The following is a 134,136-nucleotide window of genomic DNA, read 5'->3' on the forward strand; positions in this document are numbered from 1 at the left end:
TGCATTTAGTATAAATTATTGAAAACTTTTACGATGAGCATGAGTGTAGATTTAAGTTTTATAGAGGTGTATCTTTTAAAAAAAAATATTCTCAGAGCTGGGTTTGCTTCTCTGGTACTGCCACTGTACCAACTTCCAAAATTCTTTCTTTCCACCTGTGCTGTAGTGCTTCAGGCCCTTGTTTTCCCCTTGTTGCCATCACAACCGTTGTCTTGTAACACTGTAATAGTATGTTAGCATCGTTCCCTCATGGGCTGGAGTGGTGATGACACAGATAGAGGTATTTTGGAATTATTTCTTGGGGAAAGTATATAATGGGGAATTTAATATGAAAGGCTCTGACTCATACTTTCCTCTGCATGCTGTCCTATGAAGCTAGGAACATAAACCAGTTAGCAGCCTCGAGTCAGTTCCTGAGTCTTAGTTGTTCCTTCTTCCTTTCAGTCTTTTATAAATGTATGCTACTTATCTGCAAGCAGAACGGAAAGGGGAGAATCTATTTATCCTCTTGATTCAGAACACGGAGATTCACAATGCATAGACAGAAAAAAGAACTTATATAAGGGCTGCCCTACTTCACCTCTTCCTCCTTGCTTTCCTTTCTTAAGCCTTTCCTCTGAAAGGAGCCTCTAATGCCTAAGGAAGTATCTAGTACCCAGTATACATTAAAAGTTTGTTTCTGTGGAAGGAGGGGCACACAGGATGATCTGAAAACAGGTTGTGTTGGGACACATTCCTCAGTTAGGTTCTCTGTTTTGGTTTTATTTGGAGATTCATTTCCTTTTCATAACTGCTTGTAGCCCAGTTCTAATGTGTTACCTTCAATCTCACGACTGAAGCTTTTTTTGAAGTGTACTCTTTAGAAAAGGGTACTGAGCTGTTCTGCTCAGTTTGTGGCTTTCTGCAGGGGAATCTGGGTGGGTCCTTAGGATTTGCTGTCTGTTGTTGGGAGAATACAGGCTTTTTGGGGGGGTTACTACAAAACCTTGTTTAAACTGACTGGTAACTGAGGAAGTGAGTATTTACTGATTTTATAAAAACAAATCCAGCCTAATGATACTTATACTAGTTTGTTGGGAATACTGAAATGTGGATGGTTGTCTCTGTAGTACTGTCATTAAGAATGTTCAGATTTCCAACAAGTGGGTTCACTTCAAGTGGTATGTTTGATCTGGAATGCAGTCTGCCTGTAGTTTGGCCTATACCAGAGAATTAAGTATTGTATTGGTAATTGATTATAAATTAATGGTGTAGACTGTGGCCTGCAGTCATGTGGTTTAAATATGCTTATATTTAGATAGTTTAGATTAGCATCAGAGCTTGAAGAAGGTCCACTTCTAGCACTATTGTAACAGCAATACTGGAAATAAATGGAACTTGCAGATAAGAGTATTACAGTGCTTTTCCCTTCTGGAATTGAATGGTACATACTGTAAGTAATTTTTTTTCCAGTAAAGACTTGATTTAACCTATTCTGTATAAAGTTCTGCAGCATACACACATGGAAAATGCATATATTTAGATCACTAAAGGAGAGTACTGTGCTATATAAAGACCAAAACAGTTAAACCTGTGTATTGATCTTAAAACTAGGAGTTAAAAGCAGAACATGTTGACACGCCAAATGCAGTAAGACATTTGAGCACAGAAGTATCTGCCTGCAGGGAAAGATATATTTAACTGGAACTGGGGAATAAGAGGCATGGATTTAAGGGCATGTGTCACATGCTGGCCATCAGACAGTAATAAACTGCTGAGGCATTTGCAAAAACCAAAGTTGTTAAAGATATAAATCAAAAATATTATCATAGTAGATAGCAGAGTCCAAAAGCTAAGGAGCAAAGCTCATGTTAATGACTTGTGGTTAGGTGGCATTTGGGGCAAGACTGCCTCATAAGATTATCTTTTGTAGGACTTGGACCTGTGGATTACATTTAGTGCCAAAATGACAAGATCCTGGGTCTACCATCATAAACTCTATTGTTTTTTTGAAACACTTGACTTGTTTAAGTCAAGTTTATAGGGAATTGCAGGAAATTCTAAAACTTAATTGTTTAAGTTTTAGAATTTCCTGCAATTCCCTATGCTTTGAGCAGAGGAGCTTTATTAAAGCCCTCTTCTTATTTAACATAGCTCTCTTTTTACTTAACTATTCTCAACTTTGAACTGAAGGAAAAAAGGATTTTTGAAAGACAGAAGGTGTCTGTCGTTTGAAAAAGTAAAATTGAAAGTGGGAACAAAGTAGCAATGGATTCCTTTGTTTTTCTTAAAAATTGAGGTGTTGGTAAAGTAGTCAGAGACATTTTCTGGGTTTTTTAATGCATATGTAAAGATCGTTGAATTTTGCATGTGAATAGAGGGAGTAATTGCACTTTGCTGGTCGGGTTTGTATCAGTGCCTTATTTTAGCTGAGTGCTTTAACAGGCACATTTTACACCTCGGTGACTAACAGCATTCTGCAGTGTCTTGATTGGAACTCAGCATCTGTACACTGGATGAGCTTCCGCTGTGGTATTCAGGCAAAACTGTTAGGGCAGTCGTTTAGGGGTTGTAAAAAGGTTTTAAATTTTGCAGATTTGAAGTGAACATCGTGCTGTAGCAGTGTTCTCCACTTTTAGTGGCTAGTGACAAAAGGTAAAGCATAGCATCAAATATTTTGTTCCTACAGTGTTCCCCTCAGTGGTTCTCCCATGTAAGAAAAAAATGTTTAGTTGTGATTGATGTATTTTACTGTAATGCAGCATGAAACAACTGTTGCCTTTTCCAATTTAGTGCAAAAACAAACTCTGGACTTCCAAGTATTGTCACAGAACAAGTATCATAGCTCTAATAGTACTCCTCAAAGTTTTGGTCACGTGTCACAAAGTATACAAATGTACAATTACAGTTTTTCCATATTCTAGAAAATTAAAAAATGTAACTTAATTTTTATATCTTGCTTTTCAAGTCGTTAAGTAAACATCTGTCCCTTGGGTCTGGCAAACTGGCACATTTCCAAATCAGAACAGAACGCAGCACTGCAAAGCACCAGTGTAATTAAAGAGGGAAGTAATTTGCATTACTCTTCTATAAAACTACTCTTGAGTAACAGATGGCGATCACAAACATACTGCTTCAGAGACATATGGAAGCCTATTTGTTCCATAAAACTCAAGAGTGAATATTAACCCCAAAATTACTCTCTTCAATGCTGAAATACAATTGTGCAGTAATCTTCAGTATGGCCGTAATTACAGTACCTAGTGGCTCACAGCTCTGAAAGTGCAGATACAGGGAAGTGTTTTGGAGATTTTTTTTTTTTTTCATTTGCAGTTTCCAGGAATCTGATTGTTCATGCTAGTCTGAAATAATTAACCAATATGGTTTGACTGCTTCAGTGCCAGTTTGCCATTATAATTCATAAACCTAAATCTTGTAATAAGTATTGTAACAACCCATATTAACATCTAAACAGACCAACTGCTAATTACAGGGTACAAGAATGAACCAAGACACCATATTTCCACATTCCACCCTGAACTGGGCAGAGGAAAAAACTGGGTGTGGAAAAAAAATAAACTGGCAATTCCCCCCATTTTTCTTTTGCTGCCTTGATTCTGCTCTATCACATAATATCCTGATCTCCCAGAGGTCTCGGTTAAACAAACAATGAAATTTTTAATCACAACATCTTTGATATGAGATTTTTGTACACCTAACTGAAAGTTAGATTAGCATTCATGACAAGCTCATACTGAATTGACCTTGTACAGAGATTTACATCAGATCTGTCACTGGATTTTTGATGGTTTGTTGCCACATATTGGCCAGGGATGCCAGCAAACTGAGACCCTAACAAGGAAGATTTGGCATGATTAATAACTAGGAGCAGAATAGCTTTTGCTTTTTCAAACTTTAGCATGGCTGAAGATATTTGTATGGAGTGGTTGCTCAGAATTCTGGTTACAGCAGTAACCAGGCCTGAGACTAGTTTAGCTCCAATTTACCCCATCAGATGGTCAGTTAATGTCATGAAGGGATTTTTTGTGTGTTTGGTATTTGGAGGCTCACCATGTGTGACAGAATTTAATATTCAAACTGTGTTTGTTTGATTCTGTGTTTGATTTTGTTTGAAGCCTGGCTGTTATTCCCACTTTCTCCATCTCTGCAGGTGATGGGCAGGGGGTGCCCCAGTCACTGGTGCGCAGGGGATGCTCCTGCAGGGAGGTGAGAGGACACCGGGAGGAAGCCGAGAGGGAAGCTGGTGGAGCAAAGTCCCTTAATTCATGATCTGGGGGAAGCAGCTCTTTCTCCTTTGTTTTCCTAAGAGGGAAATGAGAACTGTTGTAGTGATTTAAAGTATTAGAAATTTCTTTTATAGCTTGTCTGAAGGCTACAATTTAAAAATTAAATTAAAGCAATAGCTCTTTGCTTTTTTAAGCGTTTCAGTAATGCTGTTTGTTTTTATAGTGCCTTGTGACATCCTGCGAGGAACACAGGGCGATGAATACGTAATGAGGCTGCTGAGGGATGGGAAAAATCTGTGTAAAGAGATCAGGGAAATGTTTATCCAGAGTAGCCCCGTTGTTGTAGGACACCCGCGGGCTCAGTGTTCCTTCAGCCTGCGAGAAAATTTTTATCTCTGTTGTGTGAACAAATTTTTTTCCTTACTTGACACTCCCACGCCCACACGTACACCCTTGAGGCCCCGTTCGCGCTCGGCGGTCACCGGTGCGCAGGGTGACGCCGGGTCCATTGTGTGCCCAGGCCAGAAGAACGCGCGGCTGTTTACAAACCCCGCTGCTTTCTAACCCGAATTCAGCCCCGTCCCGTACGGAACGAGGCCTCCGGGCTGCTCCCGCCTGCTTTTGTGCCCTCAGGGCCTCCCGGCACCGAGCCCGGGCCCAGCCCTGTGCTCCTGACTACTCCTCCCGGCGGGCCCGTGGCGCTTCCGGCGCGTGTGACGCCTCAGCGCCTCCTCCCCTGAGTGGCGGCCGAGCCCGGGGCGGGGCTCAGCTCCCCGGATCCCCCCGCCCCGCCTCGCCCCGCCCGCCTCCCGCCGTCGCCCCCTCCTGCTGCGGCGGCGAGCCCGGGGGAAGATGGCGAAGACGTACGACTATCTGTTCAAGCTGCTGCTGATCGGGGACTCTGGCGTGGGCAAGACCTGCCTGCTCTTCCGCTTTAGCGAGGACGCGTTCAACACCACCTTCATTTCCACTATCGGTGAGTGAGGAGCCGCCGCCATCCCGGGGCCCAGAAGGGTCCCGGCCGGGGCCCTTCTGCGGGGAGAGGAGCCGCCGGGAAGGAAAGAGAGAGAGGGAGGGACGGGGGGCGCCGCCTGTCTGTCCGCCCGGGGCTGGGGCCTGGCCGGGCGGCCTCTGCGCGGGAGCGGGCGGGCGCTCCGCCGCCGTTACGGGCCCGGTGCGGGGGGAGCGGCAGCTCAGCCCCCGCGCTCGGCAGCGCCGCTGTCGCCGGCTCCGCGGAGGCTGTGGGGGCCCGGCGGGGGTCGCGGCGTGGGCAGGCCGCGGGGGGAAGGGTTCACCCGGGTGCGGAGGGCCGGGGTTCGGCTCGGGAGGGAGAGACTGAGGGAGGCTCCGTCCCCCGGCGGCCGCGGCGCCTCCCTGTGCCCCGGCGGCAGCAACAGTTGTGCGGGACCGTGCGGGATGGGATCAGCAGCAGCGCGTCCTGCGCAACACCCTCCCCGCTGCACGGGCTGAGCTATAGGAGGATCTTCTGCCGATTTTTCTTGCGCTTTCATTATTGGTTGCTTCGAGTTTTGGTGTAAATGCTCGGAAAGTGGCAGCGGGCACGGGCTGCTCGGAGTAACTGGCGCAGTGACAGTGACTGAACCCTCCCGGCAGATCGTTCACCTCTCGTTTCGCAAGTCGTCTCTATGCGTGTCTGTGTGTTCATGTACGTGGAGCTCAGGGGTTTTTTTTGAAGTTTGGAGTAGTTATGCTCAAGCTCGTGAGTCGGCTGGGATTAGTAGCTCCTTAGTGACCGACTGGACAGAGGGACCTCCTCGACAAAAGTTGTGTTTGATTATCAGCTGGGTGGTGACAAGGGGTTTCTGAAGCTGGGCTGACATCATATAATGGCAGTGAGAGGTGATCTCTCAAAACAGACTGCTGTAGCATGTGTTTCTGTAAGATTTGGCAGCCTTAAAATACGTTCTGCTGAACTTCAGCATAAGCAAAATTTTCACATTCTTTACAGAGTGAAACCCTGATCTGATGAGACTTGAGATTTCTGGTTGGCTACTCGTAGTGTGAGTCACCTTTAAAATAAAATTAAGGATGAAAGGGTAAACTGCAGTCAGTGGAGGTTGCTGGAATTTTGGAGGGCAAAACTAATTCTGGCTTTGAAGAATAACAGTAACACAATGAGTAGACTCTTTGCTGAAGGATATTGATTTTAAGATGCAGTGGAACAATGTGTGACTTGCTTTATGTTACCTAAATGCTCTATTCTCCTCAGACATTTTATTGTGATCAACAGTGCACAGGGAAGAGACAGGCTTTTATCAGGCAGATGTGATTGACTAAATAAGGTATGGCTGGTATTTCTAATGTTTCAAGAACAGATTTTCTGCATTTTAAAAAAATATTACTAAAGAATTAAAATAGCACATTGCTTCTCTCTCTGCAATCATTTTCAAATTGCTGTATCAGTAACATCAGATAATCAGGGCCTGAGTAGAACTTAACCTGAAAAGGTATTTTGCTGTAACTGTGGCAGAATAAAAAGCTTAATAAACATTAATACATGCTGTATAAAAAGGAAGCCTGTGCTGGTTTTTACAACAGCCTGTGCTGTTCTAAATGTAAAACACCTCTTTATACTTATAAAGAGATAGCTAATATAAATGGGTGTGTCTGTCTTTTAGCCATTTTCTTCATCTATCTTGAATTGTTTGGCTCTTCGATACTTCTTTTTCTCACTGATTCACTTGGAAGTTTTGAGGATTGGGAATATGATGTTGTGTTTTCTTACCTTATTTAGTAAATAAAGGATTTGCTCTTGTTTCCTTTATGTTTGCTTTCAAAATGGACTTATTATCACCTCTATCCAACTTGAAGAAAGTTACTAATAACTGAGGTATATCTGTGACTCCATAGGTAGTATTTGTGATTTCACAGTTATGTTTTCCTTCTTGTAATTTGTTTTTTCCAGTCCCTTTTCTTTTTTGATAAAGGACCAACAAAGAGGAAAGTTGACAGTGCAGGAAATAGTGAAACTGTTCATGAAGTGCTGATGTCAGCTTCAATAAAAGTGCTTGTGTTTTTTCAGTTTTCCTCATGTGCTGCTTGTATTACTTTTAGGTTAATCATGTAGCTCTGATCTGTTTGTTCCTGAAGGCAGGTTTGCACACTCACTCTCTGTGCTGCTCAGCACTGGTCAGTGTTGTAACTAATACATGGGGTGGGGCATTCCACTTTTTAACAATTATGTTTATTTTTCTTGACAAATAAAGCATAAGCAACAAGGGTGTGGAAGGAGAGGCAGGGGGGATATACAATGCTTTTTCCAAACTGCCCTCCTGGCCAGTTGGAGTTTTAATGTCCCCAGATTCTTCCTGAAGTACAAGCTGCCAGGTTGCTCTGTTTATATGATCTCCAAAAGTGGATTTTGCAGTATGACGGGGCTCACAGTGTGTGTTCGATTCACAGTGACTTTTAATTAGCACGCACGATCTCCTGTGCCCTTTGTGGTGCCCTAATTCTGCTCTGCTCTGTCTCTCCTGACAAGATCAGAGTTGGTTTAACTGTAGGAGTCTGAGAAGGCCTGTACTTGAGATGTGTTGATGCTAAATTTTATTGTTTAATCTTATGTGTGTAAATGCTATTTGTGAGTGAGGCAAGTCATTTAGAGTTTTTCTTTACCTACATGGGGTTAAACTTTTTAACTGTTGTTTGGGTTTTTTTGTGTTTTTGTTTGTTTGTTTGTTTGTTTTTGCTTAGATTCTACATTCAGAAATTAAAGCCAAGTTTGTTTCCATAATGAAAGCACCCTGTATAATGTCTAAACACCAAAAATCATTCTTGTAATTTGCCACTCCTGTTGTCCAGCAGTTTTACTGGGGTTAAACCATAACACTTCAGTTTCCAGAGCAATGAAAAATAAGGGAGGAGGATATGGAAATACCGCTTTATTACAGAATTATTAGCCTCAATACATATATTGTAGAAGTGAGTCAGTAATGAATTGTAGTTACTTTGCCAAGTGCCTTATATACCTGCATCATACTTTTCAGATTCCTTTCTTTTCTGCTGTGATGCAAAATGTGCCTCTAAGGCTACATCATGGTAGATTTCTTGGAGGCTTGCAAATGGTCCCTTGACTTTTCTCCTCAAGACTCTGGTCATGCTATCATGATGGCTTTACTGACTTGGACAGTAAGGTCTTCCTGCCTGCTGTCCTGTGGCCAACAGTTGCATAAGAAGTGGAGTAAAAGGGCAGTGCATGTAGATTCATAATTCATCAGACTTTTTCAATTCTTTTTTTGGCAACTCTTGGCTCAAGAGTCTTCCTGTCTTTGTCTTGGCTACCTGGCATAAATCATGTCTTCAGCTAACTTTGCTACCCATTATGAGGAGTGAACCACCAATCATTTTGGTTATTTTGAGAGATGTATTTTCAGTCTGAAAACCCAGATTAGCGTTCAGCAACTTGAGGCAAAGCAGGTCCTTGGCCTTCAGCAACTTTAAAATTTTTATATTGGGCTCTGTAACTCCATTTGGAAAATTGCTAGAAGAGCTGACAAGTCATAATACTGCTGAGGTCCTTAGTGAGGATCAACATTTCACTGTTAACATGGGATAAAACTTATTTTTACAGTGGGAATGTGTTTTGTAAGGTTGTGTTGTTTGGTTTGCTTCCTGAATGGAAACTTCTGCTTTTGCACAGTTCTACATGAAAAGTAAAATGCAGCAGTCAGCTCCTTTTCACACTTCAACAGCTCCTAAAGCAAAACTTACCTTGGAATATCTCGTGTGCATTTTGCTAGTAGTTTCAGTGCAGTGTGTGAGGATAGGAAGCATTTATTTAGCAGTCTCTAAGTATCTTAACCAGACTTGCTGTCTGGTAAAACTGGATTTGGTTTATCATTCCATGTTCTTTGCATTCTTTTAAACGTAGTCTTTAAACTGGTTTCTGTGCAAGTAAAGTCATCTTCTAGCAGACAGCATTTCTGACTCACTACAAGAACATACTGACTCTGAAACAAAACTTGTCATATTTATTTTTTTAATCCAAGATGATACCAGCATTTGGCAGGAAGTTGCCCACAAGAAACAGTACTGTGTCCGAGAGTTGAAACAATTTGTTGATTTTACAGAAGTAACTTTTCCTTAGCCTACATCTTGCAAAATAGGACACAACTCTGGCAACTGAGCACGTGTGTGCTGACCTTTGAACACTTTGATGAAAATCCTTTGACAAGCAGAATTACCAATTTCCCTTTTACAGTGAAATTTCCATGCCTGCAATGTGTAGTGGAAGTTGTTTTAGTGTGCTGAAGTCAAAGTATGCCTATTTCTGCTCTTCTTCCTCGTGAGTTACTTGCATGATAGACAAAAGATGGGTTGTTGGTTTGTAGGATTTTCTCCCACCCTCCCATTGAGCTTCAGTGTTCCCTCTCCTCTGTTAATCAGTTCCTTGTGGGCTTCTCCAGGTGGTAGGAGCTGTAGAAGAAAATAAACTTCAGTGGCAGATGAGCAAAGGCAGGGAAGAACCAGTATGGAGTTGTCAGTAGTACTTTATTAATTGTCATAATAACAAACTAATTGTAATTAAGACCTTGATGTGTCTGCGTGTAATTTAAGTGTCTCGGGTGGCACCGTTGTTCATATCTACAGAATGGAGTTACAAATGCAGAGTTTGTAGGATCAGGGTCTATCTCCTAAGTACAGTGTGAGGAGGCAGTGAAGGGTTTACATGGGAATAGGGAGGTAATTATGAAGCTGGAAGAATGATTTGGTTTTCAAAGTATGTGATGGGTGGTCAGTAAGATGTTACTCTGATACTGATCAGGAGACATTGTAGTTGGGAGTCTTTGTAGATGTAAAGCACTACACTAATGCTTCTGTCTCTTGTGACCTTAAATTTGATACTAACACCTGGCTGGTAACAAAAGACAGCCTAGACTTTGATTTTCCTGTGCCAGTGAGATTGCATTACCCTACTGTGTTCTGCAACAGGCCAACAGTGGAAGTGTTTGGGCTTTTATTAAAAGTGCTGTTGCAGCTTTCTTGCTGCATATTGCTCTGAAACAGTGTGACAGATGTCGAACTGTTTTATGCCTACTCCTAATTGGCAGATGGAGGTCTGTGGTGGTGATGTTAGCTGGTTATTTGAGTGACAGGAGGGCAGCTTAGAGCTGTTTTTGTGACTTGGTTTGAATGCAAAGTTAAGAACACTGGCTAACAGTGAATTAACATAGGAGCAAATATATTTAATGATTGATACAGGCTTTGGGAGAGGTTTTGAAGACATAGCTTCTGTTTGGGAATGTTTTGTTTACTCTTTTGGAAGCTATTCCTAGCCCTTACAGGACATCCTTTTAGTAGAAATTTTGAGCTGACTTATTTCAGAATTTAACTGGAATTCTTAATAGGTGATGAAGAATATGAATAGTATCTATAATTATGTTTATTTTGTGTTTTGGTATAGAACTAGGTGTTTGTAATTCAAAGGATGTTCATATTGCTTTCTGTGTTTAATTGGATGTTATGGTAGCTCAAGTGTCCAGTTGATCAGTCCGAGTAAATTTAAAATAGATCTGATCCTTTTCTAACATGAAGGAGCTATGAACAGTAGTAACTTCCATGGAGCTGTTGTTGTACAAGTGGAATTGATCCCCAGAGACTTTTAGTTGCTGGGCTTGCACTTCAAAACTCAAGTCAGCAAGTTACTGTCCTAACAGGGGTTTGGTGGGTGGTAACTTGGTGATTCTGAAAGGGTATTTTACTAATAATTCCATGTAGCTGTGAGACTTCTGATTAGATTGTACATAGTTTTAAAGGCAACTAAAATACTGAATGTTTCAGAAGAGTTCTGCTATGGAGAGCAAACAGTTGACCAGATTTAAGATGGTCTGCAGTTGTCTGCTGCTGTAAAGACTCTACTGCTATGGACACCAGAGAAAAAGGGACTGATCCTGAATGTCAGTGGCATTCCCTCGTATGTATGGCGACCTGTAGGAATGCATAAAGCAGAGTGGTCACTTATGGGAGTCTGGCACTGAATCTGGAAGCAGATTGAGTTTAAAAAATTGGGCAAAGCTAAATGGGCAGCTGGCAAGGGAACACACAGACTGCTCCTCCCCCTGCAAAATCCTCATTTCTTTCATCTGCCAGAGAGAAATAGCTTTCCTTTATTGAAACAAAATGTCTGTATGATGTGACTTCTGATGGTGTGAAAGATGAAGTCAGGCATCTGTGTCAATCCAAGTGTGAAAGGATGGAGGAAGATGCAGTAAGAGTAACTTCTGGCTGGGAGTGCTCCTCTGGCTTAGCAGGAGTGACCAGAGAGGGGTACTCAGAGTGTGCCATGCAGGAGAAGGAGGTGAAATGGCCATTAAAAGAACCTTGCATAATGTAGGAAGAGAAAACTGCTATGTGACAGAAGGACAAGTATGGCCTTTGGTAATGTTATATGGTTTTATATGAACTGTTAATTTTAAGTATTGAAAGACTTTCAAAAAAGTCTTATTTTGTCATTCATGTAAGCAGCTTAACTAGAACAGCCCTTTTTCCCCCTTGTCCTTTGTGTCTCAAAACAAACAAAAAACCAACCCACATAGTTACTCCCATGTGAAAGCAAGAGTTTAAAAAAGTCTATAAAATTATGTTCCTAAAGTCTGTTGAGAGTGCCATCTTTAAAAATAACTTAAGGAACTTTAAACTTTCTGCTTTGACTTTTTTGACTTTTGGCATGACTTTGCTGCCTTACTAGGTACTTTACACACTCGCTTCTCAAACATGACCATATTTCAGACTCTGACTGCAATTCCTAGATTAGTTTATTTATCTTAACAAAGATAATTCTTACTGGATGAAATGTTTTGATCTTCACAGATAATTAATATCCTTTTGGACAGAGTGTCAGTTACAAAGCTTAGAACTGTCTTACTACCATTGTTGTCTTGTTTCTTTTTTTGGCAGGCTGTTTTTCTCTCTCTTTATGTTTCTGGTAATACCCATATTCTCTGTACTTTTTCTTCTAATTTTAGCAGGTCTGTGCCCTCTGAAGTCTCATCTGTTTAATGTCTAGGGTGTTCCTACACTGCTAAAACTTTGAAAAATTTCAGCACTGTTCCTCTGTTTTAATCACTTTGGACTTTAGAGTGGTCATGGTAATTTATACCTGCTCTGTCTAACATTATACAATTCAACTTTTTTTTTTGCCTGCCTCACACCTTGTCTAGATATCCCAGAATCTCTCATGAAGGTGCTGGGCAGTGCAAGTTGTTGAGCTATAGCTGTGTTTAACTGTATATATGCATATATTAGCTGTTCCCATCAGCTTTTCCATACCTGTCTGCAATCAGCAGCTGATGGGATACGTGTTCAAGTTCCTGTCACAGAGGATACAAAGTGCATTGTTTGTACTGGGCAAGGGTTTAAAATTTCAAAGTGATCATTGACTTACCATTTTTTCCTTTGTTTTGTGAATTCTGGGATGCAGAGTGTGTAGCAGCTCTTCTGTTTTAAACACAGTGTTGTGGCCCACAGAAATCTTTATTTTTTCACTGAATAAGCAGTTCTGTATAGATCAAATGCGAGTCTGAAAGCTTTGAGATGTTTATATAAAGAAGTGGCATCTCCATTTCTCACTGTGAAGTCTAATATGTTGTTCTGGACCAAAAATTACTGAGCAAGACTGAACCTAACTTTTTTGACCTGTTGTCTTCATCACAGATAAAGCACATTATATGAATGGTGAACAGTGAACTTGAAATCTTGGTTGAAAGGATAGTATTGGTTGCACAGGAATTTTTTTTTAATAATGAATTTTTTGGATGAATTTGGTTGCTTCAGGTGCCAACTGTTGGATGAAGTGAACTTTTTAGTTTGTTTTTTTTTTTCCCCTAATATATTCAGTTAGAGTTACCATGGTTAGAGGTAGCATTTCCTATTTTTTCTACATTTAAAAACATGTCTGATTTATAGGCAAGACACTCATGATCATATTTTCCTTTTCTGGGGGGTTCCACTTTCAGTTTTTGTTGGTCTTACTTTTAAACAATGCTTTTAATAAGGACTAATGCCATGTAATCTCATGCTAAGCTCGGGGCTTCTGAAAGAATAATAAAATATTTGTATTCCTGAACCAGTATCTAAATGGGAAAACCTGGTGTTCTTACCTGTTAAAACACAGGGCAGAGTGGGTTTTTATTTTTCTTCTGCAGTAGAAAGCCAGATGTTGCACATCCCAGAGATGCCTCTGTGTATGTGGCACCAGCACAGAGCTCCCCTTGCTGCATTACAGGTTCAGTGAGTATGTGGCCAGGTCCTTGGAAGATTGCTGCAGCCATTTCTGTTCATGTCTGGCAGTAACTGGAGAGTGAAATACAAAGCAATTCCTGTACCTGCATGGAACTGCAGCTGGTCAGGTGAGATCCTGGTGTAGGAGCCCCACTGGAGCTCCTTGCAAACCACTTGCTGATCAGTAGTAACTAAAGCTTTAATGATGGGTTCACCCAAGTCTGTCATCTGCTACTCCAAGGAGGAGAGCTGTGACTGTGCCTGTTCTCAAAGTGACACCATCAGGTGTCTTTACAGATGATGAGAAGCTAAAACACAGAACTTGCCTATATGAAAACTAACCAGATCAAAAGAGAAAAGGATTTGTTTGTGACTCTTTGGTGGCAGCACCTACCCTGGATTTAGCAGTGAAACTGTAGCCCCAACTCAAGTCTGTTAGCTGATTCTGACATTTCCTGCTCTACAGTTGCACATTGGCTTGGAAGGAATTTGTTCTCAAAGCAGTTAAGTTGGTGCATTCCTCTTAGAGACAGTGGATCTATAAATAATCCTTAAAATAAACAAACTTTGCTGTTTGTATCAGTAGTGCAGTTTTAATATATTTCAAAATTATTTTAGGTAAAACTGAGTTACCATCAGGAGTAGCTTATTTTACATTCCAAATAGAGCAAGAGGTAGACAGAGATAAATTTCTGTGCACTTTCATAGAGCTGCAATAATCAGGCTGTAAAGTCAAAAAGACATTCTGCAGGGACCCAGCCTATTTTAAGTTGGGCTGTTTTGCTAGTTCATGATTTTACTCATGTCAAGCAATAATAAGTCCTACTGTTGTGGTGTTGTATAGTCTTTAAATTTGGATTGAATATTTTTAGTGTTTAAAAAATGTGATTCAGAGGCTGCTCAGAGCAACCTGTAAATCCTAAATTCAAAAATGCTGAAAACATAAATTTCACTTCACAGGATCTCCCCATGTTAACAGTGAAGCACTGCAGTGCATGGCTGTGGCACAGCAGCACTATTGGGAGCAAGTGGTCAACAAGAGTAGACTTAAATCTGAGCTGTCAAAAACCTGAATGTTTCAAAGTGTAGGTTGGTCCAGTTCTGATGATTGTAAGTTGTAATCTGAATTTCTTGTTCTCCTTTAAATAGAGGCTGCTTTATCTTAAGAAAGGAAGCTCAGTGTGATAGCTGTACCATAGCTGTGGAGACACATTGCTGAAGGAAGTGGCCATTTGCTCAGTGTTATGAGCTTTGGTCTGGTCCTGGTACTAAGTTTCAAGGTTTTACAAGCAGGCAACTGCCTCATGTTACATACACACAACACCTGCATTCTTTATTACCTCACCTGCTTTAGCCATTTGTACATATTTATTTTGTTAGTGTAATGTGTTTAATTTTTAAGAACCTTACTGGATGAATATCTTCCAAGGTGTAAGACACTGCTTTGTGTATCACTGTGTAGGACACCAGTATTAGATTTCTTTGTGTGGGTGAAGTGTAAGATGATGAGAGGCCAGGTAACCTGAAGAAGCGTATTCAGCCTGCTCTGAATTTAGTAGTGTTTTGTTGATTCTTATGGGCTGTCCAGAAGGAATAGAATACAGTTTTGTCTCTGAAGTTGTGAAAGGATGAGTAGAACTGGTTGTACTTGTAAGATAAATTTATCTTACAATTATACACAACTTTCAAGAAATGTTGACCTTCATCCTGGTGTGCTGCTTCATGTTAATCTTCTGTATTTTTGAATGGTGGCAATAAAAGGTTACTGCATCTTTAATTTACATAGTGATACAAAACATTGCTGAGATCATCTGAAAACGCCTTGCAGATGTTCCTAGGGACTATAGCCAGACGTTCAAGTTCAAAATTATTAGACTTTGTTCTTCTGTGTGTGGCTGTATGACACATTGGTATGTTGCAAGTGTTCCCCACCCTGCCTTTTACACTTATCTGGTTTCCTACTTGGTCATTCCTTACATTTACTGAAACCCTTCAAGAAAGATCTAATAAAAAAAACAAATTTCTGAGGCTTAATTTATCTGCCTTAATAGATTGAGACAGTATACTGATGTAACACAGGAAAATATTCCCTTAAAGTAAAAAAACGAAAGGGTATTAAATCCAAACTCTGCAATACCTTTTGCTGAGGGGGAAAGAAGAAAAAGAAAAAAGAGAAAAAAAATATAAAAAGAATCCCCGGGGTATGCTTGTGGGGAAACCTACAGGACCAAATTTATGTCCCTCAGCTGTTGGATGCATATGGAAAAGAACAAGCTTCTGCAGGTGTTGTCCATGACTGGAACCTGCATGGAGGATGTTGAGATTCTTCAGCTCTGTTCACATGGATCTGCACGAAGGTCATGTGTGTGCTCAGTGGTGGTGTCTGCGTGTCTGCCAGCCAGGGGAGAGCAGGGTGGGTAAATCAGCAATTCATTGTCAGTTGGTACCCATTGCCTACAGCTTTTCAAAGTATAATGAAGAGCAAGAGTGCTGGCAGCATCTGGTTCTGAAAGACACTGCTCCATAATCTTTGAGGTTACAGGCTTGTGGCAGCTCTCTCAAGTTCAAACCCACCCTTTGAAGAAGCAGGAGAATAATACCAGCTGTTACAGCTGTGCTATAGAAGTGCTTCTGCTTACTGGGTCTGACATTCGTATGGGCAACTTAGTTGCTTGCAGCTAACAAGAAGCCTGTAGGGAGAAGTATTTTCCAGGTAATTCTCTCCCAGAATTCAAGGAACTGAAGGTAAGCCATATTGATTTTCAGTCATGTGCTTCTTCTCACTTCCTTTTTTGAAGGTAAGCTACATGTTTTCAGATTCCTTTCTTTTCTGCTGTGATGCAAAACGTTCCTCTAGGGCTACATCATGTGTTGCATTTTGCAGTAAAGAGGTTGCAAAATTTTCTTCCTCTCCAGCTCTGCCCTTGGAGAAAAATCAAAACCCCCATAACCCCAGCAGAGCAGGATAGGAAGGAGCAATGCTGGGAAGCTAGTGCAAGCCCAGCTTGAAAGTTTATTAATAAATTCCAGTTGTTATGGTGCTGTATTGCTCAAAGGATAGGGAGACTCTGTACCCTGACTCCTTTCCTCATCTTGTAATGAGTTCCTTTTTATTGCAATCTCTGTCCCGTGGTGATAAATACCACAAAGTTTCTGTTTGTCAAGGAATCTCATTGGAAAGATCTTTTCTTTCCATTTAATTTTATTTATTCTATTCTTTTAAATAGTAATGTGACATTTAGATAAGTAGGAAGATAGTCTCGTTAACAGGGTGGGGGTTTTATTATGAGCAGGTCATGCAAAACAGATCTTTTAATGTTCAGTTTGATTAACAAAATCTAATACTCTGGTGCTTTTCTTGTGTTCTTTGTTGGTTGTGCCTGAAATGAGACTCCTTCTAGAAGCAAATAAGGTAGTAGGTTGTTTGGGGTTTTTTTACAGCTTCTTTACCAATTTTTGGTGTTTAGTCACTTAAAAAAATTCCCTTGGCTTCTATATTTAATAAAATTTAAAAACCCAAACAAACCAAAATCTGAGATACAAGCTCTGGTGGCTGCAGGGTTAAAATTGTGGCTGAGGAGTGAACAAAAGAGTAATAGTGATGCCTTGAGAGTGAGCTTCTGTTCTAAAAACTGAAGTAGCAAAATGAACTGTTGCGGCATTTCTGCTCAGCTTGTCCTTACATTCCTGTAAGAATTGTGTCAGTAGTTGTGTTGAGGTTCAGTGTAGAAAACAGTTGGTACTAAAGCTGGAAAAGGAACCTCTCACCATGCACCGTGCAGTGTTGTAGAATGCAGTGTGTATGTGCAGCTCTTTGGAACACTTCCCACTGTCTTTCTGAAATGATTGCATTACAGCTTAATTATGGGTAAAATCTGCCCATGTTGGCTGGAATAAGAAGGAACTTCTTACTAGGGAATGGGAGGAGAAGCAGTAGCAGTGGCAGCAGAGCTTTCAGTGTAGGAGATGGTTTAAACCAAAAGCAGCCTGGCTGAGGCTGCTCTGCTGGCCTCCGGGGTTTGGCTGGTGGGGCTGGACAATGGTGTGACTGAGCTGGGGAATTCTGTTAGCTTTGCCTGGTGACACAAGGTAAATACCGCAGCAGACAGCTCTCAGCGTCTCTTGGTAAGCCTTTGTGTGGCACTAACGACACAGACGTTTACTTATGCTCAGATTCCTTTGCTTAGTGTGTTCTTTGACAGAGCATTGTTCGAAGCTGTGGGAGAAAATCCCCTCAGTAAAGTGAGGAGGGAAGATGTGGGCCAGGCCTTACAGCTAGCAAGGATCTGAAAAGGGATTTGAAGAGCAGTAAGCCCTCAGGTACTTTACCCTGTGCTGCAAGGGAAAAGCAAGCAATGCAGTGTGGGTCTCAGCTGGGGCTTCATCCATGCAGACTGCAAGTTTGTGATTTCTGCAACAGATGCTCTTTTATCCCTGTCTAATCTGTAGTGACTTGCTAGGTGGACTGGAGTTTATCAGACTTTCCTGTGGCAACACTGCTTTAGCAGTTAAAAATAACTATCCTGTTTCTAAGATCTAATCTGGTTCCATGATTTCGAAAAGCTTCTTTAATATATTTTCAGAGGTACACGCAATTTTTTCTGGGGTTTTTCTCTCTACAGGAGAGAACAGCATTGCATCTTGCATTCTAGAACAGTGGACGCTGTGTGACCCTTCACAATCAACTTTCTGATTTGTGCATGACTCTTATTAGACCCAAGTATGGTTTCCTACTTCTGAATCCTGTTGAGTAACTGTGCAAAAAATGAGAGTTCATTAATAGTGGAAACTTGCTGTCAGGAATCACCTTTGACATGCTCTAAGTATTGGAGTGTTTTACCTGGTGTAATTTAACCAAAATGTTGCTGGTAGGTAGCCTTGCAAGTGTTCTTGGCAGGAAGTGGTAGCACATGCCACCAGGCTTGCTCCACAAATGTTTGCTACTCACCACTTCCTCTTACCAAAGTGAAAGAACAAAAGAAGCACCAGTTTCTGGTTCATTTTAGCCTCAAAAAAGTTGCAGTTGCATTTATTAAACTTAGTATTGCAATGATAGAGGTACTTATGGCCTTCGACTTCGTATTCTTCTTTTAAATTCATCTTTATTTGAGAAGTGTGGTGTGGTTCGTATGAGAAATCTTCCAAGGAGATATTTTTTTAGTAGATCCTGAGTTTTAGAAGCAATCAAAGGACTGATTATGTAAATCATTTTGGTGCTGTGAAGGGAATGAGTAACCACAAGAAGCCTCTCTGTGCAAGGCATGAGTTGGTGCACATAGATACCTTGCTGCTGTGCAAGCATCCCCACAGGACCCTTTCACTGTTGATGCTGATCTGTCTCAACTTCAGGAGTTGACAACACGTATGGAATTATCTCTGAGCGTAGTTTTCCTGATAATTCTAATAATTTCCTTAGTTCTAAGGCTTCAGGCCTATACACAAAAGGCCTTTTAAAAGGGATTTCATTTGTTGTTGTCAGTGGTGTGATATCCTTTCCTCAACAATCTGTGTTTGTGCTTTTATAAACTTTGAGGCCAAAAGAAAATCTATCCAAACAAAGGTTATTTGTTTTCAGAACTGAGTACCACTGCCTGTCATTTCAGCAGGTGTTGCACCTAGTAAGGAGAAAAATATTTCCTAGGGAGACACAAAATCCTATCAAATGTAGAATGTAAACACTTGCTAAACTTTTGTTACATATAGTAAGGACTTTTTAATTCTAGAATACACATTATTATGTCATTTTGGGGAGAATGCAAATTAATGAAAATATCTTTTTGCCTTCTATATGTACTAATGAATCTTGGGAAATGGCAACTGCAGGAGTAGTTGTAACATTTTAAATTAATGCAGTTAATTTCATATGCTGTTGAAAGTGCTGATGTGATATTTCTGCTTGTAATTTGTATTCTAACTGATGGTCTAAACTATATATCCATAGTGCATCAAGATTAAGTGGCTGAAACTTGGTATTTTCAGTATATTAAAATATTTATATCACATGTGAGAAGAATGAAAGAAAAAAAAGTTAATGAATGTCTATATTTCATATTCAAATGCTACTGCAGTATATTAAAAAGTCCCATAGCTTCCTGTTTAAGTGATGGATGAATTCTTACAGCTAGAAATAGCATTTTCCCAATTGGGATAGTCTTGGTAATTGTCACTTAAATTACATCTGAGGAAAGAAGAAATTAAATAAAATAACGTACATCCCCCACACTTTTGCAAACTATGACTAAATATCAAGTAAGTAAGATTCTGTGAATAAAAAATGGGCCACTGATTTCAGAACAGTGTAATAGGGGGTCACATGGGGGTGGCTGTTGTGGGATTCAGGAATCTGGAAGTCATGTAGTGGGACTTTAGCAGTCTCAACTTGAGCTGTGTTGTATGGTTTAGGATGCAAAAGTTACAACAGCCCAGGGTAAAGACTTCTCTGTTTGGAAATCTTGGCTTTGATTCATGGATCCATTTGATCCTTCTAGACCTTACAATATAATATTGAACCCTTTTTTTTCTCCCTCATGCATTGAAATCTTCAAAATCAATCTCAAAACTGGTCCAACTTCCACATGTGGAAGTGTAAGAGGGGGAAAGAAGTCTTTTCTTGAGAGTTTTGGGAGCTTCCTAGAAAATCTGCGTTACTCATAAATTGGTTTTCTTTAAAAAGTCCCATGCGTGATGTTCAAACACCTTCAGTAGTGATCTGTGCAGCTCTTGTCCCCTGTGGTGCTTTACCTTTTACAGTGATGTTTGATTAGATTGCATTACACATCACTTTTCAAAAGCAGGTGCCAGGTAATTATTAATATTAACTGAAGAGCCATAGTAGGTATTTTTTCCTCAGAGCTAGCAGAGATTCTAGGGAATTGATTTCAACTGCACAGGCTACTCAGAAGTTGAGAAAAATACACACTCAAACTAGTGACCTTATTGGTGTAAAATGAAAGAAATTTGAAGTTAAATCTTACTTTCATAATTTGCTCTAATTCTAGTAATTAGTCTGAGTTTGGTGTGTTTCCATGTGCAGAGTAATGTATCCTTGGCATGTTGGATGCAGCTGCAAATGTTTGTGAATCCTCAGCACTTTGTTATGTTTAGAAAAAAATGACAACTTCAGAATAATTCTTTTGCTTAAGTTTGCTCTTAACAAGTTGTCAAAAGGAAACTGAACACTTCCTTTTGATTATTGCAAAACTTAGAATATCTCTTTCTCTGGCAGGAATTGACTTTAAGATCAGAACAATAGAATTAGATGGAAAGAAAATCAAGCTACAAATATGGTAAGTATTCCAAAGTAATTTTAGTTTTCAGTGAGCATTGAATTACTCTTTGAGCAGCAATAATTTTTGAATCTGGGTGTACCAGAAGCTTCATACCTTTTATTCATTGACTGTCCATAGGGTTTATGCTTTTTTCTAGCTTGCTCTTGGAATGGTTCTGCTTCAGTAGCACAGGAAATAGCCTCTTCACAGGCAGACATTACAGCAACTTCCTCTTTTATCAAAAGCTGCTCTTTTCATTGTGCTTTTAGCTATTCCACATGGAGAAGAACTATTAACTCCATAGCTGTAGTCTAAAATATATGACATAATAAAAGTAATCTCCTCTGATACTTTAATGCCTTGCTTGGACTCACAGAGGCACTGATGAGTGGTGACACTCCCATTCCTTGAATGGTGAGTCCATAGAGATGTATGCTCCTCAGAGCAGCAGATGGGTCTTTTTTTGGGTAACACTATTACCCATGTTGAACTCCTAAAATTCAACTAGTGAATGTAGGGCTCTTGCTGATTTCTTAATTTCTAGTAAAGATAGCATGATGCTTGCATGCAAGCCACAATTCTTGTGACTAAGGAAGCAAAGTGACAGAAGTGGTTGGTGCGAATTTTCTGTCTGTAATTTAAGTTCAAAAGCTGGATTTTGTCAGGCCTTTGGGGTTCAGGTCCCCCTAGGGGTAACAAGTAGCTAAACACTTCAATCCTTTTGATTCACAGGCAGATGTTGCTTTGAAGTACTCTAGGATAAAATATCAGCACATAAAGGTGTAGTGGCTGGTTTCTTAGAGCTAACTGTATGTGAAAATGCAGTATTCTAACATAGTTCACTGCTGCATGTTTTAGTTTTTGTGTAATGCAGGACTCAGATGTATCAGAACTGCCTTTTAAATTATTCCAAGGAAAGCTGTGTACTGCTGAGTTTTACTGCTTGCATGAAAGCTTAAATGCCTTTGTAGTGGTGCTGTTGTAACCACTGATGTAAGAGGGATAACCTGGGAGCGAGGAACATGTTGAGGGCTGAAGAAACATGCACAAACAGCTTCTAAGTGGTATTTTTTTCTTGATGAGCAAGTATTAATATGTTATTACTGTGTTTAAAAAGGGATCTCTAAATACAGAAAAGCATCAAGTTTGCCTCCAACAAAGAACTTGTTTTTACTGATTTTTAGGGATACAGCTGGCCAGGAGAGGTTCCGCACGATCACAACAGCTTACTACAGAGGAGCCATGGTGAGTGCTCTTCAAAAAAACTTAGGCACAACTAGTGTAACTGGTTTGCTCTTCTTAAGCTTCTATCACGTAAGTCAAGTATAGGATTGGATAATTGTGGCTTGAGATGAGGAAAATAAAGTTTGTGGTTTCTTTTTTTTTTTTTTTCCTTAAACCTGCTTGTACTTTGTCTAGTCCTGCTTTTGTGATGAAACCTTGAGCCTGGTTGTCTTTTAGTGTAATTAAAATTTCTGCAGATTGCACTAAGAAGCAAAGTTCCCAAGCTTTCATTGAACAACTTTTTCAGTGCAATCAATCCCTTTAAACAATTGAAGTGTTTGAAGAAGAGGTAATGAGTTAATTTAATATTAAATGTATTTTGTGGAATTGCTAATTCTTCAGCAAGTAGAGAATGCAAAATCTGGGCCAGAAATACAATCACCTACAAAAGCCACTGTTACATTATCCTTCATTAAGAATGACTTGAAATCAACTGATTTCAGCCCTGCACCTTATGTGGTACAACTGCTTGTAAAGTTTCTCAATGCCATGGTTTGAAATACTTTATGTTGGGACACTGTTAGTTTCAACTTGCTAATGATTGGCTGTGCTGCTACTACGTGTTCTTGTTGATTGGTATGAACAGATCTGTTCCATTCATAGGCTTGTTGTGGGCTCAAATAACCCCACTGTTAAAGAACCAAATGGAGAGAAATAGTGACAGCTGTGAGTCTGTGTTAGACCTTTCTATCTCTTAAAAAGGTTTTGGCAGTGACACAGCCACCTTCCTCTCTCCCAGTCCACTAACAAGGACTTTTCTTCCTCTTAGAAAGAATGTTTGGAAAGGCAATAAGAAGTAGAGGTGAACCTGGCAGCCTATCCTTCATGCAGCTGTTGTATGGTTTCCCATTACTTTCTAGTTGTTAAGAGCTATTATATGTAGTACATAACTGTCTGAAAGAGCTAAAGCTTCTGGAAGAGCACCTTGAGTCAGCTTTGCTGAAAGTGTGTACTTGCCCCAGCAGATTTGGTCTCACAAATTTGTCATATTTGGCTGCTTAATGCTGCTGCTTCTAAACTTGTCTTTAGCAACTGAGTCCTGGTTGCTGTTGTGTAGAATGTCTAAACTTTCCCTGACTACAGACTGATAATATAAAACTTCATATAGGTGGTGTGGTTGACCTCTAGCAGTGGCAAAATATGTGAAATAGTAATATTTTTGGTAGATCTTCAGCAATGGCCTAGTGCTCTGAGAAAGGATTATAGTTGCATAAGTTATGTGTTGAATTTTTTGCAAGTATAATCAAACCAACAGCACACGTGAAAAGTCATCCAGTAGTGCTGGCTCATCTAACTAGACTGTCTTAATTTTATTTAGGGAATTATGCTGGTGTATGACATCACAAATGAAAAGTCTTTTGACAACATAAAAAACTGGATAAGAAACATTGAGGAGGTAAGTGCTTTGAAAAATACCTTCTACCTGTTAGATCTTGTGATTTCCTTAGGACAAATAATGATGAAGTAATTTTTCACTTTTATTATAGTAGCCAACGTATATGGCCAAGTTAGACTGTGCAGTGAATGCAACAGTAGTTATTAATGGGGAGAATACTATCTCATTCATCTAGGGATAGAAGTTAGAACAGCTTAAAAAGTAAGTGTAATGTGTTTTAAAACTGCTCTTACTATATGACTTTAATTGTTTGCTTTTGGGTGTGTCTAAGAAATGAGAAGGAGCAAGGTTTTTAGGGATGCTGAGATGATGACACATCTGTCTCATTTCAGTTGCTACTGTGTTGTGTCCTTGTCCAGTCAGAGATGTTTTTACCTTTTAATTCGGTCTTGGGGAAGCTTCCTTCCTGCTAACTTACTGTAAAATATTTAATGGGACATGCTGTCAGTTAGGGCTAGGTCATTATGAAGTTAAAGAAACTTTAATTTTAGTGAAGCTGTAGCTAAGTAGGTAACAGACTCTCAGTGATTTTTTTTTTCTTCATTAAACATAAAATCCATATAATCCATCCATAATAAAAGCATAAAATCCAATTTGATCCAACAGTGGCAGGACTATAAAAATTCTCTTGTTGAAGTTATCTTCCTTAGGTGATTATTACTGTAGAAGTCTTGTATTAATAATTTTAAAATTCAAATGTATTGCATAATGATATTTCAGCTGAGTACCTCAGAGGTCCACACACCACTTGGAAGTAAAGTGTGCACTGTTACATTTCCAGAAGAGCCAAATGCCTCTGCAGGTGTGCAGCCTGGTACAGAGCTCATGTACAATTACACTGAAGAAAAATTTAATTTAGAAGTATTTATTCCGACCCATTTAATAGGTTAAGTATTAACCTATTAAATATTCATTAAGTTTTAAAGTAATATTTAACTATTAAATTGCCTGTTTCAACAGTCAGTCTCTTTTTTAGTAATACCTTCTCATTAGATAACTTCTTAAAAATGCAATACTCATTTATGGATGAGTTTGACACACAAGTTTCTCAAAATAATGATGCATTTTGTTTCTGAGAGATTACTTTTCTGTCTTCCAGCATGCTTCTTCAGATGTAGAAAGGATGATCCTAGGTAACAAATGTGATATGAATGAAAAAAGACAGGTCTCAAAAGAAAAAGGGGAGAAGGTAAGCTTTGGTAATTTACCTTGTTTGCAAGCCTACTTTTCTTAGAATTTTGGCTGCTGGACATTTGGTATGTTTTTAGGGAAGACATAGGGGAGATATAACGGGAATAAAACCTCTTTTTTCAGAAACTTATATACTGTAGGATGCCAGGTTTGTTTTTTCTGTTTTTAAGTGGCACTTGTCTGTCTTGAAGTTGAATAAACTAAATGGTACTGTTGGCTTGAGGGGAACATCCTGTAAAAAAATTTGACCTTTGCTATAGGATGAAGAATTCTAAATCTCGGTATGAAGGTTTAATACATAGTTTGATTGTGTTTTACTCAGTTCACTGTAGTGGTTACTTACTTGTACCATAAGTACTGTTATAAAAGCTTAAGTGATTAGTTGGTCTGCTGAACAAACAAGCAGGTAAGAATACTGTATAATCTATCATGTACATGGCTAAAGTAATGTAGGTGCTAGGTACACAGCTTGTATATGTAGCTATCAGGCCCATAAATCCATATTAATGAAGATTCTGTCTTAATGTTCTTTTATGTCCTAAATATATCTTTGTGAGCAGTTGATCTCTTTGTTGGATTTGAGTTTACACTAGAGTACAGGCTGTTCTAATATTTTGTTTAATTGTCCAGTGACTTTTAATGTTTTTACAAGAGAAAACCATTAATGAAGCTTGTTAGCTTTGTTTTTAAAGCTTGTTGCAGCATACAGCATGTATTGTATTATAAACCTATCTGAAACATGAGTTTTACAAAGGAAATTCAAAACCACTGAAAAACTTTAACCTGTCTTCCAGTTAGCAATTGATTATGGAATCAAATTTTTGGAGACAAGTGCAAAATCCAGCATAAATGTGGAAGAGGTAAGAGATGGGTGTTACTCTTTGTTGTGTTTCTTGGAAACACTACTAGGGAAGCATGTTTCAGGATTTCCTGACCTAGCTGGGACCTGAACTGTGTTCCTTCACCAGTCTTGTTACACTTAAAGCGTTAGGGGAAAATACAGCATTTCTTTTATTTCTGGTTATATCTGGAATTGTTTTCTAAATGGGTGTTACCGGAGTGTTTTGCTGTTATTGTAGCAAATGCTTTAGTCTTCTGTGCCTACCTACTTAAATACAAATGCTTTTGGACAGGGAATAGGTCTAAGTTTTGAACAACGCTTTGTGCAGAAGATGAGGTTCAGGATATTTTACATTCAGAATAACATGCTACTGTGTCAAGGAGCCTTCAGGATCCTACTAAGTACAATGCAGATGAGACTGAAGGTTTATATGTTCATATGGAAAATCAGCACAGACACCATAAGCTGATGTTAGAGGAGCTGCTTGCCCTGCTTCCAGTCAGTTGCAGAATTTGCTCCTTCATACGCTGAAGTCAGGGATGGGGAGATTTGACAGAATGGGGGTTATTTTGGGGGGGTTTATTTATTTACATATTTGAATATGGATGTTGGAAGCATGAATACCATTATAGATTGACCAGGAGCAAAAAATTTGGAGGACAAGGAAGCAAGCTAACCTTAATATGAATGCCCAGTCATTTTATCCTCAAACCTCTATGCAGGTTTATAGTTGTGATGCAAACAGTACAGTTTGGTTTTTAAAAACCAAACCAAGCCAAAAGTATTAGTGTATGCAGCCTTCTTTTTTCAGCAGATTTTTTATCTTGAGAGGTGTGCCATGGAAAGTCTGTACATGTGCTTCAAAGATTGGAGTATAGAGGCTAAAACTAGGGTTTTTTTCCTAAAGAATGCTTATTGCAATTTTAAGTGAACAGCAATTGTACATGAGCTGCCTTGCAACCCAAAGTGCTCGCAGTGGCCTGCAGAATATTTTATTGTTGGTATGTCTGGCTACTCCAAATGTCTTGTGTTTAATGTGTCTTGTGACTAACTTTTTTTTTTTTATTATTATTCCCACTCCTCACCAGGCTTTTTTCACACTTGCACGGGACATTATGACAAAGCTCAACAGAAAAATGGTTTGTATTTCCAATTGGCATACAAGCTTGATGCATTTAAATGACTGCTATAGTAATTGGCTGAGTAGTAGTCCTAGCACAAAACCTGGGAATTACAGTGGATGCTAGATCAGATTTGAGCAAACAGTGCCTTGTCACACTTTATTGCACATCAGAGTGTAATTGTTCCTTATTTTGCATAAACATTAATGCCAGGCAGCCTGAAACTGATGTGTTCTGTCAAAGTGTAACAGTGTGATCCTTGCTTTATTAGAGATCAGATTACATAGTCACCCCTTCACCTAATACTTGAGACCTGATTTGTTGGATAAATGTTTCTTTTTTTAAAAATAGGCAGTTTTATTGAATGATTAACAGAGTGCATAATTGGGAAGCTCAAGTTACAATAACCTTCTGCTCTGGTTATTGCTTTGGGAGGGGGGAGAAAGTGTGGTGGTAAACTAGGAAAGTGAGACCTTTTTTTTTTTTCTTCATTTTATGATGGTGATACTCTTTTCTCTTTCAGAATGACAACAGTGCATCAGGGGCAGGTGGGCCAGTAAAAATAACAGAAAATCGGTCTAAGAAGAGCAGCTTCTTTCGATGCACGTTACTTTGATGAACTTCTAATGATAGACTGCAGCACACTTAGAACCTTTTCTGCTTCTTTGAAAGCACAGGGTCACAAAGCCTCAGAAATAATACCACCAAGCTGCTGCTGAGAGCTTCATTGAACGTAGACTGCGATACACAAATACCAAGTGGATTTTGCTCACTAAGCCTATTGACCTGTCAGGCTCTTCTTTCTCAGATATGGAAGCTATGAAGTGGAGACACAAATGCAAAAGCTAACTCGTTTTCCTTTTTTACTTTCTGTTTTATTGCCTGTTGCAAGAGCTGCTATGTTTCTTTTACCTTTGCACATCCATACTGGCCTCTTACTGCCTGTTACAGCACAATCTTAGATCTGTGTTTGCACAGTTTGACTTGTAAGTAAGATTCTAAACAGATTTCTGCAGGTTTTTCTTTCTCTCTTTAAACAAACTTCTTTTCAAGCAGAAGAGCCAGGGGAAAAATTGAGTCTCACTTCTGTTATTTTCTATGCTGTATACTTGTGGCCATGACTGCAGTATGGATGTTGACATTCTCTCTAGTGATGAGAATTACTGTAACAATTGGCATCTAACGATTTGTATGGTTTTGTCTCTTGGATGCACAAATCTGTTCATGCAGAAGCTATGGCTTCTATCCTGAATGTAGTATGTTGCTTTTCTTTCTTTACAGACTTAGCAAAGCTGTGTTCTGAATTGCCAGTCACTGATTCACAAATGCACCTTTCAGTTATTTGAATAAACACAGTGTCTTTCCTCACTTAACTGACCCTTGTTAGCCCAAACTATCTGCACCTTTTTTTGTTTCTGATGAGGAAGTACACTGGATCGAAATTTTTGTCACAAATTGGCCTCATCACTATCACTTATGTGGCTTGTGGAACTGAATGCATGAGTTTTGAGTAACCTCTCTGCAGATTCATTTGTTGAGAAATGACTGCTTCTGAAGGTGACTTCCATTTCCACTGTAGTTCTACAGACAGCTCATTTATGTCTGTAAGCATCAACCCCTTGACAAGCAAGGTGTCCAAAAACTGGCTTCCTGTGCAGTTGCTGAAGCTTGTCAAGTTCTGGCACCAAGGAAATGGTCACATTAGGGCTATAATGTACTCTTAGTTATGCAGTTAGTGCTGAATGTGTGAAGCCCTCTTTGGTCTGCTCATGCAGTGATTTTTCCATTAAAACCTGGTACAGTGACCTAGACTGTTAGAAGCAGAGTCGAAACATAGTTGCCTTTTTTACTCAACTAAGCATTGTATAACTTAGTCTTTGTTCTACTACTTTTTTATTGTCTCCTGAAAAATTTCCTCAATGAGCAATTAAAACAGGTGCTCTAGTTCTGTTGATGTGCCAAACTTGGACCATTGTAAGCTTTAACTACAAGTTTGTGTCCAGTATGTTTGTTTTCCTAGGGGATTGGTGCGTTCTGTCAGTGTCAAAGTTCATGTCTGATGTGCTTGCTTTTGCTTCATAGTCTGGAGTTGGTAAGCAGTGAGTTGGTTGTTACCATAGATAATCACTTCATTTTGTGGTGTCAGGTACTGAATTTGTCATCTCTGGGTCTGTTGTAAATATTTTGAAAGTGAATGGGCCAGTAGAGTTAAAAACTTGATTTTAAAAGGCTTAACATTACTAGCTGGTTCCATAAAGTTTAAACTGGTTATTAACTTGTCCCCACAGGTAGAAATAGTTATTGTAACTAGCTGGTGAATCTCATAAACTGCTATTGCTGCACTAAAACAGAAAATTCATGGCAGCAACGTTTAGTGAAAAAACAAAGCAACCCTAACTGCCCTGTTGTCTACCCTTGATGTTTTCTCGGACAGGCTAAAGCAGTTGTGTTTTCTGTATGGTTAAAAAAAGTGCTTCTATACAGAAAGTGTTGTGACACCAATTATGAATGTTGTTTATTTTCAGTAATTTACCTCTGACTTACTTGGTGTCGTAATACTTTGATTTTTATCTCAGGGGTTGTCTGCAAACCAAAACTGACATGTTCTGTGTTTGGCACCGTTTACAGAATGCTTTGTTTTGTTTTTCCTGTCTTGGCAGTGTGGTTAAATGTTCTTTAAATATTAGTCTCCATGATCTTCCCTTTAAAAGAGCCTGTAAGTAGTAGAGTCTATGAAGTGCTTCTTGAAGCAGCAGCAAATAGGGGTATCTGCTCTGTAAAGGGGGGGAGGGGTGAGAAGAAAAACTTGCTATTTTCTTACATTTAGCTGTGCTAAACTGTACATAAATGTGAGGTAAGACCATAGGAAATTCACTTTATGCATGATAAAATAATGCAGTAAATATTTCACTTAATGTTCATGTAAAGTTCATCTTTTTCTATTTGTAGAAGAATTTAATGCAATTTTGTTGTCCCCTGCTGAAACTGAAGAATTCTAATTTCATGTGGTCTTGTGGATAAGGTAAAATGCAGATTTCTCTCTCTTTCTTGGTTGGTTTTCCCCCACCCCACTTCTCCAGCAGTATTAAATGGCTAAGTGGCTGCACTTTATCAGTGTGCTAACTTTTGGTCACTGTAGACCTCTTTTTGTGTACAGTTTGCCCTGTCAGACACTGAAAAATGTGCTGTATGTTAGAGTGCAAATCAGCTCTATGTTTTACTGGGATTTTATTTAGCTATATTTTCCTGTAGACAAGTGGGGGATGATAAACGGCATGTTCTGCATTTGCATCAGATGCTGGGTACTACAGGCTTTTCTAATATCACTTGATTGTTTTGTGCAGTCTCTGTTGCTACTTTGTTCAAGACTATATTATCTAAATTTTGAAGGACTCTTTAGCTATACCTCAGTCAACTAGTTAGTTATTCTAATGTCTGTTAGAATGAAAGTCATAATAATTATTATTCATTAAGCAGCAAATGTATTTCTGTTTTGTTCCAGAAACTGCCATTAACGTTTCAGGAAAGGCAGACATTTTTGGTGGATTTCAGTAAAACAATAAATGCCATTTGTGCTATAGAGTTTCATGAAATCTTTCCCTCAGCCCCATATCTGTGCACTATATCTTGAACAATATTTTTCTGAATGTTTAAAAAAAAATAGCCAAGCAGCAACAACAACAAAAAAATGGTCTTAGTACTTTGCAATTTTATCTTCAGTCTTTGCTGAGCAAAACATGCACAAGAAGCTTATATTGACTGTGTATAGAATATTTGATTGACTTACTGTCTGGAAGTTCTGTTATTTCTAAGGCTTAAACCACTCATGAAATATAATGCCAGCTCACTTTTCTCTTTGGGGGACAGACCCAAAAATGCTAATGGACTTTTCAGACCTGTAATTCTTTCACAGAAAGTATTTCCCACTGTAAGTACCTTTCCAGTACTAGTCTGATGAAGTCAAGTGTATTAATTGGATCATTTTCACAAGTGAATAAAAGTGGTTTGAATATACATATCACATGGTAATATTGTGAATGGATCATGATTTGAAAGTACATGAATAATATGTAAAATGCATAAATGTGTTATTAGTGAAAATGCATCTGTTATCTCTTAATGTAACTGAAATTTTGCAATGTTTAACTTCTAAAGGATTGGTCTGTAGGTGATAATAGGTCTTCTCCTCCATTCACTGAACTGCTTATGCCATTCTCATTCTCATAAATAAAACTTGTGTTTCTTTTTTCCACAAAAGCAGGATTTCCATTGATTTTTCTTGTTTCTGGTGAACTTAAGTATTTTAGTGCATTCCTATGGCCTTACAAACATTTTTGAAAATAAAACTTCAATTACAGTTATTTTAATGCTATATAGCTACTAAATTCAGAATAAAAAGTATAGTCCTTGAGAAAATGTTTAATTTTGAAATAGAAGTGTTCTACTGTGTTTAAGCACATTTTATCTCTGGTATAAAAGTGTAATGTGAAAAGTTCCTGCAGATAAAAGTGAATTTGTCATGTGGTTAACTTGTAAACCTAATCATTAATTGTGTATTGATGTGTATAGACAAAAAAAGCCCCAACCCCTAAAAAAACCCCTTCACGCTCCAGTGGTTTTATTATTCCATGTGAACTTTTTTACAATAATGTGTGTCTCAAATAAAAGTTACATAATGAAAAGTATTTGGAGTATTTTGTATGAAATATTCCACATAGTTTTTATGCAGTTGGCTTTTCCATTCTTTTTCATACATCTGTTGTGAAAAGGTGTCCAGCTGAGTTGGATCGGTAAAGCTTTGCTTAACTGTAGTGGCAAGCCACAAGGGATTTTGTATGGCTTTGCTTGTTCCTAAACTTGGCAGTTCTTAGATTTCTCCTGAAATACCCTCAATCCCTCTGGTAATAGCTTAAATCTAGGTATATTTCAAAAACCTCCATCTTCATAAGGAACCGTTTCTCAAGGCATTTAGTGTCATGAAATAACCCTTCCAAAGTAACTTCTGAGCAATCACATTAAAGCTGACAGGAGACACAATCTCCAAGCTAACAATTATCTATTCACTTAAGCTGTTAACGTTTTCTTTTTTGTTGCTGTTTTAAACCAGTGTTATGTGAAAGGTAGGACTCTTTAGTAACCCAAGATACAATTATTATTATAGCAAATACTTATTTCTTGAGCTTCCTTCTGAATATAGAGGGACTTGACAGAAATATTTGTAGGCTATTTTATTAGCAGTAGCTCTTGACTTTCAAGTTATTGTGGTTTGGCAGTAACTCACAACTGGTATGAAAATAAGCAAACCTAAGGAAAAAAGGGTTGTTTCTACTGAAGAAAAAAGCAGATTAATGGCTGAGACACCCTCAGCAATAAGTGGGAATGCATGGATGAGAAGTATCTTCTCAAGCTAAGGATTTTTATATGTTCAACTGTATTTAGCAGAAAGGATGTATTGTCTCTTTACCTTAGGCAACAAAAAGCTTGAGTTACATTCTTGTTACAGCTTATTATTTGTTGGCTTTGTTTTGTTTTGTTGTGTTCTCTTTTGGACTGCTTCTTGGCAGGCACATTTGCTGCTTTAGGGCCAGCTGTTTAAACATTGTCTTGCAGAACCCATTGATCTGAACTGGTTCTAGATGTTCTGCAGTCCTAAAATCACTCCTGCAAGTCCTTTAGTTCCCACAGAAGTTAGTGGCATGCATCCACATCCTAATAACATTTTAAATACATTGGCATTCTCCATTTGTTAAAAGGAAATAGCGTGCATACTTACACTACTTTAAAATGGTGATTTATTACAGTTCCTGCATTTATTTTTGGCTGTTGCTAGCAATTTGTTGGTACACATGTAAAATGTATCCAGCTTTCATAATCTAGTAAATTGCCATTTTCTTAAATGATTGTTTTCCCAACTTGGTTGAAGCAGCTCTTAATTCTTGAACTATACTGAAGCTATCAGTATAGTGTAAGATTTCAAAATGTTTTTTCCTTAGAAAGATTGTAGTCTTCAGGGGTTACATAAATGAAGCTTTTCTGTTTCGTAGTGTTATTCTTGCCATCTAGAGGTTTAAAGAAAGGGCACAGAATGAAATGCAAAACATACTGAAGAGAATTTTTAGTCCTCTAGGATGTTTTGTAGTTGCTTCAGATTGTTTTATTGTCTTCATCAGAGGATGTTAGCACTAAGCTGGTGTGAAAAAACATACACTATAGAGTCCTTACATAAATTCTTCTGAGCATGTTTCAGTACATACTGTGTTCCGTCAACTTATGAAACGAAGTTGTAGGTTTTGAGCAGGATAAGGAGCATTTTTCTCATCTGAGTGATGAACATATTTAATACATTGTGGAAAGCATGTGTAACTTGAACTCTACTACTGAATATTGTACTGATTTCTAAGTGAACAAATTTCTGTAAACATTCACTGTGTTGGAAAATTCAGCCTATTTAGGCTTCAGTACCTTCCTTTAGTAGGTGGTTGAGATGACTTCTGCAGCTGTGACTTTCTCTGCTTATGGCAGCACGGCAAAGGAGTGTCCATGGTACACAGCTACAGCTGGTTTCTCAAGGCTTTGGGTTAGCCAGGGGTCTCTCAGATTGTTGGGATTTCTTAACTAATCACTACCCTTTCTGACTTGGTTTAGCTCCTTTCAGCATAAAGAGGTGATGGTGCTGTGAACACACTGAGCTTGGGACAGAGAAGGACACGCTCCAGAACTGCCAAGCTGGCATCTTTCTTAGCTGCTTGCGTTCCCAACTTAGTGACACTTTCAGCACTGTCTCATCCACATACGGACTTTTGTTGGACCATTGGCAATGTGCTAATCTCTAAAGTGCAGTCTTTACTTAATTAACTAAAACTGCTGCATCAGCTACTGTATCAGGAATGCTTTCTTTTTAAAATTTGGATATTTTAACTTATCTTTAAGGCTGTTTTAAATCCTTAGTGTTGCTTTACCTTTTCTTTCTATTTTTTTTTTCCAGGCAACATAGCAACTAACTAGTTCTGGTGTGTTTTGTAGAGGAAGGGCAGAGTTTTTCCAAGGAGCCTGAGCAAGTTCTGTCCATGAGATTACTACCTGGTGATGCTGAATACTGCTTATGAGCATCCTCGCCTGGAATGCAGTGACTTTGTATAACTCAACATTTATGTTCTGAACCAATAAAATGGTTGCGTCTTAAATACAGTTTGTAAGTAATTTTCCAGACTGACGCTGGTAAGTGTACGTGAAATTAAGAAATGGCCAAACAACTCCTTCTGCGGCAATGGGCACTCATTTAAATACAGTACTCAATTTTGTTTGCCATGCCCTTTTTAGCTGACACTGCTACGTTTCCCTGCGGATGTCTTTTGTCTGGGGGGAGGGAAGGAGCCCGGGCAGAGCTGAGGCCGTGTTCCCGCCCAGGGCCGCCTCAGGGCAGCGGCGCCGCCCGCCCGCTGTCTCCTCGCAGCCCCGGGGCCGTGGCGGCAGGTCGGTACCGTCCGGATACTGCATTCCCGGGGTAGGGAAACCTCCTGGGCGGCGGGGAGAGCGGCGGAGGCGGTGGGAAGCGGCAGCCCCGCCTTCAGGGGCAGAGGAGGGACCGGCATAGGCCGCGAGGACCGCGTGTGCTGTACCGGCCGCCTCAGGGCGCCGCCGGGGGAGGGCCCGGCGCTGGGCCGTCCCCCAGGGGTCAGGCAGGGCCGGGCTGCCCTTCACCTCGGCGGATGCCGTGGTTGGGGCCGAGCGCGGTCTTAAGGCCCCAGGGCTGGCGTTCTGCAGCCCAGTGCTGCCGAAGGTTGAGGGGCGAGAAGGCCGCACGATCGAGACCCGATCGGCCTGAGCTCCGCTCCCCTCACTCCAGGCCGTGCCACCCCACCGGGACCTCTTCTGAGGTGGTGACAGCAGCTGCTCCCGCCCTGGTCTCTCCCCAGGCGTTTCTGTGGGGCAGTCCCCTCAGGGTACCCCACGCCTAGGGGTCAGGTGGCTGCGACGGCTGCCGGCGCGTCCCGGGTGGGTTTATACATTTTTGCCCCAGCAACCTGGTCCTCGCGTGGGCTTGGAGCTCGGCCGTGCGGCCGCCGGGAACCTTCTCCCAGACTCCCCACAGGGATCCTCGGCAGCTGCGTCCCATAGCCGGGAATGTCCCCAGCCCCGTGTCCCGCGGCCTCTGTCGCCCTTGCGGGGCAGAGCCCTGAGGAGGCTGCGCCGGGCCTTGGTGTAGCGCTGGGTTAAGCCAGGGAGGTGGCGGTGTCTGAGGTTCGAGTACTCCTGGGGCACTGCTGGGGAAGCTCCCGGTGCCGCCTTACAGTCGGGGGGCGCCCTGGGTGCGGGGTCACGGCCGCACTGGGGCTGCCCGAGGGCTGCAGGGAGCCCCAGAGGTCCCCCGGGACCCCGCTGTGCGCAGCCCCATTGCTCGCCAGCTTGGGCCCCTTCCAGCTCCGCTGTCGAGGCAGACCCTCCGTTTCCACCTGTGCTTTCTAATTAATTACAAGTAGCTGCCGTTTCACCGCTGGTGCCAAGCAGGTGTTCCCAAGCAGCGATGGTGGGGAGCGGGCTTCACCAGCCCCGTTCTCAGCAGCTGGTCCTGCTCTGCTGTATTTCCTCACGCAGTGCAGTTCTCCCACTCCTTCCTCTTTCGGCAGTACTGTAGTTTGCATGAGCGGGTAGAGGTGTTTAACAATGTTTTTACCACCCTGTCCACATCAGAGATGAAGCTGCCAGGTTTTTTTTTTTGTTTGTTTGTTTGTTTTTTAATTAAGAAAAAGATTCTTGTCCTGGGAAACTCTTTAGAACAGATTTCTTTTGTGGTATTTGCTCTGCAACTCTAACCAGCATACTTGTTTTGTGGAAACTCATATTAGAAATTCCAGATTCTAGTGGAAAATGCAATATGAATTACAGTTCTTCGGGGTTTCTTACCCCATCTTTGATTCAAGTGCTTTTTTGTGGCTGGTCTCCCTGGTGCTTTCTTTCCTTGTGGGGTTTGTTGCGATCCAAATGGGTGGTAGCCAACTTCAGTATGGAAAAAGTGTGCTCATCTTTGCAGTGGTGTTTTCTATTCTGCTCCAGGAACTATTCTGATTTACCTGCAACAGACTTTTGAAGTAAGTTATATGGTATTTCCTATTCACTGGATGTGGAATCATATTGGACTAACAGTGTTTAATATCAGCAGTTCTCTTGTGGCAACATACTGTCTAAAGAGTTATGTTCAATAATAGAAAATGAAAAGTTTCTGTCTAAAGCAACCAATAAAACAGAGGAACTTCAGTTTTTAAACTTGAGTCTATGATGCAAATTGGAGATCAAACACAGCTGATAGGGTTAACCTTATTAATTAACCCTTGAATTCACTTCTTGGAGAGTTTAATACAAAGTAAGTAGTATTTATCATAGTTCTTTGTGAAAAGTTAGTACAGGTTAGAGCAAACCCTCTTTTCAAGCACGTATTTGGAAGGTTGCCTGAGTTATTTTTATTACTTCCTGCCTGTTTTCTTCAACTTCTGACACTGTAGCTCTTTCTGTAAAGATCAAAGTCATCAAACAGTAATAACCTTTCTAAACTGCATTTTGCTTAAGAATATAGACTGAAATCTTTAAATTTTCCCCCCTTTATTTAAATATTGTCTGAATGAGCACACAAAATTTGGTCAGCTCAGGTAAGTTTTCTGAGAAGTGGGTTGCAGTGTCATGTGGTAGCCTTTGGTATCATGATACATTATCTTGTGACTGCTATATAAAATGTCAGATTTGTGACCATGGTTGAATGCAGGAGGAACAGCTTGCTTCACTGACCTGGAACTGCAGACACAGTATTCTGTGATACTTACCTTACCCTGTAATTACCATTTTATGACAGGAACATAATATTTAGTAACTCAAACTAAATATCTTTTATGGGTTGCATCTTCTAATTCAGGTAATATGTACAAAATTATAGTGAGGTTTTGCCAGTTATGTTTCAAAAGATTGATTTCTGATATTAAACCAAGGCAAAAAGGTTTTATTTTCAGATTAAAAAAAAAACAAGTGTGTTTTTGATGTCCATTCCAAAATAGTTCTCAGAAACTTCTTGGTTTGAGGAAAAGGTGATCAACACTGGTTTTGATTAGTGCATGTTTCTCCACACCAATGACTTAGATCCCTGATTCCACAGGACTTTTGGCAGTTTTTTGACAAGAAACGTGCTTGTCTTTTGTGGAGACATGGTTGAGTCTATAGCATGCCAGGAAGTATGAAGTGAGTCAGCGTGCCCTAAGCATTTCCTGTGTGACTAAGATGAAAACTATGTTATAACTATTATGTCCATTATGAGATTACAGCACTAACCAAAAATTTCACTGTAGAGGTTGCTGAGAAGCTGAGCTTTTCTGTATGGTGACCATCTTGGCTCGTTTACCATAGTTAGAATATTGTGTTACCATCTAGTAATAAAATTGCTCTTTGCTGTTGATTATGTTTTTCTGTTTTAATCACCAGAGACCTCCCATACCCTTATAACATACTACACCTCTGACTGGTTTCACTAATTGAAGATTTAAAGGTTCATTCTCATACTGTTTTTAAAGGAGATATCAGATGCTGAAGTGCCTCCTGAACGCCTCCACGACAGGTCTGCCATTCTTGATCTAGAGCAGTGGTTTCCTACAAGTGAGCTCAGCCTCCCCTGCAGAGCATCACCTACATCAAAAGTCAGATTTATAATGCAAACAGGTTTTCCTATGAAAGTATTTTTTTTTCCTTTAAATTTTAAGAACCAGTTTAATATATCTTTATCAAGTTCGGTGCAACCAAATTAAAGACAGAAAACAGTAACAGCAGTAACAGCTAGGCCCAAAAAGGCATTTCTGTTCATGTATTTCATTGAATTATTTGCATACCTTTTCTTTCAGGGTATTCACACAAAATTTTAGAATCAGAAGATATTTTTAATGTGTCTTTTCCTTATTTTACTGCTTTTTATGACCTGAAGCCTTTGGTTTTTTTTTTAGTCCTATGACTCTGTAGCTGAGATTGGAAAAGTTACCATTTCAAATGAGAGGCTGTGGGTTTCCACTATGTTTTTGTTCATGACAAGTGACAGTTCTTACAAACATACCCCAACTTATTTGCAAATAAAAATTTTAAAACACACATTTTGAAAATCACACAGGTTTTTGTTAAAGTGAGCTCTGCAGGTGTTCTCAAAAGACTGATTGCTAGCATCCCATTTTTACTCTGTGTCAGCTGAAAAACAGTTTTGCAAGCTGAAATCTCAGCTTGAACTGAAACCAGTTTTGAAAGAGGAAGGGCAGTCTGTTCAAATACATGTTTCTGTGCTCTGCTGAAATTTTAGTAGGGATCCATGTGGTGAAGTCATCCATAGAAATAGAGAAATAATTTGATCTGGGACAGCTGCCTATGTTGAAGTTAGTGGAATAACTGAAGGTGTTTGACCCAGTGCTTGTTCTAACCATAAAGGATTTTATCCATGTGTTCTTGGAAAATGGGCCATACCTGTAGCAGTGTCTGGTAGTTTCCTTTCCTGGGATTTCCCTGGTGCCTTTTTTTTCACTTGTTCTTGCTCAGGGTTGCAGCCCTCTTGTCCTGCCATAGAGGTGTGGGTAAGTGAGAAGACAGCAGAGCTACAGGTCACTGTAACGTTCTTCACAAAGTATTTTAAGTCTCTCAGCATAAAAAAAGCCCAAAAGGATAAACCTGATGCTACAATTTCAACCTGTCCCATTTTTTGGGAGGGCACACTAAAAATTTAGAGTAGTGAGTTTTGCTAGGGTTTTTTTCAGTTTTTAGAGGCTTAACTTTTCTAGCAGAGCAAGGAACCATTCTTTGTGTCTGTTAAATGCACACAGAAGAAAAAGAACGAAGAAGGAAATTGCTGAAAAGTGTCTGGATTAGAGAATCTCCACTGCGCAACCTCCTTTGCTCTTTCACATTTTGTAGAGGAATTCCTCAAGGAAAAGCCTTCCCTTATGGTCCTCCAGGGGGCATATGACCCACCGAGAAAATGTGGCTAGGTTTTTTTAAAAATATATTCCTGTAAGGAAAGCACAAAAGAAGAAAAAAATATAAAAAGTAGTAAACATTCTGCTTTTGTATATATTTTTCCCAGTGGCTGAATTCCTAGAAGATTTTATAAAATGTATACAATCTCTACAGAGGCTGTTACAGAAGCTTGGTTCTGTAAAAATAAGCCAGAGATGTTCTATGTTGGCAGCTTTTAGGCAATCTGCTGGAAATGTAAATCAGAGCACATGGACACCTCTGGTCCTGGTGTCGGTGCAAATACCCTGTGTTGTTACTGATTGAATAGAAGGGGCCACTGCCTTATCAGTGAAGAGATGAATCCAAAATAACTCAGTTGTTATTCATAAATTTTGATGGCTGTGTGTTATTACTAATAACAATGTGTGTTATCATTAATTGATATAAAATTCCTTAATTACCTGTTGTTGTCATTTCTTAAAAAGCAATTTGGCTTCCTCGGGGGTCAGTAGTATGTGGCTATTAAATTTGTATTGTATGCACCTCCAAAAAAACATTTTAATACACTAAGGACTGCAGGTACCTGGTTTGGTATCAAAATAGTCCTTGAGAAATAACAATTGACTTTCATTTCCTTGTTCCGCAGTAAAGCGTTCAAGCATTCATATTTATTTTTACATTTCCTTTTGCCATTGTTTCCGAACTTGAATATATGGAGTTGTGAGGAAGTAAAAGGAGTGTCAGCTTTGCGGACTTGATTTTCTCATCTCTAAGTCACTAGGTGGTGCCATTCGCTTCTCTGGAATGAGAAACTGTCTTGCATGTATTTAGTCTTATCTGTTAATTACGTTCCTAACAGAAAACAAAATAATTGGACTTTTCATTTTACATTTAATTATATTTGGTTTACTGACTTTGGTAATGACATCTGATTTGATAGAAACACACTTTTAAAATGTAGAACTATTTCAGGGTCTTTTTTCCTTTTCTTTCTAAGGTGTAGCTAAGTATCTGCAGCTGATGAGCTCTTGATGCGATCACTTCAGGTGAGGTACAGTGGTTTTCATCCACAGATGATTGTTCTGTATTTCTCTACGACTGCACTAAAAGTTGAAAAGAGGAGAAAAAGAAGAGTGGCTTCTATATGTATTTTACTGTAGTCCTAAGATACCACAGGCACAACTTGGTGCAGTTTCATGGGACAGGCCAAAAGTTGTCTGAGGAACTTGTGTTTTATGACTTCAGGTTAAAAAGCTGCACTGTAATTTAGTGCATTGTCACAGCTCGTGTGCTGATTAAGAGTTACAAGTGATGGGTATTGTTTCCACGTTCAACCACTTTTCTGGTTAGCTGGTGAGCTATTGGAAAGCTTGCAAAACCATTTTTGCAAAATTACTTTGACGCTTTTTTTCTAAAAGCTCAAATTGGGAGAATGGCAGAGTAGAACTTAACATTCACAGACATGCTTTTTAATAATAAAATTACTTATTTGAAATGATCCTAATGTCAGATGTTGATTTGCTGGCCACCATTCTTTTCACAGTGAGGAATGATGCTGTGAAACTGCAGCTGCCATACTGTGGTAGAAAGTCTTGAGTGGACAAGGTGCAATGAGTTAGGTTAAGTTTTATAAATTTCAGGAAAAAAAAAAAAGAGTTAATTCTTACTTATTTTGTGGAAAACCAACCATGTACTAATTGTTCATGTTAGAGACATGGAGACCTCAGCATACAGTGGTGCTGGGTACTTTGTCCTCTCAGCCTTCACTGTTCCTGGCAGTGGGATGCACCCACTCCAAGTGTTGTAAGGACATCCAGAGATCCAGCAGTCACTGGTGCTTTTTCGTCTCCTGTGAAAGATGAACATGGTTGGAATTTTTCTTGTGTGAGTTTTACAAAGTCTTCTGTTTGCTTTTCTTGGGCTTAATTAAAGTGTAGGGAAACTGAAATCTGTCTGTAAACATTTACTTGTCGAATAGGCAGGCAAAACTGAAACAAGGTGTCAGTTTTTCTGTAATGTTCTTGATTATCTGGCATTTTGGAAATATGGAACAGAAAAATATCTCCTTTTACAGAAGAGTGTGTGCTAGGTTGAGCTCCAGTTTACGTTTTCTAATAATGAAGAAAAATGTTCTTCTAAGTAGAAGGAAAAAGCAAGGAAAAAGAGATATAGTTTGGAGGATAAATATTCCTCACAATGTCTTTTTGAATTTTCATGTCACAAGCTGTGTTTTTGGTTAAATACCCCCACACACCATAATTTAGGCAAACTGATTTTTTCAGAAGATACTTTGTGTGTAAGAATAACTATTTACAGTTTAATTTTAGAATTTCAGAAAAATTAATTACTGGAAGATAATAAAAGACCAGTATTTGGCAGTGGTGCTGGTTGTTCTGAGCCACTTGATGGCATCATGTCTGGCGAGTTTCACAATCAGCTTAATTTTCCTTAGGCAGTTGTCCAGTCCTGGGTATCCAGCTCTCCAGCCACAGGACAGAATTCATTTTCTCCTGTAGCTTTGTGGTTTGCTGCATTCCTTCAGGTTGGAGTTACTGGGTCTGAGCACTGAAATGGATGAAAATCTGGGACAGGCAGCTGCAGCTTCAAAATCTGAACATAGTGTTTGATATCCTCTGTAATCTCTTCTACACATCACTTAGAGCAGCGGATGCCTTCTTGAATTTAGGGAGAGGAAAAAAACATTTGTTTAACTCTGTAACTTGCCTTTTGTCAGGCAGCTGTCTGAAAGGCACAATTCAAATCTCCTCCTGAATAAGACACATCTGAGAACCTAATAGTTCAGCAGGAGCTTTCTGCAATACTCAAACAAGTGACATGGTATTAAATTTGTATGTTTACCTATGGGGGAGTGCCATTTAAACTTGAGGACTAGATCTGAAACCTAGATGAGAATTAAGGTGTTGATCCTGCTACAGAATACATGCAAATAACATTTTACCTCAACACAAAAGCTTTGCAATAGCAAAACAACCCCATTTTCTACCACTGTTTAAGCTGGAGGTTTTGTTGTGTGTTGTTTTTTCAAAGCTTCCATATTTAATATGCTTTTTCAGAAGTTAAAATTTGCTTTTGCTGAGCATTAACATTTAGGAGTGTATATTAAAAATAATCCTTTGGGGCTTGGTTTTATACATCAGATATGATACATGCAAAACATCTTGTGACTCTGCTTCCTGATCAAATTTTGAAGTTGTGCAAGAAGTGTTGCACCCCTACACTGTTTGCAGTGGAGCAAATGTAAAAATAACATACTTATTATGATCCCTGTGCAGGTTTGAGAGGACCAGGACAGAAAAACCTGCCGGGACAGCAGCAGCAGCTGCCAGGCTGTTGATGTGAGAATGGGGAGCAGCTGAGCCTGTGGGAGAAGATGGTTCAGGTGACCCAAATGGGCCAACCACAATATTCCTTCCCAGGGTGCTCAGCACAAAATAGCTCCCAAGAGAGCTCTCTGGTGGCTTCCATACCTGGGTTGAGACCTGTCTGCTGCTGCTCCTCAGAGAAGATCATCATTCACCAAGCCAGGTCACCTTCTGCCTTCCCAAGGAGGACCAGCTTGGTTGCTCTTGTTGGGAGCTGTCACTGAGAGCCTGGACTTGGGCACCCCCATCTGCTGCCCAGTCCACTGTGGGACTTTTCCAGTTGGGAAGTAATTTCCAACTGAGGAGGGTGACTTCCATATTCAAAAGTTTTTATATACTTCTTTGCTATTACCACCTCATTAAGCCTACACAATTTTTTTCTTCCAACATGAAGTCTGTATCCCTTATTCCCTTCTTCATTCTGTCCCCTGGTTACTGCTTCAAACCAAGACAATCCCACTGCACACAACTTGTAGCTGAAGAGTCTTGTGAGTGGTCAACCAGTTCAGGTAAAGCTGCACCACATTGACTTGAGGGTTACATAAACTCTGATGGGATGTGTGTGATGTAACCTTGCTGTTCTGAGGGCTTAAAGAAAACCTGGTAGCTGCTATTTAGATAACCACTTCCTGAGTGGAGAAATTCTTGACTAAAGCAGAAGGGGGGGCAGGCAGTGAAGCAGCTCTGTGGTGGGGTTCAGCTTTCCTTACAGGAACTGAATGCTTTGGACTTGAGCTCTATGGTCAGGCTGGAGCTGTGGTGTAACAAAGGAATGGGTTTCCTTCCAACACAAGGAAATGGAAGGACAGCTCAGCACCCCTTGTGGCATCTAACTTCCTTTTCTGCTTTAAATTACTTAGGCTTCATTTCTACTACTGGAGCCTCAAATACAGATCATTCCAGTTTAAAAGGATTGAATTATCATTTCTGTAACTTGATTGAATTTGTTTTGGTAATGTATTAACAAAATCTGTCTTTCTGATAATGCTTGATTTGTCTGGACATGTGAAATGTTGTGTATGTAAGAATGACAAAGGAAATAACCTGGAAGCTGTTTTAAAATTGTGACACTTCAATAAATTTATTAAATCATAGTAGTTCAAAAGCCCAGAAATGGGTTTAGATTCCTGCACCTCAGGGACCACTGGCAGTGCAGAATGGTAGCACACTATTAAGTCACAACAAAAATTCCCATGTGTTTGCATTTTCAAAGGCAGCATGGAGTCACAGGAGAGCTTCATGCAGTTAGAGGGTGTTACAAGTGGGAGTAGTGAGGATATGATATGTTTGAATCCCCCTCCAGGGGGATTCAGAACTACTTAGAAATAGTTCTGAAGGAGACATTTTTTGCCTGGTGTGTAGTAAGTTTTCTTTGTTGGTAATGTCAGACTTTTCCTCGCAGTAAACATAAAGTACTTGACTGAGGTATTAATGCTTCTTTTTACTGATGCCAAGGATGTTTCATGCAAAAGAGAGTGATTGATGGTTCCAATCAGCTGAGCTGAAAAGTAAAATCCTAATTAAAATGTTACTCTTCTAAAAGAAACAAGAAACTGAAGAAACATGATAAAAATTTATTATCCATTCTTATCTTTAGATGCCTGTATTCCAAAAGTAATATTCCCCATTTCACAAAAATGCTGCTTTTTAAAGTAATTTCAAACATTTCAACAAGATGATTTTTGTATTTGAGATGAAAAATGCTGATAAATGCAGTGTACTTAGTTGTAAGATTATGCTCCTCAATTTCACGTACAGTAAATATTGATAAGTTATTTCTCCATTCACTCAGAAGCTTGCTTTTGACATCAATTTTTGTGGGTAAGAGTCTAAAACATAAGGTTGTATTTGTCATCTTTAAAGAAGAAAACACATGCAGTAACAATTTATTTATTTAAAATTACAGATGTTGTGGGGGTGCTACTGAATGTAAAGCAGGTCTAAGTGTCAAGTTCAGTTTGGGATTTCCCCAGTAGTGTTTAGCAGCATTCAGACCTGAAGTTATTTTAGGTATAAGCTTGTGCTAAATCCCTTTCTGCCTGTATATTGAAGTACAAGCATTTCAGAGCACTGCTTTCTATGTCAAATTCAAGAGGAACTCTGTATACATCGGGCTAAACCTTATTTTTCCTGAATTCAGTGACATTTTACATAGTCTGCAGTGGAAATGGAGTTAAGCTTCCCCTTCTCATTTTCAAAAATGCATAATGAGACTCAAAAGTATCTAGCTTATAAGATTTGAAAATATAATTTTGATTACTTTCTAATAATGAAATTTCTAAATTCAGAGAACTAACTCTGAAACCACCTACTGTATAATTGTAGTTGTAATATATACTGTAAAATCAACTGGGATTTCATGATTAATAGCAAGTCTGCTTAAAAGTGGCAGCAACTGCATTATCTCCTCATCATTCATACACACACTATAAATACAAGCAGGATAATAAGACAAGATGCTTCTCTAATTCCAGTGAGAGGCAGAGGCTGACATCCATAACAGATTTGTGAGGCTGTGTAATAACTGGGAAGCGAGCTCTTCCTCTAGTGGTAGTGTTTTTTCAGCACTGAGTTCCTGGGCTTGAACCCTGTTAACAGTCCTTGTGGTTCTCATTGGATTTATGTTTGTCTTCTCTAATATTTCTGTTACAAAGCCGCTGGTGAACATACAAACATCATTTGCTGTGCTTTTAAAAATTGTATCCACTGAACAACCTGGCTGAAATTCTCATCTCAAACACACGTTGCCCTTTATCCCCTTATGCCCTTAGCATGTTCATCATGCTGAAGCCAATACCTTGATTTTGTAAGGAAGAATGCGTGTAGTTTGAATATCTTCAGATTTTAATACCTATGGGAAAATCTGTGCTAAACTAACCATAAAATTGGAGTTTAGAATTAACTGTAAAATCAGTTAATAGACCCAGACTCAGTAAGCATCAAAAGTGAAAAGCATGTGGTGAGGAATTTCCAGGGAGTATTCCACTCCCTAGAAAAGAAGAGAGAACAAGCACTACAGAAAACTTCTGGCTGGTTTGTTTTTAGAACAGTCCTGAGGCTCATCATCAGCCAAGAGCCAGAGCTATGGTCCACCAATGCAAGATAAATCAGTGCTATGAATGAGTAGGAACTTCTGTGACAGAGCAGGGCATCAAAGTTTGGAGATTTCTTCCTCCTTGTACATGCCTGGTTTGTAGATCACTCCTCTTTTGTCTTTGCCTCCCTTTTTGCAGCTGAAATAAACCAAATGTATTAAATAATTGCAATTCCAATAAAAGAAAAGCACCAATAGTTACTTAAAATGGGCCATTCTGTAGACATGAGATTATTTTTCTTTGCACTGTTGCAAATGTCACAGTGGCTTGTTGTTACAAATACTTCAGGAGAATGCATTCTGTGTGACAGTGTTGATCACAAAGGGATCAGGCTGTAGGAAAGTTTGTAATCCTAGTCTTTTTTTCTAGAATTTGGCTTTGGTGGCAAACAATCGAGCTGAATGATCTCATGTCAGTACAGATTTTTTCCTCTCAAATGATGTGACCTTTGTAAGAGCTAACAGGAGAAGTAGTCTATAGTGATGAATCAAAGCTTGTAGGAAAAGATTGTTTCTTATAAAGGAGTAAACATTACCAATATAAAAAAAATGTCTGAGGCTTCAGACATAAGCACTTCTTTGTGTTTGAGTTCTTCTCCTGTGGTGTGACAGTTGGACATCTTACCTCTTCCTCCTCAGTAGCCAGAAGGCTAGTGCAAGAATGATGAGAACTCCCAGAATGCAGGCTACCACAACAGAAACAGCAAAACCTGGGAGAACAGGGGAAGCATACAAGCCAGTTAATTTCATTTACTTGAGAGGAGAAGGCTAGGCTCTAATCTGTCACAGCATTTGCATTCTGCATCTGCCAAATCTGCACTTTGCAGCTACAGAGTCGATAACTTTGCACAGCTGTATTACTGGAATGTCCTGACCCCACAGCTGGATCTGCAGCTCACAGTGCTGTGAGTTTAGACACCCACGGAAGTCACAAAGCCACCATGCAGACACAGGCACAGCAGATCAGAAACATAAAGGATTTCAGTGCTGCCACGTATAAGAGAGCATAAGCAAAAATGAAGAACTAAACACAGGCAACTAAGGATGGTAAATTTTATGCCTCTTTCTTTTTTTTTAATGCAGAAGAACACCACGGAGTGTGGACACCTGAAGAGTGAAACGCTTTGCTGTTGAGAAAGTTGCTTAAAGGCATCAAAGGTAAGAATGAATTCTGGATATTAGTATGATGAACTGTGTGATCTCATGTTAAACATCTCAATGCCATCTTTGACTGTGACCTTTATATATATTTTTTGCAATGAAAGTATTTTTATTTCTTTTGGCCTTCCCAAAGATCCTGAAGTTGAGCACTCTAACTGAATTTTCATAATTTGTTTACACGTTTTTTATATTTTATCAAATGTTTGTTTCCTTCTAAGCGATATCAGAACCCTTTCAGACTGAAACTGATAGGTATTCCATCTCAGTACTTTCTCTTATTAAATCAGCTGTTGAGAAAATAGAAATATAAAACCTGGTGTTTAACCGTATCCCACTTAACCTATGAGGTACTTTATTATTTGAAGTCCAACTGAAAAGATGAACCTTACAATCTATGGAGCTGAAGCAGAACTGCATTTTAAAAAGGGAGGTGTTATACTAAAGGCACATCAAATGGACAGCAGAATATAACACTGAATAGATAATTGTAGAAAAAGGGCTTGTGGTTTGTAAAGGAAGGGTGGAGGGGACATTTCCATTGGATAAGAAGACCTTGCAGAATTTAGTAAAATACTTTTTCAGCCTGGTGCTGTAATCAAAACTAGACACCAGTTCCCATTTAACCTGTGTCAGTGGGTCATCATGACAAATTTCAGCATGTAAAGCTGGTTTTAATGGAATAGATTACTGACAAGGTAAATAAATCATAAATATCACAGAGTTTGAGTTTTGCTGGATAATCCTTTGAGATTAGAGACATTTTGAAATGCAGTACTTGTTAATAGTGAGCATGAATTCAGATTTTCATAGTGGCATCAAAATGCAAAGATAGAATGATTTATTTGCTTTTTTGGTCCATAACCGAGTTCCATGGCCCCATCTGGTGGTGTCTGTGCTCAGGCGAGGGTGGCAGCTCTCAGTCCTGGCACTGTCAAGTCAGGAAAGCTGCTCTGAAAACCTGCTTTGGTAGGGGCCTAGGGTGTGCACAGCAGGATTTATATCACAAATTGCTGTGGTTACCTGACTCAAGCCACGATTTTGTGCATGGCTTCTGCTTCCCTTCTTAATTAGTGTGCTCTGTTCCTACCTGTGGTACAGCTGACTGCATAAAGCTGAGCACTTTCAGCCAACATCCAGGTGCACTGGAATTCCTATTTGACAGGAACCTTTCTTTTAAGTTTTTTTTTAAAATTATTTTTAATTTTTTTTTTCATCTTGAGGTGAGGGGCTTTCTTTGAGACTGTGGTAGGTGGAATGTGAGATTACAAGGGTGATGAATAGCTGTTGTGAAATGGATAGAACGTTTTTCTATGGTTCACTGATAGAGTCAATGAGATTTTGTAATTAAATGTACCTAGACTGAATGGAGTTTCTATTGAAGTAGCACTGAGCAATGCCTTTAGTAGCCAGAAACCAGATCTTGGGTGAGAACTGCAGGATAGGCAATAACCAATACAATTCAGCTCTGGTAAGTCATGACAACTTGAAAGATAAATTGAAAATGCTTTTATAGCTGGTGTCAGCTCTGCATGGGAGCCAAATAATGTGACTTAGCAGAGGGAGAGCCAAATGTTATTCTTGGGTTTGGTGTTGGTTCACAGCAACATTTTTCAGAAAGTCACATCTGGGTCAAATTTTTCCCCACAGATGGAAATTATAGTGCTTGCATTATTTCTGTGAAGGGTTTAGTGATTCCTGGATGAAAAGCATAGTACCTGACTTTTCAGTTACTGGGACTATGGATTGTAACTCTCTACTTCTTACTTTTATGTATTGAGTGAGATTTACAAAGAATCATTGAGTGTTTCGGGTTGGAAGGGACCTTAAAGATCATCCAGTTCCAACCTCCCTGCATGGGCAGGGACACCTCCCACTAGACCACAGAGAGAAGGAAGCCAGGTGCTGACAGGTCAGCTTAAGAAACAGATGGAAAACTGCTGTTCTGATTTCTGACTGACCAGTCTGACTCAGAAAATCATTGACAGATGTTGCTAGCAATCAGCAAAATGCCCTTGCCAAATCCATCAGGTATTGAATCTTGATGAATTGAGAGGGCAGAAAAACTAAGAGTTGGATCTCTAGGATTTCATGGTGAACTGGTCTTAGACAAAAGGTAGATGCTTACCCCAGAACTTCTGTGACTTCAGTAAGTGGCATTGCTGCAGTGTATTTTTTTTGTGCATGGATTTTAGAAAGACCCTGCAGAGGAAGCCTTATAGTCTCAGAAACTTGGCATCTATCTCACAGATTCTGATTCTGCTGTTAAAATCATTGTACATAATCTGAACTCAGCAGAGGTTTGGAGTGCATTACTGAAAAAGCCATTCTGGACCCAACTATCTCTCTTGTTGTCAGCTGGTGTTTGAGATAGGAGGTTTGGAAAGAAAATTTTATCCCTCTTCCTGGACATATAAGAATGCCATGAGGGAGAGGGATGTTTCTGGTTGGCCAGTCCACAGAAGCAGCAAAAGGACTGACATACTCTAGTTCTTTCCTGTTTTCACTATTTAGCCATCTTTTAATTTACTCAATATATTGTTTGTGCAGCTAATGCCAGTTTGTATGTTAATCGTGGGGCTATCGGGGATTGTTGGTGATTTGGTAAACTTGTAACTGATTTGCATATTTTAGTTAGAACCCAGCAACAAGAGGACTTAGTGTACTGCCCTTTGAAAAATGAGATTAAATTGTGGCATTGTTCTCTAACCATTATACTCTGCAAGTGGCAAGCATGGGGACCTGGTAAGAAACATGAAGACAGAACAATATGACTATGTCTTAATATAGTACACAATGGGAAATCAAGGTACAGAACCAGCAAAATCCCAAGCATGCCCTATGTGTGAGTTGTCTGTAGACAAAGAAATAACTTCAATGAAGGGTCACATTATAGTCAAGAAACAAGGTTTCTGCTTATTATCAGCATAATACAAACTAATCGGTTTTCTTAGCTGATAAACTGAGAGGTTGATCTGCTACTTCCTCCTGACTCTGAGCAGCAAGATTAATGTTATTGCTTACTGCAGAAAACTACACGAGCAGAGCTTGCAGAGACTCCTCGTGTATAGCACATTTTTCAGAAGGGAAAAAATCTCATTTTTGTTAACACATGAGCTGATGCAGACTGACGAAATATTTTGATAGCCAAAAGTATTCCTAATTTTATTTTAGTCAGACCTTGACACTGAGCTGCAAAATATGAATTAAAATGTGAAAAGAGGTAATTGATCGGAGCAACTTCCCTCAGCAATTATTCAAGAGCAGAAATTTTAGCTTTAAATAGAAGAAAGATATAACTAACTAACTACTTTGGACTTAAATATTTAGTCCTCTGCTGCTAGTAGTAGGAAACATCATAAGATATTTTTGGCAGCAAATAAGAGCTAAATGCTGCTGATGTTCTGTACTGCTCTGCTTGGCAGTTTTGATGAAGCTCATCTGACCAGAAGACCAGCCAATTTTTGGTGACAAATCTCAATCTCTGGGTTCAGAGAAACATTTTTTCTGATATTTGTTTTGGTTGATCTCTAATTTTCACTCTCTCCTTTATAGATTTAGATTTGAAAATATATATTATGAAAGGGGCTGTCTGCATAGGCAAATTGCAAGAGCAGCTTCTGCAGTATATCTGCAGGGAGAACTGTTCCCTGCTCTGGCTATTGCATGAAATTTCTGAATATAGACAACTCCTGTGTTTCCCCTTCTTTCATCTTAAGAGGGAAGAAACTAGCAGGCAGAGCTCTAATTATGTGCTAACATGTTTTATTAATTTGAAAGTTTACTGCTTTGCCAATCTTTTTTTTTTCTTCTTTTTCTTTTTGGTCAAGTCTGCTTTTTCTTTTAAAAATACTTTACTCTCAATTTTAAATAGTATTGTGGTTTGCCGAGATTAATCTGCCTTCAGTGTATGTGCCAACTTCACAGCCACTCCAGAGTGCTTCTTTGCAAGACAAAAGAGAAGTTGGAACAATACTTTTTGCACAAACAGCATGATCTAATGCTTTATTATGGGGCACAGCTAAGCTTCTCACCACAGATCCAGGCTTTTTGTGCAAAAACTGCTCCTCAAAACATAGGCATTGTCCTTGTGTAACAATGCAAAATGAAGCTTTTACATCAGTTTTACATCCTTGTAGGATGGCTGGTGTTTTTTGTTCCATTTGTTACACTGGATCATACAATCCAGTGTTGTGAATTATTTTCATTTGTCAAGGACCTCTCATGGTTCTGTATGATTTTCTACAAAGTGTCCCTGAAAGGCTATTCCCTTTCAATGTGTGCCCTGTACAAAACCAGTGCTGGTGGTGCTGGGACCCAGCAAATGTCAGCAGTGAGGCACAGCAGCTCGAGTGCTCAGCTGTAGGGAGCTGCTGAGTGTTTGGGGTGACAGCACGTATTTCTGCAGAGCATGACAAGGCCAAACATGTTTTCCTTCTTTTATCTCCTGGCCTTTGATCAGAAGGGTTACAGGGCTTGCCTGATAGCCATTTTGGAAAAACCCTTCTTATATTTTCTTTGAATACCTATTCTCATACTGTTGCCCATGCAGCAATGCAGTAGGAGAGGAAAAGGAAACCAAGTGAACTGCAGGGAAAATGAGCTGGCTGTATTTTTACGGTGTAATAGGACTGCTGCTTTGGTATTTCAGGCTTACATGAATCACTGTGCTCTGTTCCTTTGCAAAGAGTTGTTCACACAGCTTACCTTCCTGGAAGGAGATAAAAACCAATCTCTCACGAGATTCCTGAACATTTCGGAAGTTATCGACCATCTCCAGGGGTTCTGGGTCATCGCTCTCTGTGCAGTACATGGCTGTTTCCAGTGCCAGTAACTATAAAGGAAACACCCTGTTCAGCTCCCAGAGGACAGAAAAAGCAGTGCCAGTTTAGGGTGACTGGGAACATGTGTTTGAAATCAAAGGTGCAGTCAAAGGGAGGAGGCTACCTTACATAATACTATATTCTTGTGTGCCCTGTGGGACCAAATGCAGAATAATGTGTAAATAGGGTGAAATCTGCCAACACATAGCTGTGTTTTCTTTACATCCAGATAAAATTGATCCTGCTTTGCAATTATTCAGTAGGAAAACTGGATGGGAGGAAACATGGTGGCCCTTTGCAGCATGTTCTCCTTAGCACAGTCTAATTCATAAGCAGTACTAAAAGCTATGTTATGAAACAGCTCTCTGGTTTGGTAAACACATGAGCTGGTGGAGTGGGCAAAGTTAAGAGTAACTTTCATAACAAGTAGCATGCCGTAATTTGGTCTGAGATTTTAATAATATAATTTTCCCCTGTCTTTCTAATTAGGTAAATCAGTGTGGGGGGGTTTCCAGGCTATATATAAAGTGGCCGCCCAAGAGCAACAGCTAATTAGATGAGCACAAAAACACAGAAGTTGGAAAAAAGCCAAGGGATTCAAGATAGACAAGTAACACATTGCATGGTCCTTAGAAACTTAGTATCTACTTGACCTAACATACTTAAGGCAGTCAGAATAAAAGCAGCCCCAAAATACATAGTGAACAGAGTTCAGACATGAAGCCTGAACAAAAATTATCCAGAAGTGACTTATGAAAAGACTCAAAGCAGGGAGTAAGTACATAGTGAAAACAAATTAATCTCACTTGACTGTGATTTTTCAAGCTGATAGTATGCCAGTTCTGTGCTGGTGTCTGTTCTTTTATTCTGGTCAGCTGAAAACATGCTAACTACAGACAGAATAGGATATTGATCTATGCCAGTTCAGTGCTGTTCTTCGCACTTAGAAGATTTTAGCAATGGCCCTCTTTCAGTTTTATAGGAACTGAGAAGAGAAATCCAGGCAATGAGAGAATGATTTACTGATCTTTAGCAGACCCCAATCAGGAAAGCACATGCTGCTGTGTTTAAACTTGCCTGTTCTTGTGAAATTTTTACGGGGTGTCGGTAAACTGTCCAGAGAACACTGGGGTAGCAAGGAGGAGTTGTCAGGGACCCTTCATAGCGGTAAAACTCATCCAGTCTGTCAGGGAGGAGTTCTCGAATATTGAAACCAGGGACTTGGACCATCTGATCTGAAACAGGAAATTTGTGTTAAGTGCAGCATCATTAGTCCACAGGTAGTGTACCAGGGGAGTGAATTTGCTTTTCAGTAAGTACGATGCTTTCAGTCCTTTCACTACAAAAAGAAAAATATATTTTAACAGAGATGATCCCAGTTAAATAAAGAATACAGCTTTTGAGGTTTCCTATGTACCAACCTTGCCTTAGATACCAAATCAGAATTCTGCAAGATGAACTGTGGCTGTATGAACCAAAAAACACCATGGGCAAGAAATAAGGCCCAGGTCAGAAGCACATGAGGCACCTTAGCAATACACTCCTCACAGGAAGTACAGTCATTCTGAAGTCTTTCACAGTTTGACACAGGTTTGCCTGGGACTTCTGGTGTCAGGGTGCAATCTGCTGCTCCAAGCCATTCCAGCCCAGTGGAGGCTTATAGCCACTCACCCTTGTATTTCACATTCTGGAAGTGCCTGAAGATCTTATCATAGGATGGGTTGAAGGGTCCAAGCTGTAATGAGCAGACAATATATTAACAACTGTACAAATCACTGCAGGCCAAATGAATCTGCACACAGCAAACATCAGTATTTGATGGCCTTTTTCATATACCAAGTATCTCTGCTGCCCAGATATTTATATACTAGAATGGCAGAAGCACTTTTTACTGCAAACATGAACTCTGTCCTCAGAATCCTGAAAAACTCTCTTGCTTGCTCTGAAGTTATTGGAGCTGCTTTGTTATAAAGCTTTCTTAAAAACAGCAGTGCAGATCTCTTGTGTGTACCTGAAAGGTCCTATTGCCCTTGCCTGTGCAGCATGTTGTGTATATGAGAAGCAGCTATTTCCTCTGAGAACACTACAGACATAAGATCTCAACTGTCAGGCTTCTCAGATCATCTACTAGCCACATTTTTCCACCCACAAATATTTTTTAGTCTGCTGCTCCTTACAGTCCAGGAAGATACCACAGGGCCACTGCCAAGGGTTGTAACTTAATTATCAAAGAAGAACATGGTTTTGAACTGCTACCAGCAGCTTTTATGTCTGATAATCAGTGCCTTTTTTATGAATTCTTGACTTAGTGCATAGCAACTCTGCTAAAAACTAGATGTAGTAAACTGGTGTCCTCAGTTCAATTGTAATAGCCACGAGTTGTCTGAAAGGTTTTCAAAGACCTAATCTCTGTGTTCCTTCATTTAATTTTTAAAGTCCATTGCTTAGAAATAACCAGAATCCCAGTATTATTCCCTAGAATTATGTACAGTACTCTATGACACTTTTCACAGCTGCAACTTCCAAATAAACTGAAACTTATCACAAAATTATTCTCAGCCTTAGAGCTGCTAAGAAGAGAGCTTGGATAATATTCATAAGAATTAGAGTTTGGTCTGCTAACTAGAACATTTTCACTTTTTTGATGGAAATCTGAAAACCTGGGTGTTTTCAGACTTTTTTGCGCTTTATAGTTATCTTATTGAGAAACTTTAATCCTGAAGAAAAAGGAGAACTATGTATATATACATTTATTATTATAAACATATATACAAGCTTCTGAAACTTTTTTGTTTCAAGTCATTACTTCTGATTACTTTAATGTGGGGCTGCCCTGTCATCTTAAAAAGGGCACTCAATTTACTTGCTTACTGTAATCTGTGATTCAAAGAATCTGGGAAGTTTGTGACCTCAAGACTGTGGTCAAATCCTAATTACATACAGTGACCAAATCCAGGGTTGTGTCTGCCTATGCCTCTCAGCTGTATTAAAATTGCTTCATGCCACAAAAGGCAGTTTTAAGTAGGTGAACTTGAAATACACTGTTGTCTGTTGTTTGATAAACTTTACCAATCTCTAGTTTGTAAATGAATGCAAAAATGGATTTAATGCAGCTGAAATTAGTTTACTGGAAAACATGAGGAAATATTCAGAATTCCTCTTTCCTCAAAATTTGTGCCTGTTTCTGCATATGCTGCTGGAATCTTGCCCTTTTTGTGAAAGGAAAAGGAAAAACCTTTATTCAGCTGCAGTATCATGAAATAACCTAGGTCATTCTTAATGTTAACTTCTGATGACCTCATGACTGTAAGCATATTCTAAACAAACAAACAAACAAGAGGTCTTGCACCCTACCTCGAGAAGAACAGCCAAAACTGCCAGTCCATCTGCTTTGTCCATTGCTGCTGTTACATCTGGGTACTTCTCAGAGTTATAGTGGACAATATGCAGCTACAAAGAAGGAAATAATGTTATGGTAACGTCTGGGGCATGCTCACATTTCTGTTTCCAGGCTACAAAGCCCTAGTGCAGCCACCTTGGGCTAAGGCAATACAATGGGATCCTTCAATGATTTCTGGGTGTAATGGTAAGAAGTCCTCTCAGCCCCACTATAGCTGAGTTACACCCCCTCCCTCTATGTGATGAAGAGGGAAGAAGATGTGAGCTCTTCAGCTTCAAGGCATCTTGATTGTAGTACCAGTAAATTTGTCTGAGAAGGTAACACCTTCTTGTTCTTGTGGCTCTCTGATGTTTAGAATGCAAAACCCAGGGTTAAATGTAACTAGAGAAGAAATAGATTCATAAAGTGCTGTTATGCAAGCAAATTATTCTGATTGATTTATCTTTTAATCTTTTTGGGGTAAATCTCCAATTTGTATGGCTTTTCAAATCTATTCCCAAAACCATAATTTGGGATTAGAGAAGATAAAAAATAGTTCTTCACTGGGTAGAAGAAGGCGAATAAAGGCAGACAGAAGCAATGTCACACAGCTAAATGATATACCTGGTTAACAGAGAAGAACCAAGGTGTGAAATATCCAGCAGTTTGCTTGAAATCACTGAAGTGACCCAGTGCCATCCCTGAGTTTGGAAACAAAGTCCTAGTTGCCTGATTTGTGTTGTATCCATGAAAATACATTGGAATCCATCCTTCTTGCATTTTTTAGTGTATACCTTCATTATAAATACTTGCATTAGAGCTTTGCAGCCTTTTACAGTCATACACCCAAGATAAAGATCCCACTTTGAAACCAAGGTCCCTGCCCAGCTGACTTGGTTTCTCTCCCTGCTCTGAGCTTGTTTTACCTCTGCTGCAAAGTGCTTCCCACTGACTGTGTGCTCTGAGCCTTCTGACTTGTTTCTGTTGCCCCAGTGCAGGTGGAGTTGAGATGCAGTATATTCAAACGGGAGGTTTCTGATGTACATAGCAGGTGACAGGTACATTTTCACTGGAAGCAGAGCAAATCCAGATGTGAGCAAATGATAACCTGACTTTCAAGCACAGGGCAAACAAAATACTGTGTCTGAGTATAATACATATGGGGCATGAACAAAGCAGCTTCTTAACTCAAATCCGTCTTCATCTGCGGTTAGGAGATAAACACTTTAGTTCTCTTTAACCCTTTCTAGATGATTCAAGAGAATTTAGAATATACTCTTTGTCTGTTTTCTTAAGCTAGAGGACTTGAAGGCCAGAATTGCTGCTAATGGCCATGTTTTCCCTGAAGAATGAAAAATTATCTCCGTGTTACTGAAGGACAGTTGTTGAAATTTCAAAACAAAAGTTTGGATCATATGCCTTCTTTCAGTCTCCTTATATGGTGGTTGAAAATGGCTTGATATGTTAATATTTCTGATGGTATTTTTAAACTCTTGCTCTGTTGAACTCCTCTGCCTCTTCTTTTGGGAGCATATGGCAAAAACCAAATAGACTTTCCCTTTTCTCCAGGCACCTCCCAGTACCCAGAGCTTTGATGTCAAGTAGCAAGATAATCACAAGCCTTAACCAGCATTTCCTCTCCTGACTTGCTGGAGGGCTTTATATGCATTACCCTCTCTTCTGCTCACTAATGCTCTCTTCTGCTCACTAATGCTCTCCAGTGGGGAGGACAGGCTGGGTTATTTTCTTTCATATGTATAAATTAAGGTAGAATTTCTTAACTCAGCAGAAAGTGAGTTTTTCACTTGAGATGTTTGGTACTTCATAAAACAACAGTTTATGTAGAGGACACATTGTTTTCTTTGCAATTTATCTCTCTTATTTACCAGTGTGAAGACAGTTTGTTTCTGAAGTGTTCCAGACATGTTTTGCAAGGGAAACAAGGCTCAAAATCTTTATGAAGGAAGAGCTGACAACCTGTGTATTTTATGTAAGTGTCAAAGAGCTTTTTTTTAGCAGCAGTGTTTTCAATGTAGCTGAAGTATGTAATTGGATTATCTGGCTGATGGAGCATGTTTATTATCCGTAGTAATAACTGATACCACAATACTGAGCATTCTACTGATTTCCTCTCTAGTCATAAGAGAGCAGCAGGTGGTGTAATGATCACTCTAACAGAGGCTATTTTTTGCATTACTCAGCTCATTTATCTGAGTGAGGTTTCTAGAGTGGCTTTCATGTCCCCAGCTTTCTAGGGGGGCACTGACCTTAAAAGTGCATTCTCATTTTTACTGAAGGGGATATGAATTTTTGTCTAGCTGAACTTCCTGTTTTAGAGACAGATAGATCTGAAAATGTTAGGCTCTATGTGACTCTTATGTGAGGGATAGGTTGTCAGTTTTGTTCTTTTGTCTCCACCTGCTCTCTAACACTGGTAAAGTCTACAGTGACAACATTTCCTTTTCTGCCTATTTCCTATCACATCACCCTAATACATTGAGCTGTGACAGTACAATCTTTCACCCAGGACCAGGAAAGGCTGTTAGGAAAAGAAGGTTTACAAGAAAACATTTCTAGTCTAAAGCAACCTGGGGCTGACGGAGAAAATAATCAGGAGAAAAACCAGGAACCATTCCTTGAGGGGTTGGCCCTTAGTGAAGAATGGTTTTATGATTTTCTGTATGGTAGGTTTACCCCACTGAAAGAGTAGGAGAAAAAGAGCTGTTTGGCATCTTTTAACCAAGCATGCCAGAGAAGAGCAAAGGCTAGTTTATATTACAGGTTCTTTTGATGTTTCTGCAATGGAGAAGGATGCAAAGAAGGAGGGCCTGCACTGATGGTTTTCAAATGCTTCAGGAAGGAACAAATGCTGGTGGGACTGGCTTGCTGGTACTGTATATTGTGTCAGTACAGTAGACCTGTATAAGACTGTATCTTCTCTGCTTTGATCTACTGTGCTGACAATTTGATGTAGTAGTACAGTGGAGGGCGTGTTTGTACACTATTGCTAATTATTTTTATCTCTTTTTACCTTAACTTACACTGAAGACATTTCTGTCTCAATCAAAGGAACAGATTGGTGCTTCTGACTTTCACCCCCACCTCCAGCAATTCAGCTGAGCTGCTTTGTTTAGACTGGAGTGTCAGAGACCTAGTGCACCCATATTTTATTAGTTTATCTCTTTTTAAGGGAATCACAAAGTCTGTTTCTCTTTTGGACCACTCCAACCAACTTACTACTTTGTAAGAAAACCTCAGGAATTAATTCTGATGTGCCTCGAGTTTATTTAAAACCCACAGTCAGTTCAGCTTACTGTGAATCCACTTGTTCTTAGCTCATTCCCAGGCTACCCCAGCCTGTTCTCTAGATGTAGATATGTTGATATGTAAATACTTCATCATTACAGCTTAATTTTATCAGATAATCAAAGTAGTTCACCAATGAAATAGAAAATATCATAAGCTCCATCAAGTCTTTCCTTAACAATCCCGTGCTCTTATCGAGCTCCTTTACCTGAATGCCCATTATTGGTCAATGTAAAGTGGTCAGTGGATGGCACATCATAGCCTATGAATTCTAAAGGCAAGAGATTAGAATCATACTGGAGAATATCTTTGTGGAAATCTATTGGTGACTGGAATACTCCTCCACAGAATGGGTACTTCTTTGGCCAGGCCTTCTCCCCATCAGGACCTGCATAAATTAACAGAGAGACATTTGTCAAGTCTCAGCTATGTAATTAATAAATATAAGACCTCCCCTTTTCAGCCTTCATCCAAAATTTGGAGAAGGAGCCTATTCTGAATTTTTAAGACTTTTTTTTTTTTTTTAACCTGATTTAATTATCCAGCGTGCTGTTAGAGAAGGGCAAAATGCTGCCAAAAATCTCACACAGACACTTCACCATCCCTGTATTTTTTTGACAGATCTACTGTTGTTGATGTTACACTTTTGTGAAACTGCAGGTCTGGTAGCAGGTTAGATCTCCAATCTCCCATGCCTCTAACCCTCTCAAGATGCTGTGTCTCTCTTCAGAGATCACAAGGATGACAAGTGGAGGTTGGATCTGTGACAATATTTGACTGACTTTTCCCTGTGGAAGTAACAGCCATATGGACAGTAACACAGTTATTCCAGCTTTCTGAAGGGAACTGCTGAAAGAAGTGACTTCATGTTGGCCGATGAAAGTTTCCATACTTTTCAGTACACAGAAATCCAGAGCCTTATAAACTCTTCCTTATCATACATATTGTCTGGCTCTATCTAGCAATATTGTGTAACCCACAGTGAAAGCTAACTTGCAAAAATGGAAGTTGTTAACGATAATTTGACCTGCAGTAACTTGCTCTTCTTCATCCTAGTCTTTTGCCCTAAGGAGGATCTACAAAGAGTAGATAATATCAAGAGATTTTTAATTGTGCCTTTGATTCAGTCAGACATTAATAGCTAGCAGCTGTTTGCATGCTGTAAGCTGAGACCATTTGGATTTAAATACCAGAAGAGGTACTTGCAGTCTGTGTCTCTCCTTGACTCTGACAGCTCCTTGTGATTCCTTCTAAGGCTGTAAGGTCTTTGGGGATCACTCATCCTGATCTGTATCATGCAGGCCATTGGATTAATTTCTACTTCAGTGAGGCCCTATGTTTCAGTACAGGAAAACAAACTTTGGCATTGCAGGTAAAGATAGTTCCTTAGTGCCCAATGGATAATTACTCTCCTTGGCAGCTAGATTTTGACTGGTGAAAGTGAGTGAGTTTGTGTAGCTTCGATTGTGTTTAATAGTGATAAATTTTAATCCTTTGCTCAGAAATTGAAGGGGCCTCCTAGCAGCATACATTTGTGATATACTGAGGAACATAGAGGACATAACTTCACACTTCTCTTGAATAGATTGAGGGCACTGAGTCTTTGGTTAGAAGGTTTCTTTTCTAAAACTGTAATAATCTTTGTGGTTTCTTTGAAGTCTCTGCAGAATGTTTCCATGTTAACCATGAGTGAAGAAACTAATGTTAGATCAGATCATCAGTGGTCAAGCAAGTTCAGATCTTTTCTGAAGGAAAATTAACAGTCATGAGACTATTATTAGAGGCTTTCTGTGAAAGACAATTGGCAAGTTGGGTTCTGGTGCTCAAAGACAGACTTTCTTCCTTGTTAGAGCTCTTTAAGGTTATTCAAGACACAAGGTACTACATGACATTTTTTGCAGTGTGGATACTGAGATTTAGTGCTTTTCATTTTAAATAGGCCTTGATGTCGTAACTTACATCTTTGACTCCAGTTCCCTGCCAATCACATTGATTTCTCTCCTCTTAAATCTTCATGGTATTATCTTTAAGTTATTTAAATTCTTTTTAAAAGGTAGTAAATTTTATGCTAATATTACAGAATACTGTGCACTATCCTCTACATATTTTTTAGCAAATAACAGATTTACCCAGAAGAGCACACTATGGGATATACACACTAAAGAATATTTCCCTAGAAGGGATATTTTTTGTGCTGAAACCTGATGTGCAAGACAATGGCACTGATATTTAAGAGCTAAGATTACAGCAGTGTCAGAAAATTTGGTGAGAAGCCATTATTATAAAAATACTTCACTGATTTTGAAAGGTTTGGGATTTCTGTGCAGAGATTAAAATAGTGAATTTGCAAGAAGACTTTAATGTATTACATATCATAGTTTTGGAGACTTGATAATTAAATAGGTAATTTTAATTTCATGCATAAAATAGAAGTGTAGTCCCAGCCAGTTTAAACCATGTCATGAAATACCAATTACCTTTTCAGTAGTGTTGGGATGAATTTGAATGCCCTTTAGAGCTGGCAACAGAACATTGTAACTCCACACCAACATCATCAGTTCAAGAGGGAAACTTAAGTCTTTTCTATAAAATATTGTAGTTCTTATAGAACCTTGGTCTTTCTAGCTCTGATCCTTTCCTTGTCCTAAACCTGCAGCTCTGCTCACAGGCCTTTAAGCTACAGCAGTTTTTGCTTGCTTCTCCCTCCTACTTAAAGAAAAACAACAACCAAAACAGCAGACAAAAAACCCTTCTTTTGGTACAAATCTAGTTTTTCTGGAAATTCTGCCACATAGTCTTCCTAATTTCAGTGCTTCAAAACTCCTGTCCCAAAGAGCTGAACTCACTGCAGCTTGGGTTTGCATATGTGAAATTGAGATTCCCATGGTAGATAAACTACACAGCTGGAAGGCATTTCTCAGCCTTTCAGCATTTCAGCTGTGCTGAAAATGAATGATTGATTATGAACCAGATTGTCCTGTTTCTGTGCCAGCACACTCAGATAAATTTGGTGGAAATCACAGTATGTTTACAAAGGCTCTGTCTGATAACTATTTAATAAAGAATAGCATGTGGATGTATTAAGATTGGTCTGTACTACATGTCCCAAAAAATATTAACAAAAAAAGGATTGCAAAACTACCTTAGCAGGTAATTTCCTCCTGTTGTGGCAACATTAGTGACAAAGGGAAAGACCCAGGCATCTCAGGTGATGCTTGCTTCTATGAGTTATCCTGGCAGGACTGTGTCACCAGAGCAGTAATTGTGCCATGGGTCTTTCCTACCCACCCAACACCACTGTTGGAGTGAGCAAATTATGGTACAGAGCTGTGGGCATGGGTGGAATTAGGACCCCTCCTGCCCCCACCACTCCTGCTGCAGCCCCAAACTGCTGCAGGGTTGCAGCCCCAAACTCAGGTTGCTCCAATACAGCTCACGGGCTGCTTTCTTTTACATCCATATCCTCCTACCACTCTGTAAACAACTCTGAGTCTGGCTTGCGCCTATTTTATGAAAGATGTCTGTAAATAGAGTGGTAATAATTGGTTCTACAGTCTTGCTGTCCACACTGAGCTGAGCAAAATACCCTCAATGGGTAATTTGCTGCATTTGTCCATTTTATCATCGTTTCTGACAGCTTTTAGCTTTCTGTGCCCAAGCCTTCAGCCAGCCCCCAGCCCCACTGCTGCTGGGTGATGCAGGACAGATGTTCTGTTAGAAACAACAGTGGTGTTTGCTCCCAGGATGTGTGCACTAGCTGACATTAAAAAAAAAAAAAAAAAAAAAAGGCCTGTGAGACCCCAGTGGTGTTACCAACAGGCTTTTGCTCTGGCAACCAGTTAATATTTATCTTGCTCAAGCTTCTCGTGGGCTATCCAATTCTCTTGATCTGAAGTTAACTGATGTAGTAAAATGCACTGGCTCAGTAACACAGGGAATGTCTGTGGTGTTTCTGTAGCCAGGCAGAGCAGAGCATTCTGCCCTGCTTTCAGCCAGCTGAAAGCTGCCCAGGGCTGAGCTAGCAGTGAAAACTGAGGTCCAGGCTCCCTGCCACAGTGACGTGACCTCATGGTTTCCATTTTCCTCAGAATGCAGGCAGGGCTCAGCCACACCAGTCTGTGTTACACATACCCAGTGTCTGTCCTCAGCATACATGTCCAAAGGGAAGCTTGTGAGCTAGAGAAACTGCTAAGGGAAATCCCTGCTACTTCACTCAACTGCTCTATGAGAAATTTTGGGCATCTTCTGGCCCGTTCACTCATTTTCCTTGGGGTAAGTGGAGGGATCTCAACATAGGTTCTCAGCACAGCACTGAACTGAAGTAGAATATCTGGTAACAGTAAAACTAAAGAGTTTGCAAGTTCAGTTGTTTGTTAACAACAGTTCTTGTGTCTGTGTTACAGTGTGAAGTTGTCTTCTTGCATGCTGAAGCATGTTAATAATTCTTTTGGCACTGTTTCTTTAAACTTGGCTCTAAAGCTGGTTTTCTCCATTGTAGCTGCTTGTCTGCTCTCAAAGAGTGATTCTGGTTCTTTGGTTTCATTCTAGCCCTCTCACATTACAGAAACAGAAAGTCAGAATCCACAGAATTAAAGCACAGCTCTTCAGTTCTCTTCTGGGGCAGAGGACTTGAGCCCTGCACCTACCAGCCACACAGCAACATTGCCAAAAGCTGCATGCAGGTGATAGCCTGAGCTATGGCACACCAGAGTGATTCTTTTAATTCTTTAACTGAAAACACTTCTGATTATTTATTTAATCTACTTTGTCCATTTTCCAGCAGATGAAGCAGCCTGTCAGAGTGGGTTGAGGGCTCATGCCCCATCTCATTTGCTTGTGCTCTTTCAGGCACTTTTTCTTGGGATATATACAAGAGCAGTGAAATCAGGGAAAAACAAATAGCATTGCTGCAGATTGACTAAGAAAGAGGCAAACAGAGGAGAAGTTTAGTTTTTATTTTTATTATATCTAATGCAGTAATTTCCATTATAGCCAAGCCAAATGTTCATTCCTTTGGAAAGCTTGTGATGAAAAGATAAGGCCTGATCACATGCAGTGTCATCTTATTTTGCCACCATGCCCTGAGCTGCTAGTGCTGTATCAACATTCAGTTTACATCTTGTCCTACTGAGCAAATAGAACTCTCATTGACCTGGGTTTCAGTGCCTGGGTTTCTCCTCCACCCTTGACATCAGTCTGCACTGTGATTTTAGTGGCTTGACTTCCTTTCCCTTCCTGTTGACTTAATTTTAATGGGGAGCATTGCAAAGTGTTACAGGGTAACACACCAGAAACCTGGTACCAGGTAAACACACCAGGTAAATGGTGGAAGGTGTAGACTGCTGTAAGGAACTGGGATCAGTAACTGAGGATGGAGAGAGGCTCTTTTCTCTCTAACTACCTCTCACATTGCCTTTCTGCTCTGTGCAGACCGATGCTCTACTTCCGCTTTTTTCCAGACATATGAAAAGAGCTGTTCTGCACAAGTTCCGTTGCCACTTTAATTTTTTTGAGTTGCCTTTGTATGGTTTTTTTTTAGGCACTTTTGAAAATCAGAAGTTGAAGGCAAAAATTAAGAATCTGTTTTTTGAATCTTCCCTCTCTCCTCAGGCACATTAGAAATCGGACTACAATATGGAAGCACTTAACAGAAATTGATGAAGTTGGGCACATACTCTGAAATAAACACTGATACCCAAATTCCCAGAAAGGAAGAAGTAACTAATTTAAATAAGCATCATCCTGGGAAGGAGAGCAAAACTTCTACTTTGATGGTAGCGAAAGAAGTCTTGCTTTCCTTACTCCCAGCAGGGCTATGTTCATCTGATGGCTGATAGCAAGACAGAAAGCCCAAGCTTTTCTTATTCAAACTGTGTCAAGCTTTTTTTTTTTTCCTTATGAGAATGTGAAGGATATGTACACACACTCTCAGTTTAATAGCAATAGATATGCAGCTGACAGTTTGTCTTTTGCCTATGTGAAGCAAGTCAGGTAAACTGGAGCACAGCCCAAGGGAGTTGTTAGCAGTGAGTTGAGGCTCAGAGGTTCTTTGTGTTGTCTTGGAGCAGCACCAAAGGCTTAGGAACAAGCATCTTTTGCTGAGGTTCTCAGTACTGCCTATTTTTCTGGGGGCATGTGGCATATGAAGCACAGCTGTGAATGAGGAAAGAACTGGCCACAGTGTCTGATCAGTTAAAAGAAAATCTCTAAATAATAATTCTTCCCAAGCAGGCATCAGTTTCTTCTGGGTTAGTAGCCAACTTAAAGGACTAGTGTGAAAAATAACACTGCTCTCCTGAGGTGATTTATTCCAACCTGTCATTGTTGGGATTTTCAGGGAGCTGAGTCTCCAGTTAGACAATGTGGAAGACTTGCTGCACCCTGACTGTACTTAAAAATGAAGAGCCATATGGGTAGGGAGAGGCTCTTTGCAGAATTAGGCTCAACTGTGTTGCTGGTCTGTGACTGGTGGGGAAACAGAGGGCTTTGGGGAACCTCTGCAGTTGTAGGGCCATCTTATTCTGATGAAGTTCCTGTCATTCTGCAAGGTGATTTAGACCCAGTGACTGTCTCTTAATCACCCCAATACAAATCCTAACGGATCAATAAGAAGTTTCAAGACAATAGGCCAGATCCAAACCTAGGTAAAGTTAGTGAACCCAGTAGGTTCTCACCAGAACACATTTGGCATGTTTTAAAATACAGAACAAACCCACAATTAGATGTACAAATTACTTAGTACTTACCAATATAAGACCATTTTGAGCCTGTGTAAAGAAAAAGGAAATATTGCTGTGAATATTTGAAACTGATCTTACTCTGTAAAGAAACAAATTGCCTTATATCCATCTACTCAGTTTTGCAGCACTTGTATCAGTTTTTCTAGACACAGATCTTGAGTAAAACTTAGATGCTTTCAAACATTATGAACCCTTCTCACCCAAATTATAATTGCAATTAACCATATGATCCTGCCCGTAGGGCTTGACCTACTTGTGGTAGAGAGACGAAAGAGAGAGGAATAGATGGACTTTGGAAAAAAATGGAGTATGAGACACAAACCCATATAACTCAGAGAATCCTGAGGGGTGAGTGAGTCTTAAAATAATCAATATTCTTCCATAGCTTTGGGAAATTAACTTGGGACAGTGTCTCTGTATGTCTTTGGATATATCTTGACTTATTAAATGTTCTTTTTAAACTATTTCTTTTTTTTTTTTCTTTTTTTTTTTTGATCCTGAAACCTATTTAGAGTCATTCAGCCTGCTGTGTAATTACGGGTGCTTGTCCTTGGCAGACCTGAACAGTTTTGGTTATCAGACTAATACAAATCTTTCCTCTCAACAAATTTAATCTTGATTCTGCTTAGAAAACAGTCCTGAATTACAAGTCTTGCAGACACTCAGTGTGCCTGTGTGTGCATGCATGCACGCAGGCAAGTATTAACCCTTACGTGCACATGTCTGTTCAGTACATGGTTCTTGGCTGCATTTCTTGTGTTCTGAAGTGTTGTCACAGATCCAGGTCTTTCCCAAAGAATGCTTGTGAAACGTTTGGGATTAATTTGCAATGATGTGCCAAACAGCTGCACTTAGCTCTTTTTTATTGAACTGTGCTGAGAACACCAAGCTCTCTGCTTCTAGTTTGTCAGGTCCAGTGTGCCATGGTCTTTACACTGGAATTTTCAAAATGAGATCTATGTAATCATCCTGGCTGAAGTCTCCAGGTTTCTGGCTTAGAAGAACTGAAGTACTGTCTTAGCTTTCAGAATCAGAAACCTCATTTTCCTCGCCCCTTTCCTCTGCAGGGGATTATCACCTCCTAAGTTATTTTTGGGTACTTGTGTCCTCTGGTCAGCACATTCTTTAGCTAAAACTTGCATGAAGATAGCAACTGACAGTCAACAGGTTCTAGAAATTGCCACAGCTTTATCTGAGCAGGGTTTGAAGAAATACTTGCTTAACTACAATAGGTACTCTGTTCATATTTTTACTGCCCATTAAAATGTGTACAAAGTGTCAAAAGTATGATTTTTATACTCTAGAACAAGCTTTCAAAGATGTTCATTATTTTAGGCATTTATGGCAATTAAGACAAAAATAAATGAAATTTAAAAGTCTTTTATAAGATGAAGTTTTCCTTAGCCTGAGAGCATTTTGATGATCTGTAATTCACTCTCATTATAACTTTACTGATAAGCACAATAATAGCAACTGCTGGAGGTAAGGCTGAGGCACTGGTAACTCTTAATTCATTTAACTTAGATCAGGATGAACAGACAGATGACAGAATCTTCATTTTGTCAGATTGAGCATGTAGAGCTGTGAAAACAATGTCCTGCCATCCTCAGACTGGAGCAAGGTTGTGTTGCCCTTACTCTGCTTGATAATGAAATGAGGATGAACCTGACTGTCACACGGCCTCCCAGAATTGGAGGAGAGGCAGCAGAGTGTCTGATTCACATCTGGAAGAGAACTCTCAACAGCTCTGTACCCCCACATCTCTGTGATGTGAGCACTCCCACATCTCTGATGGGTGAGTGCTGCTGAGTGATGCAGTTACATTCCCTTGTGTGGCAGAGGAGGTTCCTGGAGCCCCTCTAACTGTGTGTCACTGATCAATAACCAGGGAATGAATACATTTCCAGTGTCACTTGGGAAATGGGCAAGTGAGAATGGTTTTGGTTGCAATAACCTACATTGGTAGTGTCTCTGATTTGGGAAGATGTCCGAGAAGGGCACCTCCTGTAGCTCTTGCCATTTCTTGGTACTAATTTTAAGGTAGGAATTCTCCAGCATTTCCTTCACAATGTCACAATGTATCATAACACAAATCTTTTTGATATATCGTTTCACTTCCAAACCTTATATGTGGGGGAAAGCACCTAGAAAGCACCAGGCTTTATTCTGTTATTCTGGAAAACAACAAAATCTAGGAACCTATGACTTTGCATAGGAGATTCTGCTAGAGAATATAGCCATTTTTCAGAAAACATATTCCCATAATAAAAAGGTGACCTTAAAAGTTTGAATTCCACCCATTACATAGCTGGTGAAAAAAACCCACTGAAATGCTTGTCTTGGCAGAGCTCTCTTTAAAGCTGATTGCTCTGGATTACTCTTGAGCTTTCAGGATTTTCATCCCCTGAGTTTACATGCCAAGAAAGACATCTCACACAGCCCTTTACAATGATTCTCCCCTATTCATAACTTACAGTCACATTAGGTAAACTATCATTAGCTTGAACAGATGGAAATTGATTATAATCAATTTGGACAGATAAACATCAGCTCCTAGAAAGAGAGTGAGGAGCTGATTTTAAACTGGTCCTCTTTAAGATAATAAGGTATAGTATATGGGGTGCTTTGCAGGGGTTGCATTCTTTTCCTCTGATTTAAAAATAAAAAAGCCAGAGGGAAAAGTGTGATGTTTCCACAAATTCTGAGGAGGGCCAGTCTTTACTTCGTTTTATGAGAAACAAAAAGATGACAAAGCAAGGCATACTGAGCATGCAAGAAATCTCTAATGCTAACTACATCAGAAGACAAACTCCTTTTCCCTGTATATATCAGAATACCTATTCTGAGAAACTGAAATGTGGATACTAGCTCCAAACAATTGCAGACTGCAACATTATTAAACTTTGAGCATGCCATTGAAATAGGAATAATTAAAAGATGCCAGTTTTCTGCAAATATTAGCTTCCCTAGGCTAAAAGTGACTACAAAAATAGAAAGCTGAAAGACTTTACCATTCAACGGCGCTTGCACTGAGAGTTGTATCTTTAGGAAGAAAAGCAGCACAGTAGGGACTGTGACTGTACTGAAGCTCTTGGCTGACATCTCAAGGAAAGACTTAAAATACTCCAACAATTCACAGGTTTCCCTGCACTCTGAAGAAACTCCTTTGTAGGTATGTGGCAAATAGCAGAATGCACACATACAGAGCTTCTGCTAATGAGCTATTGCCCTCCTTTCCCCTTGTCTTTCTCCTTTCTTTTAGGACTGCTTTTTATAAAGCTCCTGAGACTCAACCCAAAACAAATGATGTAATCAGACCTGCCTCTAGGTCACAGCACCCTCAGAAAACTGATCACATCCTTCATTACCTCAGTTTTAGTGAGCTCCTCACAGGGCAGACTCCAGCACTTGGGGAATTTAAATCTGGAACTTCAGAAAATTATTTAGCGGAGACACAAATGTTTAAAAAAGCTGTCCTCTTGTGAGCCATACCACAGTGGGGCTTTTCTAGCCTATTTCAGAGTGTCTCCCTCAACTCCCATTTTTGGATCAGTGTGATTTAGCACAATGGGTCACTGTGAGGACTGGAGGGGAGGGGAAGAGAAGTGAGGCTGCCTGTGGGACTGTCAGAACTCTGAGTGACCATGGACATTCACCACAAAACCCATCCAGCTTGTCAGGACGTGAATCTAGAAGTGGTAAAGAGGACCACAGGATATAACTTCATATCCTCTTCTGAAGGTGGCTGGGGAATAATTGAGTGCACCATGGATAGCTGAGGAGTGGAAGGTGGGATGGGAGAGGCTGTTGGTTTTAGTTAAGTACATTATTATTTTAAATTGTTATTAGCTGCTTATTATAGCTCAGTAACATCTTTGTAACATGTATTAGTTTTGATTGGTCAAACTTTATTTTCAGTACATTTATCAATTGATGTTAAGTTGCTCAATGTGATTAGGTTGCTTATGTTTTCCTTCCATCATTTATAAGGCTGATAAAGGGCAAGGAAAATTGACCAGAGTATGGCTCACTTCTGCTTAGATCAAGGTAGAGACCTTCTGCAGAGCATAATTCAGGCCTATGGCTGTTGGTCACCTGTAGCCGTCCCAAGCTTGGCAGGGGCAGGCTGCAGAGAGCAGCAGCAATTATCATTATAAGTATTATAAGCAATTATTACTGTAAGTTTTTTAGCCTTTTAGAGAGCAGCTGTCATTGAGTACAGCTCCTCTCAAACTTCTTAGTAATTAGTAAGCCTAGATTATAGTTCTGCTTGTTTTGACTCAGCCAGATGTAATCTAGAGGAAGAATGTGTGTGAGCTATAGTGGAAATGTTTCTTAACAAGGCTTTTTAAGTGCTGTGATAAAAAAAAAAAAAAAAAAAGAGAAAAGGGACACTGTCTACTGTGTTTGTTCCAAGGGACATGCTGAGGGGATTGAAGCATTTGGGCTATCAGCACACTGCATGCAGGACCTTCCCTAACATGCTGGAAGTCTAGAAATGTAATTTTGTAAGTTTCTGTAGAATAAATTGTTTTGCCATCAGACTTCACATAACTGGCAACCTGTTTGTCAAGCTGCTAAGGCTGGTATCAATTACAGTCAAAAATTACCTCCTCTACAAAAGACCCTGTTGTGTAGGAGGGTGTGGACTGAGCTCTCTGCCAAACTGTTTCATATATCTTTCCTTCTTTTTTGACACTGTTCTTGAAAACTTCATCATGCTGAAGTATGCTCTAATTTTTAGAATCTCCCCCAGTCAGCTCTTTTTTGTATTTTCACAATATACATCTCTTCTTCTCCAGTTTCTGCTATAGTTTGGCTTCACATTCCAGGCAGTGTTTGTGCTTTCAAAGCTAGCTGGATAGACAGCTCTTTGCTTGCAAATTACAAGCTACAGAAAAAGAAAAAAAAGAAAAACTCCCTTCATCATGTCAATGTCCTTTACTGTGATCACAGGAGATATGAGAATTAGACACAGGAAAAAGAAATTAAAAATGTAGGTAACAAGTGATGCTGTCACTAGAACTTTAATGACTACGCAGTATACAAAATAGATTGTGTAGGTCTTTTTATGAAAGCTGTTCATATTGTCAGTGAGCCAGAATAGCCATTTTTCCAAACTATATGGAAAAAGATAAATTAGCTCTGCAGTTGAGATTCAAGGCTGCCTGGAACAGGAATTTCTGACATACACATTGCCCAATTTATTGACTAAAAAAATCAAACCCTGCTGTTGTCAAACAGAGACATTTCACAATGGTCACCTGAAGAATTTTGGAAAAAAGGAAGCTGATACACTTCCAGCAGTTCCAGATTGCAAGAAATCAGAAATGCTCCCTGTATTTATGATTGCTTTGTCCTTGTTTGCAGAATTTTGACATCATCCAACATATGCTCAGACAAAATTTCTTTTTTTTTGTTTTTCCTCTCTTCAGTTGCTTGCCCAGTTCTGTTTTTACCATGGGATGAACGTTGCACAGGCTTTACTTTATATTCTTTGTTCTATCTTGTGCATTTTTTTTTTAAAATAATTCTTCAAGTGCTTCTGATAGTATAGCATGGGAAAGGGCCACATCATCCCAGTTAGGCAGGAATCAAATGAAGAGTTATCTTTTCTAGCAGGAAATCAGATGTAGAATGCGGGCTTTAAGGTTTTTTTCAAGATATGTCGACACATGAGTTGATGACCAGGTATAGGAGAGTTCACTTTTAGTGCCTATTAGAGCTCTCTGCAAAGTTAATGGGAATTTTTGGTTCATCTTATTGTGAGCTGGCTAGCCTGGATACTGATCAGTCAACATCCACAACTGACACTAAAAAACTTGAAACCCCCTGCCCGATAAATGGATGAGATGAGGCCTTCTCACATTCAAATTTTGGCTGACCACCCTCACTCCCTCATACTGTTGCCTTTAGCTTCAAAGATGAAGCTGAAATGAAATAGAGGAGGCTTCAATGTGAGCAGTGTCAAAGGTCAGGGGTGATGCCCCTACTGCATGGGTACTTTTCTTGAAAAAAACATTTAACAAACATACGGATATGTGGCCATAACAAGAAGGCTCTTTATGGAGCACCCTGCAGACTGTAAACAGAAAGCAAACAAGGTCAGGATGGTGACCCCTGCCACCACATGAAAAGCACAAATGGTATCCTATGTTATGAAAGATTACCTAGTAAAGCTGCATAAAAAATTAAAAAAAACCTCAAAGGCAAAACCTTTTCTGTGGCTGCTGGTGTGACTAACAGGGTTTCTCTGTACTTATTTACAAACGTGTTGAGGATTTGCCTCTGTGTGTGTGGGATGAGAAAGGATCCATGCAAGGTGGGAATAGACCAGAACAAATTTCCAGTGAAAGTTTCCAGCAAACCTAGAATGTGAATCCATGGTGCTCTCAGGTGGGCTTTATATAACAACTAAATAATAGGTATACACTTGTGAGTCACTATATTTGTCCTGCCTCCACATGATGGAAAGCCCAAAAGTGTGGTTAAAATAGGCTCAAGCAAACAAGTCAAGAAGCAGAGTACAGCTAAGTGAGGCATTCTGCTAAAGATGGAACACAGCTTTCTTCTCCTTTCTTTGCACTCCTGTATCCTGCCAGAAATACTCCTCAGAATAACAGGATCATTTTTGTTGCTGGCCTCTGCTTTGTCTGCTTCACTCACCACACGTGGTCATGGTGTTGGCTCAAGAGCTTAAATGTGAGACACTGAAAGAGTAAGACAGACGAAGACTTGCTATAGAGAAGTCAGAGGCATTCAGATACTTGCATGGTCAGCTCTGGTCTTGCCTATGTTCTAAGCTAGCAGGGTAGAGGGGGAGTGATCAGGACAGGGTACCAGGTTGGGTTTTAGTTTCTGAATGCAGTACTGTCTTCCTTCTGCCTAATTTCTGTGCCTACACCTTTGTGAATATCTGTAGATATTGCCTACCTTCCATATTGCACCCAGCCAGACCCATGGAGCAGGATGAGCTGGGGAAGTCTGGAAAGATGGCTTCAACTGCTCTGGTTTCTCCTTCCACTGGTGTGATGGGGCTCCTGAGCACAGAGGTTCCCAGCAGCTGATGCAGTTACACAGAGGATGTGAACTCTTGGGTAGCTTCACCAAGGCAGTGGGGATGGTTGGAGTCAGCCCAGAAGTCCTTTCATTTCTTTTGGAGTGTCAGTGTGGCTGAGGGTTGTTATGTGCTCCTTGTCTTCTCTGCAACTTTGCTTCTTTTTCTATTACAAAATAAAACAAATAACCCCACCAAATCTGCTTGTTACTGGGGGAAACCAAACTTAAACAACAATAAAACCAAACAAAAAACCCAAACCAAACAAGCAAACAACCCCCCCAAAACCAAACCAAACAAACAAACAAAAAAAGAAAAAAAGAAAAGAAAATAAAAACAAAGCCAAGAACTCCCTTTGCAGCTTTTTCCAAAATATCTTTAAGCTGTCTGGAATGACTCAGTGATGTCTGTTACACATCAGGAGATCTAAAGGTATATTTTAAAATAAAACTACTGAGATGACTATTAACTCTTCTTCAGCCCCAGCTCCAGATGTATTTATGGGTTGACGTTCTGGGTTGAGGCTGTTCTAAATCAACAGGAGAACCTATGCTTAAGAAACTACAGGATGATTAAAATAGCCATCTCCTCATGTAGGATGAGCTCTGTTCATGCAGAACCTCAAGGCAAGCTGTGCTCCAAGCAGTATTTTATTAGCTCTGGAGACATAAAAAGCTTTCTTGGTTTGTCTTGCTGGGAAATACTTTGCCAGTCATATGTTGGCTTTAAAAACCAAGATGAAAGAAGTCAGTGTTGCAGTTTTCCAGAAATGTGAATCTCTTTTAATAGAGGCTGCAGAAGCCAGGGAGTTAGAGGTGGGGGAAGAGGGAGAGAGAAATGAGGCCAGTTCTTTGCATGAAAGCATGAAAAATGGGTATGTTTTAAATGAAATGTGTCTGCTTCTATTTCAATAATATGTTCCAAAAATCTTTACAAATGCTATCATCCTGGAATGCAGAGAGTCCACATCTGGCCACACTCCCTTTGGGAAGAGGGTGCAGCAGTGGTGCAGCTGCTGGTTTGAAGCCTCCCCACAAGGGGATTTTTCATGCAGCCCTTGGAATCTGAGGCTGTTGGAGTTCTCCCCCCACCTTGATTACTGCAGCAGTCTTGGGTTCAGAGCTGCAACGTGGTATTTCATACACAGCAATAACCATATTATCACAGCAAGTAGGGTAAAAGGGGACCAGTACAACCCAGCACTGTCAGATTGTAAGCGTTCCTGAATATCTTCTCTTATTACAGAACTGAACTGCTGCCTACAGTGGTGCTGCTGGGAATGGGAACAACTTCTTCATGGAGAGACATTGCACATTAGCTGCACAAATCTGTCCAGGTGATGGTAAGTGAGATGGATTTTTAATTTCATCCTTTGATTTCAGCCCTTAGAGATGCATCTTCACAGTCCCTGGTGGCTTGCAGACAGCTAAGTAAATAAAACCTCAAACTATTTAAACTTTGGCATGTTTGTAGGCCTCTCTGAGAACAGAATAATTTGCAAACAATATAAGCAGCACATACTAGCAACACATGCAAAAAAAGCACCATGCACATACTTGTAGGTAGAGGTGAAGTCTCCAGGTGGTCCTAAATCTTACCTTCCTTGTACATAGGTACATTGTGGTTTCATATTGCTAATGGTTGCAGAACACCATCAACTATATCTGCACATTTTCTCAAGTGACAGGGTGATGTACCAGTTCTCTTGCTGTAGTTAACAGTCAGACATTAGCAATATAGCTGCCTGGAACAGCAGCCTGCTGGCAGCAGAAATGCCTGTGCCACAGCCCTGGACCAGTTTGGTTGTGACTGGTTGGTGTTCAGGCAGGAGGAGTCAGGATGGGTATGGCAAAGTTGGGACTCAGACTGATCAGCAGCCCAGCAGCTGAAGTTGCTGTTTTCAGTTCTTTTTTTCTTTCTTTCCTGTCTTCATGGCTGGAGTGGCTCTGTCCCAACCTTTTATCCCAGGAATGGCAAAATGCTGTGTGGACAAGAAGCTGTAATAAGAAGTCAGGCTTGTTAACCTCTGTTTCCTTAGAGAAAGCCTCTACTGAGGAGCTTTACCTTCATGCAGAAATGCTGATAACAATGGAGTAAAGCTTAAGCCCTAAATCTGGGAGCAAGACTGATGATTGCATGGCATGTTTATGAGAACCTAAATGCTCTGGCTATTTAGATCAGCCTTTTGATCTACTAAAGCTGTTTCATTTACTCACCTAAAGAAAATTATCCTGTATTTGGAAAGGATGTCTTGGTTAACCTGTACTTCAAAATGTTGGCCCTTGTGTACTGGAAAGAGACTGCACCTGCCATTTTCCCTTGAGCTTGCATGGAGTGGAATTGAAACAAAGGAGAAGTGGATGCCCTGAATTAAAAACCCTCTTTTAAAACTACACTGTGCACCAAACAAGTTTAACAATTTCTTGGATTTGGATACTCAGTCATGTTTACAAGAGGGAATTGTCATTATGGTCTCCATGCCAGCCTGGCAGTCTCCACCTGCTTTCATGCTGGGGACAGACAGTACAGCAATGCAGTCTCACATTGCTCAGGTTTCTGTAATTTTTAGGGGCATGAAGATGATTCAAAGTCATCTTTTACTGAAACAGTAATAACTTAATGAATTGATCACTGTGATGAGATCCCTGCATCATGTTTCCATCTGTTTGTTATTTTACAGAGCTGTATTAACATGCAGTAAGGACAGACGGTGATGTGTCATTTGCTTTCAGCCTATTCTACATTGCTGGTGTGTTTGAACTATGGGAAATGGTGCAAATGAATTATGGAATGATGCTGATAGGGACATGTGAAACAGTGAAGACAGAATATAGCTTTGCAGCTGCTGCTTAACTGTCTTTAAGTGACTGGTGATCGGGCAAGGCAGGACCACAAAATGCTGCAGGTCTTACCAAGCTTATTCAGTTGCTGACTGTAACATCTATTCTGTTCCCTGCTATTAAAGCATTTTTAACAAAAGTGAATCATAGTAATTAACTGTAGTTATATGTCACTTTAGATTCTCTTAGACACACGGATCTGAGAACATACAGAAATGCTTGTTGACGTGGTACAGTGTCACAGTGATTTGGGGAAGGTTTCCTTGTGTGAGCATAGATGAGTTACTAAGCATTTGCTTAGGTGGGAATGACAATAAATAATTTTTTTGTGGTGTACCATAAATTCCTGGCCATGCAGGCATTATGAAACTCACCCCAAGTGAATTCTAGAGTCCAGCAGGCAGAGAAGTGGTAATGTAGACCTGTAGGTATTTTTTAATAGTTGCCTTAGTTTTATTGAGTCTAATTGTACAAGGGTCTGTGGGAAAGAAGTAACAGGCACTGCAGATTTTCAGGTCTTCAGATAGTTTCCTTGAATATAAATTGTACCACCCTACAAACTAACTTCCTGATCCTCTCATATCCAAAATGCCATGCATTTAAATTATTTTTTAAAAATTGTGAGTGTTGACCTTCAGTATAAAGCAAGTAAAAATCCCAGAAAACTCGGCTATATCTCTGTTCTTCAAAGTTCAGCGCTATCTCTGTCAGCAGTTTATAGAAGCTGTTTGATTATGGCACTGAATAGCTGTTTGCACATTTACCTTTTGCTATAGTAAATCTGTTTGGTGGTTGGAGCTTAGCAAGACTGCTGTGAGAGTTTTAGTACTGCTCATAGGGTGTGCTGGTGGCTTCTTATTTCAGAACAAGCCGTGTATCTTCCTCTCACTCTATTTTACCATCTCAATTTCAAGTTCCAGCTAAGACAGAAAACTTTCAGAAGACCTTGTTCAGTCCTTGAATTAACAAAAGTTAAGTGAATGCAGTGAGGAAAGAGAATCTGAACCAGTGGTCCCCTTTTTCATAATCTGGATTGGTACTCAAGCACTGTGAGTAACTGAGCCTGAAGAGTAACAGAATAACAAATAGTATAATCCTAGTGACACCTCAAGAAATTTCTTCTTTCCCTAGTAATAAACTGATCTGCAAACAGGATAAAATGTTGCCATTTGTGAGCTGACACAAGTCTTAACTCAGTTATCAGTGATGTGTGTATGCTGGCCTTGTGTACAATGAAGAGTTTTCCCCAGGGATATTTTGCTTCAGAGTTGCAACACCTCAGAATCAAAATGCTCTGAGACACTGCCACTTTTTGTGTTAATATTTACAGTTCTTTGTAGTCAGTAAAGAGGAACCAACATCTAACGTGTGCAGTACAGGATAAAATCCTTTGTACAAAACCAGAAACGAGTGCAGGCAGCAGTGAGTTAGGTGAGATCCCTCTGTAGCTTGCAGCAAACATAGAAGCAAAATTAGCTTTAGAGTATTTTGGCTATCAGCAGTCTTGTTGAAAGTAGAGAGAAAAGTGATACAGTTTGTGTACAGTTATAGATACTTATGATGCTTTTCTGTTGTAATATTCTACATGGAAATAGCAGATGTCAGAGGTGAAAAAAGTCATGTTAGTTCACCCAGTTCTTCCTGGGACTTTCCTATCATACCGTTTTTAAGTGTTTGGAATGGGACCTCAAAAATTAATTTAAACCCTTCTGTTACAATATTTTCTTTATACAGTCTTTTCACAGGGAAACAGGTTTTACATTCTGATTCCTGAGTTTTATCTGAAATAGTCTCACCCTGTACTGTCTCATTCTCTTCCTCATCCTTCCAGATTATCATCAGAACAATTACTACTTTATTTTTTTGACTGCATTGTTGTCTGTTTTCCCTAGATTTGTTAACAAGCTTACTATAGTGGTGAAATTTTAAACCTGTGTGTCCTTTAAACATGCAGTGTTCGTGACTCAGAAACATCTATGGCTTTGCCCCATTTGACATTAGAAATAGTACTAGTGAGTTCTAGGTTTTGGAGTTGCTCAGAAGTGCTTTTGAATAGTGTCCCCTTCCTTGATCAAATGGGTAGATGGATAGGCTGATCCCAGCTATCACATTTTTCCAGGCTATCAGGTAGTAATAGGTTTTTGTTCGAAAGGATGCTTGGGAGTTTTTCTCTGTGCCCTGACACAGCATGTAAATTTAGCTGCCTGATGTATTTTTTTAAAAATATACCTATAGTTCCCTTGATTGCCAAAATTTAGTGAGTAAGACCTGTTCAGTTGTGATGAAATTTGTTCTTTTGGCCATAAAATGTTCTATTTTGATTATGACAGGATGAAAAAAAGCCTACTGATCTTAAAAGTGTCTGGAGCACAAGTACAGAATGATTATTATATTTTCAAGACTGTATTTGGAAATAATATAGAATTTGCTTAACTGATTACATTAGAGGCTATATGCCAGTGACATTAAATAATATTGCTGGATGTCACCCTGCTGCATTCTTGAACAGACTCTGGAGGACATTATAATAATTGATGGAGCAAGTGTTGAAAGCTGCCAGACCTGTGGAAACTTTCAGGCATTTGCTTAGAGCATGAATTTAAAATAATGGTTCATCTGTACAACTAACAGCTTAAGAAAACAATGTAGAGAGTGAAAACACCATTCAGTTTATTTGGATCACATATTTTTCACAACTCCCTTCATTTGTTAAAAAAGACCTCACCAAACAGAATAGTGACATTTACCTTTATTTCTACCTTGCATTGTGGCTTGTGATAGAAGAGGCAGTGCAAATTTTGGATCAGAGCTAAAGCATTGCCTTTCCTCATTAAGATGCTTCTGGAATCCTTGGAAAGGTGATGAAAAATTAGGATAGGCTCTCAGGAATCAGAGCACTGGAGGATAATATGGATATCTGGTATTTTTTTAAAAAATGAGAATTCTGGTAAAAAGCCTACTGGTCTTTGCTTTTCTGTTGCACTACTCTTTTGCCTCTACTATGACTCTCTTTTCATCTGCTACAGCTCTCAGAATACAGTGAACTAGAGCCATGTGCTCAGGATTACAACTCAGTCATCTGCAAATCAGGCTGTGGCAGACTTCCCACTTTTTGCATTCCCACTTAGCATTCCTAACACTGTGTTGCTTATGTCAAGATCATTTTGGAGAGCTTTTAATACTAAGATGCTGTTTGGTTCCTGCAGAGCAGTATCCTGTTTAGGGGGCTGCATCATCAGATCTATGTGCCCTTTCAAAATGTCTGCTTCTAGGAACTGTATTTTGGAGGAATGCTTAGCAGTAGGAAAATTAAATCTGTTCTAACAGACTTAGTGGAATACCAAGGTATTGTCAAGGCCCAGAAAATAATCCATCTCTCTGGGCAGACATACACTGTGGGAAAGGACATAGTTTTTCCTGACAGGAGAAAGAAATTGTGCAGCATGGGCTTAAAGGAGAGTGAAAAAACATGTTGATTTAATGTGAAAGAAACACACAAAGGCAGCTTCTCACTTAGTGTGAATCAAGTTTATAGAATAACTCCAGTGTATACCACACACACGGATGGAATATACAAGGAAAAAAAATCCCATATATATACCTGTTTGTGTGTGTGCCTGTTTGTACACAGTCCAGCCCACATGGATCCTATTGATAGCACACAATTTCTTTGGCCAGTTTCCTTCTTTTCTGTGTGTCTTAGGGAACACAGCTGCTCTGTAGACCTTGGATACATAGTTGAATGAGACTGGAAAAAAAAAAAAGTAATCTTCTGTTCTGCTGGAATCTGTCAATGTTATTCCCCACAAGAAGCAACTCATTAAAAAATGAGGGATCCCTCCTTAGCACTGGAGAGATCGATTAATCCTATGGAACCAGAAGTTTAGGTAATTTCTTAGATCCTTAGGGGGGAAGGAGGAACACTTCTGTCCCTTGGCACTGCCCAGTACCTTTGCACAAAACTTGGTGTCACACCGCCCCCCCAAGGTACGTGATCAGAAGTGTAGTGAACATGCTCCGAAGGGAGCCTTGGCTGTTCACAGCCTCGAATCTTATGTTGCAAACACCATCGCAGATGCTTGCTCCAGACTTCTGCCTAGTTTTAATTTTTATGTCCTTAATCTTGGGCATCTTGCCTTTTACTGAAGAACCCCTTGTAAAAGGAGTTGCTTATGGTGTTATGATCAAACACTGAAAAAGTGTGGGATCTTTCTTTTCAGAGGATGTGCAGGAAATGGAAAGTGGTTTGTTAATGAGACAAGGTTCTACCAGAAATGTGCTGTGGTGTTGAATCCACATTGCTGGAGTGGATTTTCTTACCTAGATGCATGCAGCTAAGCTTCTGTCCACTGCAGAGATAGCCTGCAGCACAGAGCTGCTAGGCCATGCAGCCAAGCTTTTGTTTAGCTGAGACTGTGTTAGAATTTACCTGTATTCTGATGCTTTCTGTTGATAATATCTGTGCCGCTTGTCTGCCTCAGAGCTGCATCTGCACTGAGTAAGGAATTAATTTCCTTGCCATGTGTTTCAGTGTAGACACCATGGCTATCCCCATTTATCTGAATGTTTTGCTTTTACGGCTTTGGGAAATAAGAGATGAAAGCCCAATCTATCAAATTTCTACTAGGTGTGGATTGGCATCTAGTGTTTTCAGAGTGTTTACTGCTTTATGTGTTCAGAGATCTTTTTCAGGTGAGCATTCAGGGCATCTGCCAATCTCATTCTACACATTCTGAGTTCACCACTTAGAAAAGAAGAAACATGCCGTGGGAGATGATAATCTTTCTATCTTTATGCATTTTATCTAGAAATTGAGGATCAATGATACAGCTTTTCCCCAGCTTTAGTTGAGAAGGAGGTTAGATTTTAACTTTAGCAAACAAGTGTACTAAGTAAAAAAAAATTGTTTAAATAAATTACCAGGGAGAATTGTCTGGCAAAGAATTATCTGGCAAAGACCAAATAAGATTCTAGTTCCTCGGGTTAGCATTTGTTCTCCTGCTTTAGTATTGTTACTTCATTCCACACTCCCCAATTTCTGCAGCAAATGAGGAAGTAATCTAAGGCAATAGTTGCCTCACTTGATCCATTGAGTGATAATCACTTTGTGCTTTTGAAGAAAGCCAAGATTACATGGAAAAATCTGCTGTGGCATCATTAGACCATAATACATACACAACGGAGGTAATTTATGTTTTCAAATATTTATAGACCACAGATTTTATTTCTGTGAAATACAGCAGAACTGAAGAACCCTGCAGGCAAACTTGCCCACTGTAAATTGTTAGTGTATACTCAAGGTACCCATTCAGGGCCAAACTCTAAGCTCAGATGGTCTCAGATGGAGCCTATAGCATAGCTGGATGACAACATATATCCCACAAGAGGGTGTTGTGTGAAATAGCTGTTGTAGTAGATACAACGATGTGCTAAATTAAATAGAAATTTCTCATTTATGATGCTAATTCACTGGCTCCCATTCTTCACTGATTGCACCCATTATGAGCATGCCTGTAGAATTTATCTTAGCTGTAATCTAAATTACTCTGATCTGAGGAAGGATGTGAGCAAGAGATGGGACTCCAGTTCCAAATCAAGTGGTTTGTACTCAAGAAATATTACTGAAAAAGCAAACTGAAAAGGACACTTACGTCCAGAGCTTTTATTCCAGTTTTCCTCTGCATTCAACATGTATGTCTCACTGCAAGCCACTTAAAATTACTTTTGTTGTGGTAGTACTTTTGAGATCTGAGTGCTCAGAATTGCATTTTTCAGTATGCCAAGTGGCTGCATTACAGATATACTTACTGTGCTTCTAAATTAATCCTCATGCACCTTCACACGTGAGGTAACTGCCATGCATCATGACTCCCTAACAGATTGTATCATCCTCACTTAAGTACTTGTTTTGGCAACCAGATAAAAAAAATTAAAGGCTACCACATTTGCTGAGGGCATGGCAACTAAAATGAAGACCCATCCAAATCCTTGGGCAAAATTACACTGTTTAAAGGGTTTCACTGAATGGCTGTCAGTGCATAAATGAAAGGAGGAATAAAACTCCATCATTAATTTGCAAAGGATCAAGGTGTCGCAGTGTGGATGGTTTTGGCTCCTAAACATGAAGCATCACAGAAAATGAAGGGTCTGTCTTGTTAAGATGACACCTTTTCTATTAGTAGTTTTTCATAGCTAAATGCTGCCTAGAGAATTTATGACTGGTGTCTGTCACTGTAGGAAGTGCTGCCTTAGCTGAGTTGCAGTCCCTCCCAAACTGCTTTCAGTTCCAAGCACGTTTTGTTTTGTTATGGGGGATCTTAGCTTCACAGAAAGGACATTTTTTTTTGTTGAATAGTTGCATCTTAAAGGTAACAGATGATGGTCAAAGGCCTCTTAAAATGAACCAAAGCCATGTTGGTTTTTTTCCTCTGAGAAGTCTGCAATTTTGGATCCTTGTGGACTAAAAAGAGGAACTCTAAGAGAAAGCAGTACATAGGCCTCTAGACATTTTTGAGGATGTCTTTCTTCTGTAGTCTGTGTTCATTAGTTTTGCTGCAGTGGATCATGGTATTAGCCCTCCATGTCTGTTGTCTCCCTGTCTGTCCCTCAGTCCTGCCCACCACCCCCTCTGCCCCCCAAAATAAATTAATTCTCATTCCTATCTGCTACCCCACTCAGACTGTTACTCTGTTAAAGCCCAGGAGGGACTTGGGGCAGCAAGATGGCTGTTGCCTTGTACCTCATACTTGGATCTGTTAGTACCTTGCCAAAAGATACTCTTCCAATGTGGCTGTGCTTATAAAAACTCTTCTAATAAAGGGTACCATAGCTCTACTGATTGCAGGACATTGTCTTTAGTACAGATGTTCAGTTCCTGCAGGCAGTGTGCAAAGCCAGACTGCTCTTTTGAGACTGACCCTGATTCTTCTTACTTAAGAATTGGTTCTCCTCTCCAACTCTATCATAGCAACTGTAAAGTCATGAAGAGGAGTGCTAAAACAAAAGTAGATAATTAAAAGTATTTATGTGTGTTTATTTTAACATATTTAATCCTTGTTAATCAGTTTTTTACTTCTTACAGACTAAATACACTGCTAACATAATCCACACAGGGATAGAAGAACTTGTTTTGTTAAACTCTGGTTGCAAAATACTACTGAGACAGGGCCAAGTGATGCTGATACAGAGAGGAAAATAAGAAGGGCAGATGCAGCTGAGGTTTCTTAGGGTGCATAAGGATGGGTGGGGCATGACAACAGAGTTAAACATATGGATTGGTCAGAAAAGATAAGACTCATTGCAATCAAACTGCTGCTTTAATTTCATGTATGACTTCATTACATATTTTAGCAGAGGGTGGAGGGCTGAGAGTGAATAAGAAACAAAAAGACCCCTTGGCTAACATATAACAATGCTAAAATGACTGCTTTTTGCTTCTTAACATGTACAAGTAGTTCTTAAATGCATATCAAAGTTATGTTGTATTAAACAATTTAAAAATTGTCTTCCCAATTGTTGCTCTGTTTATGCAGTATTTGTTAGAAAACTGTACAAATAGATGCTTTTTGTAGAACCTGCAAGATATATGTTGGAAATGTTACTTACCTGATTGATCACATATGACTATTTTGAAGGATGGGGGACATGGGAAGAAGCTCCATGTTTTGTGTCCAGATAACATCTGCAGCCATTTCATTCATGGTTTGGTATCTGAACTAACTACACAGCTTAGAAGCACAAACTGCTACCACTGAGTGTAGTTGACAGGTTCTGATGCTGTGGAAAATGGGATCTTTCATGGTCTGATTTTTTTCCCCTTGTGTAAACTGGGTGAAAAAAGAACAAAGGGGGTAAAGAACAGTGTTGACATTTGTGACCACCAAGACATCTTTGATATATTTAAAGTATCTAAACTCAAAATCCATACAGAACTGTCAGTTTCTAGAATACTACACCATGCTGTGCCATGTAAAATACACGGAGACAGGCTTTTAGTGTCTATATGCAGGTCACATAGAAGGCAAAACCAGCAGCCAAATAGTATTTCTTGCATTAGTTATGGGAAGAGAAAAGGTCTAAAACTCCTAATACACAGGAGCCCTTGGTTCCTGAGAATTAAACAAACCGTTGATTTTCAGGTATACAGTGGTAACTTAATTTGCTGCATTTGAAAACGAATTGAGTACATTCAGTAAAACATTTGTACTGATCCTGCAAAGCACACAGATGGCCAAGCTGTAAGATTGTTATTCTGCGTTTGTCTGGAAGACCTGTATTTCTGTCACCACCAGTTACAGTCTTAGAGTGCGAAAAGCATCAGCAAACTCAATCTGAAGCCAGGTAATTAAAAAAACCAAACCAAAACAAAAAAAACGTGCGGAGAAGGTCTTTGCAAATATTGAGCGGATTCGGGAGATGCCGGCAGCCTCCCCGTGTCCCCGGGAGCGGCGGCGACGCGGGGCGGCGGGGCAGTGGGCGCACCCCCGCCACCGGCAGCGCACCGTGCGGTCTCCCCTCACCCGCCCGCGGCTGTAGTGTTTGGGTCAGCGGAGCGGGTCGGAACACGCCCGTAGCAGCCGGACCGGGCCGGGTCCCGTCACCCCGCCCCGCGCAGAGCTCGAGCCCGTGGCTGCGCCTCCCTGGGGAGACCCGCGCGAGCCTGAGGGCAGCTGGTGACCCTCCACCCTCCTTCCCGGAGCGGCCCGGGAGCGTCGGGCAGGGCGGAAAGCGCGGCGGGCGGAGCGGCGGCCGAGGGGAGGCGGAGGAGAGGCCGGCTCCGGGGAAAGCCCGGCGGGGGGCGGGGTGAGGGAGCGGCCGGGCGCGGACGGGAGGGCGGCGGCTGCCCGGAAATCCCGGCGCACGGACCACGAGGTTGGCCTTAAGATGGCTGATGCGTGCGGGGCGCCGCTGCTGTAACGCCGCGAGGAGCCGCCCGCCGCGCCCGCCATGGAGTGCCCGCACCTCGGCTCCAGCGTCTGCATCGCGCCTGACTCGGCCAAGTTCCCGCAGGGCTCACCCTCCTCCTGGTGCTGCAGCGGTGAGTGCGCTCGGCGCGGCCTAGGCAGCCCCGGCCCTCCCGGCCTGAGGTGGCCCGGCCGACCCACGGCCCTGGCGCGGCGGGCGGGCGCCTCTCGCTGGGGGCCGCGGCCGCTCCTTTGTTCCCCGAGGCGGGCGCGGGCCTGGCGGCGAGTCCCAGCCCCTCAGCGGGAGGACGGCTGGGGGCCGGCCTGGCGGCACGGGGGAGGGAGGCTGTCTGCCCCGGCTCCCCATCCCGCCGGGGGCCGCCCTGCGGGACCCCTCTCCGGAGGCGGAATGCCGCGGTGCTCTCTCTCCCACCCTTTCTCTCCCCGGCGGAGGAGTCGCGGAGCGGTCGCCACATGTCTCGGCGTGGGGGGAGGGCTGCCCCTACTCCTGTCCCGGCCTTGTCTGCGCAGCTTTGTCCGGCGCGGAAGAGCGGCTGGCCCGGGGTAAGCTGGGGACTTGGTCTCGGCCGAGTCTCATTCCGGCCCCGCAGGAATGCGAGATCGCGGCTCCTCGCTCCTTTTGTCTGCCGGAGGAGCTGCGTGCTCCCGTGCCCTGGGGAAGCCTGGCCGGGGACCGAGGGAAGAGCCGGTGGCTGCTGCAAGGTTTAAATCAGTCTGTGATTACTTTTCTTTTTGAATAGACGTTTTTGGAAGGACTGTAGAGAGCGTAGTTGTGGACTGCTGAGGCTGGAAGCGACACTTATGTTCCCCCCCCCTTCAATCCAAGGAGCAACTCAGTGTGGGGGGGGCGGGAGTCGTGCTCATCAACTCTGCTGCGTGGGTCTCTTGGGAGTGTTGAGGTCGTCTTTTTTTAGTCCGTTGTTCGCTGGTTTAACAGTGGAAATCACCGTGTTTGAAATGTATCCTGTTTTCGTTACTCTCCCTCTCATGATCCTGTTTGTTCAGGGGCTTTCCCTTTTAAAGCTGCCGTGCCCAAGGTATTTTAAATTTAACTTTAGAATGGGAATCACCACACGCTTTTACACAGATAACCTTCGATGATTATTGTCGTTTTTCCTCTGTGTTTTTGTCTGCTGTGACTGTGTTTAGTTATGCTCGGTATGAAAGCAGACTCAACCAGTTACGTTGAACGTCGGAAAAAGGTCCCACTTAAAGCAGCAGCGTGGCTTGTGCCCCTGGGCAGTGGAGAGGAAGCCTCCTTTGGGAATGACTGATTAGGGAGCACTGAAATGATAGACATATTTTAAGGTTTATTCATTTTTTGGAAGAAAAGATGGTTGTCCTTTGTCTCACAGTATCGGTGCTTTCGTGTGGGAAGGCTGCTGCTCGCTTGTTCCCTGATTGCAGTTTCCTGGAGCCAAGGTGTGGTAGTGCTGCTGCTTCCTTTGGTAGAACCAGTTATTTGACTCTGTAATTAATGCTTTTGATTTTAAAGGGAGTACACGTTGCAGTGGAATACTGTGAAGAATGATTAGAAAAAAAGGAATAGTACAGGAAAATCTGTTGTCTCTAATATTTCTTTACTGAAAAAAAAAATAATCAGTGACAGGAAGCCTAACTCTTTAGGTCCATCTGTTATCTTCAGAATATCAAGGGTAAGCAAAGTTGTCAGCCAGAAGCATATGGCAGTAGGGAACCACCCTTCAGAGAACTGAAAAAAAATAAAGTTGCCAAAACTAAAAATATATGCTTGGGTATAACTTTCCAATGTCAAAAATTAGGTAACTGACAGCTATAGGACCTGTAAGGCATGGTGCTTTTAAACAAAGAAGTTCAGCCATTTGAACAAATTTTTCTTTGTTGTTCAGAAGGGTTTCTTCCAAACCAGCACTCACAGGGAGAGCCAGTTGTGGGCAGTCAATTGATACATTGCATCTGGGAAGCAGGAAGAAGGTGTGGGACACTTCAGGAAACTGAATAGATGGGTGACCATACTGTGGCTAGGGGAGTGGCTCTGTTTGAAGTGTTTTTAAGAAAAATTAGATTGTAAGTCATAAAGTATTCACATAGGTAAACAATGAATTCTTAAAAAGTTTCTAGGGAAAAAAGTTATTTAAAATATTCTACTGAATAAACAGCAGGCTCTTGTTAATTTAAAGCAAGTGCAGATTGCCCTTTTTAAAAATGAATTTTGCATTCCTATAGTAAAATATAGTCTCCCTATTCAGTTCTAGCTAATAATATGTGATTATTGTTACATTAGCTCCCTAATGGGATATAGCGTACTGTCTCATTTTTATTTGTGCTCATTGTAGTGAAATTAATTTTTTAAACGTATGTAATACAAGTTTCTGTCAGTTCACAATAAATACCATTTATTTGCTGGCATTGCTTCAACTCAGTAAAGTAAAATTAAAGTGAGACTGTTAATAGCTTGTTAAAATTAAAGCATTATCTATTGCTTTTGTTGCTCTTTTCTAAGATTCTGTGAGCATAGCTCTTTGTGTTGGTGGTGTTGCCTCAGTTGGAGAAGAATACTTAGATGGTAATTTTGCTGTTGGTAATAATAAGGTATCTCTCATCAAGCACGTTGTCTTAAAATGACTCAGAATCCTTTCAGTCCTGGTCAAAGGTGCTACTGACCTTTCCAGAAAAGGAGAGTAAATGAAGATACTGATACAGGAAGCTTGCTGGCAGCCACGTGACTTGCTAGTGATAGCAAAACATCACAGAACAGGTTAGAGAGCAAGTTCTGAGTTCAGCCTGCCAGTGGCTATTTTTATCATTATCTTGTGTTTCTGGGATTTGAGGAGCTGTAACTGAGTGATGCTTATGGGTTAAGTACCTTTTCCTTGCCTTTCTGCAAAAATTCTCCTGATTGCAGCAATAACTTCAGAAAGTAATACAGATGCACTTTTGATTATTGTTATTTGGTATCGATATTTCTGCCTGACAAAGTTGGGTTATGGAGGTCTGTTGATAAAGGCAGATTTTTAAGAAATCAGCAAGAGGAGCATTGACAAAAAAGTGTGTTGACCCAAGTATGAATAATGGTTCTGCTCCAAATAAAGGAGTAATGGTGTATATGCCTGAGTGTCTCTAGAATATGTGCTCTGCTACAGCTGTGTAGTTTGGAAGTCTGAATGTTTAAGCATACTTGTTTAGAAACAGGCATGCTTTTCCCCCTGAGTATTTGATCTTGTCAGGTGTGCTCTGTTCAGTAAGTGATGCAGAAAGCAGCACACTTTTACTGTGGGGAGCTTTTAAGATTATCAAAAGAGAGCACCGAATGCCTTTCTGCAGATCCAGAGGCAATTGTTTTTGTTGTTGTAATTGGGCATTTAAGAGGAGAGGAGATGAATACATAAAGTAGAAATTGTACAGAAACCGAAAATGGGTTTTAATCAGTGCTGTCACGTGAAATACTGCATGCAGATGTCTGCTAATTCTAATTAGAGTCCAGTCTTCCCTATTTCTGAAACTTGTGCTTAAGTTCTGAGCAGAGTAGCTGGAGGCATTGGCAAGACTGCAAAGTGTCACAGTCTGAATCAGTTGAATTTGTATGATGTGCCCCACCTTCAGCACTGTTGTGCAAATAATGTAATTATGAAAAGTACTCTGGAACAGCTCAGATGTGGTATTTCTCAACAACTTTGCATACACTCATGAAACCACAGGGAGCCATGCCTCATCTAAGTGCGATTGCAATCTTCTAAGCACACCTGTGCAAGTCTGAAGAGTTTTTCCAGCTTTTTTCCTACACAGTTGAGTATTCATTAGTTCTTACTGGACTTGTGTCTTGGTGTAGGACTTGAAGTTCTTTCTTTAGAAGAACAACTGCAGGCAGATAGGATTGCATCTGCCAAAACAGAGACTTGGTGGTGTTTGGTGGGTTTTTTTTGTTTTTTTTTTTTTTAAATGATGTCAAAGTTTGAAGCAGTAACTAGGGGACAGGGGCTCTGTTTTTCCTCTCTACCCTTCCAGGGGAAGATGAAGAAGGGAATAAGGGAGACAGACTTTAATGTTGGAAGAAAAAAATTGTGTAGGTTTAATGAGGTGGCAGTATCAAATTACAGAAGTATATAAATACATGTAAATATGGAGCTTGCCCTCCTCAGCTGGTAATTACTTCCCAACTGGAAAAGTCCCACAGTGGACCGGGCAGCAGATGGGGGTGCCCAAGTCCAGGCTCTCAGTGACAGCTCCCAACAGCCTAAGAGCAACCAAGCTGGTCCTCCTTGGGAAGGCAGAAGGTGACCTGGCTTGGTGAATGATGATCTTCTCTGAGGAGCAGCAGCAGACAGGTCTCAACCCAGGCATGGAAGCCACCAGAGAGCTCTCTTGGGAGCTATTTTGTGCACCCTGGGAAGGAATATTGTGGTCGGCCCATTTGGGTCACCTGAACCATCCTCTACTCCCACAGGCTCAGCTGCTCCCCATTCTCACATCAACAGCCTGGCAGCTGCTGCTGCTGTCCCGGCCAGGTTTTTCTGTCCTGGTCCTCTCAAACCCAGACAAACGGGAATTATACTTGTGAAGGATGCTTAAAACTGTTGGTTTTTAAATTACTATCAGTTGAATAAATTTTTTTCTCTGGTAACATGATTTTACTAAATAATTAAAATTTTATTTCCTGCAAAAGCTAAATATATTTTCCTGGTATCTGTTTCTTGCATTCTGACTTCTGGTGAAGAAGAGCTGTAATTTCTCAGTTGGTCAGAAACATACATTGTGGCATTTGCAAATGATGCTGAGACCATAAAAAGTATAGAGGAGAGGTAGCACAAGGAAGCTGTTTGACGCCTACTGAATAATCATTATGATAGAAATCCAAACGCTAAATTAATGTTTTTTTTCTGTGTTGAAGTAAATGACTAAATTACCTAGTAAATTTGGTTAGTTCAGAATAACCCCAGATATCACCTAAAACTTTATGTATATGTGAGACCAAATGTTTTGGCCTGAGTAAGAGAACTTTAAAGAACCTGACTGTACTGGGTCAGACTGCTTTTGTTGTTTTTTTGTTTGCTGCCCAAACCAGGTTTTGTTTTTGTTTCTCAGTTAAACCTGTTACACTGCTTTATTTTCATTGGTGTAGGCAACAGCATTCTGTTGCACTGTGTGTGTTTTATTGGCACTGGACTGTTGCTGTCAGTGCCAAAACAAATACACTGTCAAAGCTCAGGTACAGACTTTTACCATCTTGGCTTTCCTTTTCATCTCATTAGTGTTTCTTCTCCATTTCCATTAGTAATTGTCTCTCCTTTTGCTTTTTCCAACTTATTGCTAGATGTCCTCATTTCCTCTTTCCTTCCCTTCTTACCTAGAATACAGAAGAAGAAGAACTCATTAAAACTGGAGAGGGGTAGGGAGGATCTTCTTCCTGGGAAAAATTCTGTTCAGTCAGCTGCATGTAGACTCAAAGTAAGCTCATGGATAGTGTGTAGACCAAATGGTTTGTATGTGTGAGTGGTTTTGTCACCCTACATCTGGAAAATGAATTTTTCCTGGAAATTACCAGATCTATTCAGAAGTTTAAACAGCAAAAAAAATTACCTTTTTAAATTCAATTTAATAATAATAACAATAACTCACTTTAATTTTAAAACTGAATGATCTTCCATCTGTTTCTCTGGGTCACTGCAGTGCAGGATAGGTTGTTAGTAACTATGGACTTCATAGGTTGTTATCTCCTTAAATTCATTCCCTGTCTGTCTTTTCAAGGAAAATGTGTTAGATTTTTGGGTTGGGTTTTTTTTAAACTCAGTCTTGTTTACTCTAAAACTGTTAATTCTTTTTCCCTATTTGAACTGGTTTCTGATGTATGAGTAGACTGAGGGGGCAGTAGTTATCTTTGAGTGATAGAGTGAAGTGCTTTGCAACTGCTTTCTTAGAAGATGAATGGTTATTGAGGTGGAGTTAGGGTCTTGGTTTTGGTTTCATAAGCTACGACTAATTTTTCTTTCAATTACAAAAAGGAAAGTAATTGTTCTCAAATTTTTTGTAGCTCCCAAAAGTCAGTAAACTTAAGTTGATGAATATGCATAATAAATACTTTCTAGATTTTGTTTTTATACTCTCTTCTCAAAAAATCACAGTCTGTTACAAAACTTGATCATTAGCTGATCTGCTTCAGAGGAGAGGTGGTCAGACCTTTAATACATTACCTTTATTTAGAAACTAGATGTAATCTTCATTATGATTTTGAAAATACATTTTGAAGGAGAAACTGTACTACTGACCCAAAGTATTTCATAATCTAACTAAAAATTAATGTTTTGAAATGGCTCTGAAGTGTAGCATATGGCAAGGAGAGAGGATAGTCTGAGGCATTGTGGAAGTGGGATAAGGCACATTCAGGTGTGTAGGGGAGACTGGTGTGCATGGCAGACCCTTGATTTATCCACAGATTAGTGCAAATCTCACTACAGCTAGATTAAATGTAAGCAGGAAAATAATTTTCACCTGCCATTCCTAAGCTCTTCAAGATGTGCAGGTGCTAAACAAGATCAATGCATTATTCATACTGTTTTCTGAGTGCTTTAAGGTGCTAAGGCCAACAGACTTAGACTAGTTAATATTTTTGTCACACCTGTGTCTGAACTTTACAGGGTGAAAGTTTAAGATCCAGTGCTTGGAATTAAATTAAGTGTTGAGCTATTTCTTGCTTGATCAATGAAACTCAATTTAGTAATCTGTTTTTGCTTTCTGTTCCAACAAACATTCATTACCTACGTAGAAGTTGATTAAAGACCATTAATTAAAATAATCCATGGAGATTAGAAAGTGCAACTTAATCAGAAGTTTAGATCTGAAAACTAGTTAAGTCTTTTCTAATTTTTTTTTTCCTTGATTATTGAAGTGTGTCTTAGACTGTACACTACATGATTAATAGACTTATTATCAGCAACCTTAACTGTTATATCAAAGCAAGCCCCCCCCCTTTTTTTTTTAAATATCTTGCATAATTTTTGATCTTGTAAATGTAGTTATGAATTTTTTTCTCTGATTTTCTTACCCATTTGATTCTATTCAGTGTCCAGAGGCAACCTGGCAAAATAAGGTGATTCTTCTGGATGCTGACACTTGCACCTCTGCCCCATATTGTGAGAAAACATCTTTTTAATATTAAAGCAGCATGGTATTCTCAGGCTTGAGGTGGGGGTGTTGCAGGTTCTTATCCATACCAAACACATACTGTTTTTTCAAGATAATTCATCAGTACATCATTTAGGATTCTGTGTCAATCATTAGCTTGTCTGTGTCAAAATACATGTGCAGTTTCTCAAGATAGCCATCACCCTTTTTAAAACTTGGGATTTTTCAATCTTTGCTTCTGAAGTTCTTAATGTGATAATGGTCTTGTCCCTACTGGGCATTAGATTTCTTTCTTTTTTGTTTGTAGGGGTGGTCAGTAGTGTCTTTTGTTAGTATTGGAATGAAATAGTGGACACTACAGACAAGCCAGTTACTAGATGATGTAAAGAAAGCAAGAAGCCTTCTTTCTGTCTTTCTCTTTTCCCTCCTATTGCCAACTTGTATGTTCTGACTCAAGATGGATTGCTCGCTGACTCAGTAAGATTCCTTTCCTTGAGGGTTTAAAAATTACATTACACTATTGGCTTTGCTGTGCTTTTTCTGGATGCTGTCTAAAAATGAGAATTTGTATGTCTCACTTTGACATAAAGACTGAATAACTTTTTTTTTTTTTTTTTTTTTTTTTGGCATGCTGCTACTATAATGAGAAACAACCGGTGTGGGCTAGAGAGCATTTAATTGCAAACTGTGTAAAGATATATGGTGCATTTATTTAAATTTAAATACTAAGACGTTACCAAAGTAGCCAAACCACTAGACACTGCTTTTAGAATGTAAAGGAGAAACAGAAGCGATACATTTTCCCCCTTTTTTTCCTTTTTTCCTTTTTTTGCCTTTTTTCTTTTTCCCATTCCTTCTTCCGTTCCTTCTTCCTTCTTTTCCTTAGTAACACAAGTTTTTACTGTTACTTTCAGGTAAGATGTGATTTACATAGTGTATGCAGGAAAATCGACTGCTGACATTTGACACGTAGAAAGACCAAATGACCAAAAAAAGGATGGCAGTACTGTAGCCTGAGATAGTCAGGTGTGTCTTCATGTGTGATTGGTAGTGCTGTCACCTTGTTTTATGACCATAACAAAGAAAAGAAGCAACACAGTATGCTGTGTGTGTCTTTGTATATTGCTGCTATACTGACCTGTCTTAGCCTTGCTTTTTTTTTCCTTTAGCATTGGTTTTTGTTTTAACTTTCTCACCTCTCCAGTTCTTTTAACTGAAATGTCTGTTTACACTGGTTGAAAGACGTTTCCTTTGCCTACCTTTCTGCTTTTCCACTACTGAATTAATAAATCAGGCAGATAAAAAAGCATGTGGTTTTGCCTTCCAAGTGTTTCAGTCTGTAATGCCAGTTGTGAAATCAGAACACCAAGCTGTAGGCCTGTGTGCTTGAGCCTGACAGGGAGGTGATTTACATGCAGATGAAGCTGATCACATTGTTCTCTGACATTCTTCAATGTTAGGAATGTGGTGGCAACTTCAATGACCTATTTATTCGATGAAAAATTGTTCACCAGCCTGTGTTTTATATTCCTACTAATTGGTTTTCAGTATGTCTGAATTGTATATGGTTTTCCATTATAATAGGGTGGTTCACTATAACCATCTGTGAAATTTCTTACATGAGGCTGAGCAATGCTTCTTATTTAGTGACAGAGAGGGAGAAACCACATGTAGCAGTATGCCTGAGCACAAGTTGATTTTCTATTTAATCACTATCACAAAATACCTTAGTATTTGTTTTCTCACTAAAAACTTGATCTTTCTGGTTTTGGCTGAGAAATAATAGCAGAAGAAATAACAGGGTCTATTTTCCATGGCTGTAAGGTGAGGGTAGTTAGCTTTCTTTTGTTCTTCAGAGTCTATTTGAATTCTCTTACATTTGAATGTGATTTGAGCCAGGATAGGACTTGATACTGTTGACTTCTATTCACTGAGCACTCTTTGTTCTGAGAGCATGAAACACTGAAAGAATGGTCAACATTTTGTATTGTTAGTAATGCTTACCAGGAATCTTGCTTCCTTGTAAACTTTCTTGCTTTGATTTAAACATAACTTAAATATCATCTCATCTATTCCTTTAGTCTGTGGGTGTGAGCTGATTTTAAAACATTCTCAATAGTGTAATTAAAACCAGACCTTTTGGTCTGGTTTCATTTCAATCAGAATGCTGTTTTAATAAAATAAACAATAAAGGTGTCTAACAAATGAAACTTACGTATTGTTAAATAGAATATTATTTTTTTTATATCAAGCAGTTTAGAACAAGTTCATTTATTAACTTCTTGAGAGTGGGATAGGAAGAAGAGCTTTATGTGTAATGTTAAGTTTGAAAGCAAATGGGACTACTCTTTAAAACCTAAACAGTGAAAGAGCTGACATGTAATGAAGGTGTAGAACATGTCTCTAGTTTTCAGAGCCTATAATACTCCTTTTTTTATGCATTCTCAGTTAAGAATAGGGGTTTACCTTATTCAAAAGTTTTAAACAATGCTTCAGTAACATTTACTTCCTTTTTCAGTCTCCTGGTTTTCATTACAGTTTCTCATCTGGAATTGACTAGCCTTAAGTTCTTAAAATGTAGAGCAGATACTTTTACCAGATGTGTATGTAGTTTAAATGCACCATGCTCCCCCCCCATCCCCCAACCAAAACCCAAAGCCAAACTAAAAAATCCACAATCAACAACCACAGACATTTAACTCAGCATTTAAGTTCTGGAATTTAGTCCTAGATTAGAAAATCATGATAGCAACCTGCTTGGACTTAGTGTGGTATCTGTGCATGTTAATGCCTGTCCTGTCTTAAGATTTTACCAGCATGTTTAGTTGAGATACTAATTTCAGTATTTTTGATTCCTGCTGAATGTAAACAGTAGGGTCAGATAGTAAAGCTTGTAGAAAATCCCTTTTTACATAAAAAAAAAGAATGTGAAGCCAAAAACCAGGAATGTGATTAGTTGTGTTAATGCATGTGTAATTAGTACTATGTAACTTACAATGCCTGTTGGGAATTTTAACGTACTGCTTGTAAAAATAATGGCTTTTCTTGGACAATGTCTATAATTTTTTAGGCTTCTTTGTTTCTGTTTTGTGAGTGCAAGAGTGTCAAATTCTGCACATACCCAGATGTCCTGTGGCCTTGATTGATGTTCTGTGATGAGTAATAATTCTAATTTTTGCCCTCAGAAGGTATTATGTGATTTATAATCGAGTTTATGGTCCAGAAGGAATGAGTGCACATGGCTCTGTAATGTTGTGATTTGGGCAGTTCACTGTAAGTGGAAAAACCCTTGGTTCCTGTCTCAAATTAATATTTATTGTGCTGGATTTTGAATACAGAATTCTTGAATAGTAGTTGCTGTTCAGATTGCAACCTCAGCAAAAACTGGAAATGCAAGGTTTGGTGTTAAATTAAACTGAAGTAGTGTTCACTCTGCAGAGTTCATACTAGGTTTAAGTGTTTAGCACAAAGCCAGCAAATGAGTCCACCACCTCTGCAAAATGCCAAGAAAATCGTGTCCACTAAGATATTCCATCTCTCCAGTTGGGGAGTAGGAAAAATTGGCTCATTTGTTTGCTTTAACTTTTTAGAAGAACTTTGCTCCAATTGCATCACATTAGAAATGTGTAGTTTATCTTCTGCACAAACATCTCCTCCCACAAAGTACTCAAATAACATGGAAGTGACTCCCACTAAGATTAAACACAGAAGCCAGTATTAAATCTGTGACCCACAGTTGCTCTGTTCTGAGAGGATTACACAACTGATTTTCTTAAAGGTTGCTGAAGATTGCATTTGGTTGGTTCAATAGATAACCTGCATTAAAGCTTGGGTCTCCAGGTATTCCTCATTTCAGATCCTGAAGCAGTTGCTGTCCCTTAGTTACTATTAATAAATTAGATTAGGCTGGGAGCTTCAGGCATTAGTCAGGTCTCCAGCAAGACAGGCACCATGGGATGCACAGCAAGAGTGCAATCACTGCCCTGAGCTGTTTATAATCTAAATTAAAGGTAAGAAGTTTGGCTTTATCTGTAAAGAAAGTGCATGTTACTTCTTTAAGATGTGGTATTGACATGAAAGCACTAGGCTTAAAAGTAGACCAGAAACAAGAGAGAGATCCATAGCAAATCTCAGTTCAAAGCATACTACACAGCTCTGGAACTTGGCTTTTAAAATAGACTTGGGTGTTCAGGACTTCCAGGACAGACAGTTATACAGAATTGTGAAGAAAGACTCCCAAACCCACTGGTAGGGATACATGTGTCTTTCCTCAATAAACAAAAAAAACTTCAAGGCATAAATTTCTATTTTGAGTGCTATTTAAAAACAAGGAAGAGGGGTGTACTGTGTTAGCACCTCCTACTTCAAAACAAACTTATGTTCAGGGAACATCTTAACTGCATTTTTCTCTGTGTTTGTTACACATTATTTATTGGTATACAGGCTAAGGAACACTGGCTGCTTCCTCAGCTTGAGGAACTGCAGCAGCAACCACAACAGTTACCAACTGCCTCATTTTGCTATATTTTTAGAACAGCTTCAAGCAGTTAGGGGAGGAAGACAACTAACGTGGCAGAGTTGTCCAAAGCAGTAAGTCATTTGTGGTTTACATCAGTATCAGCTTATTCATGATTTTTCATCAGGAATTTTCATCATTAGAAACACGATTTTTCATCTTGTAGTAAGAGAAAATACTGTCTTCTGCACAAGTATAAGTGAAATCTGAATACCCATTTGTTACAAGTCCACAAAACCCTCTGTAAAGAAGAGAGCAATCAAACACCACTACATACACACTCATACATAATTGGGAACTATTCAGAGGTGGCTTTCCCCTTGCAGCTTCCACTTTCTGTAAATCATCCAGATAAATAGTGTTCACAAGTTATGCCAAGTAGAATGAGTAAGGCATGGCTAATCAGTTTGGCACTGTAAGCACAGGGCCCCCACCCCATCCTACCCTCATGATCACTCAGATATGTCCTTCTGAATTTTGACTTTTTTTTTCTTACTGAAAACTGCCTCCCAAGTGCAGTCTCGTGAAAGATGAATGCCCCTGGCAAACACTATATTGCACTATGAGAAAGTTACAACTATGTGAAAGTACAAGCAACCCGTGAAAATGTTACTTTTGTGTAAATAACATAGTGCATAATTTGGAAACTGGCAAAAGAAAAAAGAAGCAGGAAGAGGAGGAGACAAACAGGAAGCAGTTTCTGCAAGGCAGCCAAGTTAAGAAACCTGCAAGATACAGCACCCACCACCAGGAATCTGGCAGTAGTGCAGCTGTGGTATCAAATGCAATCCTGTGACTTTGCCAGCCACAGGAGAACAAGTGACCTGAGGCCACAGCTACTACAGAACTGTGCTTACATTTAAGTTTTAAAGCAGTTCTTTATTACATCACTAAAGAAAAGGCTGCAAAATATCGGTAGAGAAAGAGCAATAATTTGGTCCTTCTGTTAAGAGCATGTTGAATGGAAGCAAGATTAGGGTAATCAGGCATTTCAGATTTTCTCTACAGCCTTTACAAAACAGCCTGGGCTTGGTTCCCAAAACAAGCTGTGTACTTTTTATGGTTAAACTACAGTAACATGGTGACCTGCACAGAAGTACTTTTGGATGAAGTCACCTTTTTTGGTTCAGTTGACATTGACATAACAGGTCAGCTATACTGATCCAAGCTGAAATGCAAAAGGCATTTGTTGAGATTTTGTTTCTGATCTGAATTTGCAGACTTTTGCTACTAGGTTGGAGTAAAGTTGGAATATTCCAGTTCAGTTACTCTACCTTGGGATGATGTTTCACTTTTTCCTAGTGTCTGCGGATTTTCCCATTAAGCCGTTTAGTTTAAAAACATCAGTGTTCATTTAATTTACGTTTTCTGGCCATAAAAGACAGCTAAAAAGTTAGATAACATATTTTACTGTCCCAAAGAACAGTGCTATGTTGAATGTTAACTTTTCAGCTTCTTGCTCATGACTGAAAAGGCAAAGCCTTTACCAGCACTGCATCATAGGAGTACACATTTTATAAATGGTGCATATTATCATACATTGCAGTTAATTTACTCTGTGGGTTGTTACCAGATTGCCAGGCTTTCTTGCAGTATCTGCTCTAAAATGGCTTCTTATATAACTAGTTTTATGAAACAAGTGCTGTGCCTTTTTTTCCTGTATTCAATGGACTGCCTTTTTAAAAGCCAGAAGGAAGTTTACCTGTGGTTTTGCTCCTTGTGCTTGTTATTTCTGCATTGTATTTTAAAATGAAGTGGATCTTCTGTGGGTATAATACAAACAAACAAAAAAAAAATTTGAAATTTTAAATGGGAAGTAACAGGTACATAGCTTGTGACTAAAACCCATGCCAGAAGAAAACTAATGTGCTTCAGTATCAGTAGCTCTTTATTTTGTTAGTTTAGTCTCTATTACAAGTTACTGAACATGACTGGGTATTTTATATAACTGCTGATAAGGGGGAATCAGCAGAGCTATTGCTTGCACTCGGGATGTGTTATGCAACTGTAATATCAGTGTAATATCAGAGTCAATTCACTTAACACTTTTGCTGTTGGGTTTTTTTTTTTTTGAATCTTTGTAGTGTGCCGGTCAAATAAAAGTCCATGGGTCTGTCTGACGTGCTCGAGTGTCCATTGTGGAAGGTGGGTACAAAGTGTTACTGTGCAAATATTTCAGTCAGATCTGTATCTTTGTCCTTTGCTCAGCTCTGGGGCAGCTAATGCAGAATTTTCCTGAATGCCTTTTAAATCTCTGAAATAAATGTTTCATGATCTCATTTAATATTGTATGTTTATACTGAACACCTCTTTCCTATGTGATGGGAGCTGAGAGGTTATACTTAACATATTTCTTTCCAGAAGAAAAGTTTACAGTGATTGTGTTTGCTTAGCTCAGAAAGTGCCTGGAGAACTGCTACTTCAGTGAATTTTGTTGCAAAGTTCTATTCTGTGAAAGATTTTTCTGTCGTAATAGGATTAAGCTAGTAAAAAGTCTTGGAAACCCACAAATCCAAAGTCAGCACATACTACTTTTGAAAAAAAAAATTACTAAAAATTACTAAAAAATATTACTAGAAAAATAGCAACCATCCAGCTTGGACAGAAAATACCTTAAATATACTGAAATGTTGTTTTAGAACAAAACTGTTGCCATACCACATATAATAACTGCTACCATCAGAATTAAATCAGAATGCACCTGTTATTTGTCTATACTAGTTGAAATATATCAAAAGAATTTGTAGAGGGTTAATACAGTCAGTGCTGTTATTTGTATGTCAGGAAAATTGTAGAAAATTTGCTGCTACATAAATGTTTGAGAGGCACATATTAATGAGAATGCAGTTAATTGTGACATTTAGGTACTATCTGAGATATAAATGTGTTTTTATCTGTAGGATAACATCCTTGCTGCTGTGCTTTTAATCTGGAAAAACATCCTTAAACTTGGTGACTTTGTATTTTACAAAAAGACAAAGTTAGGATTAAAAAACCACTAGCTTTTGTTTCTTTGATCTGGATGGCAGTAAGTGCTACAATTTAATGTCTCTTACTCAAAAGTTTTCAGCACAAAATTTTTTAATGTATAAATTTATACTTGGTGAGACCTAAAGAATGGGGGAGCTATTTCATATTATGTCATGATGTGAAAGAAACAGTTTGGAATGTTTTACTTGTTACTAATAATAAGAAAAAATGCTGTCTACATACAAGTTTCGTATGTGCAGTTAGTAACCACTGAATATGTTATTTATGGAATTTGCTTTGACTTTTCAGAGTGCTCCCATCCTTAGATAATTGAATGAGAAGCATGAATAAGAAGCATGAGAATTGAATGAGAACATACCTTGTAATGGGAGTGGTTTTGGTCATGAAGCACACCACGTATTTTTCTGTTCAGATTATGATTGAAATTAAGGGAAGGGAAATAGAGCTTTTCAGATCTCCACTTGAAGTCCATCCTCTGGATGAGAATCACTGGCAACATTACTGACCATGCTAAATCAGCAGAGCATTTCTAATGGGAGCTTAGCTTTACAAACCTGTCGTTGGCACTGCTGGATAGAAACCCAGCTCCTGCAAGCAGAGCCAGCTCCTTCGGGTTTTAACATAATTGCCACAGGATTCTGCCAGCACAGCAGTGTCTGTAACCCTCTGCCCTCAGTGCCTTAACCAGCACAGCTGGGTGTGCAGAACTGTTTATACCTGCCTCTATGAAGACGTGTAGAATACAAAGACCTTTATGTGGAATGTGAGCAGAGTTCCTATGGGGTAGCATTACAGAGTTCAACAAGCAAGAAATGATTGAGGAGGGAATTCACCTGAGGTCTGGCCATGAATTTCTAATTGTTCGTGATTTTCAGCCAGTACTTGTGGCACTTGCATTTGTAATGACATTTTTTTAAATTAAAGATGTCTTTATTTTCTGGATCTCAAATTTTGGGTGTGAGGATGGTCACGGTGTCAGCAAAAGAGGCATAGGATTTTAGATTTCTCTTTCAGTTATGTGACCTCAAGTCTTGGAGCCTCTCAAATTAATGAACTCTATAAAATGTAGAATGCTCTAATGTGAGATTGTGCTGCACAATGGGAAAGCTGAAAATGGATGTCGTTACACGTAGGGTTCAACATGTCAAGCAGTCACACACAAGGTGAGTGCTGGGGTGGGGAGGGGAAAGCAGAGCTGTGAAAAAGGTATATGGGAAAGCAGTAAGGAGAGCTAACTGCATTACAGGTATGAGGGAAAAGAGCTAATCATTCCCTCAGCTGTGAAGAAGGTGCATCAGTCTGTTCAGGGCCCATCCTGGGGTTTGGTGCAACGATACAAGTTTGTGGTGGTTGTGAAGAGGGTGAAAAAGTGAATTTGGACACCATGAGAGAGTAAAGGGTAAAATGTTAGAAAGATTAACCTATGATTTCACAGAAGTGAATTGCATATTTTAACACTTGTATTGGATGCTTATTAGGCTGCCTTTTTTCTTCTTTGCAATGAATGTTGTTTCTGTAACTGCTTACAAGACTTTTGGGTTTTATTTATTCTAGATATGTGAATGGCCATGCAAAAAAGCATTACGAAGATGCACAGATTCCTATGACCAATCACAAGAAAACAGAAAAACAAGAGAAAGTTCAGCATACTGTGTGTATGGATTGCAGTAGTTACAGTACATACTGGTAAGGGTTTAAACACTGTAATTTGACAATGTTTTACATAGTAGAACCATGTTATAGGCATTTTCAATTTCCAATCCTGGCTGTATGAAATAACTCTGCTTTTCCATGTGTATTGTAGCATTGGTTGTGGCTACTCTTGCATTTCAAATAATTTAGCAGAAACGTTTTAAAATAAATGCTGTTTACGAGGTTTGGAGTTGCTTCTGTTGGCTTTGGTGCATGTCAAGAATGTAACCTTTTAATTGCAAAAGCAATGTTTTTAGTTACTTCTTCCATCAACTTGGTTAGCCCTTCATGTATTCTTTACTTGTTAAAGTATCAGAAAGTCATGCTCTGTAATTCCTAAAAGATATGAACATGAGGTGTGTATGTGTGCTTTTTGTCTGCTTTTTTCCCTCACATTAAATTTTCTTCTTTACTCTGAAAGAAAGGCCTCTCTGGAGATTTGGTGCAACATGTATGAGTTTGGGGAAGTGATGGATTGTGTTGAGAAGTAGCATCAACTTGCTGGCAAGATTAAATAGCAGGATCTCAGAAATTATTTTGGGGATCTGTTACAAGATCACAGTCTTGTAAAATTACTGAGTTTATAGCTCCATTGATGGGTATTTTGTTCAAGTAACAGGTTAAACAATTACCTTTTGTGAATTGCATCAGGGAAAAATGTGGCTGCTGATGTTTGGGTATCCAGTTTTATGAGGAACACTTTTGTAACAAGTATTTTTATTCCCTGCAAGTAAAATCACAGTGAAGTGGTCACATCTGAAGAAATTTTGTTCGGAGCAACTAAAAAATTGTTCAGATGGTCCATGCAGCAATGACAGCATGGATGTTAAGCATAGAAGAAAAGCTTGAGTAGCTTTGTGATGTAAGACGGTTTTGCTTCTATTTACATTTTATTTAAATTACCAGACTTTTTGTAAAAACATAGGTTTTTTTCTACATGATACATAATGTATGGGTTATTGGCATTGGAACAGCAGTGGAAAGCTAATTCCACTTTTCTGATTAAAGCTGTTAACTAAGTTCTGTGTTCTGGCTTTTTGTTTTGTTTGAAGTATGACCTTTCTTCCAGTCACTGTGAAGGTAATAATGTGTGGAGGAATTTCAGTAGGGTGTTTTAAGTCTTGATTATATCTCCATGTCCTATGACAAATAGCATGCCCAACTAGCTGAAGCTTGATGAGTTACACAAGCAAGTCAGAGCACCCTGCTGACCTTATCCCAAACCCAGCGTGGGCATTGCACAACAGCCACAGACAAATTGAGGACTATGGGGTCTGTTACTGGAACAAACAGGCTTGTGAGGAGCAGGCAGATGCTTAGGAAGCTCACTGGTGTTTCACAGCATATTTGTGGGAGGGCAGATGAGGAGCAGTTAATCATGTGATGTCTTTTCTGTTGTAATCGAAGTAGAAGGCTGCTGAGTCATCTGTGGATGAACTGGAACTCATTGCAGAGAGTTTTGCCTTGGGGAGTTCATATTGCTTATAATTCACGCACATTTTAACTCTCCTGTGCTAATGAGAAGCTGAACAAGTTTCAAACACACTGTATCCTCACTTTCATTAAGGATATTACATTTTTTTCCCACCTGATTATCAGAATAAGTTATCTGGATTTGTCATTGAACCCATTTTTTTTGGTGGAAATGAGCTTAGGTGTGTAAAGATGAAGCAGAAAGCATTCAGACCACCTTCTGCCTTTCAGGTGGTACTGTAGGGGCTGCTGTCGAATAGTACTTGCCAATTAAAGCAAAACAGATAATTCAGGTCATAGCTGCTACTGTGGAGACTGAATTTTGAAATGTATTTGTTAGCTTCTTCACTGAAGAGATGAATCTAGCAGGCAGTGCTGTGTGTATGCAATGAAGTTTCATTTAAGGGAAATTTTAGTTACTTTGTGCTAACAATGTGGGTAACCTCAATAATTTGAAAGGCAAGAAAATACCGTACTACAACTTAATTTAATTTTACTTCTACTGTAACAATAATGGAGATATTTGGATGTAGTGCTAGCTTATATTTTCATTTTCAGTTTTGTATGCTGCAGAGTTGAGTATAATGCTCTTATTCTGTTTTTATCCTGTGAATCCAAATTTGCTGTGTTCCTTAGCATGTGTGATGGGAGCAGTGAAGAGACCTGTGTGGATTCTTCCCTAAGCAGAAGGCATTTGGCCATGTCAGAAACTTTCATGCTGTCATGAGAGGGCAGTCCAGGGTTTGCCTTAGCTATTTTTGTCAGCTCAAGGGGAAGAAATACTATGTGACTGTTGAAGCTGCCATGGTTTATTGAATTTTGTTTAGTTCATATGCAGTCTTGCTGTAAACCAAAACCAGATCAAGCAGTCTGCTGTAATTGCATTTCAGTGTGGAACTCTGTGTATTTTTTCTTTCAACATAGCATTACTGTATTTGTGAATTTGTAATATTTGAAAAATACAGGCATGATTGAAGTATCTTTAAGTCTTGGGCAGCTAGGATTTTGTTTTCCTGAGAGTTTTGATCTTCTATTTACCTATTCAGTCCTCACGAAGAAAAGCTGAGAGAATGTTCATCTTTTATTTAAAATGAGACCACAGCTCTCTTCTTGTTTCTTTGGTCACTCTTGAGGCAGTAGATGCAAAACTAAATCTTGAGACTGAATTATACTTAAGATCCTAAGCACTGATTACCACTTTTTGGAGTTATTCAGCAGGTCAGTTCTGAAGCACAAAGAGTTTACAAGCAGTACAGATCTTTCACCTGTCTTGTAAGTGATTTGTTTTCTGTGCAGGGGGAATAAAATGATATATGTAAGAAGGCTGCTTTCAGAAACGTGTTTTGTGAAAGAAAACTCTTGTAAATTTGTTTGCTCTGTGCTAGTCCACAAGCAGTTGCTTAGCACAGAAGAAGAAAGGCCACCCTGTTTATGTATTTCCATAATATGTTTCCCACGTTCATTTAATCCCATACACAACTTGCAGGTCAGGTTTCTGACCCATTAGCCTCCTTATTATCTCTTAAAGGGATGTGGTTGTGCAAATGTTCAGCCCACACGGGCTGATATAAAAATAAGTGCCAAAGACTTAAAAAAAAATCCTTTTCTAGTCTTTGTGTGATTGTGTTTCTATTTGAAAAACAGTCTTACTGTGCTAGCACATGAGCATGGGAAAATGAGATTGCCTTGGACCATTTTTTTGCATTCTGTACTCAGTGGAAATTAAGGTAAAAAAGCCTTTTAGCATAACAGTAAAAGTTGAGTTGTTACTCATATAAGATCTTAGTACAACTAAGGAAGCTTGTATTTTCTTAGTTTTTCTTGTCCTGTAATTCTTCAAATCCAATGAAGGCTTTTAAACATAGGTTGAAGCTCTGTAATCTACTGAAGGGCTCTGAGTGTGCCCCAGATCAGTGCCTGCAGTCACTGGCTTGCTGCCATTTTAGCAGGAAAGGAGGCCAGAAAAGCCCAGGTCTTGGTGGTAGCAAAATTGCTAAAAATGGAAAGTGTATATAGAGAAAAGTATTGTGCAAATCCGTACTAGGGACCCCCCCTGAAGTATAGGATTTGTTCTGTAAAATTTTGTTAAAAGCATATTGTATGATTGCTGTGTGTTAGAAGGTGTATTAATTTCTGAGGAGTTAAACACTTGTTTCATCTATCAGCTTCACACAGAGGAAGTAATCTCTCAGCGGTTTACCTTTAAGGTGTGTGGGTTTAGCAAATTTAAAAAAATAGTCTGTTAGTAATGCTGTTATTGTAGCAGTAATGCTGAATCCTGTGTTGCAAGGGAGGTAGTTTAAAAACCTGTCCATTAAAAGAAAATTGATAAGTTGTTCCTGGATTTCAGTAAATCTTGAAATTACTTCTCCACTGTCGCAGGAACCCTGACATTTAGTGACATATTTGCTTTTATTCCTCTCTCCATCATGAGGGAAGTGCTAACTTGCAGTTTTATGTAAAGATGTAACAGGTACGTGAGATCAGACTGAGAACAAGGTTAAGGTGATCTTTAGGGCATAGGAAGAACTATTAAATCACCTTTCAGGAATAAGTTGGCTTACAGGCTTTCAGTGAGCTTGCATCTGCTTTCATTCTCTGTGTATAATGTCAGTAGCTGCATAACCAGGATAGCAGTGTAACCCTCCTGGTGTACCTGGGGGTGTGGACATGTTTGGTGTTAAGGAGGAGTTGGACTCTGCTGTGTCTGCCTGCACCGAGTTTCTCTCTTGCCAAAGCTTGCCTGGGTAGTTTTCTCTGATGGTTCTCTGTGAGGTGTGGTGTCCTGTGGGAGTGGTAAACACAGGAACACTTCATTAGGTAATTGTAGGTGACCAATAAAGCTGAACTAGACTACTGAAAAAAGTCTTCTTACAGACTTCTTCCCCTCTCCACCCAGCAAGGTCTGTTGAAAGAAAAAAATAAGAAATTTTTATTTTAAGAAATAAAAATTAGAATTACATTAATGGCAATAACCATCTTACAATGTCTAGATCTTTCTTACGTATCTGCTGTGTTCTGGAAATCTCGAAAATCAGTTTTTCTTCTCAGAGGTAAAAATCAGCAGAGATCCTGTACAGGCTTGCCTTGCAGACTTTTCAGTGGCGAGGGCCTTTACTTTCTCAACTCTGTAATCTCTGCAGGAACTCAGTGTTTGAATTGACACTGAAAGTATTGCTGCCTTTGTGCTGCATCACAGAGCTGTGCAGCCAAGTATATTGTAAATTCCAGTTGTGCCTGAAGTTGGTAGAAGCACACATCTGCTCCAACAGAGGAGTAACCTAAGACTGTGAGGGTGTATTTTGCATCTGAGTCAATCAAAAGGGAAAGTAGAGAAATAGCTATTGTTATGATATTACACATAGTCAGAGTAAGGTAGTTTTTTTCACATCAAGTGTGAAGTTGTCTGCCAGAATTTGAAGCTGCAATTTATGCTTCACAGTACTGAGAAACTACTCAGAGCTGAGTAACCTTTGAGAGATATGGAGGATGGGAAGCTGTGACAAGTCTCTGCTCCCTTTTTGTCACAGTGCTCTCAAAAGAGCTGGTACAAGTGGTGTCATGTCTTTTTTTACCTTCCTGTTTCTCATGCCAGGATACAGGTTATCTGGTTCTTGAGTTAGCTCTTGGCTAACCCCACAAGAGTACTGTGAAGTGTCACCTACAGCTCCTGGTGCTCAGCAGCAAGGCTGCCACTCTGCTGACTGCCTCCTTCTGCAACAACTCAAGGAAGCTGCACAGAATTTTTGGTTTACCAACAGGTAGACCAAGATGTAGTTTCAGCAGAGCTGGGCTTCCTTGCTGATTGTTTGTTTCTTGGTTTTAAGGGATTTTTGTCCCTCTTACTCTTCTTTCTACTGCTACACCCCTGTCTACAGACATAGTCTTCCCTTTGCAAATGGAAGAGCATGGATGAGAATGGTCTGTATCACTCGAGTCTCTCTGTTCCCCTTTTTTGTGAGGGCAAGAAATGCAAGGGGCATTTCTTGTAGGGGCAAGAAGTGCAGCAAAGCAGCAGAAATAATGCTGTCTTGGAACAGTGTTTTCCTTGTGACAATTTTTGTTCCTACCTGCTCATTTACTAAAATCTGTGTCTACTGGGGATTTACTCAGGAAAATAGTGAAATACAGTGTGAGTTGGGTGTTTTAGCATTTCCTAAAAGACCATGCTCTACTCCTTTAAAAATGGTCTGTGCCCTTTGTTTGCATTAGTGAACTTCATGGGACATTACAAGTCTACAGTTTGAATATTAAATTATAAGAACAACTTGACTTCTTTGGCAATGTGAGACCTTTGTAGAACATGATAGGATTGTAGACTTTTGTAACCTCTGCTTCTGCTGAGAAACCATTTTGATTTGGCTTCACTTTACTTTTGCTTTGAGTCAGTGGGGAGATCAGTTTCTTTTTTTCAACCCAGTAATGTACTTTTGCACACTTACCCTGAAAAAGCTCAAAATGCTACCTTAAGTTTTGTAAGTTTCTGTAGATATATAAGCTATATGAGAAGTTGAGTAGTATTTGTGCTTAAAGCACAAAATGTGAGTTGCCACAGACTTTGTTGTGACTTCAGAAAATCCATGTGATCTCTTGACTTCATTTTCCCTGTTTTTTTTTTTCTGTACCAGAAATTGTCACATTATGTGTGTATCTATTCTTCATCTCAGGTTTTTATACAATGTTAAATTTATGCTACACAGTAACAAAACGCCCTGTTCTGTTTACCTGCTGCAGGGTGATCTTTTCTGATAAATCTTCTATGGATTGTATACTAATGTTACTTTTGGACACACCTTAAGTTTTAGTTTTTGTTGAACTGGAAATCCTGCATTGAGAAAGCAGTGCAGCATCTGATTGCTAATAAAGGACTGTGTATGAAGTAAAAACATGTAACAAGGTTGTGCCTGTACCTTCTCCTGCCATAGGGTAGTTTGCAGGGGGAACCAGGCTCAGGGGGTGTGCTTCTTTGTTCCCCATGTAGTCTTCCACTGAGTCTTTTCATTGCTTTCCCACAGAGGCTTGCATGACTGTTGTGAGTACTGCACTGAAATTCTTTGCTTGTTTTGATAAATGTTTTTCTTGCAGTTATCGCTGTGATGATTTTGTAGTCAATGATACCAAGCTGGGCCTGGTACAAAAGGTCAGAGAGCACCTACAGAACTTGGAAAAGTAAGTGGTTTGTTTACATTCAGACTGCCTGGGTCAACTTGTAGTATTGCATAATTGAAGTCGTATTTCTCTTTTATGTGCACATGCATATTTAATATATATATATTTTGGCCCTTCTGTGTGTGTGATACAGTGCAAGTTTGAATATCTTTTTCATCACTGAGAAGCAGAGGTGCAGAACAGGTGCATTTGCCTGATGTTGTATGTTTTGTTTCTTATACAGTGCATCTTGTAGAAGCAGCATATGGTGATAGGGGAATTTAGATATCAATTAACTCTCCTGCTACCTAGCCAATAATTTTTTCTTTCATCTAAATGGGAGAGAATTTGCAGAACAGAATCAACTGTTTGACTGTTGTCAAAAGCAAAAAAGTTTCTGGAGCAGAGCAATTGAAACAGAACTGCAGGGCAAAGTAGTCATAACAATTACAGAGCTTGTTTTTTTATAAAATAAGATTAGGAAGGCTTATGAATTTGGAACTGTACAGAAGAGACATGTTTTTCATCTGCCTTTGTCTCTGTTCCACCAAACATCTTTGTGATGCAGATGCTGTGGCCAGATAGCAAACAGTCTTTTCACAGATTACTTGAAAATCTTATATAATACTAAGATGTATGTCTGCATACAGAGCTACCAAATATATTTGAATGTTCTGGAGTTCAAATGGGACTTCTGCTAAGAAATTGCTGGGATTTTGTGAAGTCTCAGGATCCTCCTATAGTTAAGTGTTACTTTCTCTGTTAGTAATATTAACATTTTCATTATTTTAGCATCTGGTTTTGGTGGGCTTCTCAGATATGTAATGAGATGTCAGGATGTTGAAACATAATGAGAAGTGCACATTAGTATTTCAGAAATGTCCTGGAGATGTAGCTCTCTGGGAGGTGAATGATAACATGGAGGCTTCCATTGTATGTAGTGACTTTTTGAAGGTTTGGAGATTATTTTTTTTTTAATTAAAAAAAAAAAAATCAAAAAACCACCAACCCTGAAATACAAAACAAGTTATGATTTTGCTATTAGATTAGAGAGAAATCAGTAACTGATAGAATTGAGGGGCCAGTAATTTCCAGTGGTGTGGAAAAGAATAACTAGTTCTTGTAACTTTGCATTAGTACTACACAGATGTTGTAACCTCATGTGTTTTTAAATAAGTCAGCTATGGTATGTAAACATTAGCACTCAAGGTATTTTTATTTTCAGTAGCCTTATTTTGTCCTGACTTTTTAAGTTGTCTTAGATGGTGGAGATGATTCTTCTAACAGGAGTATTTTATGGCAAAGTCTGTATTAAAATTCCTTTGATTAAGGAAAAAGATCACCGTTTTAGATGAAAAGTAACATGCTTATAAGGCCACTCACATAATTTAATGCAATAAACTCAGGTCTCAGTGCTGAAAACAGGATTTGGGTCTTTACTCTGTGGAAGATGCAGTCTGTTTTAAGACATAGAAGGCTTATGTTGCAGTCTTTGCTGTCTTAATGGCAACTGGTAGCTGCTGTAATGGCTGTGTTAAACATGAAGATGACTGTGTTGTCCATTTCACACAATACCTTGTTTTTAAAGTAAGTAACCTCTCCTAATGGCTTTTCAACAGTTCAGCCTTTACATCAGACAGACATAGGAAAAGAAAACTATTGGAAAACTCATCTCTGAACAGCAAGTTATTGAAAGTAAATGTAAGTATGAAGTTTAAGGGGTTTTACTAAAGCTGTTGGGGCTTGTAGTTGGCCTAGACTTGGAAATACTTATAATCAGTGACCCAAGCTCTCCTTGGTGCACTTTGGTTTTCTCATGTTGACCACACACCTAGAGGAGCCCCTTCTCACAAATGAATGTGTGGTAAGCTCTGCATTTCTGTTGATCTAGACTTTGAGCTTCCCTGTGCTTCAGGAGGGTTTTCATGTCAAGGTGGAGCTTCAGGGCAGTTTGAGCTCCGTGGCATCAGTGAAACTAGAAGGAGCTCTTGGGATTAAAATGGATTTACTTGCAGTACTTTCCTGAGCAGGCAAAGCACCTTTTTTTTTTCTAGAGGACTAAGAGTAATTGTTAGGGAAAAGTAAAAAAAAAAAAAAAAGTAAAATATTTAAAAAACAGCTTAGTAAAACTTGCTTTCAAGAGGAACTGTGGGCTACTCTGAAAGCTTTTCTCTCTCTCATCTTCCTGCAGTTTTAATTAGGCACCTGCAGAAGGTGAGGTGCATCTAGGTGAGGATCCAGCCCTTGCTGAAGAATTTGGATTGCCCCAATCCAAATGTCTTTGTTGTACTGTTTGAGTTGTGGGATTTTCTAATCATAATTTCTCCCAGATTCTAGGCAGGGAGATGCTGACTCAGCTGTATGCATGTGCTCCATTTTCACCAGGTCTGGTAGAGCAGAGCTGTTCTTCCTCAACCTTCAGGGCTGCAGGACAGCGTTGTAGTCAGAGGGAGCTGAACTAATAGCTGTCTTCAGCTATGAGGAACAATTACCTAACTGCTTAGGGTAGTTCTTGGGAGGAGTACCAATGGAAATAGGAGGGTAGGGTGTAGCAGAGCAGTCAGTTCCTGCTTTGCAAAGTCTGCACGGGTTTAGTTACTTGAAAAATGCATTACCTACAGTCAATTTATGGTCCTCTGAATGTGCTGCTTATGATTCCTGTACTGCCCCAATCTTGGGTTGACTGAGGAGGCCTTGGAGAAGAAGTGGGGTTTTTTTGCTATGGCAACAACACACAGCATTGTTGTCTGGAAAACTCAAAGCCTTTAAAAGCCATAAAGAAAATTCTAGGCAACATTTAGGTACAGAGAAGAAAGAATCAGAAATCATGAGCTTAATGCTGCCCTTATTCTCCTTATTCTGTGCTAGTTTCTCAGTTTTATTGATACCTGAACATTGCCCATAGCAACAAATGATCTGTTTTACTGTTGGCACATTGGATCCTTATCTAGAAAAGTCTGGGCAGTGCTGTTTGCATTAATACCCTGCTGTCTCACCCTGGGCAAGAGGGAGAAAAAAATATGCTAAGGATGCTGTGGTGTTTATACTTAAAAGTGTTGTTCCTTTATTGGAAATCAGGTGTCTCATGAAACAATTCTTACTGAATTGCTAAGTGGCTTATATAAACAATACTCTTGTGGTGTTTTTTTAACAACAGATACACAAATATGCTGCTATTCTAAGTTCTTAAGTAGATATGACGTTTGTGGTAGTTTTGGGGACTCAAAGTTGTTTTATTGGAACACTTTGAATATGTGTTTGCTAGCTCAGATTTGCATGTAGACTTTGGTGACATGTAATACATTAATTTTGAGATACTACCACTAAAGGTTAGTCTAGCTTTTAAATTGTTAGGACAATGAAGAATACTCAAAAATTGGATGAACTTTCAGTGTGATATTTGTTAGACAGTGGAATGTGTCCAAATGTTGCAGATGCTAAAAATCATAAGTACAACTTTGTCCACATTTGTCTTCACCCTCCTCCCAATCTACCCTGAAGTTTATTTTGCAAAAAGCAAGCTTGTCGGTGGGTACCATTGCTTTAACTTTTTGAAACTCCTAGGCTTTAAATGGTGTAATGCTTCTCTTCAGTCAGTACATTGCTTTTTCTTTGTATGGTCCAACTTCACTATTTTTTTCCCTAATAAATGCTGTTGGCTGTCCTGCAAAGACTCTTCTGGCCACCACTAAACCCCACGAAGACAGCAGGGCAGTGCTGGTGACTTACAAACAACCTGCAGACTGCCACACAGTGCATATAAGACATGGGAGTAGATGGATAAGGACAGGTTGTATTTTTAAAAGGCACTTCAGGGACATTGCTGTTTAGTTCTGACTGAACATTATTGGAGTGTGAGTACTGGATGCATATACACACAAAAACTTTTCAACAAAAGCCTGTGATTAACTCTGTATTCTTCTAATCTAGACTTAGATGCACAGGAAGAGAGGTAGTATAGTTTTCTGTTGTCAGGAATAATCAGAAAACAGATTTCATGTCACCGTGGAGCTTCAAGGCAGTTGGAGCTGGTTAGGTGATTGGTTTGGCTTTGAAATGGCACTTTTCAGACAGTGTGGTTTATTATTGTTTAAATCTATGCTGTAACAACTTTGTGGGGAGAAAGTGAGGGAGCTGTGGTAAGTCTGTCTTTAACTTAACTTCTCTGCCTTCTAGGGAAGCACCACTGCCCTCTGTGCCACAGGCCTTCGGAACCTGGGGAACACGTGTTTCATGAATGCAATCCTGCAGTCACTCAGGTACCTCCCAAGCTTTCCCCATCACTTTCTCCTCAGTGAGAGTGGCTTGTGCTGTAGCATTGGGCAAGGCAATACAGCATACTGATGTATGGAAGCACCTGGCTTTACAGGAAAGGGGGTGTGCATAAAGTTGTGTGTAGCAGTGTGAGGAACTTGTTCTGATGCAACATTGCAGAGGAACCTGCAGTATCCTCAGCAGAAAAGCAGCCTGCCCTTTTGCTGAACCATGTTGATGTTCATGGTTGCTGTGGAAGCAGAAACAGCACTCTGAGGGATGGGGGTTCTTATGTAAGCAAGTAGGAGAACAATTTCTGCAGTGCTGAGATGTTAGACCTTGTTTCATTACTCTGTAACTGTCTTTTTGCAGTTCTGAATTTCCTGCTTCACTCGGAGACTGCAGTGCTGGGCTGCTGCTGGCCTGATCATTACTGGGACTGTGGTAGCAGAGGTTAGGATTGATAGGTGGTGGTGGTAGCCATGGAGTTAACCTCCTCAGCAGATGCAGTCTGGTTTGGTAGGGAATCTCTCCTGATACCTTCCTCTGTCATGGTATCTCTTAGTCAAAGCAGAGCCAAAATATAATTATTTCAGGTACTTGAGATGATGACGTTGTATGGTCTGCTCAGTTATTTACAGAAGATGAATATTTGCTCCAATATTTCTTGAGTCTTGAACTGTTTGTGACTGCACAAAGTTGCATTTATGCATTTTAAAGAACGCGCTCCAGAATACATATTAATCTCTTTGCTTTTTGCCCCTTAAAGATTTCATTCATTTTTCCTTTTTACCTAGTAACATCCAACAGTTTTGCTGTTATTTCAAAGAGCTTCCTGCTGTGGAGCTGAGGAATGGGAAGACAGCAGGCAGGAGAACTTACCATACCAGGAGCCAGGGGGACAACAACGTGTAAGCTGCGTGTTCCTTGTTAGTGCTGCACTTTATGGAAAACAGCAAATGCCTGGGTAGCAGAGCCACTCTGCACTGTGATTCATGGGGAACAGTTGCAGAAAAGTAGCTATACAAAAAAAGAAACTTGTGTCACTTGCAGTTTGTTTATGTAGGTCTGGTGCTGCAGGGGGAAGCAGTCAGCTACATCAGAAAGCACTGGAGTGTAACTGCATTTAAAGTAAGATTAAGAAGTACTTAGGTGTATGTACTCCAGGCATTTTGCTATTAATTACCCCTAAAATGCAGTCATGGGGATGTGTCTGCAAATGAACATCAAAAGAAAAACAGAGTAAGTGATTCACATTCTGTAGCTTGTTTGAGCAAGTGTTAAAGGGATGATGTTAGCAGAGTCTACAATGGCAAAAGGTGGAGAGATTTCTAGGCGAAATGTCTGCAACTTTTCTAATCTGTCTCTCTCTCTCTCTCCAGTGTTATGGGTAGGATTTTGGACATAAAGTCTTTGAAGTATTGGAAAGCAAATTTAGCCAGTCATTACAATCTTTACCAGAGAAATGTCTCATATTTTTGTACAATTAAGCTAGTAAACCTATAAGAGATACAACATTTTTACAAGGATTGCAATTGTCAACTTTTGTTTTCTTTCCAGTTCATTGGTGGAAGAATTCAGGAAGACACTCTGTGCTTTATGGCAGGGAAGCCAAACTGCATTTAGTCCTGAGTCTTTATTTTATGTTGTTTGGAAAATCATGCCAAATTTTAGGTAAGTTTTGTAGAATAAGAGCAGTATTCTTGATTGCAACCTTAAGGATATTGCTGGTGTCCTACTCTAAAACTTGCTGAATCTGTGGGATGCACTCTCTGCAGCTTTCCCATATGCCCGCAGATACACTTTGAGAAGGGTCTTCACTCAATTAACAGCTTTGTGTTAATTTGTAGTGCTTTTTTTCCCCCCCACCCTTCTGTCACATGCTACATGTAGCAGTGTTGGAGAGGACAGACATCTCAAATACGAAGATAGTAGTAGTAGTTGTAACTTTGAGCCAGTGCTCCAAAGGGCAGAAGAATCAGTATAATGACTGGTAGGTAAGTGCCAAGTGTGTTGTTGAGAGAACTCAAGCTTGGCTGCAATATCAAAGTGATGTAGTCAGATTGAAAAAGGTACAGCACCTGCAGGCCTAAACGCAAACATACTGGCTGAAACTTCCTTGATTCTCTCAAAAGACTGAGAACAACAGCTGGACATGAAAGGCTGTTGAGCCTTTCTCAAAGGCTGTGAGAAAAGTCTGTGTGTAATAGGCATTTTGTGCCCATGCTGACAGAAAAGATGATAAAAAGAAAGGGAAAAAGAAAGTTACCCAAGTAAATCAAAGTATCATTCCTCTCCAAGGTCTCCCTGTCCTGGCCCTTGAACCTCTTTCAAAGGAGCACTGAAACCTATTAGGATATATTGTGCTGAAGGTAAGTTGCTCCATGTTCTCAGGTAGTAAAGATGTTCTGTTACCTGTTACATCTCCAGCAGTGCTGAAAAGATGCTGTGAACACATCTGCTCAATGAGTGGCCCAAATAACACAAATTATTTTTTCTGTTCTTAACACTGCCAAATATGTTTCAGTTGGCTTATGAGAATCAAGGAAGTTTAATACCAGTAGTTGCAAGCAGCGACCAAAATATCACAGGCAAATTAATATCATCCATTATGTCCTTGACCGGTTTCCCTACTTACAGTCTTCACAGTAATTCTTGTTAGACTAAGTGAGAAACCAGTTCATTAAAGTTCCTCAAGCAAATTTTCAGCACTGTGGGTTCTAGCACAGCTTTTAAAAGAAAAAGTGCTGTGTTGGGGTTCTCTCGCTCCCCTTTTCATTCCCAGCTAGCTGGGAACATGTCCAAGAATAATTGATGGGAGAAGTCATTAAATCACATGAAGAACAGTCAACTTCTCAGTAGATCCCCAGTGCCACAGTGTCCAGGGAAAAAACCTGGATTTTTTCCATGCTTAATTGAAGCTTGTAAAACGTAATGATAATGCAATTGTAGTTCTGCCTTTTTTTAATCTTCTGAGACTGGGAGGAGAAGGTAGCTGGACATGTATGTTTTAGAAAGCTGGAGCTAGGAGCATGTTAGCAGCAAACCAGACACTTGGACTTGTGCTTGTGAAGCTTGAAATGATGGGACAAAGGAAGGAAACATGGTTGTAAACCTGGTTCAATTGTTTCAGCCCAGAGAGATTTCAGTTGTTAAAAGCACATTGTGCCTGCCTCCAAGGATTGCAAGTGCTGTTCTTCTTGCAGAAGGTTATATAAAAAACTGCTGCAGATGCACGCCATGGCCCTCTGTTTCATCCTGCATACATGGAGTAAGAGTATAATTTAGGGTTGCTGTAAGCACAACTGGTGTCACTCTGAGCTCTAATGCTCCTTGACTGCTGGACAAAGTCTGCTGCTGTCATTCTGCTGCATGCCAAGAGAGTTCTGTAGCTCCATGCTGAGATGCAAGATGTGAATTTTGCTGACTTAGTGTTGTATAAATAGTGTGCTCTATATTCCTAGTAATTATGCCTGTTTATATCCTATCTTGTAGCTGGTAGGAAAAAGAATGTCAAAGTTGGGCTGGAATTGAATTGCTTCATGTGGATGGAGATGAGTTTTATAACACAAGGACTGTCAGAGAAAGTATGCTTTTTGCTAATGGGCTTTTAGACTGTAGTTTATTTTAACCAGTACATCATCCATATCATCATGTACTTTTAAAGTTCTGTATGTATACTTAGGCTTTTTAACAAACCCAAGGAATCTTTTGTCTATAATTAACATATTTGTATATGAGTATAAACACATACACCAGGCACACAACCAACAATGGAGAATTATTCCTAATTTTCTTTTATGAATGGCACCAGGGGTTCCGTAGGCTTCACAGCTATTTTATGAGGCATTTAATGTTGAAAAGCTGTCTGAAGCAAAGGCTTCCCGTAAATTTTGTCTTCAGCTGTTTATTATGGTTGCCTTTAAGTTTATACAATTGAAGATACCCATATTGACTAATATCAGCAACTTCAAAATTGTCATACAGTGTGCATAGCTAATATGCAGCTTTGAAGCTGGGTTCTGTTTTACTGCCTTTTTAAATAGTAATATACCATTATTTGGCAACTTTGGGAGACATCCTAGTTTGGGCTGTGCAGGACTCTGGTTTGCTGCAGCACAGCACTGTTTCTGTGTGCCAGTTTTTCTGCTGCAAAAGGTAGGTAGTGTTGCTGATGATTTTCAGGGTGCTGTAAAATCTACATACAAACTGTGATTTGTTTTAGAACTGTTAGTCTGGGAGAAAACAGTACTGTAACTCTTTAAGATGAAAAGGCTTTGTTTCATCTTTATTTTGTTACCTCGTAGCAATACATAGGACATACTTTGTTCTTCACTAAGCACTTCAGCCTCATTGAATGTTTCTGTTTAATGGAGGCTGTTCACATTTCTGATTCCAGCTGTTGTGCCTTGAGTCTTCGGGACATTTCACCCCTCCCCCCCCAAGCAGTAGCATGTTGCTTTTCCATAGACATTCCTATATGGCAGTTACTGCCAACACTTACCTGGAATAATGAGGATGAAAAGGGGCAGGGGAGGCATGATAAAGCTGCTTGAAAGAATGAACAAGAGGGAGAGGGCAAGCCAACTCTGCTTTGTACTTTGTTTTTGAAACTAGGCCTGCAGAGACTGGAGCATGGTTATGTCAGTGTTGCACCAAGCTTTCACTGTTTCTTTCACTGTATGTTTTCCATCTGAGCATACATCTTTCGTCAAATGAATAGTAGATGGATGTTAAATTTGATGTATGAGGTAGCTTAAATAACTGTCAAGGCCTAGTTTACTCTGATGGTATCTCTGTTCCTTTGAATTAGGTTTGAATGAGATAACATTGATGACTCTTGGAGCAGCATTGCTGCTGATGCCATGGGACATCTGAGGTTGGAGCCCTATCTTACTAACTCTGAATGCTCAGGGGATGTTCTGGGTACCCCACCATTACCTCCCTCTCCCAAAAAGTGCTGTGCAATTTTGATCATGGCTATAGATCTTACCTTAGAACAGGAAAGAAATCTCTCATCCTAATTGTCTCAGGATTCATATTGTTGCTGAAAGATGTGTGTGGAAAACAAAGCCAAAGCTTGAATTCCTGGGTTTAGTGGTAAGGGGAACAAACAGGCAAGAAAACAACCTGGAACTGCCAGAATGAGTGGGATCAGTGGCTGAATGAAAACCAAAAATAAGAACTGAATCTCACATGAACAAAAAATGTTGTCTCTCTTTTGAATCTTCCTAGGTTTGAGATATTAATATAATGACCATAGTTTATAGTAGTTTCAAGTAGGGATGAATAGTGCACCACTGCCTGAACCTAATTTGTAACAATTCTGCAGAGGAACTAATCAAATATATATAATAACAAAGAAAAAGGAGGAGTGCTTTGCACTAGTGAGGGGAAGTCACTTCTACCATTTTTTACTTTTAATTAAAGTGCATACAAATCACAGGATGTTACTTGCACAGGGTGATTGTGGTCAGTTTATGTTCACCAAAAAGGCAAGCAGATGTTAAGTCTCTGCTGCTCCCTGTTGTTTTCTAAAAGGTCCCTTCCCTAAAATAGATATTCTTAAACGTTGCCCCATCCTCAAAAAGAGAAGTGCAGAGAGAGCTGCAAAGGACCAAAATCACTTCGTTTGTTTAGACAGCTGTATGAAGTTTCCAAAGACTTTTTTGGCACAAAATATGTGTCAGTCAAGTCTGCTCAGGATTACTAAGCAAACAAAGGTTCTTTCATGTGACCCTGGTGCTCTCTATGTATCTGCATTACAGCAACCTATATTTTGTGATTTTTTTTTTTTGTTGCTATTGTTTCCTTTTCTCTTAAGGGGATACCAGCAACAGGACGCCCATGAGTTCATGCGTTACCTTTTGGACCATCTACACCTGGAACTCCAGGGTGGCTTCAATGGTGTTTCACGTTCAGTAATTTTGCAAGAAAATTCTAGTCTGTCTGCAAGCAACAAATGTTGCATGTAAGTAGTGGTTTTTCATTTCCTCAAAATCTTAATGCATATGTACAAGTCTTGGTGTGGGTGGATTTGAAATTTCAAAATTATGGTTCCTTGTTTAAGTTCTCTTTAGTGCCTCTGTAATACCAAGAATTACAAACCTGCAGGTTATAAGGGATTAGCATCCTATAGCATGTGCTTAATTCCAGAAGGATCAACATATAGGTTAAGTTGTAAACACATTTTACTTTGTTAGTCTTTCAGAAATAAAAAGAATCATGGGAGCAAAAATCTATTGTTCACCTATATGGAATTCTTTGTTCAGGCAATCTCATTGTCGGTGGGTGACAGGTGGCATGAATGATACAGGAGAAAAAAAGATAGCCAAGTATTTTTAGGTTTAAATTGTCAGGAGATGGCCTGGATTAGCAAGTGAGCAGTTATGGTTTGAAGTCAATTTTCCTGCAGATTATCTTGCTGTATTTGCATGTAAGTTGACACATTTAAAGCTGTTGTCTTTGGGTTTTTTCCTGGTAATTTTGCTTTTCATGTCACTCTGTGTCTTGAAACAGAGGTAATTCCTATGTTTCACTCTTCTGTATTTCTAAAGTACCAATGTTTCTGAATTCTGCTTCTCTCAGATCTGTTTCTCTCAGATTTAAACTGTCACAGAGAGAAAACACTTCAAGTTTGCTTCACTTAAGTCACTTCAGCTTGCACATTTGGACCCTAAGTCCTTGGATTCCCTAGGAAAAGAGCTGTGTGATTTTTACCTTCCTGTAACCTTTAGGACATAGTAAACAGGTCTGAGAGATGCAGGATTTTATAGATGCTTCATTAGGGAAAGTGTGGAGTTCAGACTGTGCTCTTTAGCACATTTACATTGCTTTGCTGATGCTTAGACAACCCACAAAAGAATGCTAGAATAGTCTCAGAATTGAAGTGTATTTGGAAACTAAACAAATTTTGTTATCTACATTTTTAATACTATGATGCAAATGGTTTTAAACTTCATTCATGTATCTACTGTATGGCTGTTTAACTGGCTGGTTAGCTGGAGTGAGCTCCTTCTGTCAGGGCAAATTAAGGTCTAACATACTTAAATGCCTACAGTAAAGTAATAAATGCACTGTGAATGCTCTCTTGAGCACTGGATTATTCAGGTAGCTACTTCCTTCTTCTTAACTGTAAAGATGTAGGTGGAGAGCAACCAAGGAACACAGGTTTCTGCAGGCTTGTAGTGCCAGAGCTGCAAGCACAAAATAGCAAGTTAAGAAGCTGCAAAATAGTATCACTTAACAATGTTTTGGGGCTTTTTTATTGGACTATACAAAGTAAATCCTTACATAATCTGCTGAAAAGATGAAGAGAGTAATGAAAGCACGGAGAACCATGATGATGATGCATGTGCACTTTTTGGGAGTGAAGTGCAGAAATATGAAATAATTTCTTTTTTAAAGAAGCAGCTTTAAGAAATGAAAAATTCTTGTAATAAGTGGTACAGAATTAGAAAAAATATTCTTGACACACCTAAAAAAGAGCATTTGTTTCAGAAACGGCCTTAATTACAGGCTTAAAATAGTGTACCCCTCTGAGCATCAGCTCTCTGTAGAAATGCAATGAACCAGAATGCTGTCAACACTGAAATTTTTAGTATCTGCTTACAGTACATATGTGGTTCACACTTTCTTCAGGTAGAAGATCAAGCAAAAGTATTGCAGCAGCTGAACACTCAGACTATACAGTTCTGGGGTGAATGGAACGCATGCTGGATGAACACAGTCACTGTTTGTTACATGTGAACAAAACACTTTGCCTAGTGGCAGTGAGTTGTAAGCTATAAACATGTAGCAGGTATTGAAAAATGAGCTCAGACATTCTGACTGACTGCACCTCTCTGATATGGTTTGTCTAGAAATGGAGCATCTACAGTTGTGACAGCGATATTTGGAGGCATTCTTCAAAATGAAGTCAACTGCCTAATATGTGGGACTGAATCTAGAAAGTTTGACCCATTCCTAGGTAAGTGCCTCTTGCTTTCAAAATATTGAGTGACTTAAAGCACTAAAATCAATCTGAAGCTTGATGTATTTAGATGACACATGACTGAACCAGAGCTGTAGTCTGAAAACATTACTCATTGTTTTAATTCAGCCCTTAAATTTCATTTAAATGTCTCTTTTTCTAGACCTTTCGCTAGATATTCCAAGTCAGTTCAGAAATAAACGTTCTAAAAATCAAGAAAATGGACCAATGTGCACACTACGAGGTAAGAGTGCTGAGATTATGAAATCAGTACTAGGAGTATAAACTCTCCAGAGTATTTCAGAGGACCTAGACCTAGACTTGGTGTCACATACCATCTGATTTTCTGACATCTTGTGGCAGGAGAAGGTGCTAGAATAAATCTCCATACCTTTTTAACCCAGTAGTATTGACATACTACTACTTATGATAAATTGGGGCTGAGAAGTGCTTCAGGAGGTCAGCTAAATATCAAGGATTCCAACAGGTTTCTCTTTGTGATCACAGTATTTCTAATGTATTCCAGTCTTTCCAGCAAGCACTCATCAGCATTTGCTCATGCTCTGTGCTTAGAACTGAGTATGTGCCCCTTGTGCATAGCTAGGGTGGCCCTTGGGTGTCTTTAAATAGAAATGCAATCCTGCTAAGGTGTGTGTAGTGCTGCTATTGACCTTGTTTAAACTATGTTAATTTTTACAGATTTGTGACTGTACTTGCAGCAGATTAAGAAATACTTACCCAGAACACCTTATTTTCTCTGTTTAATTTGTATCTGAAATGAAATCATGTTTAAAAGCTCAATATTCTTTGTCAGGGAGTCATTTAGTTTCTTTTGAGAAGAGTTGTGCTGACTGTTGGACAGCATCTTGTTTGAAAGATAGACATTTTGTGAATCCTTTTTTCTCTTGAACTGCTTATATTCTCAGGAACATAGAATGCTGCATGCTACAACATGTTATTATATTTAAAACACACTATTACACAGCTTTTTGCTGCACAAATCTGTGTAGTAGTTAGAATGGCTGTGGCAGATAGGCACACCTCTATAGTGCTGTGCTTGTTGAATTTTATGTTAAAAAATCACTTGATGTCATCTTGAATCATATTTCTTTGTGTGGGTGCTTTTGGTGTTTTTTTATTTTGTTCTTTTTTAGATTGTCTTCGCAGTTTTACAGACCTAGAAGAACTTGATGAGACAGAACTGTATATGTGTCACAAGTGCAAAAAGAAGCAGAAGTCCACCAAAAAATTCTGGATTCAGAAATTACCAAAGGTTTGTATAAACATGAAAAGTAACAGCATGAGAATATGTCAAACATGTCGACTCCACCATTAGCAGACTAACACCTGTAGCTATAGCAGTTGTCTAGTACTGAATTCACCCTGTTCAATCCTGTAGGTGCTATGCTTACACTTGAAAAGATTTCACTGGACAGCATATCTGAGAAACAAGGTTGATACATACGTTGAGTTCCCCTTACGAGGCCTAGACATGAAATGCTACTTGTTGGAGGTATGAAGACTTCCATCAATACTTTTTGCAGAAATTTGTTCCATGATCTATGTCTTTATTATGTATTGCAGTAGGTGCTACTGAGATCTGAAAAGTTTTCTGTCTTTTTAACCACAGCCTGAGAACAGCGGCCCAGAAAGCTGCCTGTATGACCTTGCAGCTGTTGTTGTGCATCATGGTTCAGGGTGAGTATAAGGAGGAAGCCTGCTGCTTGGCCGGGACCTTCTGTCCAATGAAGCACATGCAGAGTTAATTAAGGTTTTTTTTCTGTTCCTAGTGGACGCCTGTATTTTGACTGGTAGAAATTAGCAGTAATTTATAAATTTATGTGAAGCTAAGCTGAATTCATACATAAATTTACATACATCTATACAATTATTCCTGTGATTGCCCACTGGCAATGTTGGAGGGGATGACTAGAAGTGTGAGGCAGAAAGAAATTGTCTAATTCTTCTAGGAATGGAAAGCATTAAGCTAGCAGAGTGAATCAAGGGGCCTTTCAGAAGGTAATGCCTCATTTTGAAATTCTTAGTTCCTCTTAACAAAGCTGCTTGTGATTAGAACAGTTAGATGGTTTTAAACATTGAGGGGGTGTTAGAACACATAAATGAGCAAAGACAGGTTTATCCTGACATAGCAGGCTGAGGAAAAGAGATTTTGGGTTTGTACTTCTGATATGTTAGATTCAAGAAGTCCAAGATGGGGATCCACTTAAGATGAACTGGGAAAAGTTTCTTCTTGATATTCTGGGATTAGTTTTGCTGTTACTGCTTTTGATTATATTCAGACTTTATGAGTCTGTAGATGTCAATGGGGAAGATTTCTCAAAACAGAGCACAGTGAAATTTTGTACAGTGAAATTTTTTACAGCTTTTGCTTGTATCATAGGAGATAATGGACTTGATTTTTAGGTAGGCAAACATGGGAGTTCAGTGTTGCAAGAATCCTTGCTTGCACAAAAACAAGGGGTTGCTAATAAGACCATATAAAAAACCCCACCTTTCAGATCATCCAAACAAGTGATTATTTTACTTTACGTAGAACTTTGAGGCCCACAGATTACAAAGAGAAGCCACTGCTGTGGAGGGCTGTCAGTTCCTTTCTTCCCCTGGTTCTTGGCAGTCTTTTAGCCCCTACCAGAAAACCCTGTGGAGAACGAGGTGCTGTGTCTGCTCCTGACTCTGCTTTCTCTCTCGCCTCCCCTGCTGCCAGCGTGGGCTCTGGGCATTATACCGCATACGCCACTCACGAGGGCCGCTGGTTCCACTTCAACGACAGTACTGTAACCCTGACCGACGAGGAGACTGTGGTAAAGGCCAAGGCCTACATCCTCTTCTACGTGGAACGCCAAGCCAAATCCGGATCAGACAAACTTTAATACCTCCTTGTAATTCTCACTTATCAAGTCCGCCGGACAAAACATTTCCATTTTTCCATAAATACTTGATCCAAGACTTATTAATTTCATTGTGCACTTTTCAATTTCCTCTTGTGGGTTTTAGTTTTGTTGTGTCAATGGTAGCATTTGACTTACTGAACTTGGACACAAACTAACTTTTTTTTTTTTAGTTATACCAGAAAACCTCAGCAGATTTTGATTTGCTGCTTTAGTTGTGATAACTCAATTTTTATATATATAGTTTCATGAAATACTTAGTTATTTGACTTTTTTTTATATTAATGTTTTCAGTTCTCACTTTCTAAAGGCACATTTACATCAGAGAAGCTTTCTGTCCTCCTTACAAGCAAGATAAATGTGCTTCTGATTATGAAGAGCAATACAACTTCATGCTGTTCTCACAGCTTTTATGTAGATATGATTTACTCTCTTTAAATCAAGGAATTGTTTTCCTATTTTCCCTTGTGCAAGAAACTGAACAGTAACCTCTGAACAATCACTCTTTGTAGAAGAGAGGAGGTGTGGCATCATTAAATAGACCCGGTAATTGCTGCTATATTGGTGTGTATTCAGGCTGCTGACTTTCAGGAAACATTGTAAATAAGCAGTTGGTTCAATTGTATCTAAACTGCAGTTTAAGTCAAGTATTCCTCATGCTCTCTCCTTTTTAAATTTAAAAAAAGAAATTATCTTAAAATATATACGTCTAAATTGTGTTGAGATTTATGTTGTTTTAACTGAATCTGAATTGCCTTAGGCATCTCGTGGTTTAGACCATCACCCTGAAATTTCATGACTGACACCTAACAGCTCAAAAATTTTGAGACTCCCTAGCAGTGGGACCCCAACTCTCCTTCCAGCTGTCTGAGGAGATGAGGATCCAAGCCTGGTTCTTGGCTGGAGCAGGCCCAGGGAGCTGCAGTATCTAAAGATTGGCACAATCTGGAATCTCTATTTACAGGCTCTAAATGAACACTGGAGGGTTGATATGATTTCTGAAACTTAGCTACGGATAGCAGAAGGACTTCTGTAGAGAAAAAAACCAACCAAACAAAAAGTATTTTAGCTGTACTGCCCTTATGGGGAGTGGAAGTCAGACAATGGGGTTTTAAAAAGGTTGACAGGAAAACCAATTTTGCAAAAGCCAGGAGTCACAAAAAATCTGAAATTTGACAAAAGCTGCATTTCAATTCTTTTGCCCCCAGCCCAGCCTTCTTAGCCTGGCCTCTGTGCCCAGCAAGGAACTAGACACTCCTAAAATCTCAAAAGTGTAGTAGTAAGAGTAGAATTTACTAAATATAGAGTCACACAATCAAGCAGCGCCTTTTAGTCATGATAACAGTAAAATATAGTAGTCTGAACACACACAATAAATCAAATAAAATGAGATTACCCTGTTCTAGGTAATGCCTCTGAAGGCCATGGTAGTAGACAGTAAGAACTGCCCTGCAGCTTGTACCATAGCTCACTCTGGTGCATATGGAGGAGGCATCAGTTCCCTTGTTGTGGGTTCCCTTCTAGCTGTACACTGACAAGCAGAAAGAGAAATCACAGTCAGGTATTTTTATGTCATTTTTCATAGCTCTTTCACAGCTTCTTAAACAGGGAAAGAAGGAAATTGGCTTAATATAGAACTGCAGAATGCCTTCAGCATTGCTAATGGTGTATGAATATGTAAACTGTACACTAGTTAAAACCTATTGTGATTATTATTTGATACATTAAGTGACCTATATAACAATGTCTTCTTTTACTTAAGTTGAACAATAAATAGAACTATTCATGCTTTAAATTGTAGATAGTTTGTCATCTACTATTTCTTTGTTTCTTGCAGCCAGAGCCTTTCTTCTAATGGATAGGCAGCTGTTACCATTTACACAGGCAGAAAAAGATATCTTAGACATCATTGGTGTGTGTGGAAGTGAGGTGTCTTATCACATTATTACCCTGAAGGTAATACTGCCCACATTTAGTGGGGACTTTAGTAGATGCCATCTGTAGTTGATGCTACATGCATCATGTAGCTGATGCATTTTGTCTGATGCTAGTTGTATTGAGTTGGTTTAGAACTTGAGTTTAGAGAATATGAAGTTTAAAATACACAACTTGCTATAAGCCAGAAGCAGTTTAACCCAGCAGTCAGGTGTATGCAGTGTTCTTGCAAACCAGTGATGTAAATGTGCCTTTCCATATTTTTGGAAACTTAATTTTCTAATCTTCAACATTCACTTATTTTAAGCAGCTTCTGCTTTTCCAGGTTTTTGTGGTTTTGTTTTTTTTTTTGGGGGGGGGGGGGGGAAGGGGAGGGGAGAAGAGGGTCAGAGTTGTGTTCTCACTTCAGTATTTCCTTTTAGTAACATTTGCTCTGTAACATTTTGATCTTGGGCAATGGTATCCAGCATGGTCCATGTGAGACATGGCCATGGGAACACAATGCAATCAGGTCAGGCTTGTTCTTGCAGCAGGTGGTGATAAGGACACAGCCATATGCTCTGCTGGAACAAGTACATTGTAAATCCTTTCCTAATTTAACTTTCTGCCACTGCAAACCCAGATGGACAGTATGAACAGTTTGTTGTGGCAACACAAGTATATCTCTTCCTGGTGGAGAACCTTGCTTATCCACTGTATTCTATTCAGTGTGGTGTCAAAAAAAAAAGTTTACTGAGCACTGAACCAGTAACATATACTGCACCTGGCCTAGTATTACATTTTTAACCTTACTTGTATATCCTATATTTATCTACTAGCTGGGGGCGGGGGGGATATGATATCTCATTTCATTTAAGCCAAATTTTTCTTTTCTACTTACTGCTGATCGTAGTGCACACTAACTGGCAAGAATTTTTTTTCTTGCATGTGACTGCTCTGCAAGCAACAACGGGTCTTTACAGTTCAGGCTTGCATATTTTTCACCAAAATTTGCCTGGTCAAAAGTTGTCCTTTTGTTAGTAATTGTACAGCCACATATCCAACTAGAGACAAGATCTATGTAAAACAGAACTGCAGATGTCCAGCTCAGAATATTTCTGTTTTGCAGCAGCATGAGAAGCTCAAAGGCTCTTGCAAACAGAGCTCCTTCCTCTGGTACAGCCAGAAGGTGTGTAACAGGTGTCATTGTGAGAGGAGAGTCTGAAACTTTCAGACAGTCAGGGACAGTGGACTTGTATCAAGAGGAGGCCATTTATAAGGATTTTTCAAAATCGATGGAAAGTAAAACATGTGGTGTTCAAAAGTTTCCCCAGCAATGTTTCATTACTGATGTGTCTGTGTCTTACTGATGAGGTAATCAGCACCTTGAAAATTGACTCCAGTGTGCTTTAGGATATCCTCAAGTACTGTAGTGCCATAGTTGTAACTGTTTACCATTAACATCTAGTGTGTAATTTTCAGTGAGGATTACTGACTGTGCTCATCGTATGTGTTTCTGGAACCTTTCCAGGTTGAATGTGAATTATATCTCATTCACACAGTGTGTTTATGGAAAATGTGCCATTAAAGTGTCTCCTTTCCATAGAAAATGAAACTCCTCTTGTCCTTCTGCAGGCTTGCAGAGTATCTTTTGTGTAAATCCTTTGAACACAGATGCCAGAGTGTTCTATCTTGTTCTGAGGAAAGCAAAATAAAGCAAACATCTCTACCAAAACTTAGCATCTAAACCCAAAGAGGTCCTATCATTCAATTTTTTATGGCCTTGTTACTCAACAGCTGTTAATTTTTTATCAGATATTGTTGTTTGTCCTCTGCTTGGTTAAAGAGTCCATCCTAGCAGTGGTAACTTGGTTTTGTGTTACTTTATAAATAATATTCTGATGTTTTATACAGACCATTATAAATAATTTTCTGATGAGCAGTCTCAACTATTAAACCGTCTCAAAAATGAAGGTAAGTTCCAAAAAGGCTGAAGGGACAGAGTGAGAGTTGGAAAATACTAGTTTGAGAATGGACAACTGCTGGTACTTGATTGAAGCTGCTGTTTTCCAGTGACAGACTTACCTGGTATGTGAAATTCTTCACCCTTCTTGTCCCTTTTGTAGCTTCATAAATTTCCTGTGCCCCTGCTCAGAGTCTGCTTCTGGGTATGAGTGGGGAGCAGGAATCTCCTTCTCATTTCAAGGAAAATATTAAATGACAAAGGATAAACAAAGACAACTGACAATTGTTAAGCAGAGGCTGCTGTATATAATAGTAAACTACGACCACCAAAACCAGATCTACAGTGGCTCTTGTCCCTGTATGTAAGCACAGACATTACCCCTACATTTGTAAGATACTAAAATAATCATCGCAGACTGCGAACTTGTTTCAAATACTGTTTTTCAAACTGCATTCTCAAGGTAAGAAGGAAGAGATGAACTCTGGTCTCATTCAACCCTGTCATGTATTGAAACAAACTAAATTAAAATGCATAGGTACCTAAAGTCTCTCAGCTACTAAAAATGTGCAGGCCACTTCAAAAATTCCTGCTGGGCAGTTTTGCTATTAATAGCTGCTAATTAGTTGAATGTATTCTTTTCCTGTATTAACACCAAGCAGAAGATGGGCATAAACTACTTTAATATTGAGCATTTTTAATGCACAAATATGAAAGTTATAGACATGTACATGGTTGCCTTTTCATTTATAATATGCTGCTTACTGTAGCCCCAGTTTTCTTCCAGGAGAGACTTCGTGCTGCAGTTTCTCAGTTACTGGAAACAAAAACCAAAACATAACACTTTTATTCCTAGAAACAATCCTATATATCTTTTTTTCAAACTGCCAAGTCGGTGGTTACAGAACTAAACCTACAAAAAATATAGCACAAACTTATAAACCTCTGGCTAATTGAAGACATTTATCAAAAGCCAAGCCTGCAAGGGGCTGAACATAAATGGGCTGTTCCCAGGCTTCTATTCCTATCATGGCTTCCCTCTCCCAAAAGTGAGCAACCAGCTATTCAGGTAACTGTGTGCAGGAAACTGGACACAAGCCTGAGGCTTGTAAATTGAAGCTGCAGCATGTTGGTGTGCATGCTTTAAAGTACCTAGGGAATTTTTCAACTCATTTTACGAGCTGTTTGTGAAAGCAAACAGTATAATTAGCTGGTATAATTATCCAGTCTAATGGAGAGCTAAAAGTGCAACTTTAGAAAAATCAATTAACAGATCAAGGCTAAAATTGCAGTATACTGCAAAATGAAACTTCCACTCAGAAAGCCAAAGCCTCTGAACCTCAGAGGCTGGCAAAGCTGCTCCTTGCAGCTGCAGCTACACCCCCCTACTGTCCCAGTCCATTAATTCAGCACAAGAGCGTTGCTAAACTTCAGGAGTGCCTAAAAGGAAAGAAATCCTTTTTAAGGAAACATTTCATGACAGTCAAGTGCTACTACTTTACATGCTCATTCCATTCCCCTGTAGAAAGGGAACAGTTTCATGCACACATGTTTCTTTTCTTTTCCCTGTTTTTAGCTTCTGTACCAGTTGTGTGCCAAAAATAAACAACATTCTGCAACCATATATGTGCAACAGCCTTCTGATGGTTCTGAGGCCCCTCCAGCACTGCTGCTACTCCACAAGGCCAGGAAACTGTCTTCTCTAACACGAGCTGACAGGCTATGCATATAACTCAGCTGAATCGGGAATGCCTTTTACATCTGTTTTCATTTCTGGACAAAAATAGTAGGAAAAGTTTAGCAAAAACATGTCACAAGTTACTAGAAGTGTTTCAGGATCCTTTACTTTGGTCACTGCTGAACTTCCATTCTCCAGCGGAACTAAAGAAGGATAATTTTCTCCTGGGACCTGCTTTGAAATTCTTATCCATCTGCTGGTATTCAGAGAGAGTCAAAGTGTGTAACATTGAGGACTGGATGAAAAACAATTTCCAGAAAGACTTCTGTAACAGACATGAAAACATTGTCAGTGATTTTTTACTAGAAGTTTGCAACAGGTAGGTTCTTTTAGCATGAAACTACATCTACTCTAAAGGTTAATTGTCTTGAAATGAGAGAATTGAGAGCTACTTACTCTAGTCCAAACATCTTAGCTGAAATGGAACAGTAAGTATGTGAGTGCTTTGACTTTGCAATTTTAATACAGCTTTAAGTTGGTTTTATAGAGGCAAGTGCTTATAATTCATACTGAGTTTCCTTAAACCTGTTTATTCTTTTTTTTTTTTTCCTTTTTTTTTAAAAGAATGAATTAATATAGCAGAGTGCAGTACTGCCTGCAAAATTGCTGCCTAACTGAAACCATTACCATCCTGGCAGTGAAAAGCATTGTCAGGGTGGGGGGTGTGCCTAGAAGATGTGATTTCAAATAGTGACTGTGTCACAACAAAACAAAGTTCATGAAATATATTAGTAAATTGGCTTTTTTCTAAAATACAAATATCACATATATACTGAAATTTAATATTATCTAAGCTTTTTATAAACTATAGCAGAGGAAAATAAATAACCATTACAGAAAAACAAATCTGTGTGCATGCCATTTCTCCTGACAGCTTTATTGCTCAAAGGGTAGAAAGAAAAACAAAACCCAAAACAGTAGTTTAGAAGGAGCAAATGGGGTAGAGCCAGTCCTTGTGTTTTAGTAACACAGAGGGTGGCTGTGGTCCTAGGTGAGAGCTGAAAGGGGTATATTAGTGCCTGTGCTGAAATGGCACACCTCTGTGCCACGGCGTGGGAAAGAAAAAACTTCTGTTTGGAAGTAACAATTTTAAAAAACAAAAGAATTACAGGATACTGACAGGACACACTGTCAAAGTGAGATCCAGCAACAGTGCAGCCTCAAAACAATGACTGAAATGTAGAGCATTATGTTGCAAGTACAAAACTTATGAATTAATTTTTCTAAAATAACTGATAAAAAAAGGGACTAAATAGGAAGCACATTATACCTACCAATGATGGTATAATAGGAAGTAACTCTCTTTTTGCCTCTGGAATGTTGATCATAAGGCCACACTTAACTACTTTGGGGTTTTTTTTGCCATCACAAATTATAATTCAGAAAGAGCACACAAGACCACAGCTCTGCAGAAATAGTTCTAAGTGCATTTCTCCTCTGCAGAAACCATAACCACAGAACTGGGTGCTGGACAAAATTCAAAACAAAGCATAGGTAGTAAGCAGTCTCAAAAAAGTCCATAAAAATTGAGCAAATGTTTTTCAGTCTTATACGAATGCATTTCTACAAGTTAAACTTAACTAAAAATTTACAGTTTACATTGATGCTCCCCACACACAGACACCTAATCTGTTTTGACCTGCCTAGGACAAGTTCCCACCTTTTTTGCAGCAACCCATTAAAAGCATTTCCATCTGAACAAAGTTCTGAGCATTCTGTGCCAAGAAAAAGAGGGTTTAAAAAAAAAATCCATCTTTTCTTGCTGAGTTTGGAGTGCATTTACTCTCTTGATGAAGCCACAAGCAGGTTGGAGCATTTTTGGACCTTGCCTGCTATAAAAATGTTTGTTTTTCCTAACTGAGCAAAACTGTAAAGGAAAAGCGTAAAAAAAAAAAAAATGCAGGTGAGATTATCTCAATTACCTCAAAAGGTGAAGCCAAGCAGTGCCAGGGTCAGGGTGTAGAGGAAGGGGAACATACTGTATACTGGTTTTTTGAGGACAGAAGAAGATGAAATTATGGCAGAGCCCTTTGTTGTCTCCACTCCTTCTGTACTCCTAAAACCCTGATCCAGGCTCTAAGCACAAATCTTTATGTGGAAACACTTCTGGACATGATGCAGTTCCTACAGGATGGGAGGCAGAGTAATAGTTCTGTCCAAAGGTATTACAAAGCCAACATTATCATTACTGTAATCATTTTCCCCCGTAACAGCAGAGCCTGAAGAAGTCCTGTGTGAAGAGGGAAACATGAAGCTGAGTTGAGCTAAAGAGATGGGTACCAGAACTGCTGCTCCCCAGAGAGGGGCATAGGCCAGAAAGCAAACACAAAATTGTACACAAGGGTCTGCAGGTTGCTGCACCAGTGTCCTGGCTGACATGCCTGGTCAGCACAACAGATTGTACCTGGTCTGCTCCAGTTTTCTGCACAAGGAGAGACTGAACCATCAGCATGCTGACTTGAAACAGGACTCTTCTGTACTTCCCCAGGCCTCCCCCAGCAACAACAGGGAGAAAGCTGTTTTCATTAACTGTGTCACTGCTGAACAGCACAGTTCTTATCAGTTTCAGTGATTTAAAGGTTTAAGAGTTGTGAGGTGTTCAGTCATCAACAGTCTTGGGTAGCAGCTGTCACCTATTCAGTAAATACAAGGAGCTGAAATATGCCCATAGATCCCTGTAAAATCAAGAGTGGGAGTGTCTTACTTGCTCGCGCTCAGTATGCCTACACATTAACTCTTAAATTGCCTTCAAATTCACCCTGACTTCAGCCTTGTCTCTACTGGGTCTTCAGTGGCTGCACTTGCAGAAGCCCAGCACTTCTGCAAGCACCTCCTGAAGAAAAATCCCAGTGCATCTGCAGCTTAATGAGGTGTCCAGCTCCCCTTCTCCACTATGCCAGCTGAGCCATGTGTGCTGCTACCAACAGGAAAAGCAGAGAAAGTTAAGTTTTGCAATCAGTAAAGCTCAGCATGAAGATCAATGTGTTGCCCCCTTCCAGTTCATGCTTTCTCAGCCCTCCTGGTGGGAGAGGAGGTATTTCTCTTGCTTTCATATTTAGCTTTAGCAATGCCAGCTTGTCCAAGCCCTCTTATGTGTTTCCCCCACTCATGTCACCTGTAATGATCATGTTTTCAGATGTCCAAACCTGCTGTCTCTGACCCTCTCTGGATGTGGCCATGTTACAGACGATTGCATCCTGCTTCTTCTCAAGAGCTGCCCAAACCTCAGGACGCTCAAGCTGGAAAACTGCGTGCGGATCACTGACCAGACACTAGAAGCAGTGACCCTCTATGGGGGATCACTGCAATTGCTCCATGTGGATTTCTGCCGGAACATAACACAAACTGGTCTGGAGAGAGTCAGGGAAAAATGTCCTTTGGTAATGCTGAGAGCAGACAAAAGCGCTAACATGATTCCAGACAATAAACCAGGGAAAAAATTCATGCTTGAAAAAGCATTGAGAAAATTGGTTCAGCTTTAAGTACAAGAAATGGTCTGAACTCAGTCAGTGTGGGTATTTCACTTCACTTCTACTCTCCTCTTGGTAGCACTGCTTCAATGAACCGTGGTTACTCCCCTGCACTCTGGTTCCGGTCCAAACAAATGGTTGGTAGGTTTTCCAAAGGCTGCACAGGGCCTTGCATCTCCACTGGGACAGTCTTAAGGAAAAAACTTGTTTGCTTTCTGTTATTACTTGTAACTGGAAACCCCTGCAGTGCTGCCACAAAATGCCAGCCCTGATTAAGGCTGAAAACTGCAATTTGGATACCCTAGGGTCTCAGATGAGTAGAATGCTTCTCACTCCAAAGAGCAATAATTTATCTTACTGAGTTAAAACAGTAATTTAACAGAGTTTGATGAGATTCTATAAGTTTGATGATAACGTTCACCTGATTAATTACTGCAGGGAAGAAACAAAAATTTAAGTTTGAGTTAGAATGATTCACACAGAGGCTAGAGGCAGAGCATAAGGAAGACCCTCTTGTTGGGTCAGGAGGTTCTAAGCTGATCACCCTACTTAACTCATGAAACAAGAAAGGCCATTAAGCTGCAGCAGATGGTAATTGTGTGGTTTACACAATTTTCTGGGAAAGAGTGATTAACAAATGTCTGTTAAAGGATACATCCGTATGGGCTTTCCATCTTCCCAGTGTGACAGCCACATGTAGCAAAAGCAGAGTACCTGGGAGCCATCACTTGCTCAGTCATTAAGGTGCCTCTGATTTCTCAGGCTTCTCTGTTAAATGAGGGTTGTGTTGCAGTGTGCACAAAACACGGTTTGACTGCATGAAACGTACTTGGACAAAATACAGAAAGATATTTTTTAACATTAAATAACATGCAATGTGAACAAGTGCCAGTTTACAGGAGAACACAAGTGGCTCTCAAGTACTGAAGGAGAAAGAGTCTTGGGGAATTCGAGGGTTTGGCGGTCGATTGAGATTCCTGGGGAGTTCGTAGGTTCGGCGCTCAGTTGATGTTCCCTGTGGGAGGTGGATTCGGAGATCGGATGAGTTATTGTTGATGTAATTTTACTGTAACCAGGGATGTTTCGGGAGCATAAAAACAGAGGTTAATCGGCTGTGGCCGCAGTTCAGTTACTCTAAATGTAACCACAAAATTAGATGGTTTTATTTTTTGTGTGATTGAAAAAAAGAAAAAACGGGAAAAAAAAAAAAAGGTGTTTTCTCCTTTTTGGTCACTTTTGATAAGATTGCATGGAGACATTTTTGGTACGATTTTGTTTGGAATAGTGCATTTTTAAGCCCTCCCTGTGAACATGAGTTGTACATCGTGTATAATTTATTAGCAAGGACAGTTTTGCATGAATAGTCACATATTTATTTCGTTTTAATTTGAATTGCCTGTGTAGGGTTCCTTATGCAGAGAAAAACAAAGCAATTCAAGAATTGGTTGCTTGTATCCATGTGTGAACTGCGATTAGTTGAATCATACTTGGTATTTCCACATATCAGGGGAAGTTTGTTCAGCCCCTTGGTCTCCTTTCCAAGTTTAGGAGCTGTTCTAGGATTGGGGTTTTTATCCTTCCTGTCTCTGTTTTGTTCCGTAGATTGTGGTGCATAAGGGTCCTACTTAAATTTTGGGAATGAGTTAACTACAGTGTAATGCTGTTAAATATCTCAAAGTTGTAAAGCAGATGCAATAATGGAATTATTTGCATTCTGGGTGTGCGTTTTTTACAGATATCCTGATCAAGAGTTTCTCTAGAATTTCAGCTGTTTGATGAAGTTTTTGTGATGCTGTGATTTGTTTCTTAGCTCAGCCAAATTAGGGAGTACCTAAGGATATCTGTGGATCTGCTAACCAGGATAGAAAGGAGGGGCAAGCAAATTCATTTATGTTGAGAGCTCTCAAGACCTCTTTCCCTTTTTGATGCACCACAGAAATAATGTTTTCTGTTCATAGGTAGCTCATCAGGTTTTACAGAGGAAAGGACAAGCCCTAGGAATGCAGTCTGTTAAAATATTATTTACTAAGACTGAAACTTACCTTCCTAGAGAAACTGACTGGAGATCGAGCTTTACAGTAGGACTCCTGCAGTAAAAGTTGGCTTCAAGTGGAGCTTTGATATCATGTTTCCTTCTGTTCAAGCATGAAGACAATGTATGAGTTGAATCAAATCTTTCTTTCAAGGCTTCCTGAGACATCAGAGCCAAGGTCTCCGTTATGACACGCCAAACATTTTCTCCATGTTGCTTTAATAAAAAAAGGAGTAACAATATTGAAAAAAATAATACAGTGAGAAATTGGAATATCAAAACAGGTATTCTGGAGTCACTGAGGCCTAACCTCAGAACTTGTTACATAGCAATGTAGAAAATTACAAATCCTGTTCCTTAGGGGGGAAACTGTTTTTTTATGGGCTTCCAGTTATATAAAAGATTAAAACACAGACAAGTAGTAACTCAGCAAATCTGTATCTGTATCTGTAAGACAGAATTCTCAAGTGCAGCAAAGCTATCAGATTTCTCAAAACCACAATAGTCAGGACATACTTGGCTGCAACGCAGCAACGCAGGTTCCAGTTCCTGTGTTTTATCTGGCAGATTTAATCAGTGTTATCAGTGTGGTAAGATTCGTTATCAATAATTGCAGAGCTCCTCATGTAAATGAGAAGCAGGCTTGTGCTGGGGTCTGCACAGAGACTGCTGCAGTGATGAGTCCTGGATTATTGTTACGTAAAGGAAGAGAAATGTTGCTTCTGATGGGACAGACCAGAGATTTCCAAAATGAAGTATTATTAAATTTGCTTTAATTGGAACGCCACGCATACTCAGGTGTTCCAACTCTCTGTAAGGTTTTAATTTAAAATGAAATCTTAATGGCTGTAGACTTCTTTGTCATTTAAGCTGTGACCAGTCAGGATCCATGGAGTTTGTCACATTGGTCTGTGCTGCTCTGACATCTGCTTCTCTAGGGGAGACCTGGGGAAGTCATGGCCAGGCAGATTTTACCATCTGTTTGTCTCTGTAAGTGTGAAGTTCTTCAGTGGATTGAACTGAGTGGGAGAGAGATTAATGGTAAATACCAATTCAGCTGCAGAGTCAACAAGGATCAGCAGAATTGTATATTGTGGTGTGCTTGCTAAGAGTCACAATTATGAATTCCTGTCAGAATTGCTGAATAGAAGGGAAGATAATGGAAAGCAGAATTTGAGGACTTGCTCCCACAGAGTAAAGCACAGAGACTGGGACAGGGTGCTTGTTAAAAAAAAAAAAAAGCTGCATTAGTTCAAACAATAATTCAACCTGAATAATTCAAACTAGATGATCACAATGACTTTTCTGTATGGTTATCCTGAGAGAGACTCTACAAGTGAAACTTATGACAGGTAACTGCAGAACAGTTGTCACAGTAAGCTGGCACTCAGAAATGTTCATCTTTCCTCAGATAAACATCTCGTAAGTGCATGAAGAGTCTTGGAACTTGGTGCTACCAGTCCTGAGTCCTCAGTACCACAACCAAATCCCAGTTTGTTCCATCAAGGCAAATTTTATACAGCAGAATAAAACTGTGCCAACCTTTAGTGTCAAATTCTGAGATGATGCCATAGCAACCCTTCATTAAAAACAAAAATACAAAAAGCTTCACTTCCATGTAGCAGAAAGTGACACCCTTGTGGTTTAGGATAAAAATAGCTATTTGTTTTGTACTTTGCAATGAGAAACAGGTGTTCATATAGATCCCTGTGTTCCTAATTCAGAATT

The 134,136-nt window shown here is 39.7% G+C and overlaps 4 protein-coding genes across 14 annotated transcripts; 3 read left to right on the forward strand and 1 right to left on the reverse strand.

Moving 5' to 3' along the window:
- The first annotated feature begins 4,981 nt into the window (after window positions 1–4,981).
- RAB8B (RAB8B, member RAS oncogene family) lies at window positions 4,982–31,252 on the forward strand. 3 transcript variants are annotated; one of them, XM_030456834.1, is made up of 9 exons: window positions 5,017–5,202; window positions 20,692–20,752; window positions 21,919–21,979; window positions 23,337–23,414; window positions 24,514–24,603; window positions 25,400–25,465; window positions 26,535–26,585; window positions 27,091–27,115; window positions 27,240–31,252. In XM_030456834.1, exons 1-9 carry the CDS (start codon window positions 5,079–5,081, stop codon window positions 27,284–27,286), a joined length of 603 nt encoding a protein of 200 aa, XP_030312694.1. In that variant the 5' UTR covers window positions 5,017–5,078; the 3' UTR covers window positions 27,287–31,252. The 3 variants fall into 3 exon arrangements, with proteins under 3 accessions (XP_030312691.1, XP_030312694.1, XP_030312693.1); XM_030456833.1 differs by having other exon boundaries at window positions 29,517–31,252; XM_030456831.1 differs by having other exon boundaries at window positions 4,982–5,202; window positions 27,091–31,252.
- Window positions 31,253–44,877: 13,625 nt separating this feature from the next.
- Window positions 44,878–67,519, reverse strand: CA12 (carbonic anhydrase 12). Its single transcript, XM_008504670.2, has 10 exons — window positions 67,429–67,519; window positions 64,424–64,444; window positions 57,886–58,065; window positions 55,298–55,440; window positions 54,347–54,442; window positions 52,664–52,727; window positions 52,070–52,227; window positions 50,877–51,003; window positions 45,637–45,721; window positions 44,878–45,150 (listed from the first exon to the last, which is right to left on the reverse strand). Exons 1-10 carry the CDS (start codon window positions 67,517–67,519, stop codon window positions 45,069–45,071), a joined length of 1,047 nt encoding a protein of 348 aa, XP_008502892.1. The 3' UTR covers window positions 44,878–45,068.
- Window positions 61,843–121,351, forward strand: USP3 (ubiquitin specific peptidase 3). Of its 9 annotated transcripts, none has more exons than XM_030456750.1 (16): window positions 61,843–61,949; window positions 72,720–72,816; window positions 96,937–96,997; window positions 99,398–99,529; window positions 106,094–106,177; window positions 107,776–107,857; window positions 110,333–110,415; window positions 111,208–111,321; window positions 111,971–112,084; window positions 116,235–116,381; window positions 118,273–118,379; window positions 118,546–118,626; window positions 119,537–119,655; window positions 119,782–119,895; window positions 120,013–120,080; window positions 121,108–121,351. In XM_030456750.1, exons 2-16 carry the CDS (start codon window positions 72,771–72,773, stop codon window positions 121,271–121,273), a joined length of 1,518 nt encoding a protein of 505 aa, XP_030312610.1. In that variant the 5' UTR covers window positions 61,843–61,949; window positions 72,720–72,770; the 3' UTR covers window positions 121,274–121,351. The 9 variants fall into 9 exon arrangements, with proteins under 9 accessions (XP_030312610.1, XP_030312609.1, XP_030312606.1 ...); XM_030456746.1 differs by lacking the exons at window positions 61,843–61,949; window positions 72,720–72,816 and adding exons at window positions 83,160–83,351; window positions 84,594–84,660; XM_030456745.1 differs by lacking the exons at window positions 61,843–61,949; window positions 72,720–72,816 and adding exons at window positions 83,625–83,940; window positions 84,594–84,660.
- A 5,324-nt stretch (window positions 121,352–126,675) lies between these two features.
- FBXL22 (F-box and leucine rich repeat protein 22) lies at window positions 126,676–131,670 on the forward strand. The gene is made up of 2 exons (XM_008504647.2): window positions 126,676–127,225; window positions 130,043–131,670. Exons 1-2 carry the CDS (start codon window positions 126,891–126,893, stop codon window positions 130,386–130,388), a joined length of 681 nt encoding a protein of 226 aa, XP_008502869.1. The 5' UTR covers window positions 126,676–126,890; the 3' UTR covers window positions 130,389–131,670.
- Window positions 131,671–134,136: the final 2,466 nt, after the last annotated feature.

The sequence above is a fragment of the Calypte anna genome, chromosome 10, assembly GCF_003957555.1.
Source record: "Calypte anna isolate BGI_N300 chromosome 10, bCalAnn1_v1.p, whole genome shotgun sequence".
Lineage (NCBI taxonomy): Eukaryota > Metazoa > Chordata > Aves > Apodiformes > Trochilidae > Calypte > Calypte anna.

Coding starts and splice junctions, on each gene's coding strand:
- RAB8B (XM_030456831.1), top strand. CDS start 5,079: ATGGCGAAGACGTACGACTATCTGTTCAAGCTGCTGCTGATCGGGGAC. Junction 25,466..26,534: donor CCAGCATAAATGTGGAAGAG/GTAAGAGATGGG, acceptor ACTCCTCACCAG/GCTTTTTTCACACTTGCACG. Junction 26,586..27,090: donor CAAAGCTCAACAGAAAAATG/GTTTGTATTTCC, acceptor TTTCTCTTTCAG/AATGACAACAGTGCATCAGG.
- CA12 (XM_008504670.2), bottom strand. CDS start 67,519: ATGTCAGCCAAGAGCTTCAGTACAGTCACAGTCCCTACTGTGCTGCTT. Junction 54,443..55,297: donor GGAAGCACTTTGCAGCAGAG/GTAAAACAAGCT, acceptor CCTTCTTTGTAG/CTGCATATTGTCCACTATAA. Junction 52,728..54,346: donor TTTTGGCTGTTCTTCTCGAG/GTAGGGTGCAAG, acceptor TGCTCATTACAG/CTTGGACCCTTCAACCCATC.
- USP3 (XM_030456745.1), top strand. CDS start 83,692: ATGTCTCGGCGTGGGGGGAGGGCTGCCCCTACTCCTGTCCCGGCCTTG. Junction 119,656..119,781: donor GGATTCAGAAATTACCAAAG/GTTTGTATAAAC, acceptor TCAATCCTGTAG/GTGCTATGCTTACACTTGAA. Junction 119,896..120,012: donor TGAAATGCTACTTGTTGGAG/GTATGAAGACTT, acceptor TTTTAACCACAG/CCTGAGAACAGCGGCCCAGA.
- FBXL22 (XM_008504647.2), top strand. CDS start 126,891: ATGCATATAACTCAGCTGAATCGGGAATGCCTTTTACATCTGTTTTCA. Junction 127,226..130,042: donor TTACTAGAAGTTTGCAACAG/GTAGGTTCTTTT, acceptor TCATGTTTTCAG/ATGTCCAAACCTGCTGTCTC.